General features: G+C 45.4%; 4 protein-coding genes across 12 annotated transcripts; 1 reads left to right on the top strand and 3 right to left on the bottom strand.

Annotated features, from left to right (window-relative positions):
* Positions 1 to 3,681: 3,681 nt before the first annotated feature.
* Positions 3,682 to 20,339, bottom strand: LOC144943527 (histone acetyltransferase KAT7-like). 6 transcript variants are annotated; one of them, XM_078871059.1, is made up of 15 exons: positions 20,124 to 20,339; positions 17,576 to 17,714; positions 16,738 to 16,863; positions 15,825 to 16,055; positions 15,351 to 15,433; positions 14,295 to 14,378; positions 13,386 to 13,481; positions 13,084 to 13,194; positions 11,004 to 11,195; positions 10,553 to 10,642; positions 10,236 to 10,376; positions 9,948 to 10,041; positions 8,320 to 8,466; positions 7,580 to 7,686; positions 3,682 to 6,685 (listed from the first exon to the last, which is right to left on the bottom strand). In XM_078871059.1, exons 1-15 carry the CDS (start codon positions 20,136 to 20,138, stop codon positions 6,584 to 6,586), a joined length of 1,758 nt encoding a protein of 585 aa, XP_078727185.1. In that variant the 5' UTR covers positions 20,139 to 20,339; the 3' UTR covers positions 3,682 to 6,583. The 6 variants fall into 6 exon arrangements, with proteins under 6 accessions (XP_078727185.1, XP_078727183.1, XP_078727188.1 ...); XM_078871057.1 differs by having other exon boundaries at positions 11,004 to 11,213; XM_078871058.1 differs by having other exon boundaries at positions 3,683 to 6,685; positions 11,004 to 11,213; positions 16,738 to 16,860.
* A 5,504-nt stretch (positions 20,340 to 25,843) lies between these two features.
* Positions 25,844 to 50,314, bottom strand: DHX8 (DEAH-box helicase 8). Its single transcript, XM_078871064.1, has 23 exons — positions 50,048 to 50,314; positions 47,921 to 48,006; positions 46,818 to 46,893; positions 46,626 to 46,717; positions 46,089 to 46,189; positions 45,584 to 45,943; positions 44,799 to 44,943; positions 44,089 to 44,295; positions 43,113 to 43,200; positions 39,626 to 39,723; positions 38,812 to 38,959; positions 37,554 to 37,735; positions 36,775 to 36,969; positions 35,900 to 36,085; positions 34,547 to 34,757; positions 33,568 to 33,749; positions 32,950 to 33,090; positions 32,390 to 32,545; positions 31,256 to 31,393; positions 30,442 to 30,570; positions 29,200 to 29,396; positions 27,768 to 27,947; positions 25,844 to 27,095 (listed from the first exon to the last, which is right to left on the bottom strand). Exons 1-23 carry the CDS (start codon positions 50,148 to 50,150, stop codon positions 26,876 to 26,878), a joined length of 3,621 nt encoding a protein of 1,206 aa, XP_078727190.1. The 5' UTR covers positions 50,151 to 50,314; the 3' UTR covers positions 25,844 to 26,875.
* A 1,483-nt stretch (positions 50,315 to 51,797) lies between these two features.
* LOC144943529 (uncharacterized) lies at positions 51,798 to 67,706 on the bottom strand. 4 transcript variants are annotated; one of them, XM_078871067.1, is made up of 9 exons: positions 67,576 to 67,706; positions 64,395 to 64,536; positions 62,410 to 62,542; positions 59,190 to 59,354; positions 57,828 to 58,304; positions 57,133 to 57,219; positions 55,717 to 55,894; positions 53,658 to 53,759; positions 51,798 to 53,310 (listed from the first exon to the last, which is right to left on the bottom strand). In XM_078871067.1, the coding sequence occupies exons 2-7, from the start codon at positions 64,446 to 64,448 to the stop codon at positions 55,734 to 55,736; spliced, it is 1,077 nt and encodes a 358-aa protein (XP_078727193.1). In that variant the 5' UTR covers positions 64,449 to 64,536; positions 67,576 to 67,706; the 3' UTR covers positions 51,798 to 53,310; positions 53,658 to 53,759; positions 55,717 to 55,733. The 4 variants fall into 4 exon arrangements, with proteins under 4 accessions (XP_078727193.1, XP_078727192.1, XP_078727191.1 ...); XM_078871066.1 differs by having other exon boundaries at positions 67,519 to 67,706; XM_078871065.1 differs by having other exon boundaries at positions 67,500 to 67,706.
* A 40,868-nt stretch (positions 67,707 to 108,574) lies between these two features.
* On the top strand, positions 108,575 to 131,329 carry LOC144943393 (thyroid hormone receptor beta-A-like). Its single transcript, XM_078870753.1, has 8 exons — positions 108,575 to 108,744; positions 117,864 to 117,901; positions 121,440 to 121,540; positions 123,097 to 123,244; positions 127,162 to 127,388; positions 128,520 to 128,672; positions 129,660 to 129,918; positions 131,088 to 131,329. The coding sequence occupies exons 1-8, from the start codon at positions 108,575 to 108,577 to the stop codon at positions 131,327 to 131,329; spliced, it is 1,338 nt and encodes a 445-aa protein (XP_078726879.1).
* The last annotated feature ends 2,006 nt before the right edge of the window (positions 131,330 to 133,335 follow it).

A 133,335-nucleotide genomic window follows, 5' to 3' on the forward strand; every position in this document is an offset into this window, starting at 1 on the left:
CTCCAGTTTTCAAATCTAGAAACAATGAGTTATTAAGGTTCAGAGTATGTGCAAAAAGTAAGTGAACTCCTGGTTTCATTAGGCCAATTAAGGAAATAATTAGAATCAGGTGTTTAAATAAGTACGTAGATCTTGAGAGGATAGTTTGGGAGGCGCCACCCTATTTAAAGATCAGAAACTTTGTGAGTTTGGTCTTCACCACACAAGTGCGTGGAAACAAGTCATGCCACGATCAAAGGAAATCCCTGAGGAAGGACCTCAGAAAAAGTTATTGATGCTCATCAGTCCAAAAAGGGTTACAAAACCATTTCGAAGGACGTGTGGGCTCCACCAATCCACTGTCAGACATATAGTCGACAAATGGAGAAAGAAGGACAACAGTCACCCTACCCAGGAGCGGTCATCTTACCAAAATGTCTCCAAGAACAAACTGGAAAAGCATCAAGAAAGTCACAAAGAACCCCAGAGAAACATCCAAGGATCTGCAGGCTACTCTCGCCTTGGCTAATGTGAGTGTTCATGATTCAACTATCAAAAAACGACTGAACCAGAATGGTGTTCATGGAAGGATAGCAAGGAGAAAACCACTTCTCTCCAAAAAGAGCATTGTTGCCCGTCTGAAGTTCGCCAAAGAGCATATGAATTATCCACAAGACTTCCGGAACAATGTTCTCTGGACAAACAAGTCAAAGGTAGAACTTTTTGGCCTCAATGAGAATCGTTATGTTTGGCGAAAACCAAACACTGCTTTCGAACAGAAGAACCTCATTTCAACCGTCAAGCGTGGTGGTGGGAATGTGATGGTTTAGGGCTGCATTGACACAACCATGAATTCTGCATTGTATCAGAAGATTCTAGAGGAAAATCACAGGCCATCCGTCCGTGAGCTGAAGCTGAATCGAAAGTGGGTCTTGCAGCAAGACAATGATCCTAACCATACAAGCAGATCTACAAACGAATGGCTGCAGAAGAAGACATTCAGCTTTTTTACAATGGGCTTAGTCAAAGTCCGGGCCTAAACCCCATCGAAATGTTCTAGCAGGAGCTGAAGCGAGCTGTCCATGCAAGGAAGCCCTCGAATGTCACCGACTTGAATGAGTTATGTGAGGAGGGATGGGCCAAAATTCCTCAAATCTGATGTGAGAGATACTGACCAACGGTTACAGGAAACACTTCGTTGCAGTCATTGCTGCTCAAGGGGGTGTCACCAGTTATTGAATCTAAAGGGTCACATACTTTCTCACACGTGATTATTGAATGTAGAATTACTACAAAAATGAGCCAAGAATGTCTGTGTGTAACGCGCGTGACGTCACTCCACATGCCACACCCCCCTCATTAATATTCATGAGCGGGTGGATTTTTAGACTCAAGCAGAAGGTTGAGCGGAATTTTTTTTCGCAAATTCGCTTTAAGTTTGACGTTTCTTTATTGAAAGTGAATCTAATAAATAATTATACGTAGCAACAAAGTGGATTTGGTGTCTATATTTATTTCTTCAACGCTTGAGAAAAAAGGTAAGTCTAATTTATGCTTCTACATTACGGTAAAATCGACATTTCTCGGTGATTTTCCAGTGTATCGAATTCCAATTTATTTCAACCCCAGCGACCAAAAGCAGAAGAGAATAAAGTATCAGAGCAGTGAATTACAACAAATTGAAGGTCATCTTCTTGGTTCTTTCGGTAAAGTCAAATGTATGCCAGCCAGCATACATTTTACCGAAAGAACCAAGAAGATGAATCCCTGCAGTCACGAAAGCTTTAAATCGAAATTTTAATTGAAGGTCCGTTATATACAGTGCTACAGTGAAATGCAGTGAAGTGTTTGATGACATACTTTTGTGCAACATTCACTGCCATTAAATTTACACAAGATACAATTATACTCTTGCTAATTTTTTTCGTAAATATTACAGCTTCTGTATCTATTATGTATTAGGATTAATATTAAGGTCTAATAACATTTTAGGTTTGAAATGTGTAAATGACGTGAAAATCCTAAGGGGTTCACAAACTGTTTTCTCAGCATGCACTGTACAATCTCAGAGCAAAATTGCCCAGCTCAGCACATGGACAACTAGCGAGCGTAAAGAATTGGGAAAGAGACAATCTGATAAAAACAAAAATTGCGTTTAATTCATGAAGCACACGAGGGCAACTTTGTAACCCCGTGCTGCCCAAGTGAATCGAGACTTGTCAACACAACAAGCAACCGATTCGTGTTTTCATATCTCGAGATTTCGTTACTGCCAGCCAGCATACACGATTGTCTTGGGAAATGTAAAGGCCACCCGTACATCATGTGGACCATCAGAACACATTTAACTCCGTGCCAAGAATAGCAAACGTTGTGAGATTTTCTCTCGTACAACGCGCAGAATAATGGACACCAGATGCAGAATGCACGTAACGATACTTTAATGTACGATGTTTGAAATAATTGAACACTTTTACATTTGGAATCAATTCGTCGTCAGCGTTTCCAACTTAAAGCTTAATCAATAACATCCGTCCGACACTCGCTTTGAAAGCGAACATATTTACATGAAAGTTCATTAGCAGTCGAATATTCGGGGGAACAAGAGCGAGTGACATTTTACACCGAAGCACCACACTTCGTATGAGGAAACCACAGATTGTGGTTAAACTTTACAGTGACAGTGTCGATGGGCTGCACAGCTGAATACATATCATTATTGACAAGCTGCATCACTGTTTATTTTTGTGCTTGTTTACCGATGCAGGCTTCACTTAACCTTAACTCCTTTTCGAAAGGCCTTGCCACACTTTTGGAGTAGGTACGCTACGTTACTCAGTAATACAAATTGAGTAATTCCCATGCGATGAATATAAACGTTTTCTCGGCACTGTATGAGAATAAAGAATAGTAAATAGCATTGGATAACCGAGAAGAATCTCTTTCAGAACAAGAGAAACCACACAAACTCCACACAGAAAGGAAACCCTGAGTTTGGAATCAAACTCAGGTCCTTCTTGCTGAGGCACAAGTTTTACCACTGTGCCATCATGCTATCAGTGTGTGAAAACCAAGGCCGTTAGCCATGGAGTCAACATTGGGGGGGACCAAATCTTCCAGGGTGTCTGGGGGTTCCAACCCAGAAAAAGATCTAAATTTAAAAACTAATTTCCTGCCTAAAATATTAAAACATTCACTAACACATGGGATGGTCTTTTAATATGTTTTACAATAATGTCTAATAGTGTATTGTATTACATTGCTCTGTTTTTACTTTGTCACTATTTATTGTTTCATTGTATGTAATGGCAGAGATTAGGGATTAATAAATTACAACCATAACCACAATCATATAAACAGAAATCTATGCATTGATTTATATGAAGACAAGTCCAGATATTGTGGCCAAGGATTAGCAGAGTTGTTTTTATTTACATAGCATAGCAATTTTTATTTTTATAGCAAAATATTGGGGGGGATATTTTTAACATATTTTAATATTGGGGGGGATGTGTCCCCCCCAATATATATTATAATTACGGCCTTGGTGAAAACTATCAGATGAGATAGATGGATAATTTAGTCACCAGGTAAATAATAACGATCTGAGAGCCCAAGTCGCGCATGTGGAGTAATCATAGATTAATGCAGGCCTAGCCTAAACAATGCTGTGCATGAACAAAGAATGTTGCACCCCTTGGAAGTAATATTCATGAAATAACTCGAATTTGTCATTTACTGGCATGTGATTCTTGTGTGTGTGTGGGTTAGCCAGCATAATCATGCATTGACATATCTGTATAATTGGGTAAAAAAACTGTTTACGTTATCTGACATTCACAAAACTTTAAGCACTCCTTGCGGCTTTGTGACTTGAGCAGCCACCATCATCGCTCACCCATAAGGTCTTATGCAGCTCTCTATGCCATGGCATTGAAAGAAAACAAGCATTATACAAAAAAAGCTCTAACATACCATAGGATGATAAGCCATAAGTCCAGTTAATTCTAATAGACGTTAACTTTCTTATTGTACAATGCACATTTAGCACAATCTGAAGTCCAACACACCTTCGCATAAACCCATGCACAAGAAGTGTAAACGGGCATACATTTTCCCTCGTCTATCATCGAGTGGGCAAGGCCTGGTGCACAAGGGATTCTCCCTTGGGTGGCATACAAGGTGGCCTTGGGGCCATGGCATCACAAGCAACAGATGCAGGCAACAGCTGTTCAGCCACCCGCCATGTCCCATCAGGTAATGCCGATATTACAGCCCATTTACTATTTACCGCAGCCGACACTGGGTCAATACAGCGAGGTGACTGCTGTTTTTAGCAGTCATTGCAAAAGCAGTGATTGGCGTTTTTTTTATCGTCACCCAATTTAATTGCATCGCCCGACAGTGTAATGGTTAATGAAAACTTTTAATCTTTGCATGTCTGTTAATGCAAATTAAACAAACAAAAAAACTTTTCCACCCTCCGAATATCTATGCGTGAAAAACAAACCACAACAGACCACTGGTTGATATTTCTCCAAACTAAACCAATGCAATTTTCATGAAGCGTCCTTTAATCTCCTTCACCAAGTGGCATTGATTTATACAGTAAGGTAGCAGATCATATAATCAGTGATGTACAAGTGCAGGACATGGCAAACATCCATGGTAGGTCTTCCGCATAGGTTTTCGTGTTTGTGCTGTACAGAACTCAAATGTGTTTTCAGGTTGTACCGATTTTAATTTGGCATGATGTTCGACGCTTATGAAGTTCCCAGCACGTGGAGCATTTTGGACATCACGCCAAACACGATACAACCATAAAACACATCGAACAATCAGAATCTTTATTTAGTTTGGAGGAATCCGATGAGCTATGAAGCTCATGGTTTGATCGACGTGTAGTGTTCCTTGTAAGACAACGGCACACATCCCAGGATCATATTCAAAACAGAACGAGTGATGAGCTGTTCCAAGTTTAAAGTAACCAACCGCAGTAGTTCAATACGACTGTGTATTTTATCACGGTGTGCCTCGTTACTCTCCAATGCATTTCCAGGTGGGGTCGTGCGTTGCTTGGTACGATGTCCGATGCTTCGCTCCACGTGCTGGAATATTTTTCAGGCGTTCCTGTCGAAGCTCCCAGCACGTGCAGCAAAGTGTCAGATTTCATGCCAAACAACACAGAGTACAACCTGCAAAGATATCACAGCTGAGTACAAGGTCTTTTCCATAGAAAAAAATTGATGAAAAAAACCTGCTTGGCAACTGTTTTAATGCTTGCCCTACTGTCGAGGTCACTCTTTTTGATGCTTGGGCGAGTTTACAGCTGTAGAATCCTTAACGGCAAACGCATTTTGTCTGTACCATGGGAAGGCAGTGTTACATTGTGTTTCCTGTCTGTGCGTTTGTGAAGTAGTATTTCATTTTGACAGTGAGTCACTGTCCTGATTTGTTAGTCAAGGAAGTATGCACAAAGCAGCTGCTTCTCTGCATTTTGCAACAACAACAAAAAAGAACGCAATGATTTTATTTTTGTGTAAGCGCTACACAGCAACCCACAATATTTCATAGCTGCCTGAAAAATACACTTAGAATTTAAATACAGAAGAACTGCCTTATGTACACTTCAAATCTACACGTTTTTTTCTCTCTACTCCACATAAAACGTATGCATGGGACTTGACAGCGTGTGTTTGTCCACTCAATGTTTAATGCAGGAGATTAAAGATGCCAGTTTCCGAACACCAGACATCAATACTGGCTCACACAACTCAACATTTGCCAAACCACTTTGCAATGCCTGAGTGATGTGCTTTGTTCTGTCCAGATTACGCAAATAAAAGCTATCACTTTTAAACTGGAGAATTTATTACACCTAAATTTCAGTCTTCAAACTTTACACACATTTTTAAAAATAAATGTTACAACTAACACACCAGTGTTCTAAAGTTTGGCAGTTGTGGTTTATCACCATAACACATGTAGTTTGGTTAAAATGTTTAAGAATTAATGTGACTTAAGGCAAGTTTTATATTCCACATTAGCCTTTGAAAGGCTATTTAATATAGGTCGTTTTTTGACTCGGACATGTTTTGCACGATAACATTTAAATTTAAATGTTCTTAGTTTTTTTTTTGCAGACAATTTTTACCAAGAGTTGAACACTGTTTTCAATCCACAGAATGCAGTCAGTGTTTCCATCTAACATGACATGACAGTTAATGTCTCTGAGGTGAAAGAACATTAATAACTGAAACTGCCAATGGACCAATTTTTTAAAGCCTCGGTGAAAGGACCATTAACTTTTCAAGGGAATACAGTATAATACATGTTGGATACTTGTAAAAAAAAAAACAAATTAATAACATTAATAAGTTCAAGTAAACAAAACAACGAAAATATTTCAAGGCATGGAATTAAAACAAACCACAACCAATATTACCCAAACCGTATGAATACATATCACCAATTCGTTAAAATGTAAAAATACAACTGTGCATAAAAAACAAATGCTTGTTAACAAACCAATCTGAAATGCTCACCACTAAAAACTAAGTAAAACAATTTCAAACTACAATGCAATGGCATGAAAAAACATAAATTAACTGCACTTTGAGGGTGTCCATTTTAGACTTGCAGGGTCGATTACTTTGTTGGAGACTGGTTTTGAGGCTTCTTTTTCCAAAAAGTCATCAATTACATCCTGCAACAAAAAAACAAAATGCATTTATTAAATAATAAAACAAATGTACGTGCAAACTCTCTCTCTCTGCTTCATTGGCCAACAACTTTGTTGCTTTAAACCGACTCGCATGTTACTTTTCAATCCTACATTTCAATGAACCTCGAAAACTTCAAGAAAATATCTGGCAGTAAAATGCTAAGCAATTCCCAGTTAGGACCCTCAACTGCCTGTTAAGATACACTGTTGTTCATGTACGTGAAGATGTAATGGCATTCACAGTAACAAACTCAAGCTTCCACCCATCTGTTTTTTTTGGTTCTATTTGTATTCATACTCTTTGGTTTTTTCGGTAAAGTCATGTAGGTTAAAAAATTAAATAAATTAAATCACGACGTTTCGGGCGCAACACAAGCGTCCTTCTTCTTAGCGAAAGAGACACACACTTAAGCGGTTGTGCTTTCGCTAAGTTGTCCCCACCTGAAGAAGGATGCGTGTGTTGCGCCCGAAACGTTGTGATTTAATTGATTAAAAATTTTTAACTACGTGACTTTACCAAAAAAATCAAAGAGTATGAATCCTTGCAATCACAAAAACTTCAAATCTAGAATGTATTTGTATTCGCAGCACCATTGTTTTTTTTCCCGAAAACCGCAAAATGTAACGAACAAAAGCCACGCCGCTCCGCATGTTTTGCCAGTTGTGCTGTCGCCATGCATTGTGCTTGGCATTGATGTCGACATTTTTTGCTTCCATTTGGTTCCTGAAGAAGCTCCCAGCAAGTGGGGCGCAACGTCGAGCATATGCTCAACGCTTGGCCCAACCCAAAAACTGCATCGGAAAATAAACTTTGCCAAGGAGGATTCAGTGTATGCGTGAAACTGCCAGCAGCTTCGAGTGGTTGAAGGTATGCACCTGTCTTTTGAGCACAAGATGTTTCCCTTTCCAGTACTTGAGCATCTGCAGGGCTTGTAACGTGTTCACAATGTCCACCGGGTTCACTGCCGTGTCCTGGCTAATTTCTGGAGCAAAAAAAGAAAAGTGCACGTGTATATAGACAGCATTCACTAAATCTGAGTGAAATATTAAAATAAAAATGCAAAAGACAATCCATATCATGCACGAACAGACAATGGGGTCAATATAGTAAAATTAAGTGAGCGTGAAACAACATGAAAGAGTATTATTTGGTTCTTTTGGTAAAGTCACGTAGATAGGTTCAGATTAAGAAAAATTAACGATCGCTTGTGTTGTGATCGAAACGTCGTCGTCTTTTGTTTATTTCATTTCTATTAATTTGAACCTATCTACGTGACTTTACCGAAAGACCCAAAGAATATGAATTCCTGCAGTCACAAAAGCTTTAAGTCAAGATTTAACATGAAAAAGGTTTCTCATCACAGAGTACAAGAAAGCTAGACATTTAAACTCATCCGATGTTGATTGAGTCCACAGTCAGTCATCAAGTCGTATTATAAGTTCGTAGTCAACATCCCATCAGCCTTGCAACATGTAAATCTTAGATTTTAAAGCAGAAATGTGTGTAACCATGAGTTGTCTTGTCCAGGGCAGCGAGCGACAGAGCCTAAAGCGCGGGCCCAACCACGACCGGCAAAAGCACTGCTGCAAATGTGCACAAGTGGCAGCAGGCACACCTTTAATCGAGATCTCCTTGCCCTGGAAAGCGTGGAGATATCGCAGCAGCACCTCCTTCCAGTAGCTTCGATAACTGATGAGGCCCAAGTCGGACAGGGGCCTCTCCGGTGAACCGATCTTATTCTCCTCCTTGGACAACAGATAGCCTGCACAGCAAACACAACCACCACACAGTACTCAGCTGGGGAACTACTACTGAACTAAACTTATACTCATTGGTTTTTTCGGTAAAGTCACGTATGTAGAAATAATTTTTTTATAAAATTAAAATCACGACGTTTCGAACGCAACAAAAGCGCTCATCATCAGGTGGAAATGGGGTAAAACACATAGCGAGGGAACACACGGGGACACCACGTGCATAGCAACATAGAGAACGGCAAACTGCATGGAGGCAAATACAGCAAGAAGATGGGAGACGAGAACTCAACAAACCTTAGAAACATAATGTGATGCAGTTTGCCGTTCTCTATGTTGCTATGCACGTGGTGTCCCCGTGTGTTCCCTCGCTATGTGTTTTACCCCATTTCCACCTGATGATGAGCGCTTGTGTTGTGTTCGAAACGTCGTGATTTTAATTTTATTTAAATTGTATTTCTACATACGTGACTTTACCGAAAAAAACAGTGAGTATAGTCATTTCTGCAGTCACGAAAGCTTCAATTCTAGATGAACTAAACTTCTTCATGATGGAACCCGGAACAGAGGTGACAACGTTAAACATAGGTGGCTAAGAATATTACACTGGACACTAAAAACGAACATACCAATTCATCGTTTAAGGAGGTAGATGCGTTCCTAAAAAGTGCCGCGTTGAACGAAAATGTGTTGCGCGAGTAATTACTGCATATACAGGTAGTCCCCGAGTTACGATGGTCCAACTTACGATATTTCGATGTTACGATGGCGATACGACAAAATTGTTAAATATTTTACATTTTGCACGGCTGAAAAACGCAGCAGCGTACGAGGTACGATACTGTGCGTTGTTTTTTTTATAGTAGATAGGATTGTTTCCTGAAAAAACGTTCTATTAAATTGCAGTTCATATAGGTAGTTTAAGAATTTACCTTGTTTTTTTTACTTTACATTTTACTGTGCAATATAGTATTGTAATTAATGAATACATACGGTATATAGTTTATACAGTACGCTACTGTTAATTGCTCTGTTTTGCTAAATTATCACCATTCTTTAAGAGTCCTGGGTAGGCTAGGCCATCTTTGACGATATTTTCGACTTACGATGGGGTCGTCGTAACGCATCTCCATCGTAAGTAGAGGACTACCTGTACATTAAAGGGCATACATCAATTAAACATTTCAAATTTGAATCACATTTTCACAATAACATCACCCTGCAGTTATCCCACGGTGGGACAAAAACACAGATTAAGGTATGCTGTGGACTGTATCATTCCGCGTACTGTATCATATCTCTCAGCCGCGCAGCTCAAGAAAGCAGTACAGCGTCGACCGCTCAGAACCCATGTTATAACTGCTCGTGTTCCGCACTGTGCGCAGTGTTTCCGAATGGAAGACCCGCGTTATAGCGAAAACGCGTTGTGAGAACGCGCGCTAAGCGGGGACTCACCGTACCGAATAAGGCAACTTAAAAAGGTACTTACTGAAATCAATCAACATTTTTCCATAGCCCTGCCTCATAAACTGTGGCATTGTCAGGATGCAGGAAACATTGTAGTTCAAGAACGAGTTTTTTTCCTGAAAAAGAGAAATCAGCGCAATGAAGTTGCTAAAAGGGCAAAAGTCATATACAAGTTTAGTTCACAAACATACCACGAAAAAGTGGTCGTTGAAAAAACTTTCATAATGCAATCTTAAATCCCAAAACACTCATAAAAATGTATTTAATTCCACAAAAGTTCAGAGGATTGCAACTACAGTGTGTGCGAGACCTTTGAAAAGTATCCTATGATGTGGCAGCCTGTGTTGTCACCCTCCGTCATTACATAGAAAAGGAAGGGCTCCACATCATAGTAGAGTGTCTTGTGGTCGAGGAAAAGCTTGGCCAGGAGACATAAATTTTGGCAGTAGATCTATAAAACATGGGGATGACAGGCACTCTCAACTTCAGTGAAAATCCAAGGGCTCAAACCGTCATTAAAACGTTAACAATAAAAAATTGTGCTTGCTTAAAAGTCCAAAACTTTGTATCGCACATAAATGTAGATAATAGGTCATTCATACTACGGTTGGACAATGGAATTGCTACCTTATTCTTCTTGCCATCCACCTCAAACACTGAAATGGTTCCCTTCCTGTAGATTTCATCTCCAGGGGGATGCTTCCATACACACTTCTCCTGCACAGCACAGACATGCAACATTATCCGTGCAACATCAGCCACCGCACAATACAGCAAAGATGACAATGCAAGTCATTGAGGACTACTCTTTAAATCCATGGCTAATCAACAGCAACCATTCATAATGCTCCCTTTGGAAAACGCGTGTAATGCATATGAACGTTAAAAAAAGGTGATACATACATATGCTGGTTTTCACCATCATCACATGGTGCATAAAGTCCAACCACAAAGTTACAAGCCACCATGATTAACTAGAAAGGTGTGCAAGTAGCCCTCCACCACAGCAATTGTAAAAGTGTAAAGGTGAACTGGCAAGGTCACTAAGTCAGCCTCGACCCCCGCTGCATGCACCCACCGTGTGCCTCCGCAGAATGGTCTGGCTCTTCATGTATTTGAGGCAGAACTCGCACACGTAAAGCCGGCCCAGGCGTGCATACTCTTCAGGGTATGGCGAGTGGTACCAAGTGTCTAGTTCGTAGCGGCCAAACACTATTGACTTGATCATGTTTGTCCCCTCCGTAAGGTGACCCTTTAGCCGCATCTTCTCCTGAACAGGCACAGTCATCTGGGTCATCAAGGTCAGCACAACAACAATTGAGGATATTTTAACCAATGCAACTTCACTCTTAGTTACACTTAATACTACAAGACTGAAGTGGTGTTAGGGAGTGAGGCAAAGTGTAAGAGGACAGAGTGACTTAAAGTAAACTAACACATGCTGAATTTTAGACTTTTATAAACATATCAGCGAACTTTGTTGTTTCATGTGTGTTTATTATTTATGGGGGAAATATTATAATTGGAGCCCAAATGGTCCAAGCCACGGATTGTTTTTTCAAACCAGAAAGGAAGTTCTAGCCTAATATTACTAACTGCAAAACTGACAAATCATGAACGAGACACATGTTTTATGCATGTTTGAAAAATCTGAAAACTCCACAACAGTCCAGCAAAAATAAAATTGCATAAATTAATGGCTTATGTAAAGCCAACTCTTACAAGTTGTTTAACTGAAATAATATTCTCTCCACTTTCATTATCTGACTATATCTAATACATATCTGAGAATACAGTGCATTTAACAACAGACATAGGTCAATGCATAAATATGCTGAAAGGATTGTGAAGGTTGCTGAGTAAGCATCATAAGCTGTGAGATTCCACTGGTTCACAGGGTGCACACACAAAAGGTATCCAATGAAAAGTAAATGAAGCAACACATTACATAGCAAGGGGAAAAAACCTTACGAAATTAATGATTGCATAAACAAAACGGTGGCTATTCAAAAGTGCACAACTTGACAGTTATAAAATAAATAAAATGAAGCGTAATGCGATGGACTTAGTGGCTGTCCATAAATGACGTCACGCGATTTTGGACGATTTTTTACCCCCCCCCCCCCCCCCTTTGTCACACGATGTCACAAAAAGTCAGACCCCCCCTCAAATATGACGTCACAAAGCTCTGCCCCCCCCCCAAAAAAAAATATAAAAACATGCTTCAAATCGCTTTCAACTATTGTCATTGTAGTGCGTATTTAATGTGGCGCTGCACTCTGATGTTGTAGGAGAAAACATTTATTTAAAAAGTATATTTAATTAAGTAGAACGTGTTGTCTATATTTATTTAAAGTTGCGCATTTTGATGTGACGTCACATTTCTCAAACCCCCCCCCCCCCTCGTCACACATCGTCACAAACGTCTGACCCCCCCTACCCCCCCCCCAGGTGCATGATGTCATTTATGGACGGCCCCCTTAAGACAAACGTCATAAAACTTTGTGAAGAGGACAAAACACTTTAAAGTATAAGAATATGTTTAGCATGTACACTACTCCAAGCTGATGTTTCTGTATCTGTGAAGGGCATTCCCCTGCAGGGCAAAAACAAGCACTTGTCCCCTGTTTCTTTGCGTTAATGATTTTTTTGCTTTAAAAAAATTGCATGCAAAAAACAATTAAAAAAATAACTCTTTCAGTTTGCCACGTATAAATCCAAATGCATAACAATAAAAAGAAGAGTCTGGCCCTTTGTGTGTCTGTTCAAATAAACCACGCGGTGCCCGATGAGCTTAACCAATCATATCCAAATGTGCCATGCAGTTTTAACATTCGTGTGTGGCAATTGTTCTAATCGACAAGAGAATTGCATTGAATTTGATCATCACTACCATTCATATTATCGAAAAATCTATTGTGAAACCTAAAGTAGTTTCTTCGTGAGAAAGGTGAGATTACCAGTCGTGTTAGAGACTCCCTTCACAGGTTAAGTCGTGCATGATGGATTTACATTTGAGGCATTTCCCTGCCACAGTTTCCCATGCGCGGCTCGAATGAAAAGGGCGTGCAAACAGGCAGTGGCCCAGCACAAGTGTAGCCGGTTATGGAATCAGGCTGTGCTGGGGTTGGGTGTGCCAATGTCAGGTGGTGCAGTACCAAGTCATCCGACGCCCGTGCTTGGGCCTTGCGGAACAGTTCCAGGTCGTAGTCCGAGGTGAGGCCCTGCAAAAGGGGTTCTCGGCTATTTTCTTGACTTCGTGGATTTTCCTGAAAAGACCCCAGTTTGTTACGATACTATTATCCAACTCAATCGTGTTACTGAAACACTACTTACATGCATTTTTTACCCAATAACCCACGATAAATTGTGCTCACGGGGATCAAATTATTATACACAAGCACAACAAAATAAGTATAAACCCAACTTGGAGCAACACCAAACACTATTCTACACTTACCACTATTTTCTCTTTCTGCTCAGCCGGAGGAGTTGAGCGACGCTTGCGCAGCTCAACTACTTTCTCCTTGAAGCGCTGTTGCTTGCTTGGCGATGCCTACACAGCACAACACCAAATCCATCAACACCTGACGCTACCAACGACCTTACGCACATCACGCTCTCACTGGGGCCTGACACCTTCAGCACATTAACACGTGCGGGAAACACAGGCCTAAATACATGCATTGCACCACCTTATTAGCAAACATTTCGACTTAAGAATTATAATCAGCAATTGCCTTATACTGGTAGGAACCTCCTGGTTACACCAGCCCACAGGGGATTATTGTGTCCGTCGTGCAGGGAGGGGCTGGGTGAGGAGGGTGGGGAGGGGAGGGGCTAGGTGGGGAGGGTGGGGAGGGGCTGGGTGGGGAGGGTGGGGAGGAGCTGGGTGGAGAGGGTGGGGCTGGGTGGGGGGTGGGAGGGGTGGGGCTGTGCAGGGAGGGGCTGGTCACCCCGTGGTGCCCTTATAAAACTCAACGTTTAACCTACTCACGCCGGCTTGTACCCGCCCTCACAGTCGGGCATATTTGCGGAATACAACACGCCGCCGTTGACCCTGGCCATTGACCGAGCAACCCAACGTTCCTATCCGCTCCCTCCGCAGGAATGTGTTATTAAGGGCATTAACTTTTACCAACAGTGTTGAAGAACGTAAAAGCAAATCAGAGGTAGAATATTAGGTAAACATGATAATAGGTTGGTTTGGAAAATAGGTCAATAAATATTATCTTAATTATTGAACTACTTTGTGAGCGTGTCATAAATTACAACAGCAACCACAAGCAGTATAGACTGCGCCGGTCCTTAGACCCAAAGCCGCTGGTAGTTGCCTGTGTTCATTGTTTGGATTAAAAAGGCCGCGAACCTGCTGCCTCGTGAAGTGGCGGTTGTTTTCCAGTTGCTTGTGTGCTAGAGTTCTCTCCTGCTTTTCACGCTGCTGAGCCCTCAACTACACACAAGGTAAAAATCAATCAGAGGTACTCTTAAATGCTGAGATATTAGGACGGGGTTGGGGTAAAAGTGCGAAGAAGCGGAGCAATGTTGTACTTAAGCCCATGTTAACATGCAGGCGAGAGATTCACATCGTCATACTGAGTTCATGGCATGTGCTCACATCTGCTTTCATGTTCAGGTTTCATTACATGAATCAAGGCATTTCAATAATCAAAACCCAGCCTTCTGGGTGTAACCCTATTATTGACATATTCTTAGGTTTTTTCGGTAAAGTCACGTAGGTAAAAAATGTAAATTAATAAAAGTAAAATAAAATAAAAATCACGACGTTTCGGAGGCAACACAAGCTTCCGTCTTCAGGTGGAACCGTCACAGCCACGACAGCTGTATCAAGTAAATGAGAGATTACAAGAGCTACCACTCCGTATATATAATGGTTGAAGAGGGGAAGGGCCAAGTACGGCACACTTTTTATTAATATGGTAAGGTAAAAAGTGTGCCGTACTTGGCCCTTCCCCTCTTCAACCATTATATATACGAAGTGGTAGCTCTTGTAATCTCTCATTTACTTGATACAGCTGTCGTGGCTGTGACAGTTCCACCTGAAGACGGAAGCTTGTGTTGCCTCCGAAACGTCGTGATTTTTATTTTATTTTACTTTAATGAATTTTAATTTTTTACCTACGTGACTTTACCGAAAAAACCTAAGAATATGAATCCTTGCAGTCACGAAAGCTTCAAATCTAGAACCTATTATTGACCTTTACAATATAATTGTTAAGTTACTCAGAATAAATGTTACGTTCCTGTTGCTGTAATTAAGGTTTGCTTATTTTTTTCAAATTGATGTCATTTAAATCTTATATTTTTTACGTTTATGCTACTGAGACTCTGCTTATGGAAGACAATGTTTAAAGAGTAAAGTGGCAAAATGGGCAAAGCCGGTACATGTGACCCGTGTTCTCACCTTGCACTCTTCGGCAGAGAGGTTGTGGTACAGGGGACACCCTGAAATGGAGAAGTGTCGTTCGTGTTTCCCAGTGAGGTGACCTAAAGCAAACACAATGCCACGTAGTCTTTAATTATAACCTATCATACTTATCTCCACAAACACTGCTCTCGCATGCTGTTAATGCTTTTAGAATCACAATAAAACCTTTCGAGCAAGATAATGATCTACTCATCGACTTATATTAAGCTCATGATACATGCATTTGAAATAATTATTTAATTATAATCAATGCTTTTATATTCAAATGTTGCTCATGAATGTAAGCAACCGCTCCAAGGACTAGAAGCTGCTGAAATTGCTTCCATTTAAAAGAAAATAGATTCTTGAATGGAATAGTGACTGAATTATGACAATTCATCGAATTGCGTGGGGTGCAAATTGTTACACTCGTAGTGCTACTCAATGGCAAGTACAGCTGAGCATCGATACCGAGGGAGTCGCATCCCGGGGTGGGACACTTGGAGTTGAAGTTGTAGCTCTCGTGGTATCGCCTGCGCTTGGGCCGGTTGGTGAGATGGCCGGAGAGCTCGTGGTACGGCGTGCCTCGGTCTGCAAAGTCCTGGCCAGGACTCGCTGCCTCCACCTCCGACTCGGAGAGGCCAGCGATCTCCTCCGGTGTGCGCGGAGGCGTTCGCTCCCTCTCCACGGGAGTTTTCAATTCTGTGCACGTGCAACGCATTACAGCTGCTTGTCTAGCATTTAGAAATGAAATGCATAGTGTAACAAAAATGTGGAAGTCACGTATCAATTTATCAACTACAATGGATTCTTGCGCTCATGGTACGTGGATTGAATTGTGTGAATTTATTAGATTGGAGCGCCTCTTATCCTCGATCTTATAATGTGCGACTAATGTTATCCACGGCCATAATCTATGATCTGCGGGATCTATTATCTCTATGACCTGCTGAAGTGGTTTAATGATGGATTGATGATTTTGATGATGATGGTGTTGAGGATAATGAAATTGTTTCCACTGATGATTGCACAATCTCGCGCAATCTCCCTCTATGCGCAGCCTCAGTTTCTGGCTGTGCCTTAACGCAGCATTTGTACTACACAAGCTGCAAATCCACAAACAGTGCCCCCTCATATTGCTGCAGCTAAGAGAAATTTCACTATTAGATTTAAAATTCATGAAAATTATAGACAAATGCTTTCTTTGGACTGATGGAATAAACAAGACACAGCAAATGAGAACGACAATTAAAACACTCAAACAAATGATCAATTATCGAATCCAACGATAACCACATTGTGACAACTCATGAAATTGGGAATAGTCAGGTGAATCCTTATATACCTAATAGATGCGGTATAGTGCCATACAAACAATTCTTACCTGGAGGGGGCTCTGCAGGCAGATCTGACTCAGAGAGTGAGCGCGTCCCTCTCAAAGGGTATTTTTTAGGAGTGCCATTCTGCTGGGTGCGGACTGAGCGCCGTGTCGTGTATGCAGAGTCTTCTGCTTTAAACACAATAACATTTACTCTTAACACTTATTCAATCACTTGCACCAACATGACCTTAATCCAATAGCAAATAAGTGAAAGTTGTATTGCTTGAATCTACAAAATGGGTATGTAAATGTAAAAGCAGATACATTTGTTCACAATGGAAATACGTGCAAATGAATATCACGGCGTTACAATGACAGGTATGTATTTTACAATATAATGACTATGTGGTTTATTCGTTGTCCTTCTTCAATAGGGTCATCCATACATGACTACAGACACTTCTGATAATGCAAATGCAACTCATTAAAAAAATTAACCCCAATAATTTTTAATATTCTTGGTTCTTTCGGTAGTCACGTAGAAGGGAAATAATAAATATAAAACAATAAAATGCTCACGACTTTCGATTGCAACACAAGCAATCATCATCAGGTGTGAAAACCACAGCAATATTTTTTTTTTAAACCGCCACTTTTTTATAATTTTCTTGCCGCGGTTTTCACACCTGATGATTGTTTGCGTTGCAATCGAAACGTCGTGAGAATTTGATTGTTTTCTTTTTATTATTTTATTATTTCCATTCTACGTGACTTTACCGAAAGAACCAAGAATATGAATCCCTGCAGTCACGAAAACCATATGGTCACACGAGGTTAACTTAATGACTGTGCCAGCAGTTTCACTGCTTGTGTTCGCGGAAGTTGCTCCCTCCTCCCGTACCGCAGTGGAAGATGATGTCTGCATGCATGGAGGCGGCGCGGGTGAGACGGGCGGAGGTGCGCCGGGGCTGCATGTCACTCTCCCAGGTGCCTTGCTCCACCGCTGACTCCAGCTCCTCCACCGTGTGCTCCCCAGAGCGCTGCGGTTCACAAAGAAGCCAAGGGTCGTTTACACAAAAATGAGACGGGACAGCAGGAGTGAAGTCACTCTTACTTTGCAAACCTATTCCGTCAGTGCTCAGCAGCTGGCAAGTGTTGATTACCATACTCTTTGGTTCTTTCGGTAAAGTCACGTAGGTATAAAATAAATTAAATCACGACGTTTCGGGCGCAACACAAGTGCCCGTCATCAGGTGGAACAACCACAGCAATAAACAATTTCTGAAGCGGGCAAGAGTGTAGCAGCCATGTTGATTACCATGCAACGATTCGTCATCATCAGCCATGATCTAGGCAATACCTGATTAAGTTTCCACAAGTTTGAACCATCTCTCAAAGTGTTGCAGGAACAACAATCCATCGAGCACCTGCACATGAGCTGATGATATCAAGCTCCATCCATCTCTGTGATGGATGAGCTCTCGGACGGCTTCCCCATGGCTACTACACTGTTGTTGTTCCCGACGAACAATCATCATCCTGCCCAAGCCTATTTTATTCGCAATCAATATTTTCTATTTAACTTGAGTGTGTTGTCTAATTAAGAGGCGCCCAACAACGTGACAAGGTTTTCATCACGTGCAGCCTCAAATCGCCAATTTTACCTAAATTCTAGATTTGAAGTTTGTCGTGACTGCAAGGATTCATACTCTTTGTTTTTTTCGGTAAAGTCACGTAGGTAAAAAATAAATTAAATCACGACGTTTTGGGCGCAACACAAGCATCCTTCTTCAGGTGGGGACAACTTAGCGAACGGACACCGCTTAAGTGTGCCAATTTTACCACCAGGCGGCGCAAGACAACGCCTTTGTGACCTCAAAGCCTGGGCGTGCGGGAACCAGTAAAAAGAAACACTTCAAACGACCTACAAAAACAACAACACGAGGCAACCGCAAGGTTGGGCGCCCACACACACACAAAAACCCGTCGCATGCATGCGTTTTACTGGGACGGTTAAGAATCCTTAACACCCAGGCTCTGCGAATGATTAATGCTTGCGGTGATTTACATTGGGGTTACACACCAACGAAACAAACCAATTGGGAGACGGACACGGTTACATGTGGTTTAAATGCAAAGTACTGTACAGGATTTTCATTAATTTTGATGTTTTACCTACGTGACTTTACCGAAAAAAACCTAAGAATATGATTCCTTGCAGTCACGAAAGCTTCAAATCTAGAATTACTGTACAGGAGGCGCTCGGGTACAGTGGTGGTAAATACGAAGTACAAGTAGTCACGCGTGCCTGAGTGTCAATCACACGTGTCAAGCGCCAAACACACGTGTCGAGCGCCAGCCACACGTGTCGAGCACTAGCCACACGTGTTTGCACTTCGGCGCTGATCCGTGAAGAACATGCGACAGGTGGCGTCTCACAAAGGTGGCACGCGGCACGGAAGGCGGCACCGGGTGCCATTGTCTCTCACCGCCCGCGTTCAGTAAGCGAATATAATAAGAAAGCCTCATTGGTTTCTCCACGGACATTGAAGGCACGCAGCCGCACATAACCACATCGCTTTTCTAACCACTGCTGCTTCTGCTGCTTGTCCAGCCACCACCACCGCCACCTTGCGCACATGCAAATGTAAACGCTGCTCGATGAGGGCTCCCCCCCACTCACGCCGTGTGGCTGTTCATATGACCATACTTCATCACGAAGGTCAATGTGTGAGTTGATGAAGGCGGAGATCAAAGACGTGGGCACGTAGAAGTGCATGGCAATGTTTTAGCTACACTGCCCTTCTTGCCCATTACGGAAGGCTGGCGCATATTAAGTCCGTGATGCATGGCCCACACTTTCTGCTGTCCCAATGCCCCCCTAATGCCCCCCAATGCCCTCCTAATGCCCCCCCAATGCCCTGTGTGTCCCTGGCAGTGAATCTCCCTGCTGCCTTGCCCTCTCGAGGTGCCCTCCTGTCCCTGCGGGTTCGTGCTTTTTTTCCCTCGCACACATTAACTCAAGTCGCTCTCTCCCGTCTCGTAAAAAAACACAGTATCAACGAAACAACATTTGCAGCAGCAAGCTCGTGTAAAAAAAAGCCACCGCTCGTACCACAAGTCATAAATAACAATGCAATTTTATACAATTACATTATAACAAGACGGAGCCAGGCGCCGTATTCGCATAGCCACCCTGCCGGGTGAGGCGCGGCTCGGGCGGCCGGAAAGCCAGGTGAGATCGAGGCTTTCCAGCGGCCTACTTCGCCTTTTTTATGTAGAACAGCCACAGCGACGGCCCCAAGAGCCCAACGAGGGTCCGAGGAGCAGTGCTACTCTCCTACATCACTCACAGGGTGTACAAGAGCAATGCTGCCTTTGCCGTTTAATTGTTGTTATTGTTGTTGCTGCTACCGAAGCAGGAGGCCAGGCCCAACAAATCGCCTTACCTTCCTGCGCGTCATGTTCGCTGCTCCGTCGCGCGTGAGAGCCAGGGATTTGTGCGTTGTGTACCTGGTGAGGTTTGTGTGTGTTGTTGTTGTATGTGTTTGTTTGTTGTGTTTATTTGTGTGTGTGGGGGGGTTTGTGTGTTGCGGTCTCCGTGAAGAGAGCGGAGCGCGAAACCGCGCGGCCCCGGTACCAACGAATGGGGCGTCACGTGACCCCGCCACCGGACCCAGAGTGGGAGCCACAAAAATAATATAAACAACAGTAATAATATAAACAGCAATAATATTAACATCAATATTAATAACAACAACAAAAGTATCAACAATACCAACAAGAACAATATCAACAACATCGATAATAACAATATAAACAATATTTTTTTTATCAACATCATTAAAAACAATATCAACAACACCAATAATAATATCAACAACTCCAATAACAACATTATCAACAATAATAAAAAAAAAATCAACAACACCAATAATAAACAATACTAACCATTACAACACGTTTCAGTGATAGTCATGATATAACAATAATTATTATAACAAAACAAATTACATTACAGGTACGATTGACTTTCATAATAAATTACAAAACCAATTAACAAAACATTAATAACAATAAGGAAATATAATCAACTAGCTGTACCCGGCGTAACATACGCCGATCTAGCGGATCTTAGTTAAACATTCACGCATTTTTTAAAATTATTTTTCCGTCCAAGATTTATCTAAATCCACAATTGTCAATTTCTAGGTTTTTTTTCCAACACTACACTGAACGAATCAAACGATCTAACCCTTGATAGAGTAACATAATTAATTGGAAGCTATCTGAATTGTTGCACACATCCTTCACCTTAAATATAGATAGCAATTAGAATTAAGACATTACAATAAAACAATTAACATGGCGATAATAATTTCTATAAAAACAGTCAAAGAAATCAGGACAATTCAAGTCACTTATAACAAATAACAAAAGCTATAAACATACAAGTAAATAAGAACAATAGAAAAACGTGCATCATATGGACCTTTTCTACACGCACAAACTCATACACACTCATTGTCATTACAATTCAAACCATACACACAAACTCTCCTGCACACAAACTCCTAAACACACAAATTCCTAAACACACACACGAACTCCGAAACACATAGACTCATAAGCACACACAAACTCCTAAACACACACAAACTCCTAAACACACACAAACTCCTAAACACACACAAACTCCTAAACACACACAAATTCCTAAACACACACACGAACTCCGAAACACATAGACTCATAAGCACACACAAACTCCTAAACACACACACATTCCTAAACACACACAAACTCCTAAACACACACACACACAAACTCTTAAACAGACACACACAAACTCCTAAACACACACAAACTCCTAAACACACACAAACTCCTAAACATACACAAACTCCTAAACACACACAAACTCCTAAACATACACAAACTCCTAAACACACACAAACTCCTAAACACACACAAACTCCTAAACATACACAAACTCCTAAACACACACAAACTCCTAAACACACACAAACTCCTAAACATACACAAACTCCTAAACACACAAACTCATAGACACACACACACACATCCCTAAACACACACAAATTCATAAACACACACAAACTCCTAAACACAAACTCCTAAACACACACAAACTCAAACACACACACAAACTCCTAAACACACACAAACTCCTAAACATACACAAACTCAAACACACACACAAACTCATAAACACACACACACAAACACTAAACATACACAAACCCTAAACACACACACAAACCCTCCCGCATGCACACGAAGATATACATAGACACAAAGACAAAGATACCCCGTATAGCCTTAACAGACTGTAGGGGCAAGTGCTATTAGCGAGTATCACCTATGAAGACCGAAACAGCACACGAAGGGATGGGTGGCCACCTTTGTCTTCCCAGTGGCGATGTTTACACACCGCACACCAGGTACTCATTTGAGACTGAGTCGACCTAAGGGAGGCCCAAGACCGGTTCAAATAATCGTCACTGGTGGTGGCCGTGAGTGGTAATCGAACTCGAATCGCCGGGTTCGTAGCGCAACAACAACAAGCGCCATTCGCCACTAATTGGCGGTGACGTCAGCACGGTGCTTGTGCCAGGCTAAGTGCACTTTAAGGCCACGTGGAGTGTCGAACGCCCGCTGGCAGGAGGTCACGGAGCAGACCCAGCAGGTGCCACGGGTCGACTGACTGAGATGACCGAGATGACTGGCTGATGCACCACATGTGCCCCCTACTGTGCTAACTTGCTGTGCTTTAGCCACCCGGCGCACCGCTCGTTGTTGTGAGCGTTCCGTTGGAGTGCGACTGCCTCCAACTGCCCGGCAGCGTCCTTCACGAGCCTCCTCCACAGAGGCCGATCTTGACACCGCTGGTACCAGTCATCAGCAAGATCCACGTCCTCCTGTACCACATTCATTCCATCTCTTCTCGAGCCCGTGCAGAGCCCGTTTAGCCTCCTCAATGCGGCCAAACAGAAGCTGCTTAGGGCATGAGGTGGCTGGGCATGTGAGTCAAATGCCCCTGCCTGCCGGAGGAGCTCACCGATGGGACTTTGTCCAGGTCTTTCAAGGATTTATGAGCTCCTCACACAATCCAGCCTGGTTAAACCCAGGATGGATCGTAGGCAGGACAGCCTAAATGTTTCCAACCGGCGAAGATGCTCCATTAGGGGGGTCCACGTTTCGCAAGCGTAGATAAGGAAGGGAATGACTGTGGCCGAGAAGTCCTGAAGCTTCGTGCGGAGCGACAGAACAGGTAGCTTCCACACAGTGTTACCCAATCGATGAAAATATATTGACGCTCAACTGATTCGGAGTGAGACCTCTGCTGTTAAACCGGAGCCGGTCAAAAGCACACTGCCCAGGTATGGAAAATTCTCTACTCTCCCCATTAACACACACACACTCTCTCATCAACAAACATACAAATACTTTTTGGTTCTTTCGGTAAAGTCACGTAGGTATATAATAAAATAAATTAAATCACGTTTCGATTGCAACACAAGCAAAAAATAAATTAAATCACCACGTTTCGATTGCTTGTGTTGCAATCGAAACGTCGTGATTTAATTTATTTTATACCTACGTGACTTTACCGAAAGAACCAAAGAGAATGGATCCCTGCAGTCACGAAAACTTCAAATCTAGATACATACAAATACACAATCACACACACGCGCCACTAAAGCCCCTTTGGCAGAGATGACCAGAGCTGTCGCTCAAGCGCTCGCGAAATCTGTGGTAGGTTTTGCACCAAGCTGACCAGGACCCACAGCATTGGCACTTGTGCAGCTGGACCCTGCTCAGCTGAGTGCACGTGGCATGCCGGCAAGTCCCCCTTTGTGAGCCCTGCAGCAGAGTGATTGTCACACCGGGGTCGACACGAAGATGACCTGGCGAATATAAAAGTCAGCCCATCACAGCATCGCAAGGGGAGGCACTTCTGCAACGAGGCACTAAAACAGTCCTGCGGAGGGAGCTGGTAGGAACGTTGGGTTGCTCGGTCAATGGCCAGGGTCAACGGCGGCGTGGTGTATTCCGCAAATATGCCCGACTGTGAGGGCGGGCACAAGCCGGCGTGAGTAGGTTAAACGTTGAGTTTTATAAGGGCACCACGGGGTGACCAGCCCCTCCCCACCCAGCCCCACACTATTTGGCCTCATGCGCAAAACTCCGTGTAGCGAGGCGATTTTAAAGTTTTGAATTTAAATGACTGCAGTTGTTTAACCCAGCAGTGGAATTGACATGACTGGTTATGACGACGATCTAGTATTCTATTTTACTGCACTAAGTGCCCTCAGAAGCGTTTCAAAATACTGTATAGTTTGAGCAGCAGTGAGAGTGGGGTGGATAGAGGGAGGCTTATTTGGAAGCGAGTTTACAGGCTCAAGATTCGATTACGTAGCTCCAATTGAGAGTGGCAAGCAGCCATTCTAAAACACAGGCTTACAGAGGGGATTGTGTCCGTCGTGCAGGGAGGGGCTGAGTGGGGCTAGGTGGGGAGGGGCTGGTCACCCCGTGGTGCCCTTATAAAACTCAACGTTTAACCTACTTACGCCGGCTTGTGCCCGCCCTCACAGTCAGACATATTTGCGGAATACACCACGCCGCCGTTGACCCTGGCCATTGACCGAGCAACCCAACGTTCCTACCTGCTCCCTCCGCAGGAATGTGTTATTTTGTAACGTGGCTGGTGTCCGACATCATAGACAATCACCAAGCACGTGCCATGAAACCCTCAAATTATGTTATTCAACAAAGGTTATGCTAAGACTATGATTCTTATAATTTGTGAACCGCAGGGGGTGAAGGACCCTCAGATGCTGGAAATGCTCATGAGGGACCTGGACCTTAATGCAGATGCGGAGTGCGGCTCCCAAGAGTTCATGACAATGCTCACCATCATCGCCACAGCCTGCCACTCATTAGTCAGCTGAGTGGCCAGTGGCCAAGCCATAGCGCGTGCACAAATACAGACTAAATTTAATTCAATCGAATGATCAAAAATGCTTAACCAATTTCAGATCACTAACATAAAATGAAATGTTAACATGTCTTCGCTTTTCCATATCACAATTAGTTGGATAGGTTGGGGTGATGCTGCAACTCTGCAGTACAAGAGCTAAAATTGCACAAAGAGCAACATGGATTCCAAACACAACCAATTGTATCGACTACGAGCTTAATATATATCCTTGCACAATGCCGGGATTACAAGGTATGCAGTTTAAGCATCAGCACAGCCAAGCAAAGCTAAGCCACAGGCAACACGTCACACCTAAAGCTGGCAGCAGCATTCACTGAAGTTTAAATTCCTTCCTCACATCATGGAAACGGTTCAAAGAAAGTGCTGCAGCCAGCACATATCAGAGGCAACACAAAAAGGCTATTTGTGGAATGTGCACATTCCCGAATGTCACTATAATACATGCAGTGTATTATTGTGTATTGCAGTGATGATAAATCCAGAAGTCCTTTAGAGAAAGCAAATTCCCAAAATTGCAACGACAGAATATTTTTTCACCCATCCTTTTTAACGACTCCAGAATCAAACATGACTTTCTGTCCGAGTCTGAAACAGTGGTATACATTCCTTCTGCCTTCATTTATTATTGAACGTCTACAACAAATGCAGCAGCTTCGCTTGGAAACTCTGCACATGCAGCTGTGCAGATCTGAGTTTCAGGGCCAGAAGGCTTTTAAAATAAAATACTTCACAACACTTAATACCACTCACATCCCTGTCCAGTCACACCTTATACACTGCACACTCTTCCCAATTATGGAACACCAACCCTGTGTTAATGGTGGTAGGTAGATGAGATTGCGTTGGCATGTGTCGCTTGTATAAGACAAATGCCAAAGCAGATTGAACATTGCCTAATAATCTGGGATTAATATAACAATCCATGACAACACAATTGTAAATAAAACAATGATGCATGTCTGGAAGTTATGCTTTTGATACATTGCATATATGACACAGTTCTGCACTTACAGCAGCCTTAATCACTTTAAGGTTATGAAGTTGAACATAACAACCATTGGTGCCAAACGCTTAAAATCTATGTCATGTATAACTCAGTTTGGACCTGTAAACGGACTGTACATCTTTTAAGAGAAAAGACAAATTATTTAAAAGGGAATGGTTGGTTTTTATTGTACACTTAGCCTCCGGACAGAAACACAGCAATGCTGATTGACGTTCTTCATGAAAAAGCATGTCATTCTGATATCCACACAAACGCAGATCCAAGCAAGTTAGGAGGGTTATGCTTCCATGCTCATGTTATCATTGTCTCTTGTTGACGTGCACACACTCAAGTATTTACCACACTAGGCAGGGATGGAGTACCTAACTAAACACGTGATGCAGCAACCAAGAATGGACTCAGGCCAGAACATTATAACAGAGTGGGATTAATTCCTTTCTTGGACAGTTATCAAAATGTCAAAGATGTGTGAAAGCAGCAAGGGAGAATTCAAACTTTAAATTTTCCAACGCATGGGAGCAGCCACCTTTGTGGTTACTTACAAGTGACATTAAAGACTGAATACTGTAATAGACTTCGCATTCAGTGACACGCCAATGACTGACGTTTACCCAAATATAAACACCACTCCAATGAATAATTCAGTCACTTTACACTGTATCGATGGAGGCTGATATATATAAAAACAATTGTCTCACAGCAAGATCAGAAATAAGCCCACGACTTAAGTATCTTGCTGTGTTCGCATTCAGGTTTGTAGTCGACACTAAACAAAAATAAACAATGTTTATAAAACAAATCACAAGGATGCCAGCCTATCCCATAAGACCTCAGAAGCTAAGCAGGTTCGAGCATGGATAGTACTTTTATGGTCAACCACCGTGCATAATAGGTGTTACATGCTGTGGGCCGACATGCTGGGCAGCAAATTACAGTACGACAAGATTCATTGGTGCAATGTAGTTCTATGCATTCGCGTCTACACTCACCGCCTTCACCAACCTGCACTGACTAGCGTGGTGAAGCATGATTCATATAACCCCAACGATGCCCCACACGGTGTGGGGAGGAGGCCCTCATCCAGCGGTGGATTGACCAAACGGGCTGTACGTGCATAGGGCACAAGGTGGATTTGGAACAATGAGGGGACCAAATGAGGAGACGCAGGCTTATCGACGGCGGAAGGCGCGGGAGATTCTCCACGCATTTGGCTCCTCGTAGCGGTTGTAGAGCGGCTCCAGGCGCTGCTGCTTCTTCTGCTTGCTGAGGCGCGTGGGGTCCGACACCTTGAAGAAGGCCGGCGCAAACTCCACAAGCCACTTGGGGTCGATGGTGGTGACCTCGCGCATGTACTCCTTGGTGGTGAGCACCAGCTCGTGGTACACCACCCTGCGGGGTGGGGGGTTGTCACGCGCATGCGGTAATGAGTGAGCGCGGCAGGTTTTAAATACAAATGACATGCGACCATGGAACAAGGCCCTATGCTGTAGGTCTTTTGATTTCCCTCACTCTTCCCCTATTTTAGCTCCAGTGGTTTTTTTGTATTTGCTGTGCAATGGTAAAAGTTGCTTCAATGTGCCATGGCAATCAAGCAATGAAAGCAAATATTTAGCCTCATCACCGCAGAAGCAGTCAAGCGTATACTTGAGCCTAAGCAGGTTTCCCTACTACGAATTTGGGATCAGGGCAATAATTTCCTCGAATTCACAGCATTTAATGATTTAATGACAGTCTTTCATTAATTATCAGCCAGCCTTTAAACTAAGAAGCCATGCTGTCTGCAGCACAACACTACCTCTCCAGCACACATGCCATCGGAAGGCAAACTCACGTGATACATAGTAGTTTTCTATTGGCCGCCACTGCCTGCTACACCTGCAATTACCGCTTTGTGATCTATGTCAACTACGTCAGAGGAAGGCGGTTTATCTCATTGTAACCTCATTAAGGCGTTAAAAAAATAAAGCATTATCACTTGCATTATAAATACGTTCATTCATCCTAGTGGTTGCGTGACCTTCGAAGGCTTTTATGCTCGTGAGTGTATACAAGGGCACGTACCACTCTGGTTGGCGGTTGAAGAGCGCGCTGGACGGGTGGATGTAGACCACCTGCTGGTCCACCAGCGTGCGGTAGCCTTCCTGAGGGTCCTTCTTTGCTGCGTTCCTGAAGAAGCCACTCAGCACGGCCTTTTGCACGCGTACTGTGGCCTTGGCACACGACACCACGTCCAGCTTGTGCCTTCACCACGAGTTTCAAACGACACGGAAGAAAAGGGTGTAGCAGCTTTTGTGCATATTACGGAAACGATCGGCGTTTACTTGTGAAGCACATTGTGGCCCTCACATTGGGTCACCATTACAATATATTTTAGCAAATGTGACTGGCTGACAGCAGCAGAAATGTAGTGCACGGGTTTTGTCCTAATGAGGACTCATCAGCACAGTATTGTAACCAATGCTCACTCTGTTGCCAAGTATGCCTCTGGGAACAATATATGTGGAGACCCCACATCCGCACTATAGGGCCCATTAGCTTGGTTAATTCCAACAATAATAAAACCTCTTAATGACGAGGAAACCCCATCATGACAGAATAATAGTGCAGGCCGTAAAATTCATTTTTAACAAGACACATTTGGAAACAATGCGGAGCCTCTGTGCATATGCAAATTTCATTAGCATATTATGGTAGATTTCATGTTTTGACACAAAAATAGGAAGAGAGCAATTACAATTTAACAGCCGATGATTGTAGCAAATTTAACAGATCAAGTAAAATGTTTCCGTTTTTCAACAGTTAATTTTGTATTGTTGTTTTTAAGGGCCTAATTGCAGTTACCAAGCGATGTGAATTGCATCTTCACAACTTGCCACGCTAAACAACATCACACATGCATAAAGGCCAATTGCACATAAATGGTTAAAATGAAATAGTTCCGTCACACAAGGATCTGAAAACAACATGAGCACGCGCACACACAGAGCATTCAAACAACTATCAGCATGGCCTTGTGTTTACCCACAAAATACACCCATTAATAATGACGGTGGGTGCTGCCAGGACAGGTTCAGGATATCACTTTCCACAGCTGCTATATGTGAATCAAACTCAGGTGGCTAGAACGATAACGCAGAACACACACTATTGCAAAGGTAAAGATCCCCCATATAGTCTAAACATGCCGCTGGGGCAAGTGCTGTAAGCGAGCACCTATGAAGGCCGGCATAGCACATGAGGGGGTAGGTGGCCAACACCACGCCCAGCCGACATTGTCTTCCTCGTGGTGATGTTTACACACCTCACCAGGTATAAATTTGAGGCCGAGTCGACCTAGGGGAGGCCCAGGACCAGTTTAGATAATCATCACCGGTGTTAGCCGTGAGCAGCAATGGAACTCGGGTCTCCGGGTTCATAGCGCAGCGTGCTAACCACTAAACTACCGCTCCCCCCACACACCATTGCACGACTCCTCTTCCACACACCCACGCACCTGTCCATAATTCCCAGCATCTGCTTGCGCACATCCTGTGCTCGACGGAGCGTGCGCGCCTGCACAAAGTTCTCGTAGCACCATGCGTTGGAGAACTTGTTGTTCTTCCACGAGTTGTAGACGGCCAGCAGAGTGAGGTGGTCTCCCTCCGCTTGGTTGAACTTGGCCTTTTTCTGGTCGGCAAGCGCTTGCTTGTCCTGGAAACGCGAGCGCCAGGTAGCAGCGGGCACACGTCAGACAACATCAGATTGGCTGCAATTTGCTTACAAGTGAAAAAGTAATTAATTTACCCTCCATTCATTTTAAGGTCCTCCGTGGCCTCACCCATGAATATTTCTCACCTCCCATCTCTCTCGAAACCCTTGCACGCTCTCTCCATACCAGCAATCAGGTGTACGTTGAATTCCCCCAGTTAAACTTTGCTCAAGTGGGAGGTTGCTCATTCTCCTCTGCCGCCATTATGGTCTGGAACTCTCTTTCTCGAGACAGCCGTGCTGATGACTTCTTAACCCCTGTTCAAGTAAAGGTTGAAGACCTTTCTCTTTTCATCAGCCGAAGAATGTCTTCAATTACATACATACCATATGCCTCCTTTTCCCTGGATGTGCACGTGCTGTTGCTCTGCACAATTTATTGAGATGTGATTGTATTAAAATGCTATATAAATCTGTATCGTCATGTATGACCAAATCAGTTTTTGGAAATTCTTGCTATAAATTGGGCATGTCAGAAAAAATAGTAATACACCTATATACTCACCATATACACTGCCATACAAATAAGTGCACCTTCACAAAATAAAAAAATGAGCGGATACATTAATATGGATGGAATTCTTTTTTACTGATATCCACATTTATATAAAGGCAGAAACAACTCAAGCTATGGCTCCGTGCCTCCAAGTTCTCGGATTAAACATTGCATCTGATTCAAGAAATATGTACATGTTATAAATCATGTTCATTATTATCTTCACGAATATATAACCAGGCTGTGTGTTCGTGATTCGTTAATGAGTAAAACCTTCACAGTTACGGTGAAGTGAATCAGTGGCATTGTTAGAGCACGCCACAGTAGCACACTTGAACATTAGCCTTTTTAATTCCTATTTACATTTCTCCACTAACCATGTCGGGCAGCCCGGGACACACAGGCTAGGCCTAGGGATATAAGATTTTTCTTAGGGTGCGTCCTCCTTTAAGTGAACTGAGACAGACGCTCACGAGGGTCGGGTCATGTTACCTTGGGGCGGTAGAAGACGTTCTGTACGGACAGCATGGACACAATGGTGAGCATCTCCTCGCTGCAGCCCAGGTGTACGGACATGATGAGCATCTTGCACAGCATGGGCTCCAGGGGGAACTCTGCCATCTGCGCGGTACACAAAACGCGCGTCACACACGCACGGGGCGGAAGCGTGGCCTCTAGGGGCCAACGGCACCACCTGGACAGGGCCCACGCAGCTCCCGTGGTCCAGGGCCAGAGGCGGCCGCCACTCATTATAGCAACGCCACCCCTGACGCAGGAATAATTCACTCCCTCGTGGCTGAAAACATTTTCAATGATTTTCCACTGAACATGAAACTTAATCACGAATTAATATTAAGATGCCATTAATGCTGGAAAATTAAAAGTTTTGCTATCATTCAATGAAAATACAAATGGTCCTAAGCGGTGGCAGTGTTTGTAATCTACCAAGTCCAAGCCACTATCTGCTAAGTATGTGATAATCCACTTCCCAGTGATTTGATGAATTGTCTCATAATTTAATTTATAATGTTTACCATTACTTTTCCTGCTTTGTATGATTTCCAAATAAAATGATTTGTTTTAATGACAAATTATGTATTTTCACACGCACATTTAGGCTGAGTCGACCTAGGGGAGGCCACAGCATTGCTACATGCCCACTATCTACAGTACCATAAGAGCCCTCAATTTCTCCGAAGCTCTCCCTCCAATGCCAGACACCACAACCACAGCCCAGCAACCAGCCGGTGAGCCGAGTCAGGGTTGGCGGGGGCGGGGTTGCGGTGAACTCGTGTGCGCGGCGTACCCGGCGACCCAAACGCGTGAGCAGCCCCTCGTCGTCCAGTGCCCCCAGCTGGTAGAGCTGTTCCATGGCGGTGATGAGCGTCTCCATGGGAGGGGCATCCATGAAGTCAAAGGACAGCAGGTCGTTGATGCCCATGGCCTGCACACGGGAGAGTGCGTGCAACACAGGCAGGGGTCAGTCACGGCCTCGCGCACACCCAGGGGGAGTCGGCAAGGAAGCTATAGACTAAAACTACATTAACACGTAGGCTTTCGCGACCAATATTATTCATAATAAAGGTTTTTGGGTTAGATCCCGTAAGTATAAATGTGTCCTAACCCTCCACCACAGCCAGTTAGGATTGTCACGTAACCCAAAAACCTTTATTATGAATAAAACTACATTATTTTTTATTTTACCAGGTAAGGCCCACTGAGCTATGTAGCTGTTTTTCAGAAGTGACCTGGCCACAATTGATAGCTCAACGAAGGGGCTTATCATCACGTGGAAATGTATAGCAACAATATACTCTAAACGCGTTTCTAAATGTGGAGGGAAAAACCGGAGGACCCGGAGAAAAATCCACGTGACCACAGGGAGAACATGCAAACTCCAAATATATGTATGTATGTATGTAGAACTTTTTATATAGGCATCAGGGTTTGGATCGAACCCACGACCTCCTGTATACCAGGTGAGGTAGTTAACAACTCATCAAGGCAAAGCACCTGCAAACCATTACTGTCACGGTTTTAAACGCAAAGTAATCACTAATGCCGCAGCAAAACTTGTGCCATTTTTATGGGCTCGTGACAGTTTTATATTTGTTTAGGCTTATGAGTAAAAAACACAAAGGTCAGCGCCAGTTATAAAACTCAACATTGTCTTTCATTGTCGCAGCTGGTATCTTAACAGCACTGCTCATAATAATCAGCTAATGAAAAAAATATTTTTCATAAGTTAATTATAAAATCATTAAAAAATGCCCAACCATCGGGATGTACCGTGGTAAATCTCCATAATTTGAGAGCAATGCTTTAACATGGAGCAGTGTCAGGTTAAAAGATTCCCTTGGCCAGCAGAACACATTGTCGTCATTTCTATGGGCCCATGCCATTCAGGGATACCCAAATGTGGCGCACACGAAGGCCCCACCTTGAGGGACAGCACGGTGCTGGCAAGGTTGGTTCTCTGGATCTCGGGCACGTTGGTGGTGAGCATCTCGTCACGGTAGGCACGTTCCGTGTACAGGCGGTAAGTCTTGCCGGGGCCCGTGCGGCCGGCTCTGCCCGCACGCTGCTTCGCCTGGGCCTGGGCAGGTGGAAAGAAAGAGGTTGTTATCACGACAGCAGGAGGATAGTGGCGAGCATGACACAGCTTTTGCGTAACCGCAACAAAGTGCCAACAATGGTGGACAGAGCTGTTGGGTTTATTTACACATGTGCTCAACATGTGTATATACGGCTCCTTTGTCAAATCACTGCTGGATGAGGACCTCTTCACACTGTGTGCGTCGAACAAGTTATCTGGCCATACTTCACCAAACTGGTTAGTGTGGGTTGGTGAAGGTGGGGTGTAGAGCCGTTGGAGCATTGTGCAGTATCATGCAATTTACTGGACTGCTCTCTGCTGACAACATAGATTTTCTCTCAACAGCAAATGACAAAGTGAGAGAGAAATGAGGGGAGGCTGCTGCTACTGCTGGTGATGCTCACCTGCGAGATGGGGGTGACCACCAGCTGGTCAATGCCCGTCTTGGAGTTGTAAACCTTTTGCTTGACGAAGCCAGGGTCCACCACGTAGTAGATGCCATCAATGGTCAGCGATGTCTCCGCGATGTTGGTGGCAATGACTACCTGCATCACACACAGCGAGTGGCATGTGGCAGCGTTGAGTGACATTCAGCAAAAACTGGCATGCGTCGCGGTGAGGTCTGTATGTATGTGGAACTTCTTTCGCACCGTACGTAGCCAATCATGCTATTCGGAGTCGAATTCTCCCATCAGTGGCCAGGGAGCCAATGTCATTCTTAAAAGAGATGCTGCCACACCGCCTTCAATCATTCTTTTGAAAAAAAAAAATCAGCACTGTTTTTTTAATCTTAATCAGTGTTTGACATTTGGTTTCCTCCGTGTGTATCGAGCTTCTTAAAAAACTGAAAAGACTCTTCAGGGACCCAAGAAGCACCCAGCAAGATGGAGTGAAACTTAATTGCTAAAGAACACGTGGCACTTGCTGAAAATACAGAAGGGGGCGCAACAGTGAAAAACCTAAGCAGAAGATTGTGGGGTTATGAGCCAGAGCTGTAGCCTGGGCAGGAGCAGGGCACACACCTTTCGGCTGCCCGGGGGCGCAGGGTCGAAGATTCGTGTCTGCATCTCACTGGGCAGTGCAGAGTAGACGGGCAGGATGATGAGCTCCGGCACCTCGGGGCCCAGCGACTTCATGCGCTCATAGAGGATCTCGCAAGCCGTGTCGATCTCCTCCTGACCCGTAAGGAACAGCAGGATGTCGCCTGCACGGTGCCACGTCACGCACAGCGGTTTGACAAGCTCCGTTCGAGCGACTCGCAAGCATTAAGCGAACATCAGCAAAAACCGACAGACGAGCAACTCCATCCGGGTCATTAAGCAAAAGGCAAGGCATTTCCATAACGTGACGAGCCAAGGACACTCAACTTGAAGAACCCTGTTTATAATAACGTTATTTGCCTTCCAGAAAATGTTGTATTTAAGACATCAGCAACATTTTGTTTCTAACGACAGATGGTTACATGGTTTGTAAGTAAACAAAGGCCTTTAGAGAAGATAAATATAGGTTATTTTTTATCTAATTCAGAGAAACATCAACATGCAGTGGAGTGGCTTAACGTATTATTGTAACAATTTCTGTAAAATGAGGATAACCTCATGAGACGAAAAACTTCTAAACAAAGGTACTAGTTTGACTATAACTTCAATTTTCCCAGCATGCCTTGCCATAGTATTTGAGGCACAAGGCAGCAGCAGTAAGGAATGATGGCTATGCTATAATGACGATTCCTAACCAGGATGAAACCGGTAATTCAGTTATCTCTGCTGCGGAAAATAATATGGATACAATTTTGAATCTTAGCAGTCTAAAAAAAAGAGGCCGTTGCGCATTATACATGCAGAATGGTGATATCATGCGACTTGCAAGGCATGCTGGGAGGACAGAGCTTATGTTTTCATAAGTTCTGTATGAAAGTCACTTGTGGCGTCGATGATTACTCTACCTATGCCAACGTGCACACGTGCAGTGCGGCCGGGCGTGAGCGCACGAGTGAGGCACCTGGCGGCTCTGTGAGGTGAATCTGCATGACGGTGATAAGCGACGCGTCCAGGTAGTCCGTCTCGGGCTCCTTGGTGTAGAGGATCTCCACGGGGTAGGTTCGCCCGGGGATGGTGAAGATGGGTGCCTCGTAGAAGTACTGCGAGAACTTGACAGCGTCCAGCGTGGCCGACGTCACAATCAGCTTCATGTCCAGACGCCGCTTTATGGTCTGACGGGTGGAGTGGGAGACAAGAAGTTAGCGTTCGCCCAGAGGCAACAAATGATGTGTAATCTTGATTTGAAGCTTTCGTGACTGCAGGGATCCATACTCTTTGGTTCTTTCGGTAAAGTCACGTAGGTAGAAAATAACATAAATCACGACGTTTCGAGCGCAACACAAGCGTCTGTCATCAGGTGGCTTTACCGAAAGAACCAAAGAGCATAAATTATGTATACTTTCTGATCTTTATTTACAACTGTTGTACTTTCCTCAATTGCTCTATGTAACATCGACGATTACTTGCAATATTATTCACCGGTAGGCAGCGAGTGATAAAGACATATTGTACAAATATATTTGTTTATTTTTACGATTACATACACTTGTTTATCCAGAAAAGCCTCATCAAGTCCCAAAACTGCTGTTTAGGAGGTTGTTGATACATTTGGTAGAAGGAAGCAATGTTACTATGTGTAATCCAAAGTTGCATTAACATTTTCAGCAATGAGATGTTTGGCCAATACCAGTTACATTCTATGTTGTATTTAGCGACGTAAGTTAAACGAGAGAACCCAGAAAAAACCCATATGCAGCACAAGGGGAGAACATACAAATTCCACAAAGGCACCCGAGTCGGACATCGAACCCAAGACCTTCTTGCTATTGTTACCATATTGAAATATATCAACATTATATATCAACATATATTTCAACAAGGATGCAGATGCACTTCTGCGGCCGTCTGGAACGCTCTTCCTTCCGATATTAGGAAGATGCTGGAGATATCCACTTTTAAATCATCGAGGTTGAAAACTCATTTCTTTAGAACTGCTTTTTTGTGTTTAGTTTGTTGCATTTCCCTGCACCTCCGATTAGCACGGTTGACTACGTACGGTGCGAAAGAAGTTTAACATACATACGTATACCACCAATAACTACTCGGGCGATACTTAACTGGCAAAGCTACCTTCTTCTTGGTTCTTTCGGTAAAGTCACGTAGAAGGGAAATAATAAAGTAATAAACATAAAACATAATAAAATAAAATCCTCACGACGTTTCGGCCACAACACAAGCAGCCGTCCTCAGGTGAATAACAGGGCTGTCGGAAAGACAGCGTACGTGCAGGCTACGACCGCCTTGAGCAGCTTACCTTCTTGAGGAGACCGAAGAGCACGTCGGTGTGGATGGTGCGCTCGTGGGCCTCGTCCAACATCACGACGGAGTACTGCATGAGCTCCGAGTCGATGAGACACTCCCGCAGCAGCATGCCGTCCGTCATGTACTTGATCTTCGTCTCGGGACTGGTGCAGTCCTCAAAACGGATCGTGTACCCAACCTGCCAGCGTAACACGCACAAAGCGCAGTTCACATTTGTGAAGACTCGCACAGATCCATACCACCGTGGCAATGAGCCCAGGTGCATATGCTTGAGATCCAAGCCATTGCTGTTATTGCCATCTCCTGCCCAGTTTAACACGTACGCTCTCGCGACCAATATTATCCATAAAGGTTTTTTTGGGTTAGATCGCGTGAATATAAATGTGATGTAATTATTGGCCAAACGTCGTAGTCGAGTTGTAAATGTTGTGGTTAATACTCCAACACACCGGTGTGCTGTACTCGTAACAAATTGGCATGTTTTATTTATATGACAAACCTTCCTAATTGTCTTCATTCGGAGGTCAATTTCATTTGAGCTCGGATGGGATCACTGGAGCCTGGATGAACATGGATTCTGAGATCCGACAAGTATTTTATTCGTTTAATTTTACCATGTAAGGCCCACTGATCTATATAGCTCTTTTTCAGAACCGATCTGGCTATCACAAATAATAGCTCAACGAATTGGCTTATCATGTGGACATTTATAGCAGCCCAACACTCTAATCAAGATGATGACATGGACAAATTTTGGTTCACCGTAAAGAGGGATGAGAATCTATGGAGTCAAAACGATGCTGCTAGTCCCCCTTGCGGGCAGTTGTCCACAGCCGGAAAAGGCCGTGACGGATGAGAGACGCGCACCTCTTGCCCGAGGCAGCAGCCGAACTCCTCGGAGACGCGCTTGGCCACGGACATGGCGGCCACACGACGGGGCTGCGTGCAGCCGATCTTCCCGCGGGTCGTGTAGCCCGCCTCCGCCAGGTACTGCGTGATCTGCGTCGTCTTGCCCGAGCCAGTCTCACCGATCACGATCAGGATCTGGTTGTCGTTCACGGCCTAGCGTGGGGGGAAAACGGAACGAAGAGAGTGCGCGAGCGTGGCGGACGGCCGTGTGTCTTGGCGGAACGGTGAAATACGAGATGCTCGTTTCTCACACGTGGGAGACGCTCCCATTGATAAATCCCTCCTCAAAACCACCGTCACCATGTGGACATGTACAGCCCTTTTGTCAACCCGCCCCATGCAGTGCAGATCGTTGGAGTTGTTAGACCATGCATTGCAACGTTGAGGTGGCGAATGTTTGCAGCGTGGACGTGGAAGCATAGAAGTACAGAACAAAAATGAATCTTGCTGCATGGCCACCTATTCAATACCACATAGCTCTGCAGTCCTATGACAATCTGTTAATTGCATGCTCAACGATGCTTAGCTTCCAAGATATGATGCAACCAGGCACATTCCAGATGCAAAGCCGTCAAAACCAACTTGGACATAAAGGTTACACCACTAACACCGCATGCAACAAACTGTTGCACCTTGCATCAATGAGCACAGTTGGCTATGTTAAATACGTACATCTAAAGTAACAAAGGCAATGCAGCTTCGTCTGTATTCTCAACTTCTCCACAGCAACACCTCACCTGCACTAACTGCTCCTTCAGCTTGTAGATGGGCAGGCTCTCTCGCTGCTCGATGATGGACATGGCCGTCTTCTTACCATACGAGGCCTTGTTGCCGCCAAATGCGTGCTTCTTCCACTCTGGCATGTCGGGCGGCATCAGGCCCAGGCCTCGCATGTTTGCTGCGATCTGGCGACCCTCGGCTGCACACAGCAACACACGCGGCACTCCATTCAGTACAGCGGTTCAGCACAACACGTGATGCCACGATGCGTTAGGCCACAGTATGTGTGCAGTCCTTTTGTCAACCCCACCGCTGGATGAGCCTCAACACCACCAGCACAAGGCCACCAATGGAGATTAGCACCACCATAACGACACATGCTGACTTTTGAATGACTTTTGCCTTGATGTGATATTACTTGTATCAGCGACGATTGGCGAGCTCTGAAGACGTGAATTTCCTTTGTACAGTATTCCCTCGTTATTTACAAAAATATTAAATACATAAATAAGCTATTAAATACATAAAAATTATTACAACATATCTCTATCTCATCACTTTATCACATCACTTTCTTTCTCTATCTCAATACAGTCGTGTAGAGTTCCGAAAGCGATTCACGGACAGACAAAATCACGTAAAACAATTCCGTGAATAACCAGTGAAAACTGTACATGTACAGCCATTTAGTCAATCCCCTGCTGGATGAGAGACTGTGCACCCTCTGTTGGTCATAGTGGTTACTTTACTATTTCACAGCGCTGGTCAGGAGAGATTGACAAAGGTTTTGGTACATAGACGTCAGAGCATTGTACAGCATAACAAGTATAACCCGTAAAAACAAAGTTTTTCACTATAAATCCTTTATATGCGTGGCGGCTAGAGACCTCTCGTCATCTGGCTTGAGATGGCTGCCACCTATGGGTCAGATGATTGCATGGCAGCATTAAGCAATTGGTAATTAAATATTATATTTTTGTCCTAAAAAGTGTAAAATTTTGGAAAAAAATGTTTTGTCACGCACAACGAGTCTGTGTGGAAAATGTCAGCTCGATTGGATCACGGGAAGTGGGTTAAAAAACGACCAAAAGATTTGCACGGTCCTAAGCAAGCAAGCGAACTTAATATAAAGGATTTAAAAATGGCATTTTCTGCACCACCCTCTGCTGTCTATCACGTATCATAATAGTTCACTATAATTATAATTGACCCCGAGTGTGGAGTAGGTGCTCGTGTGTGTGTGTGTGTGCGTGTGGCAGGGGGGAGGGGCTTTGCCATCGGGAAGAGGATCGATCCAGTGCATGTTGAGGCCCGTTGGGATGGAATCCATTTCAGCCTCGCGTGCCGCCTGCTTCATTTCGCGCCGCTCCTTGGCCAGAGCGCTCTGCATCATGGCGGCCTGCGACAGCGAGCCGTCCGGGTTCTGGGGAACAATGGGGAAGAACGTGGGTCAAGGAAGGCGAGGTTTCGCCATCTCGGCGTTGAGACCAGAGTCTTGATTCTAGATTTGAAGCTTTCGTGACTGCAAGGAATCATATTCTTAGGTTTTTTCGGTAAAGTCACGTAGGTAAAACATCAAAATTAATAAAAATAAAATAAAAAATCACGACGTTTCGGAGGCAACACAAGTCTCCGTCATCAGGTGGGACCGTCACAGCCAGATTAGCTGCATCAAGTGAGGCAATGATTCAAGATGTAATCCCTTAAAAGCAAGTTGAGGGGGGGAGGAGAGGGGGGGGGGGGAGCTCATCAGAATGTGGTAGCCAATGAATGGAACGTATCGGGAGGGAGGGGGGCGGGGCTCAAAGACGGCACGGAGTGCCAACGTACAACGCATCGGGAGGGGGAGGGGGGCCGGGCCAGATTCTTGAGTTGAGACTGAGTTTCTGGATCAAAGTATTGAGTTGAGACTGCTTCCGATCTCAAAATATCGCTTCCAGGGTGCCGCATAGAAAAAAGGAGACTATTTCAGTGAATTGAGTGAAGGTATTAGCAGTAAAAAAAACTGATAAAATTAGGACTTAAAATAGTGAAAATTCAAAGACTCGTAGGGGCGCAGAAATTGTTAGCAGCACAAGCTGGAGCTGACCTTGACGATCTTGACGGGGCTGAGGTCGGTGCTGTGCTTAGTGTGGCCTCGCAGGAACGGAGGCTCCTCCTCCACCAGTTCAATCTCCACGTCCTCATCTGAGAACACAGCGCCACCCATTTCTTACCATCTCCCACCACAAAACCACACCCTAAAAGCACCACCTCCCACCGCGACGCCAACCGCACAACACACGGAACCACTATCAGCAACCTGCTTGTTACTCAAGTGCAACGTTGTTGTATACTAACCCCTTCTTCCAAAATTGATATTAATAATATTTGATGATATTTTTATATATTATCTTTTTACTTGTTTTTTATAATGAATGAAAACACACCGAAGCGCAGCAAACTGCAAAACACCAGGTGTTGTTAAGTAATGAACTGGAGGAGGGCTAGGATGGCAGAATTTGCAACCTTGCTTCAAGGAAAGATAAGGCCTGATAAACGGGCACATGTCACCCGTGCAGGCGGCAGAGACAGTGGGAGAGTCAGCCAGACATAGTTAAGGCAAAAAGCCCAACCATCCTGCATGGTTTTAAAGTAACGTCAAAATTCGAAATTCAACAACAGAGTAGGCTAAATTATCGATCCTCGCGCTCGCTCAAATTGGAGACCAGGCTGCGAGCTACATCAATGAACCATTGCCCATTTGCTAATCCAATACTGAATGTTAATATTACTGAAGTCAAAACGAATTCTATGACCTCAGCACATGGGCGAATAATAGGGCAGTGTCAACTCAAAGGCAATGGAAGGAAACAGAGGCGCCTTTGTCTAAATCACAACCACAGAAAGCCAGGAATCATCACTGATTGTGTGTTTAGGGATTCCGAGCTAGTTGGAACACGTGCACACAGGGAGGAGGTAGAAATACGCCTTGTCCTCCTGCAGCTGAGGGAGCAAAGATAAACCCAAAAAGGCCAAGGAAGTGGGTCAGCTCAAGGCTGTGTGCACAGGGGAGGGAGCTGATTAAGAATAACACTCCCAGAGCAGAAGGTTGGATGGCCACAGTGAGACGAGAATAAGAGTGTTGTATATCTCTCAAGGATGCAGACTCAGCTGAACAACAAGGCTGCGGGGGTCACCAGAAGTTCGCGTTCGCCTAGTTAAGACAAAAAGCTCAATTATTCTGTATTGCTATTAAAGTAACGTTAAAGTCGGAATTTAACAACAGGGTAGGCTAAAGTTATTGATATTCACACCCACTCCAATTAAACCAGGCCACAAGTTACGCCTACTGAACCATCACCATCATTAAGTCAATATGAAATGTTATTTCCATACTTTAATACTTTCTATACAACTCGACCCGAAGCATATGACAATCAGAACCTTCCTAAGTCAAAATTGAATCGCACCCAGACAGGAGCGAATAGTCGATATAAGGTTGAAGAGGGAAGGAAATTAAGAGCACGGCGAACTGCAAACGTAAGCAAAAAGCCGGGAACGACACCAACCCAGCGACCCACCAGCCCAGCAACAGCGAGTCGGGCTTCGACAGGCCATAAAAGTAGAAATAATAACTCCCGGGGTCAGGGGACACAAGAAGAAGCAGGCAGACAAAAACCAGAACTGACTCCAAGGTTCAACCGCCCTCACCTACAAGGAGTGACGGAAATTAATGAGGCCTTGAGTTAACGGCGTCAACTGGACAGCAACAACAACGGCGAGCAGAGATAGGGTGGGGCAAAGACTGCGGGGCTATGGAATGCAACTTCATGTCAGTAAAGCCCTGACAAACAAGTTAAGTTAAAGACATCACAATACATAATATCGTACATAACATCAATGTTAACGCTATTCACCGTAAACTATATTCCGCTTATATAACCATGCAGACACCAAGGAATACGAATTCCTAGGATCAAGAAACTTACCCCTTAACCTAAGATATCGGAAATAAATTAATAATAATAAGCATATGCATGAAAAGACAAAAGTAAAACTTATGGAAAAGCCAGGATAACGGGATGAATCACCACCAGGTCGAATATAAAATACATAATAAAAGAGCGATGTTAAACCCAGGGTCAAAGAGAAAGGGAGATCCCGGCCGTCTTTGTATCCCCGCAGCACGGGATAGGAGTGTGTATACGCTCGGGGAAACACCTCCACTTGAGTCAAGCACCACGATGGGAAACGACAGACCTTAGGTTACATACAGAATCATAACTGTGAAATGGTAAGGGACAAATGTTAACTTAAAACTTTTTAACCATTTCTTTGTGCGTCGGTGAGGGTCGGAGGGAGTGTTGCCCCTCCCTCCAGGTCGTGCAACACGGACAAAGACGCCTATGAGACGATTTGTAACGTCTGTGTTTTGGTTCATGAAGAAGGCCAGACAAGAGATAATATCGCACCCAGACAAAGAGACGACTTCGAGGCAATTTGTAACATCTGATTGTTTGCTCGTGGATTTTATGGAGGGAGTATGACAACGGAATATACCGTGGGTGATGCACACAAGGACATACGGACGTACGGACACACACATGGACACACCTACCTACGGACAGATCCTGACACAGCAAAAATCGAAAGAAACCCCGCCTTGTGGGCAGGATCCAAAGGGATTTTTCGGCATAAAAGAGAGGACCCTGAGCATTGGAAACCAGCTCGACCGGGAGGGTCGACTCAGGAGCGAGCTGCGACCAGCGGGTCGGCTCGACTCATCTTCAGCTCGTCTGGGACTCAGCCGAGTTCGATCGGCTCACCGGAGCCGGCTCTTCCATGTGCCGTTGTCAAAGTGAAATCAGACAATCGTTGATGATACTGTATTGATGCCGTGTTGACGTTCCGGGATTGAGAGTTCGCATACTATATCATAGTTGAGGTTGAATTAGTAATAAATTGATTAATACAGAAGTGGTTGTGTGATTCTTTCCTGAAATCTATGCATAAGATCTGCTTCTGCGTTGAGATCTGAACTTGGTGACCTTAATAAACACACTAATACATACTCAGTAAATGTTAAAGCGATAACGGGGTGAACCGGGGACCTAAAATATAACCACGAATACCCACTCTGGGAATGTTAAAGCGAGAATGAGACGAACCTAGACAACGATGCCGAGTTAATCTAAGTTAATCTTGCATACTTACACCACACCTGCATAACTGCATACGATTAATTGCCTTATTCCGATCGATAACCCACCCTCGTCACCGAGGCGGGGTCTGGTTATCATAACGACTTGCATTATCATAATTACACCCACTCGCATAATTACTACGATTACCTCTCGAATTGGCATAATTAAATGTGCATAATTACATAAATTAACATATTTCCGGATAATTACACATTTGGCCAAATTTCATTTGATTATTATTATTTTCACTGAATATTCATAACCCACATATACAACATAATAATTTCACCCACGCACGCATACAACATAACAAATTTTGATAACCAACATATACAACAACGTCTTTCGCACAGTTCCAAAAAGGATGTCGATTGCGAATGGCCTTCACACCTTCGTCGTCGTCTATCTTGGGTAAGACGCCAGTCTCCTCATCGAAATCTGGGTACTCTTCTTTTGGAAGGACATTTGCTGCAATCATCTGCGAAGAGGACGTAAATAAAATAAATCAGAATCAAGACAAACTTTAGTGTTTTGACTCTAAACAGAAAAAAATCAACCCAAAACCTGTAACTGTTCTAAAAAACCTAATAGCATCATCACACGTAGTACACTGCAACAAAACCATTAACATAACCTGAACGTTAGATCCGGACCCTGGGACAGTGGTGGAGGGATGTTACCTACCTCACCTGACATAAAGGAGGTCGTGGGTTCGATACTAACCCTGATGCCTGTATATTTGGAGTTTACACGTCTCTATCTCCCCATGGTCATGTGGCTTATTCACCAGGTCCTCTGGTTTTTCCCTCCACATTTAGAAACATGCGCTTGGAGTATTTGGTTGCTATAAGTTTTCACGCGATAATCCACTTCGTTTAGCAATCATTTGTGGCCAAGTGGATTCAGAAAAAGAGCTACATAGCTCAGTGGGCCTTACCTGGTAAATAAAAAACAGCTTAGTGTATATTTCGATTTAAAGCTTTCGTGACTGCAGGGATTCATCTTCTTGGTTCTTTCGGTAAAGTCACGTAGAAGGGAAATAAAAAAAATAATAAAAAAATTACATCATAAAATAATTCTCACGACGTTTCGGCCACAACGCAAGCAGCCGTCCTCAGGTGAAGAACAGGTCTGTCGGAAAGACAGCGTCTGAATGTTCTTCACCTGAGGACAGCTGCTTGCGTTGTGGCCGAAACGTCGTGAGAATTGTATTTTATGATTTATTTTTATTATTTTATTATTTCCCATCTACGTGACTTTACCGAAAGAACCCAAGAAGATGAGCTATGTTTACAGTTCAGTTCAGATTTCGTGGCTCTCTGCCATGTGTCGTGTTGCTATCCCAGCTCCTGGGCCCGCTTCCCACCTGCTTGATCTCCCACTTCTCGGGGTCAGAGATCTTCGTGAGACGCTTGCGCTCCAGCAGGTCGTCCTCCACCTCGGGCGCGCTCACGAGCGGCATGTGCGACGGGCGGTCGGGGTTTCTCGCGGCCGCCGCCTCCTCGCCGGCGTCAGCCACCAGCAGGCGCCGCCGTGTTGGGTTCAGGTCCTCACCAGTCTCCTGCTCCACGTCCTGCGCTTGCCGAAACAAAAGCAGCCTTCAAACTTCGGTGGCCCGGCACACTGGGCATCGATTCATATCGATTCTTGTAGCCAAGATGCATTGATGGAGTCGTGCGCATGTTAAAATGTCATTTTGCGATTTACGCGAATGATAGGATTAGGCAGGGTTTCAATTCAGCTGGATCTGTCCGGAAAAATATTTACACACCTAGCATACCACATCCCGTACATGTCGTACTATGGCTGTGGATACTAGTCACTTGCGTCCTCCAGTCTACTAGAAACCTTGAAAAAAATCAAGTAAGAAATTAAGTCTCATATCTAGGCTAATGGAAGCAATGAGAGAGAACATGAGATAAAAAAAGAACTGAAACAAAAACAAATATTCAGCTCAGAGGTGGGGGAGAGGAGAGTGAACCTTACATGCCTACTTATGTTAACAGAATCTTTAAGCTATGTCAATGTCTGAATCTTATGTTGGAGCCAAAGCTCTGGGAGCACAGGTCCACAAACCTTCATGCTCAAGCTTGTCTTGGTTCCGGTGAAGGATAGCACCTTGACCTTGACCTTCTGACCTTTGGTGACAACATCAGCCACGCTGGCTACGCGGCCCTCTCGTCGGATCTCGGAGATGTGAACCAACCCCTCCCAGCGTTTCCTACAGATGCAGGGATCACCATCAGTAATATATACATTTACTACCAACGAGTCAACAGAGCTCAATTACCACTCCAGCAGGAATACAAAACTCTGGATCAGTGTTTTCATTTATCTATGACAAAAAATAGATGATGCATGATAGCAATGCGGCATTAGTTTATCATATTATCTCGAACTGACTTAAATAGCTCTGGCTGCTCAGGACGATTCAATTCGTGTTGCACATCTGTAATCCAGAACTTTAGAGGCAAGATGTAGTGGTCCATGCATGCGTGTGTGAAATTGACAGCGTCACAAAGCTGAAACATGGCCAGTAGATAGCAGTCGAGCAAATGGAATGTGAGCTTCAAGAGTAGCTTTTAGTGGTTAAATAACCCTCAACACAAAAGCGTGGGGAGGCTCTCATCCAGCAGTGAATTGACAAAAAGGACTGAGCATGTGTGTATTTTGGTTATCTCCCACATGCAAAATACGCCTTAAAAAATTATAATTGGCCAAGTAACCCAATGCAGCAACACCATAAAAGAGAATCTTGAGACTCCGCATGAGGCTTTATTGGTTAAATAAATTCCACTATTATCGATGGACCCAATTATTTATCTTGGTCGTGTTCAGTGTTGTGAGCGTGCGCTGCGTACCGGAGTCCCTCGAGCTGCACGAAGCAGCCAAACTGCATGATGCTCGACACCTTTCCGCTGTAGATGTCGCCCACGTTAGGCTCCTCGGGCGGAGGTTTGTCCACGTGGCGGTCGGGCCAGCGCTCCGACTGCTTCTCTTGCTCGGGGCTATTTGACCGCGTGCGTTCACGGTGCCTCCGGCGCTCGTGGCGTGACGAACGGGAGCGGTCGTGGGAGGGCGAGCGTGAGCGCGAATGGCGCCGCATACGGGAACGCGAGCGGGAGCGAGAGCGGGAGCGATGGCGCCGCCTTCGGTGTCGGTCCTCGTGCCGGAAATCCCGCTCGCGGCTGTCGCTTCTCTTGCTGCCGCTTGCCTCTGACCTAGAGCCATCGGCACGGATTCACAAAAACAAGAGGTTGTTTCGTCATGGCCGATTGCTCTGGGCCAAGATGGATGTGAGTTACAAGCAAAGATGTTAGCGTGTCGGTGTGTGTGTGTGTGTGCACGGCTGGGTCGCTAACACACCCGTGCTTGGTTTCCTGCCCCGAGAGTTTCGGGATCAGGGCCTCCAACTCTGCCATGGCATCCACGGCCACTTTGATGTCTTCAGCCTTGAGCATGGTTTGCTGTGGACACATACACACACACTGTAGCTGGTGACGGGAGTCAAATTTTCCCATTGAAAGCATACAAAACTGCCTGTCAAGCATTCTTATTTCAGTTATCAGCAATTCTATTAGAGCCATTACAAGTACTAAAAGATTAAGAAAATAAAAATACTGGCATATTCCAATTATTGATACAAAAAATAATATATGTTGGACTTAACAAAACCATCATTCATTACTGTGTCTTTATCTCTAGAAAAATAAACATGTACTCTTTATCTATGCAGCATCTTGAGATGCAATCGCATCTAGACACACGTTTAGTTTATTTTCCTTCCCCCGCACCTCCGATTATCACGGTTGGCTATGTACGGTGCGAAAGAAGTTCAACAGACATAAGTACATCCACAAACTATTGTACACACATCACAAAGCAGCTACTGCTGCTGCTTACCCGTGCAGCATCATCATCCGCCCTACAGAGGGCAGGGAAAAGCTCTTTCATCTTCTCCTGTTTCGTCCTGGTTGACGACGATGAAGCCTCAGCTAAAGAACAAGAGATGCAAGGCTCATTAGCAAATTACTTCCAATAGAGTAATAACGAGGAAATACTGTAACAGAAAAACGAGTTAAAACCTAAATATACCCGAGTTATCGCTGGATGTCTTGGGAGCAGGTTTCATGGTCTGGATGAGACGCAGCAAGTTGTTAATAAGCGGGTCCTGTGGAAAACAAACGCAGCAAATTTAATGTCAAACATGAGTTTGTGGTTTAAAGCTTTCGTGACTGCAGGGATTCATCTTCTTGGTTCTTTCGGTAAAGTCACGTAGAAGGGAAATAATAAAATAATAAAAATTAAATATAATAAAATACAATTCTCACGACGTTTCGGCCACAACGCAAGCAGCCGTCCTCAGGTGACAGACCTGTTCTTCACCTGAGGACGGCTGCTTGCGTTGTGGCCGAAACGTCGTGAGAATTGTATTTTATTGTTTTATTTTTGTTATTTTATTATTTCCCTTCTACGTGACTTTACCAAAAGAACCAAGAAGATGAGTTTGTGGTTTAAAGCTTTCGTGACTGCAGGAATTAATACTCTTTGGGTCTTTCGGTAAAGTCACGTAGATAGAAAAATAATAGATCACGACGTTTCGATCGCAACACAGGCGATCGTCTTCAGGTGAGAGAGAGAAAGCTACTGTGGGCTCACATGAAATAGATTTTTCCAAGACGAAGGTACTATGCATACCCACTGGCTATCATCAAAGATTTGTCCATGAAGCCATCCAGATATATAAACACAGACACAACTTCAACCGAGAATATGGGTACAAATTGGGCAATCATTGGAAGGCCGTGATTAACCAGGTATCGTCTTAACCTGCTGTGATGTTTCCATCCTTCCTGCCGATGTTAGCTGACTCTCTGAGTTGCATTACTAGGTTGGATGTCTTTGTATTGACAGGCTGGATGTCCTTCTCGCTCTGCCACCGATGCATCATTGACATGCTAATCTCTCACAATACATAGGCCACTTCCACAGCCTCAGGGAGACCATCTCTTGCCCCACCCTCTTACCCTGAGGGGACTCTATATAAGACCTTGTTTCAGTAGCTTTCTCTCTCTCTCACCTGAAGACGATTGCCTGTGTCGCGATTGAAACGTCGTGATATATTATTTTTCTATCTACGTGACTTTACCGCACCATACTGCAAAATTAGCTTCAAGCTCGGTTCTTGGAGTACTCACCGAAAACTCCGCTCCATTTTGCTCCAGGACTTTTTTGAACTTTTCAAAAGTGTTGTTCTTCTCTGACAAACTGATGACAAATTCAGCTGCGAACAGACACAGAGAGTTGTATGTAAGTAAAACGACTCCGAATCGCCAGCAGCACGCTCGCCACCAACAGTCGCTCGAACGTTAATGATTCGCCATCTAGGCGTCCGTCTGACTGATGGTTAAATGCACGCGGCAACATATGAACGTGCCGTTGTGCGTGTTGCGTTACATTATCACACACACAAAATACACAAAATACATATATACACACACAAAAACATACGTGGTAAAAACATCGTTGTCACATTCGACTCATTTACACCTTCCAAGGGATCCAGCACTCTCAAAGCACTGCTTCTCGACGCGGAGATGACCATGTCAGCAGCATCAAACAAAGTACAGCCTAAACGTCACCCCCGTGGTTAGCATAGAGTAACACATTCCTGCGGAGGGAGCTGGTAGGAACGTTGGGTTGCTCGGTCAATGGCCAGGGTCAACGGCGGCGTGGTGTATTCCGCAAATATGCCCGACTGTGAGGGCGGGCACAAGCCGGCGTGAGTAGGTTAAACGTTGAGTTTTATAAGGGCACCACGAGGTGACCAGCCCCTCCCCACCCAGCCCCACCCCTGCCACCCCCCACCCAGCCCCTCCCCACCCAGCCCCACCCTCCCCACCCAGCCCCTCCCTCCCCACCCAGCCCCTCCCTCCCCACCCAGCCCCTCCCTCCCCACTCAGCCCATCCCTCCCCATTCAGCCCCTCCCTGCACGACGGACACAATAATCCCCTGTGGGCTGGTGTAACCAGGAGGTTCCTACCAGTATAACGTTGTGAATGTAGAGGAGTTATCGGAGATAAGTTGGTGTCGTTACAGCAACTTTAGAGCATTTGGCTGAAATACATTTGCACTTGATAAGCCACTTCATTAGGCTATCATTTGTGATAGCTACGTCACTTCTGGAAAAAAGATTTCTATCTCTCAGTGGGCCTTGCCTGGTTAAATAAAAATAAGTTTAGTTTAGTAGAGTATGTACTCTATAGGGGAGTTGGTGGACTTACTAATAGCTCAGTGGGCTTTACCTGGTAAGATTAAAAATTAAGTTTACTTTTATTTGTATATTTTAAAAGTGATGTTTACCTTTCCCATACATAGGACCCCTATCGTGTTTGTGTATTGTTTGTTGTAACGTTCCGACTCGCACCCTACTGGACGTCTGTGAAAAAGCGCTTTATAGCTCATCGTATTCCGCCTTCAGTATAAATAAACATTCTGATTCTGGAGTTGGTGTATAAGGGCCAATGTAGAGGCAATAGTATAGGGTAGTCGGTGTAGAGTGGTCGGTGTAGAGTAGTCGGTGTAGAGTAGTTGGTGTAAAGGTGTTAGTATAGAGTAGTTGGTGTAGAGTAGTTGGTGTAGAGTGGTTAGTATAGATGTGTTAGTGTAGATGTGTTAGTGTAGATGTGTTAGTGTAGATGTGTTAGTGTAGATGTGTTAGTGTAGATGTGTTAGTGTAGATGTGTTAGTGTAGATGTGTTAGTGCGGGGTAGTCGGTGCGGGGGTGTTGGTGTAGAAGTGTTGGTGTAGAGGTGTTGGTGTAGAGGTGTTGGTGTAGAGGTGTTGGTGTAGAGGTGTTGGTGTAGAGGTGTTGGTGTAGAGGTGTTGGTGTAGAGGTGTTGGTGTAGAGGTGTTGGTGTAGAGGTGTTGGTGTAGAGGTGTTGGTGTAGAGGTGTTGGTGTAGAGGTGTTGGTGTAGAGGTGTTGGTGTAGATGTGTTGGTGTAGATGTGTTGGTGTAGATGTGTTGGTGTAGATGTGTTAGTGTAGAAGTGTTAGTGCGGGGCAGTCGGTGCGGGGGTGTTGGTGTAGAGGTGTTGGTGTAGAGGTGTTGGTGTAGAGGTGTTGGTGTAGAGGTGTTGGTGTAGAGTAGTTGGTGTAGATGTGTTAGTGTAGAAGTGTTAGTGCGGGGTAGTCGGTGCGGGGTAGTTGGTGTAGAGGTGTTAGTGTAGAGTGGTTGGTGTAGAGTGGTTAGTGTAGAGTAGTTGGTGTAGGATAGTTGGTTAACAGGAGTTGGTGTTGGGCCTCCCAGGCCGCGCACGTTACCCAGGTCCTTGTCGTTAATTCCCAGGTGATTGTCCAGCTCCGTGCAGACCTTGGACACCAGGGACAGCTGCTCCAGGCGCCGGATCTCGGCCGGGTCCGCCATCTCTCCCGCCCGTGTTGCAGGGGAGAGACAAAGGCGGACGGGAATCAGAGAGGCGAAGAGCGGCGACGGGTCAGGCTGAAGCAGCCTCCGCAGGCCCCGAGTCAGCGGCGATGTAGGCCAAGGCTTTGGTGACCCCCCCCCCCCACGTGTGACGTCACCCAACACAACAACTACGGCGGCCCCTGTGATGTCGCCACCGCCGCTGCAAACGCGATTGTGAATAGAGCGATTCCCCTTACCCCCCTACTACCCCCCTCTCTTATCCCTCCTACTCCCCCTCTCCTATCCAACCCCCTTTTACCTCCCCTCCTACCCCCCCCACCTACTACCCCCCCCCTACTCCCTGCTATACCCCCTCCTACCACCCTCTCCTATCCCTCCTACTCCCCCTCCTACCCCCTCCCCTACCCCCCTTCCTACCCACCCCCTGCTATCCCCACACCGACTACCCCCCCCTCTCCTACCCCCCTCCTATCCCACCCCTTCTACCTCTCCTACCCCCCTCCTACCCTACCCCCCTCCTCCTACCCCCTCCTACCCTACCCCCCTCCTCCTACCCCTCCTACCCTACCCCCCCTACCCTACCCCCCTCCTACCCCCCCCCTACCCTACCCCCCTCCTAGCCCTCCTCCTACCCTCTCACTACCGCGTTCAACTCGACCAATGGGGTACGGCAACCAAAACATAGCAAGAAAGAGCCAAGCTTCAAATCAAGAAAGAGACATTAATTTAGAATTCGGTAATACTGCTAGGAACCACCTGGTTCCACCAGCCCACAGGGGATTATTGTGTCCGTTCGTCTGTCGCGCATCCAAAAATCGGAGGGGTAGGGCTGGGTGGAGAGGGAGGGTGGGGCTGGGTGGGGAGGGGCTGGTCACCCCGTGGTGCCCTTATAAAACTCAACGTTTAACCTACTCACGCCGGCTTGTGCCCGCCCTCAGTCGGGCATATTTGCGGAATACACCACACCACCGTTGACCCTGGCCATTGACCGAGCAACCCAACGTTCCTACCAGCTCCCTCCGCAGGAATGTGTTAAATACTACAAAATAAACCCTCAATATTTGAAGAGCCGCAGGTTGCAGACCCCCTCAACTCGACGAGCTGGCGTCAAGATGAATAAATAATGACAAAAAAAACTTTTTTTTTTAAACACGCTTTAATGAAATGTACCGTACTAGTTAGTGGGAGAACTCCACGACTCCAGGAAGTGCCCCCGAAGCTTGCCATATCGTAAGGGGCCATGGTGATTTACAGCCAACGTCATTTGAGCGTGGAAAATTAGACCCAAGCCGAAACAACATATAAAAAATAATGTTTTTTTAGAATATAGTATTGTCATCAGTATGACATAAGTATACCAAGTTTGCAGTCGATACCACGTTGGGAAGTGGGTTAAAACTGAGTTACAAGATTTGAGGATACAACAGTGAGTTAATAGAAAGCGTGTAAAAAGATGGTTTAATTTTTTTTTTATAATAGAATATAGTATTGTCATCATTATGACATAAGTATACCAAGTTTGCAGTCGATACCACATTAGCAAGTGGGTTAAAATTGAGTTACAATATTTGAGGATACGACAATGGAGTGAGTTAAATAAAAGCGTGTAATAAAAAATAAATACTCAAACAACTACATGAGACATTTTCAGTGTTCAAATTTGATTTTATTTTACAAGCACAAATACATGCCACCCCAACATTCAATATACAGTACACGTTAATAAGCCCACAGTTGCAAAGTCTAGATGCAAATGTTGATAAAATATAGATAGAAAATGTTTAACAGTTGTTTTTTTCACCCTCCATTTCACACAGCTCTTGTTGGGAAGGTAAGCTAGAAAGATATTAAGGCATGGTTGCTACTGAAACGATCATAAAATTAAAATATAAAATTATACATGATATGTGTGCAATGGACGTGATGGTATATTTCCATTCACATAGGCTAGTAGGAACCACAATTTCCAACTCCTCTAGGTGGACGGGCCAACGAGTATTCCATCATAGCCAACAGTACTGGGTGTCCTACCCATCCTTCTCAACACTAAAAGCATCTTTCCCCGAATGCTCGGTGCTCCACAATACAACACAGCAGTGGGTAGGAGACGCATGCTCATGAATGCGCTGCATGCGCCACTCACATTGCAGTCAATCGTGCATATAATTAAGCAGTCCTCTTTTCTATTGGTAGCATGTCACCGTGACATGTGTACAAGAGCTTCACAGCTCATCAGATTCCTCCAGTATAAACAAATATTCTGATTCAGCATTGTACTAGTTATTTGCCCTGTGTATACTTGAGGCTTTATGGTAGCATGTCTAGAAATTTAAATCAAGGCGTACATTTTTTTGGGAGTTATGCAAACTCGCTGTGTCGGGCAGCACCTCCCCCCTAGGCATGCCTCGAAAACCATTCATGATTTTACATTGACTGAATTTGACATATATACCAGATTACAGACTCTAAGAATCTGTAAACTCTAACACATATAAAAAACATCAGCTGGCCACATTAAAATTGTAGGTAAGAGTTTTCAAGCTTCATTTTCTCAGGAAAAAAAAACACAAGATGGAACGATAAAATATTCACTGAAAAATTGTCAGCCACATTCACGTTTTCCTGTACCCTCGAAGGAACGCAGTAACAGGAGAATGTTTTACAGTCGCATCATTATGTGCATTTTGCCTTACTCGGCATAACGCACAAAGCGGTAGGCACAAAAGTACAGCATTTTAGAAGTGAACGTTAGTATTGCTTCACCATTAATATTAACAAGCACAACTTTGTTAATACAATAGCATAAAGGAAACAGTCAATTAGCACAACTGTCAGAAGTGTATTAAACAATTGCTATATTTCTGTCCATGGCTATTCAAGAAAACAAGGCAGTCGAGGTACTTTTTTACATTTACATCAAGCATTAATCTCCATGGTAAAATAAAACAAAAGGCACTGAGGCATTCTGCATTTTAATAAAAACAGTCTGAAATTACAAAGTGTTGCATGGAAACCAAACAACACAATCAAGAAAATACCAAAAAAAAGCCCTTAAAAATACACCCTATTTCCCAGATTCCAGGCAGGTCAGGATACAAAAGGCATTGCAAACAAATCATCTTTGGGGTCGGTGGAGGAGACAACACTTATCGATCACCTGTAAAGAGAATAAACACAAACGTCAACCACGCTGAGCAACAAACATGCATTATAATGCATGTTTTCATATTCCTGTATTCACTATTTTATTGTGATAAGAACATTCACTCTATTTCATCATACAGTAATAGCGACTGACATAGGTCATGGCATTAGCTCTCCAATGGCTTACCATAACTGTAACAAACTGACAAATACCAGGATTTAATAGTGGTCAGGTCAGATTTTGATTGTGCTCAACAAAGCCCATGCATGTGTCGACACAGCTGTGTTGACAACGCTATGTTGAAAAAAAGAAAATTATATGAATGTGTCATGAATGGGAAATGTGTGTGTGCATGCTACCTTTGACCGCTTTGCTGGGGTAATTCTTCGGAAAGTTATGGTAAGGCTCTGGAGGTGGAAGTTCATTGAGAGGACGGAAAGAAAACCTCAACTCAAAGTCATCTACAACAAAGACAGGGAAAATGCACATTAAGAATGTCCATGTTTTGCCACAAGCATATTCACGCACACACAAGTACACGGACATGCATTGTCCTGCAGACGTTTCAATTCTTAAAATTATATACCTGTGTGCATTGATGTCAAAGCTTTGTGAACATCTATTAGGAAAATATAACCACCAGGACAAATTCACGACAAGTTAGATCCCCTAATCTGGTAAATGTTGAAAATAATGTAGCCGATGATACGATGATCATGACAATGACGATGTTCTATTATAGTGTCATTGTTACCATTCTAGAAAACTATGTTCACGCAAGTGGGATTATTTTTCAGGTATTTCATGCCAACGAGCTACTTCCATAGGTAGTTACATATGCAAATGATTAGTCACGAATGTACCTCGCCTTACTGGGATGTTTGGAAATACCCAGTAGGCTAATTTTCTTAGGTGTCAATAATGCATTAATATGTTACTTTGAACTCATTGTTATTTTGCGTGAACACATTAACACTAATCAACCCAATTATTTCCCTGAGAACTTCTCAATGACTCAACAAAACAGCAATTGAAAGTAGATACAATGTCGATTTATCTATCAATACAATCGTATCTTAAAGGAGCAGTATACAAAAGTGCGACATGTTCTTCACCAGGAGGGGGGAGTCTGGACATTGGGATGTTTGGGCCATTCATGATTATGCAGGATCGTGCCAAAGGAATCCTGAATACCCCGAGAAAATCCACACATCCAAGGGGATGACACGAGGCACTATCATCTTCGAGCCGTACTCTGAAGCCCAACGAGGTTCTAGATTTGAAGCTTTCGTGACTGCAAGGATTCATACTCTTAGGTTTTTTCGGTAAAGTCACGTAGGTAAAAAAAGAATAATAAAATAACATAATAATAAATGAAAATAACTCAATTAAATCACGACGTTTCGGAGGCAACACAAGTCTCCGTCTTCAGGTGGGACTATCACAGCTAAATTTACTGTATCAAGTGAAGAGAAATCCAAGAGACAAGATCTTGAATGCTGGTTAAGGGGAGTATTTAAGATCTTGGATTTCTCTTCACTTGATACAGTAAATTTAGCTGCGACGGTCCCACCTGAAGACGGAGACTTGTGTTGCCTCCGAAACGTCGTGATTTAATTGAGCTATTTTCATTTATTATTATTTTACTTTATTATTATTTTTTTACCTACGTGACTTTACCAAAAAAACCTAAAAGTACCCAACGAGGTTGTCAAGCGGTAACCAGCCGTCAACCCTGTATAGCTTCCGAGATCCAACAGATGCGGTTGTATTCAGGGTGACTCTTGTTCGTGTTGAATCCACTGTTCACCAGCCTAACTCAATGTGTGGTTTCCCAATACCCAACTGAGGATGTATTCGTTGAGTGAATCACCAAACCACCTAATGATTTTAGGTAAGATCAAGCCAATATATTGAGACACTGATACAAGACCCACAATAATTGTATCCTGTTTTAAAAAAAAAATCGGCATATCGAGATTATCATGGCTAAAGCGGTCTTAATATTTGAGTTTCTAACAAAATATTTATGAAATCACAATAATACAAATTTTATTAACGTTCTAAAATAACTAGCATCCATTAAATGATAGCTTTGTAAATCGTTTCCGGTAGACATTGATGGTATGGTAATTTTATAACATAATTTTCTGATACCATGTGCATGAAAGCATTACAGATTTTAACGTTACAAGCTTAAAGTGAAATGCAGTTGAATTACTTTTAAACAATCCTTAGTCATTATTTAAAGTAAATGAAAACACAAAAAAAATGATAAAAATGTGAAATACAATTAAGGTATAGGAGTCATGATTATCAATATATCAGTTATCACGAAATTATATTTGTATCGCTTTGTGAAAAATGACATCGTGGGAGCATACATCAGCTGCTCATCAAAGATGCTTGCTTCCCTACCTCTCTTGTTCACACTCTCATTCCTGTGTGCCGGTGGTGGAGGGGGAGGAGGCCCTGACGAATGGCTGATGTGAGCAGGTGGAGGGGGGGGGCGGCGGCGGTCCAGTCCGGGAGGGCGGCAAGGGAGGAGGCCCACGAATGTCGGGCCTCAGTGGAGGGGGCGGAGGGGGCAAGGCACCTGACACACCAACACGCACATTTTACAGGGGCTGTGGTGACTGATGCTGCAACCGTAAAGAGAGAGGAAGAATACCTAACAGAGTATGGCTTGACGGCGACATAAGAGATTGGTGCCAGAAAGATGTGGCAATACTTGAATGAACTGGCACAGGACAGAGGAAAGTGGAAACAAATGACGAAATGTGCAGTGGACAGCTCTGGGCTATCTACCCATGGATGGTGGTGATGATGACGATGTGACTGACACAGCTTTGGACACGCAAAGCCAACTCAGAATGCAAATTTTAACAATGTCCAATCTGACGTAGTCATAAACAATGTATTCAATACCAAAGTCTACTTATCATATGCATAACTTAATATTACCATGATATGCAATTGTACTTTTTTATGAAAACAGGTATACCTCACTTAACGCGCGACGATGCAAAGAGAGGCAGCAGACCTACGATGGCTACGCCCAGTCCGTGACACTGGGCGCTGCGATGACACGGTAACGCCATCAGGAATATTCTTTTTACTTAGAATTTTTTATCAACGAAAATAATAATTTCATCTGCAAATTTTTTATTTTACGTTTGTTTCTTTCTTGAGAGCCATAACTGTAAAATGCATAGTGTGTGAAGTATGTCCCTAAAAGTGGAAACGCGTAACTGCTAATTCGTGCTATAGGGGGCGTGTTACGCGAGAGACGCCACTATACGAATTAACACAAAGTATTACATAAAGTTACACCACAATCCTCTAACCCAGGGGTCGGCAACCTACGGCTCCGGAGCCGCATGCGGCTCTTTACGGGCTGCTTCTTGACGATATGTACGTATGTACAGTATGTACTCAGATGCATTGCGGCTCTTGAAATACTGAATTTTGTACCGAATTGGAAAGAAATGGCTCTTCTTGTTATTTTGGTTGCCGACCCCTGCTCTAACCACATGTTATCACAAAGCTCACAGTAGAATAACACAATTGTTTCCTTGACCCAGGGTTCAAAGTTGCATGCTGTGGATACTTGTGCTTCGCTTCTGTTAAAAAGTGGTCACTAATTTGCTTATTTTCAGTTCTGCCTCAAAGAGGGAACTGGGTATCCTGCCAACTATTGCGCTGTGTGAGACCATTGTTCCCAGTGTAAGAAGCTCCAATCCCAACCAACTTAAAAAAACCAACCGTGCTGTTTGTGCCAGCGAGGTATATTATTTAATGTTTGACACCAAGATAATCAACTTGGGATCCCACCTGACTTGCTCGAGTTGTCTCTTGGCTGTTCCCTTGCTGGAGGGGGCGGTGCCCTCGAATGGGGAGGCGGTGGACCCCCCCTTTGTCCTGTAACAGATGTAAGCAGTTGTCAACTGAGGGCAGAAGCATGGCTGAGCAGAGCATTCATCAAAAATAACAGTTTACAGAGGAACATGGATTATTTTTACTGCATCTCAGTGTCAGTACCACGTGTTTGTGAAGTGATGTACATTATTCATTTTTTTGCTGCAATACAATTGACAAACGAGACACACACAAACCACCCTATTGTCTTGACATCAATTACCAGTGGTGCTTCTCTTTTAGTCTTTCTTGAATTGTCAGAAATGATATACACTATGGCCATAGTGCTATTAAAAATTGAGTATGTTGACATAAGGCAATACGGAGACAAAGACAGTGCTCAAACACAACAGAAACGCCGTTTTAGCAAATGAGGTTCTTGAACTGCGGCCAATAACATGTGCAAATATACAGGCGAGTTCCTATTTCCCTTAAGTGTATAGTCTACACATTGACAGCTCTCAAACTATGATTACATTGGGCACTAACACTTACAGAAAATTGCTTCTTGAAGACACTCCATGGTCAGGATATTATCTGGGATTCCAGTGTTCACTGCTGCACTTCCATATAACGAGAGGTGACAAATTCTAAGAACGGCAAAAGCTCACCGCCATTGGTGGGTACAGATGGCGACGCTCCTCTGCTGGGTGGTGGCGGCGGTGGCAATGCTGGACTCGGCCTTGCACCTTGGTGTCGGCTGGGGCCTGGTGGGGGTGGCGGTCGGCCATCCGGTGGGTTAGGCAGCGGTCGGCCACTGGCAGGTGGTGGTGGGGGCGGGGGGTTCTGCCTGTTGGAGTGAGGTGGAGGTGGGGGAGGAGGCTGGGACATGACGGGAGGTGGCGGAGGGGGAAATCCTCCGCCGCCTCCTCCAGGTTTGCCGAGCGGGAGACGCGGCGGCCCCATCCCCGGCCGTGGCGATGGGCTGCTAGGTGGGTTGCCACGAGGCGGATTGGCCATGGGTGGCATTGGCAACCGCATGCCAGCAGGTTTCGAGGTATCTGAAGAGAGGCCAGAAGTGTCTGGCTGGTCGCTGGGGCGAGTCCTCATACCAGGGGGCATCACAGGGGCACGGCCCGCACCAGAGTCTGCGTCAAAAGAGCATGCAAATGACCAGGTTAACTTTTAATTTCCAGTCTTTTATCACATCTATTAAGACGAGTAACTTAAAGATACATGCCAAGTAATTAAGGAAATAAGATATATGTGTTTAGAATAAAGATTATGTGCATTTATTTTCTGAATGTAACCTACTCAGGGGATTTGTAAAAAAATATTGATCAAATAAAACAAATACGCAGTTAGTTTAAATTAAACATTATCAAAGCTTTTTAAGGGTAATAGGTGACTTTTAAAATGGATTTTCTCGTTTGACAAGGTTTATTTTGTACCTTCTCTGTAAGCTGAGTGAATGTTGGCAATCGCATGGGTGTGGCAACACAACATGAGTCACTGCAATCCCTTCAGTATACAGGTAGTCTAATGCTCACTGTGCAAGGCTCTGTATGTTGGGTACAATGTTTAAAACAAACGCACGTATAAATGTATCAAACAAAACATGCCTCGCTTGATATGAAACTCATGTTATAGACATTGCTTAGAGCCATGTATAACTGTCATCCTTAAAACATCTCGTCAGACCTGATGGTGGAAATTTTATAAAGTATATCCTCCCCCAAAAAACTGCGACACTTAACAAAACATGACATGCGATAATTTATTACTTCTATTACACCTAGCAAGCTCTCATTTAAGGGATCAAAATCGTTTAAAAGGACAGGTCATCAAAACTACAATATCCTTAATGATTGCCAAACAAACATGGCCAGGAATAAACAAAATCGTATTTTCAAGTCGCAACATTAAACATCGAATTATCTCAGAATAATTTTAAGTGTTTTTAAGAATAACAAAACAGGTACCGTGTATTTCAAACGTTTTGCTTGGACTGTGCGGAGTTTGGTCCAACTCACCTGCTACACCGCGACCACCGGCAGACTTGAGTTGAGGCATCCCTCCCGCAAAGAGTCCACCCAGCCCTGGAGGGCCTCCTCCCCCTCCCATGCCTCCTCCCCCTCCCATTCCTCCTCCGCCGCCACCGCCGCCACCTCCTCCACCACCACCCCCACTTTTTGGCTCTGGCATGCAACAATAAAGGGCGACATCAAATACTTTAGCCAAGTAGATTGACGTCATGCAACATCAGAAGTGAAGCAAATTCTCGTTGCATTGACGCATCACAATTGGTTTTACAGTGCTCAAGTTAGCACGTGCTGAATCAACGGATATTTTAAAGTAATCAACATTGATTTTGGTGGCCTGGTCAGGTGATGGATGCAGATAAATAGAAAAGAGCATATATTTTATAATACATGGATGTCTTCCCACACTGAGTCTCGGTTATCACAATGTGAAACATGGAAAAATGAAACTGCCTCTATGCTCCCTTTAACTGTGAGAAGTGGGTTACTGGGACATAGAGAAGAACCTTCACGTTTAACATCATGAGATAATTCAATGTTGTCAGAAGGGCATGATTGTGAATACCTTTGATCCAGGGTTGGATCAAAGGTATTCACATTTGGGAAACTTTTAAACTTGTTGGGCTTCGAATTGGTCAGTAGATGGCAATACAGCAAGTGGAATAAAACTACAGTGTTAGTCCTTTGGATGTGTTTTTTCTTGAGGTATTCTCTGTATGCTCCCACATACCACGGGATTGGACAAACAGTCCAGTGCATGACCCTGATAAAAAAACGTATCTTGAAATTCAGGATTTCCTGGATAAACAAAGGACTTTATTATAATTTGGAAAGGCTACTTAAATAATACCTTGCTCTTGCACATATATTGTGTTATGTAATTCGAGGGAGATATTTTACATTGGATGTAAAACAGGCTGGAGTCTTTACAAAATTGTACTGACCCTGATAAAAACGTATATTGAAATTCAGGATTTCCTGGATAAACAAAGGACTTTATTATAATTTGGAAATGCTACTTAAATAATACCTTGCTCTTGCTACATATGTTGTGTTATGTAATTCGAGGCAGATATTTTACATTGGATGTAAAACTGGCTGGAGTCTTCACAAAATTGTACTGACCCTGATAAAAACGTATCTTGAAATTCAGGATTTCCTGGATAAACAAAGGACTTTATTATAATTTGGAAATGCTACTTAAATAATACCTTGCTCATGCACGTAAGTTGTGTTATGTAATTCGAGGCAGATAATATTTTACATTGGATGTAAAACTGGCTGGAGTCTTCACAAAATTGTAATAACTGTCCCATGTTACAGCACAGGGCAGGGAGAAAGCAGTTATCTCTAACACACATGCCAGAGTTTTCCATTTTGCTGCCTTATCAGAAAAGCACCAAGTTCCGTTTTGAGCTCGAAAAAATCAGCTGAAGTGGTGCAGTTGTGGGTTGAAACGTGCGGCATTTTAAACAGTTTGGCTGTTAACACATTGGGTATTATATAGTATATATTGCAGGAGCGGTGGCAGAGTGGTGAATGCACTGCACCATCAACCCGACCACTTGAGTGTGATTCCTGGCAATGTCTAGAATTAGAGGCGAGTGAAATTTTTACCGATTCTGGGCACTCACCTTCACCAACCTCAACTGCCTAGTGTGACTTATAATAAAACAATGCCAATGACCCGCACATCATGGGGAAGCCTTCATTCAGCAGTGGATTGACAAAGGTCATTAAATGATTATATACATCAGATGAAATGAACAATAAATGTTGACTTAATATCCAGTTACTGCTTTGAATGCCAAAAGGTATGGAAAAAATGTGTTAACTTCTTGTTGTTGAAATGTTATTGCTTTTTAGAGCCTCGGGCAATGATAAATGTCCATCATTGGGTGTAAAGAACATAAATATAAAACCCACTGTAGAAAATAGTCCAGATGAAAATGCTTAATTGTGTTTTTTCACTGTACAATGGTAACATGGCTGAAACAGAACAAGGGCTTCAGTGATTAAATGAGATGCCAAAAGAGCTCAAAGACAATTACATTAGTGTTCCCTGCGTATCGGTCATACGGGCAATGATGAATGGACTTTAAGAATGCTGAGGTTTCTCCTACATTATCCCCCCCACCCTCCCCTTCTTCCCTCTTCTTTCCTTTCCTGGAAATCCACCACTCCCGATTGTTGCCCCAACGGTGGAAGGGCAGAAAGCCCAAGTGCCTCCAATCACTCCCTTATTTGAGGGCGTACTGCTCCGGGTTTGCTGCGTGCTCGTGACCTGTGTTTATCTCTTTGATGTTTGCATCTTGTGTATTGGATTCTTGAAACAAAAATGTATTAAAGGCCGAGGTGTCCATTTCCAGGAGAGATTTCCTATTTGTAAAAATATTCACTCATTCAATTTGTAACGTGCACAAATTGGACTTAAAAGATACAATAAGCAGCGTGGGAGAATACATTTCAGACAGAAGTCTCGAGATTCTGACAAAAGGGAGACACACCGACACCAAATGTGCACAAGCAAGGGAGGAGGGAGAGAATTCCAGACCACTGGATTTGCGACAAGAGAAGAAAAGTTCGCCTTTTCTATAGTTCATCAGATGGACTTGCCGAGGGGGTTGATATTAAATAGGTTGCAACAGTGACTTAAGATAACCTTCAATTTGAAGGTAACCTCTTAAACATAGTCTGCCCAGGCATGGACAAACAACAATACCCACCTCTGACAAAAAAAAGTGCTAAAAACTCATACCTTGATAAATTGTGCTACATTGTGGATGACCAACAAGTTAAGATCAAGGCACAGTGCGATTGTGGCCATGCAACTCAAACAATCATTGGCAGAAAGAGTCAAGCTTATTCTTTTTCATAATTTTTATCCCAAGCAAAAAGGGTCCCATAGATAAGGACTATATAGTAAGCCACCGTCGTCTGCACTCTTTTAATGAAGGAATATCAAAACTACGCAAACTCTCTTCTGAAGCCCTCTGGTGGCGAGCAGACCTCGACATGCACATTTAGCTCCTGAACACATTACCACTGCACGCAAGAATAGAACAGGTCAAGATATTGTTATTTACAGAGATGTCTCGCGCAGCACACTTCCATACGTAAATGCAGTGTCTGTTCCCACAAGTGTTACGTGGTTGCCCATGCCTCCCAGACACGCACAGCTCCCTGGCCTGTGTGGCTGCACTGCACGTACTGCTGTCCACTATGGGCGTGCTGCGGTCGTTGGTGACGACCTTCTTTAAGCGGGCACCCTTGTGGATGTCCGACAGCAAGGCCCCACGTCCTTTGTTCTCATCGCGAGACAGCTTTGGTGGGTCGGAGTTCGCCTGCAGGACAACATAGGGTGCAATGACGTTGTTGGTAGGTAGTAGCACGCCAAGTCCCACAAAACAACCGTCTGGTTGTATACACTGGGTATGTGACAATGCACACCAAATTGTCATGGTTGATAGTTCCATTTAATCATTATCCTTTGTTCTGTAGTTGCTTTCTTGTTTTTATTCTCATTTATGTTATTTAGGATTGCACATTTTTTTGTCTGTGCCATGAGCCAGAAATTCACATTAACATATAATTTTCAAACTGCGTTTACGTTGCATTTGCGATCATTACCATGTCTGTCAAGTTTCATTACATAAAATGAATCTCTGGCAAAATCAGAGAATATTTCCCAAATTTACAAGGCAGGAAACCATTGCAATTGTAAAAATAGTTGAATTGTTGATGAGGTGGCTGGCTGGCTCAAGGACTGGTGTTTTATCAGAGCAATGGATAGTGTGAAATATACAGCAGCAATATATATTTTTATTGCACGTTTTAACTATCTAAATTTCAGAAAAACTTCGATCTTAATTGTCTCATCTTAAATTTATGACAATTTCATTTTTCTTCAGATAACTTTTCTTTGTTTGCAGATGAAATCTTGACTTAAAGCTTTCATGACTGCAGGAATTAATATTCTTTGGGTCTTTCAGTAAAGTCACGTAGATAGGTTCAAATTAACAAAAATGTAATAAAAAAACTACAACGTTTCGACCGCAATACAAGCGGTCGTCATCAGGCGACTGCCTGTGTTGAGATCGAAACGTCGTAGTTTTTTGTTTATGTAATTTGTATTAATTTGAACCTATCTACGTGACTTTACCGAAAGACCCAAAGAATATTTGCAGATGAAGTAATAACTGGTATTTAAAGTTTACGTATGTAACATTAACTGCCAGTTCCATAGCCCGGCAGGTAACAGAGGAGGTAAGCGGTACACTCTGCACATGGTGCTTCTGTTGAATCGCATCCAATAATCAATTCACCTGGATTCAACACATGGGAAAGATTCACGCGATGAACTTCACTTTGTACCCTTGAAGTGGGTTTTGAAACTAGTGCATATAACTAAATTGACAATTGAGAGGAGTTATTTTCGGCAGATACAACTACATTCTGTTTAGAAACTGCAGAGCTGTATTCTGTGCACTTTGAACATCTCACAGAGTCCACAGTTCAGAATGTGATATCCACAGTAAAAATACCTCGTACACCAGCATTTAGCTGAGTTCTACATTTAAACATTCTCTATGGACTGTCAAAGGATGGGACGTGTTCGTTGAGTTGTATTGTGAGTGCGGAAACATGGATCTTTTAAAATGTATATATTATCAATATGTAACCTATGAACAATTGCAAGTTCAGTCATTAGCTCTTCTGATAAAACACGTTGTACCCTCAATGACTATAAAGGTTAAATGTAAATAAATCACATTCCTTTTGCCATATTTAAGGATGTTGTTAGATATTAGGCATGTTCATAATACTATAAAAAAACGAATGCAAATAATTAACAATCACATGAATTGAGCTGCTTCGCTAATGTCCCAGAGTTTACTGTGAAACAAGGAACTGCACAAGATGCACTGATAACAAGTATTTGCGAGTAAGTGGGGTTAAAATTAAGCTTATTTTTGGAAGCTTGCTATAACAAGCTAACGACAAATAGATATTGGGTAGCTCCGTCCCCAATAATTCTCAAACAGAAGGTTCGCCCGTTGTGTTTCTGCCAAGGTTACGTTTACGCAACGAACGTAACCTTCGTTACGAATTGTTGATAGACGATAACGTAGAACATGCCACTGCCTACCGAGACAATGCGGACGAACGAGAGTACAGAAACAGGAATTCACGCACCTTTGACAAACTTGGGGGAGGAGGGGGTGGTGGTGGTGGCGGCGGCACCGGCATGCTGGCAGCTTGGCACACGAAACTCTCTCACACCATGAACCAACGAGCAATCTCCACCGGGTGATGTCCCTCGTCTCATGCAGCACAGCTGGGAAATCGGCAGCAAATGCAGCATAGGGCAGAACAGAAGTGCTGAAGCGGAACCCACAAGCAGAATCCAGCCCATAATCTGGGAGAACAGGTTATTGATGTGCACCACTTTGCATAAAGCAGCTTTTCTTTTTTACAGGAATTCTCTAAATATTTGTGTTAAAATTCATCGTTCAGCTGCCCCTTTAAATGTTGCATTCTAATTTAAAAAAGGAATACTGGATAAACACTTAAATGGCAACTACTATGGTAAAGTATATACTATTAAGATAATTGGATCACTGTTCATTTATCTAATCACTCGTGAAATGTGTCATATATGGAATAATATACGGCACACAATATCTAATAGCTCATTATTTAAAATAAGGATCTCCAAGCTCATTGCTTCATCATTTTGCACAGCGCAGATGACGCTTTTAGGGAAATTGCATTTCCTAAGAAACCAATTTGACTTCTGATTACTGTTCCCTGTGAATTCACACTTCCAATCAAACATTTAGAGTCTGGATTCTGAGCACATGGCACCAAAATGTTTTCCAATTTTCCTTCATTTTTGTGACCAACAGAGTTATTGTTAAAGCTATGGTACACAAATGCTATTGGTCATTTTGGAGCCCAATTAAATTACAGAAATGCAATACAAAAATTGTACAGTACAATAGCCTGTGCAGGTTTTAATTGCATGATACACAGGGATGCCTAAAGATCTGTATTTAAAACATAGCACTCCATCTGATAACAACTTGCGAGAGATAACCAGCTTTCAGTCAAGAGTCAGTTAATCTTGAGTTCAGTTCAGTTTCATTTATTAGGATTTACCCTGTGAGCCATTCGGCTCTTGATTTGGGTTCAACCGCAACAAACAATAAAATTACAAGCTACACCTAAAATTCATTGTACACAAATCTAAACATCACACTACGTAAACAATAAAATCCTACAGAAAAAGCACAACCCGTCCATGCTGCGAACAAAAAGTGCAAAAAATTCCATTTCGATGTTTGATCCCAATAACAATCATAATACAATACAGATCAAAATTTTAAGTATAAATCTATACTAAATAAAAAATCGGGCCAAACCAAGCCCCTCTAAAACTTACTAAGACAATGCTATATAGACAACGTGATCGCTTTCCGCATATCCCAAGGCAAAATCTGGCTGCGTGGTTCAGCAGGCCTAACTGGAACTGAAGCTGTCTTAGGCTCTTTATTTAAAGCAGCAGTACAGTCTTCCTGGCAAGCATGAAGCTATGACAAATGACCATACTGTACATCATGTTCAAAAACTGTACAGTATTTTCAATCTGCTATCTTTATTTACCTACAGCCAGCATTCTACGAAAACGTGTCGCCAATGCAACTTTTCCGATTTCTCCAGAAATGTCTTTGCTTTGATTTTATATTCGCTTGCTGTATTTGATTGTATGTATTGCTTTACCATGTTGGTGACCCAGGTACTGCTCTATCAAATTCTCGCTTGGTTAAAACAAATATACTTCAACTTGAATACGCCTGTATTTCTGTCACGTGATAAATTAAGCCCACGTGTGTAGTTTATGTAAATTTCACTTTTCCATGAAACATCGTTTTGTTTAATCTTTGCTAAAATCCAGTCGTAAGTGGCACATGGTAATCCAGTTGCCATATCCAAAATGTGAAACATTCCACTTTATATTCATGACATATATAGTATCTGGATCTGTGACAATAGACTTAAAATCGACACATGCATAATATGAATCAGGAAATCACTTTAAAGGCATGCAGATACGCTAGGTATGTGTAACCTTTGACTTCCCTATACTGTATATATTTAGGCTAAATGCGGAAGCTAAAAACGTAACAAATTCAGTTAGCAAAGTAAATGAATTACGGTAATCCTGTTCTCCAATACAAATCATCTCCAGTTCAGCTGAACGTTATTGCAAGGTATAATGCAACTGGGGTGTGTCTAATACAAGATTCACCGTTACATAACCTTTTAGGCGTTGCCGAATTATATAAAAGTCAAAATTACACAAAGGGAACACCGTACGATAGCCAGCAAGACCCTGTTATATTTTGAGAACAGGTTGCATGATTAAGAAAGGCCAGAATGTATTCTGAGATTGTCTTGGTCGTTGCAGTTACAGCAAAGTTCCGCAATAAAGGGTCTCTACACCTCACAGACCCAGTGATTTAACACAAAAGTTGCGTCCACATTCGGTTGTCATTCAACACCACACACAGATGCCCATATCAGTTTACACGTGGCATGCACCTCCCAAGTATAGTCAAGCTGTGATTCTAGTCTCGACAAACTTAACAGACCCTGCAAGTCTATAGACGGCCTACATCGAACTCGAATAGTCCACACAAGCGACGACTCCAGTGGACACCAGCCGTGAAAACGTTCGTTCAGCGACTACAAATGACTTGAAACGACGTGCTGCAAGCAGCTTTAGCCGCACAGATGGCACATTGGAGGGGAAGATTGTCGATCTGGCACTTGCCACTTAAAGGAGGCCTCTGTTGCAGTGAGCGAGGCGTGCGTGGTCAATTTGCGGGTTGCCTTATAAAATTATTTGAAGGTCTTATTCTGCCCTCGGTAAGAGGAATGTTTTCTCACCGGCCCCGGGTGACAAACACCTGAGCCCACAACCTGAGCCAACGCACACACAATAGGTGAGCTCCTGGCGAAGTGACAAAGGCCACACCTGACAAGCGTCAACGTGCCAAGCTAGGTGTACTTAACCCCACGCGACACATAACATGGGAATGAAGCCTCGGACGCGATTACATTTGTCAGTCCGCACGCGTGGAGCGGCGCGAATCCGCGCTCCCCATTGGCTGACGCAACCACGCGCCGCACAAACCGACCAATCGACAACGAGCAAATAGCTAGGTCCGCTTATCCGCTCTACCAAATACAAACGCAATCCGCACCCGCTCACAAACCAAACAAATCACAACTCACGGCGCGGCGAGGCACCGACCGGGCTTGGACGCGGGTTTCGCGGGGCACGTTCGCGACTCGGCTCCGCTCTCAGTACCCCGAGACTTCGCCTCAGGTGCGACAACGCCTCGCTCTCCCAGACTTCTGCCGCCGGAGCGAAAGCGCCAGGGGGGGGGGAGGGGGTACCCAATGCGGAGCGGAAACACGTGACTTCCTTACGGGCCTTGCCTTCTGGAGCACGTGACTCCCCCCCCAGGTTCCCGCCTTCTAGAACACGTGACGCTTTCCAACACCCCCCCTCCGTTTCCGCCTACTGGACCACGTGACTCCCTCCCCCCGGGTTCCCGCCTTCTAGAGCACGTGACTCTTTTCAAGCCCCCCCCCCGGTTCCCGCCTACTGGAGCACGTGATGCTTTCCAAGCCCCCCCCGGTTCCCGCCTACTGGAGCACGTGACTCTCTCCAAGCCCCCCCCCCCGGTTCCCGCCTACTGGACCACGTGACTCTCTCCAAGCCCCCCCCCCCTAGGTTCCCGCCTACTGGAGCACGTGACTCTTTCCAAGCCCCACCCCGCCTTCTGGAGCACGTGACTCCGTGCGGGCCCCGCCTTCTGGGGCACGTGACTCCCACCCAGGGTAACGCTTCCATGAACACGTGACTCTTCCTAGCCCCGCCCCCCACCCGCCGTCTTGGACACGTGCCCCCTTTAGGGCACCAACAATAATAATACGAACAGCCACCAATATTAACCACTTATTTGTGCCTGTGCTAGGCCAGGTGCACTCCGATGCCACGTGAAGTGTCGAACGCCCGCTGGCAGGTCACGGAACAGGCCCAGGTGCTTATGGGTTGACTGAGATGACTCGGCAGATGCAACCAGCAGTGCCAACTTGCTGTGTTTTATACGCCCGGCGGTCCGCTCGTTGTTGTGAGCGGTCGCTTCTCTGTCCGTTGTTTTTGGAGGGCGACTGCCTCCAACACACATGTACACATACACGAACACAGCTGCACACATATACGAACACTACCACACAGTTTAACACGTAGGCTTTCGCGTTCAATATTATTCATAACGTTTTTAGGTTTAGATCGCGTTATTTATAAATGTGTCGTAACCCTCCACCACTCGGCACGGCCAATCAGTAAAAAAGTGTCACGTTGACAAAAGACAAATAGTTCACTGTTTTAGCCCACCGGTGTGTTGAAGCGTGAAACCACAACATTTACAATTTTTGAGTACGACGTTTCGCTGGTAATTGCATCCAGCATCATCGGGCACATTACAGACACACAAGTCCACGAGTCCGCCTTCTGTGGCACGTGCCTCTACTGCGCCCACGTCCTGGATCACTTGACCAGGGTGCCCCTACTCGTCCTGTTATCCGCGATTAGCCGCATTTCCCCCTCCCAATGTCGCATTACAGAAAGGCCTCGTGCTATTTGTGAATTGTTATTGGCAATATTGAAGCAAGGGCTCGTTTAAATTTGCTTGATCCCACCACGTAAAAGACAATGTGATGTGATGGCGGTTGTGTGTGGTCACCAGTTACCACCAACTCTCTGGCCTTGAGTACTCGGTTTTATTACGGGTGGCTGGCTACTTGGACCCAAACCCATTTTAGTAGTCCTCCTGAAAAAGAGCCTCGAGTGTGAAGCTTATCTGGGTAAACAAGCGTAGTTATTATTTAATGGAACTTATAAATGTTTTCACATATTCCGTGTTGTTGGCCATGTAAATTTCTGATTAAAACTGCATTATTATTTGTGCCACGATGTAATCGTTAGCACACTGGACTTGCAAAACATGGAGGGGGGGGGGGGGCAATTGAAACAATGGAGCAAGTTTATGTATAATAATTAGCATTTATTTGTAAGGCACCTTTCACTAATTTACACCATGAGACCTCCTTTGCCAGTAGCAAGATATAGTAATAGGTTTTTACCCTTTTATCTGGCACCAAAACTGACACCTTTATACAAGGGATCATGTTTGCAATAACCATAACAAGCAGTCAAAATACAAACAAAAAGAGACAACTCTGATGATATCCACTGTCCTTGAAATATCTTGCTACTGGCAAAGGAGGTCTCATGGTGTAAATGCTTACCCCGAGCTCTCACTACTCTGATAGTGCGCTGTTTTTGAGTTGTACGCCTTTTGGCGTCATCTCGTCCAACATGCTCTAAGAAAAGCCGTCTTGGGTGTGGACCAATCAATTTCAAGGACAGTGCATAGCATTATCAGAGTTGTCTTTTTTTGTTTGCATTTTGACTGCTTGTGTTGTGGTTATTGCAAACATGATCCCTTGTATAAAGGTGTCAGTTTTGGTGCCAGATAAAAGGGTAAAAACGTATTACTATACCTTCCACTGTCTCAGGGCGCCTCTGTTCACCCAGTACAGTAGATCAGCAGGTCACGTGTAGTGGGGTAATGTGTAGGTATTCCCACTTTTTCCAAACACGTCTGGCCAGCATGGAAGAGTAGACCAAAAGTAGCCTGTACAGGTGCTCTCTAGAGCTCTCTGTAGTGGAGACCCTTCTGCCAGCAAAGTGGTGTTGGTGAGACACCTTTAACCAAAAAAAATCCTACCTTAAGTTGTACCAAATTGTGGTCTGGCTTATGGACTCCATTTTTCAAATAAATAATGAGGAAAAGAGTCTATACCAAATTGGACCATTTTCTGTGGCTGGACTTGTGACTGACCACAAATCTGTACCAACTAGCCTTTTGCCCGTCCAAGGACGGGTGTATTGCAGTCAATCTGAAACTTGCAAGCGAAAAGCAGACTGCGACGTGATATTCATTGCATTGATGCGTGTGCAATTTGTAAGGGCGCGGTGACACAGACCTATTTAATTTTAAGGTTATAATCCCTTGTTCATCGTGACGTCCTTTTTACTTGTATATAGAGGCCGACCGAAACTGAATTTCTGGTTTCGGCCAAATCCGAAACCAGACCGAAAGTTAAAAATTGACTTTCGGCCGAAACCGAAGCCAAAACCGAAATTTTAACTACTTTCGGCCGTAACCAAAGCCGAAACCGAAAGTTTAACTACACTTTCGACCGAGACCAAAACAGAAAGGTAGATAACCGAAGTTACCGAACACAAGATTGATTAAATGTCATGAAGCAATGCTACTTTAATTAAAAATAAATCTAGAACTAATCATTCAGAGCCTGCAGTGGAGTCGCTAAATATAAAATCTGTAGGTGGTACTTACTTAGTAATTATATCCAAACAAACGAATGTTGTAGTCAAGAAACAACAGTTTTTCCGCATTCAGCCAGACAGGCTGCCGTCTGTTGACCGGTCGTATCTACATTAGCAGACCATGGTTGCGGCTGTAACCTCGCCCCCAAGCTGCTGCTGCTGCTCGCGTGTGTGTGTGTTTGCAGCCTATCGCATAGGATTGCCTAGCGCCGACTGACCGGCCGATAGGCAGAGTGATAGACGTAGCACTAGCGTTACATTCTAAAAATAGATCTTCGGTTGACGAATGACGACCGAAAGTCAATATCAGTTTCAGGCGAGAAAACTAAACCAGACCGAAAGTAAAAAATTTACTTTTGGCCGAAACTGAAAGTAAACCGAAAATTTAAAATTGACTTTCGGCGAAAACCGAAAGTATGCCGAAAGAGTCAATTTGCCAACTTTCGGCACCGAAACCGAAAATCGGTCGGCCTCTACTTCTATATCTCAACAGCGTTACGGAGATCGCGTGACGTGAGGGTTCTGCCTTTGTAGTGAGGTTGTGAGTGACGTCACCCGCTAATTATTGTTAATAGGGGGGGGGTGTCCATTTCGAGGACGTCACTTGTTCATGATTATTAATGAGGGGGGCTGTTCGATGTGGAGTGACGTCAGTTGCTCATGATTATTAATGAAAGGGCTGTTCGATGTGGAGTGACGTCACTTGCTCATGATTATAGGTGGGGAGGGGGGGAAGTACTCCATATTGAGTGGTGGGGGGGGGGGTCCATTTGGAGGACGTCACCTGCTCATGATTATTGCTGGGGGGGATGGTCGATGTGGAGTGACGTCACGAGCGTTAAGGACATTCCTGGGTGATTATTGTAGGTATGCTGCGAGGGAGACTTATTAATGTATCGAAACCTTTGGGGCCGTCCATAAATTACGTCATGCGAATTTGGACGATTATTGACCCCCCCCCCCCTGTCGTCACACAGCGTCACAAAAAGTCAGACCCCCCCTCAAATATGACGTCACAAAGCTCTGCCCCCCCCCCCCCCAAAAAAACATGCTTCAAATCGCTTTAAACTATTGTCATTGTAGTGCGTATTTAATGTGGCGCTGCACTCTGATGTTGTAGGAGAAAACATTTATTAAAAAGTATTCAATTAAGTAGAACGTGTTGTTTATATTTATTTAAAGTTGCCCCCCCCCCCGCCCTCGTCACACATCGTCACAAATATCTGACCCCCCACCCCTAGGTGCGTGACGTCATTTATGAACGGCCCCTTTATTGTGCAGCACCAAGTGCAGTCCTGTAGTTCTGTGTGTGGGTTTAAGATCACTTATTTTCTTACGTATGACGGCAGCACTATGGTTCAGGAGCTAAGTGCCAATTTCGAGGCCCCCTCGCCACACCAAGAGGGCTTCGCGCTCTTTCGCCGTTCCTACGTTGAAAGAGCGCAGAAATCGGTCGTCTACTATATTGTCCATTAGTTTCTGTTGCATGGCTTGTCTTTAATTTTCTATTTATATCCATGCAACATGAAGACGAGCCTATGGCCGGCCGTATGTTATAATTTGAGCGTCACGCCACGCGAGCCAAGAACGTGTGAGGTATGCACACACGCGTTTAAGTGACGCCTCGCAACACGTGGCTTTGAATACTATTTAGTTCTAGATTTGTAGTTTTCGTGACTGCAAAGGTTCATGCTCATTGGTGTTTTCGGTAAAGTCACGTAGGTTTAAAAAAAGAAAATAAATTAAATATAAGTGAAATTCCTCCCCGTAGAGGGCATTAATTCTAGATTTGAAGTTTTCGTGACTGCAAGGGTTCATACTCTGAACTGTTGCCTTGACAGAATCAATGCCACGATACAGCATGCGCTCGTCGTATATTGTTATTTTGCGACAACGTGCTCAACGCTCTACGGTAAACGAATCGGTCAATATAAATAGGATAATTTATTATTTAGCTGCTGGCGAGTGAGATGGTATGACTCCGGGTTTTATGTTACTCTCCTGTTCATTCAGATTGACTTGTGTGGGACAACGTAAGCTTTGCGAGCAGGATTTATAGTCATGCACTGGCACCTGTTGTTGCCAGCTGGCATTCCACCTTGGCTGGCACTGCCCGCTTGCAAGCCTTGAAACACTTCACTACTGCCCTGCAATGTGGCGACTGATCTTAGAAAATAAGGTAAAACAAATTAATTGGCTTAAGATTCATATCTACCAAAGAGTCAAGTGCGTCACACTATGTCAAATGATCACATATCCTGTGGTTATGCGGTTTATGCCTGCGCAAAAGCCCATGCAACTATAATCTTGGCATTGCACGATTTCACAAGTTTATGCATTCACCACAAATGGGGTGCACTCATGTGCCCTTACTGAAACATTGCAAAACAGGGCCATGCTTGCGCCAAGATGGCTGTGGATGATGCACAAAGGCTCGACGCAATACAGAAGTATCTGCTTCCCTCGCTTGCAATTTAGTTCAGAGAAGCCGTTGACAAAGTGGAAAATTCGCTGCGCTTTTGGGTTGTACAGTAATGCGTAATGTTTGGCATGATGTACGAAGGATTCACTCCATGTGCTGGGAACTTCTTCAGGAACAGAACATGTCTGACGTTTTGCTGCACATGCCGGAAGCTTATTCAGGAATCGAGCTGAACTGGAGAAGCTCCCAGGACGTGGAGTGAAACGTCGGATGTCATGCCAAACCACCCACAGTACAACCTAAAAACCTATCAGAGAGCTACAAAGGGGACCTCGCAAGCTCCCAGTGGTGTTAGCTTCCGGCCCAACCAGTGTGCCCCCTGGTTGCCAATCAACTACCCTGTGGCATCCAAAATTCAGGTCCTGGGACAACTATCGCAATGCTTTACCACCTAAAATTCCCGGTGGGTCTCAAAAGGCGCTGCTCTTGGGTTTCCTTCCTGATATTCTCGAACATCAGTACAAATGTTAATTGTCTTTTGTGATATGGAGTCCCCCATACCCACCGCTTGCTGCCCCATAAGACGCAGAAACTGCCATTACGGCGGTCATCCCAGTGGCCTTTGCAAGAAAGGCGTCTTTTGGCGTCCTCCGGTCTAACACCGTTTGGGACGAGGCTTGAAAGAAAGCTGTCTCTGGTGTGGACCAATCAGTTTCAAAGACAATGCATATACTATCAGAGTATGTTTTTTGTTTGCATTCTGACCACAAGTATTGTGGTTAATGCAGACATGATTCCTTGTAAAAGGTTTTAGTTTGGTGTTTTAACATCTTAACACCTGTTTTGTTGCCAGAAAAAATGGGAAAACCTATTTTGATATTTTGCCACTGGCAAAGGAGGTCCCATACATGATTTTGATTAGTTTTTTTCAAATGTTAAACTATTGATTTACTTGGTACATTCAATAATAATACACTATTTGCCAATCTACTGCTGGATGAAAGCCTCAATATGTCGCAAAGGTCATGATGATTGTTGGACCATACTCGCCAGAGGGTGAGGGGTACCGGAATCAGTTCTGATATCACTCTCAGCAACCCGGCAACTTGACCTCCAGGAATTGAACTTTGGTCACTGGGTCGATCGTGCAGTGCCATAACCACAGTTCCACCGGTCAATTACTGCATTATTTTTACCCTGCTTTTAACTTCCAGGAAGCTGTATATAGAGAGGTGTGTTGGCGCACCGTCATTTAAAGTTCTTGGATATGATCCAGCTTTGAAAATTGCTTTGTGAACTTGTAGCACACACTCATGAAATAATGAGATACAATGTTTTTGTTTAAAGCTCTGACTAAACATATTTTTCTGTTTAGTTACACATTTGCATATATCCATGTTTGAGGAAAGCAATGATTTGTTAATTGTTTAAACAAAGCCTTGGAGAGAGTCCAAAGTCCCAAGTGGTTGTGTCACTTTAGAGATTTGGGTGCAGCTGATTCCACCGATAATCAAGTTTGGTGGACCTTTTATGCAGATGTAGAGGTATTATTGGGCGCGATACGAATTCTCCAATACAGTTAGCCGGTAGTACTGGCCACGTGCCAATAGGGGGCAGAAGAGGGGCTGAACCCCAGTGTTATGGGACAATGGTCCACGGGACCCAACGGAAGCCCCTATGAAACGGCATGGCCAGTGGTGCAGACCCCAGATTCCAAGAGAGGCCTGGGGGATGACATCACCCCCAGGTCCTGCTGGAAGGTTCCAGAAGGAAGCTGTGGCCGGGTTGGAGCGAGCCACGGCTCGGTATAAAAGCCGGACCTCTGAACGGTCCCGGCAGTCGTCGCTCGCCAGAAGATTGAAGAAGCCTCCTGAAGAGAAGAGCCCAAAGGGCAGAGCCGAACCCCTGGCTAGGGTCGGCTCGAGCTTATACCAGTGAAGACCCAAGCTTCACTCGTGAGGGGTGAACATAGCCAGTGAGAGGCGTATTAGCCGTTAGCCCTTTGTGTTACGCAGTTATTGTTAAAATAAGCCGTGTTGCTTCAAGGAACTCTTCTCCAGTTATTTACCCGCTACACAAGTGTAATGAGCGACTTCCGCGACACGTCGTGTAGAGGGTACTTCTTCTTTATTATTCAAACTGGGCACAACACAGGCCAACACTTATTCTTCCTTACACTGAGTACCATACTAGATATTAACGTCTATATTGGCTACATACAGCCGATAACTCGGCGCGGTCCCATCGCGCTAACTCGGCTGCACCGCTGGCTGGCGGCGTGACGATGACGGCGATGGAAGCTGCGCAGGAGATCTTCCACGTGGTCGAACGACGGAGACAGATTTGTAATAATGATTAAAATCATTTAAAAAATTACTATTTCTATTTTATAGATAGTTAGTTTTCACAATTTTATACAAACTTTGCCAAGTAAACAAAGCCTTACTTTAGCGTTTTTTAGCATCTTTCATTGCAATTTGTCTCCACATTTTAAGAAATAACCTAGTTGAATTGCATATCATTGAAAAGCTTATTCTCTGGAGCAGATGTCTAGCTCAGTCATATATGGCTATTTACTTTGCTGTCATGGCAGCAGTGGCGGCTCCTGCAAAATCTCTCAGGGGGGGCAAATGTCTGGATGATTGATAAGGATAAGGTCCACCCATGCAATGGATAAATTAACAGCTTAAGCATGTAAAGGCAACTTCACTTCTTTAATAGTAATGAAAAATAAAGTGACTCTTACAATACATCTTGTTTGTTTCTATACTCACTATTAAAACAAACCACTGAGGTTTATTTTATTAAAGATTCCACTAGGTGGCGACAAATTATATTGTTGGATGAAACGTGCTTACGTATGATGACGTAAGCACGTATGATGACGTAAGCACGTTAGGGCGAGCCCTCCCGGAACCCATAGAGAATGCATTGCAGCGCCCCCGTTCGAAAAAAAACATCTTTGAATGTAAGTCTATGGGACCACTCGGGGCGATTCTCAAAAAGAGGCGGTACTGCACAGAACGTAGCATGACGCTGATTGGACTATATCCAGCGGCACAGTGACGGCTAGTGTGACTCTGTGGTTGAATGACATTGGTGGTGCGTCGCCCAATCGCCCTAATGAAGAAACCGCCCCTGCATGGCAGTAAGAGGAGGAACACAAGATGACGGTCATCCCTGACAATGTAGGCTATCTGCCTACTATCAATGCTCCAGCGACACAAATGTCTACTGTCAACGAGGTGCTTAACCATTCACTGAGCGTCATGCAGTACTTAAGCCTGACAAAGATTGTCTGTGTCTTTATACCAAGCCCTGTATACAAAGGCTGTCGAGATCACGTAGAAACACTGTGACGAGTTCCATGATATCATCGTCAGGCTTGGGGTATTCCACACCATCTGCACACTGCTGGCAATAATAGGAAAGCGCTTCCAAGATGCTGGACTCCGAGATCTCTGCATTGAGTCTGGCATGATGGCAGAAGGGTCCATTGCTGGTGTTATGGATGGCCGCAAGTGCAACAGGGCAGTGCGACTACACAAACTCCTGTATGCGGCTCTCATGCCACTGACATGGAATGGTTTCCTGTCCTGGTTGGAAGCAACTCACGTGAATGACATGGTTCACCTGGATGAGACACTGAGGACCATTGACAACAGCTCATGTACATGCATCATGGAACTGTTTGAAGTCTAACGCGTGTTCCTTAGAGGTGGAAACGGCAGCCTCTCGACCTTCTGGATGTCCTATTTGGACATGGTTTAAATCTTGTTGGGGCTCATCCGAGCATCTAGAGAGGGAGACTGGATGCTACACTTGGTGAGCATTCGAGCAATGATCCCATGGTGCTTCGCTTATGATACGATGAATTATGCACGCTACCTCCCCTAATACTATGCCCATATGTCTCAGCTGCCCATCACACACCCAGATGTGTACACGGAATTCATGGAAGGAGGCTTCTCCGTTCAACTGGGCTCCACCAATCCCTTTGGCTGAATCCCTGTTGACCAAGATATAGAAAAAAGGGTGAACAAAGACACCCAGACAGCTGTAGGGACAAAGGGATTCAGCTTGAAGTCAGGAGCTGTGACCAAATATTACCTAACAGCTGAGTAGAGAAGCATGTACCTCAGACAGCTGAGAGACCTGATAGGTTAAGGCAGGTCCAAACTATCCCATCCAGATCTACAGGGTCCAGGGATCAAGAGAGATGAAGCAGATGTCCAGTCTCTCATTGACCTTATGGAGAATAACTGGATCAATCCTATGTCCCATGATGAAACAGATCTGGTTAGCCTCTCCACTGGCATCATGGCTCCACCTGATGTGACCAGGGATCTCTTGATAGCTCTTGTGATAGAAGAGGCCTACCAGGTATTCAAGCAAAAAAGGTTAGCTGAGGACCCACCAACTGTGAAATTTTATGACAAGTTGACCAAGCAAAGTCTGAAGACATTCGCCAATTTTAGCACAAAACAGCACATGGAAAGAAAGCACAGGATGTGGTTCTGAAGGCAGATATAAACCTGTTAAGCCACATGATCCTGGTGGCTGAAAGCAGGAAGGTGAATATGAAGGATGTCCTTGCCCACCCACTGCGCCCACTGCCATGGGCACTGGCAAATGCTTATGGGTCCCTATGAAAAACAAACAAGGCTGCACTTGCCAGAGAGCTTGAAAAGAATGTGTTTCATGTAGAAGACATCCCAACCCCATCTACTTCCATCATTGATGGGATGAGCCTGGTCCAAACAATGAATGGCAACAACAAAACCTTTGCACAGGTGGCAGAGTCAGCCTTGACCCAGGTCCTCCACGAGGGGGCACAGAGTGAGAGGATTGATGTTGTTTTTGATGTCTACCGACAGACTTCGATCAAAGATGCTGAACAACTGAACCGGGTTGCAGACACCACTCTCCAGTACAAGAACCTTGCAGGGGGACACCACGTCCAGCAGTGGAGAAAATTCCTGTGCAGTCCCTCCAACAAGACCAGTCTCATCAAGTTTCTGGTGGAAGAGTGGAAACTCCCACGATACAGAGAGGTGCTGCATGGCAAGGTGTTGTACATGATCTGAGGTAACCTGCTACAAGTTGACAGAAGATGAGTGTGAGGAAGTAGCAGAGCTGCACTCCACGCATGAAGAAGCTGACACCCGTCTGCTCCTGCATGCATTGCATGCAGCAAATGTGGACTCAAAGGCAGTTATCATCACAAATGAGGACACTGATGTCATGGTGCTTTGTCTTGGCTTCCAAAAGGACATCACCTGTCTCATCTACCAGAAGTGTGGGACACAGAACCGCACACGGTTTGTCGATATCAGCAAACTGGCAAAGTCACTTGAAGACAGCATCTGTGACAGCCTAATTGGCTAACACGCCTTCACAGGCTGCGGCACTGTCAGTGCATTCGCCGGTCGAGGGAAGCTGAATGCCCTGAAGATGGTGAGAAAGGACACTTACTGCCAAGAGACGTTCAGTCGACTGGGGCAGTCATGGAATGTGAGTGATGAGCTGTTCCAGAAAATTGAGCAATTCACCTGTCGCATGTACGTTGCTAATAGCAGCACTGGTGAGGTGAACGAACTGCGCTACCAGCTCTTCTGCACCAAAAGGGGAGAAGTCGAGTCCAGCCAGCTGCCACCATGTAGAGACTGTCTCTTCATGCATGTTCAACGAGCCAACTATCAGGCAGCAATCTAGAAGTGCTGTCTGCAGGCTAACCCTGTGGTGCCAAGCCCTACAGAGTATGGATGGACAGACGATTATGGCAAGCTGGCCATTTACTGGATGTGCTCCCCACCCGCACCAGATGTGGTCTTGGAACTGCTAGCATGCAAGTGTGTGCGTTCATGCAGAATGCCAAGCTGCACGTGCCTGTCAAAAGGACTGACATGCACAGACATGTGCAGGTTACAGACCTGCAGTAACCAAAAACTGCAGGATGATCCAGAACCTGACTTTGAACTCGGGGAGTCAGATGACGAGATAGACGAGCAGTTTTATGAGTGACATAGGGTGGTGATTCTGATGGTATTACTATGGTAGTAGTATACATTGATGCACAGTGTGGTGATTCTGGACTTGGTTACCCTTGTTAACACCATCTAAGTACACACAGAGCTTGATAACAATAATGTAACCTTCTTCACATATACCAATCACTAACGATATATATGGGATTACATTGGCTAAGTATATGCGAATGTCAATATTTATAATATTCAGGTAGTTCCTTACCTCACTATGGTATTCCTTATTACCCTGTGTTTTCATTGTGTTTTTTAAACCAATAAAGACCAGTTTGTGACCTAACTGGCTTTGGTCGAGGTAGCTTTTCAGTAACAATGCCCATTTCATCGTTCCGGACGCCTGTCATAGGGTATTGGTGTATAAAAGTCACGGTAACTACACCTAATCTGCCACTCCGCAAAGATTATCATATCAGAATATGTCCCACACACATGGAGAATTACAAAAATCATTACTAGACTTTGCCACCAATAAGTCATTTTTTTTGGTCTGGGCCCATGGACTATGGGTGGCGGGAGGGGTGGGTGTGGGGAGCCACTGCTACGAAACCAGTGACCCGAGTTCGATTGCCACTCGCGATTATCTGAACCGGTGCAGGGCCTCCCCTAGGTCGATTCAGCCTCAAATAAGTACCTGGCGCGGTGTGTAAACATCATCACTGGGGAGATAAAGGCAGTAGGGCATGGTGCTGGCAACCCGCCTCTTTGTGTGCTGTCCCGGCTTTCATAGGTGATCGCTCACAGAGCTTGCCCCCAACAGTCTGTTAAGACTGGATGAGGGATCTTGCACTGTGGTTCTTCGCGTGTGGTTAGTGTTACATTTGATGCTTTATTACATTACAAAAAAATATTTGTATTTCTCACTTTAATAAGATGTTCAAGAGTGGAACATTTTGGGACTGAAACGTAGGTGAGCCTTTAACGTGGGAGTCAAAGGGAAAAGGATGATCGTTTAACAAACTTTCGCTGAACGGGAAATTTTGCCGAAGTCATCTCGCTCGTTGAGCGAGATGCCTTTATGTTCAATAATAAGATGGTGAGAAAAAAATAGGAGGCATTGCTTTTGGGCTGTCCCACATTCAAACAGACATAGATTAAAAAAAGTCTGTGGAATCTTGTCAATACAATTCAAGCATTTTCTGGACTTGAGAGAGACCTTCATTTTATTTTTTTATTTTCCCACAATTGTATCCCAGTTGCCCTATCGACGTAATTTTTACAAGACGAAGGATCCCATTCCGATCTCTTGCAGAGCAGTGCCACTCTTCGTGCTCGAGAACGGTTCATGAAGCTACCACCGTCATTCCTGAAAGTGACTTCTGGTCTGCACAATACCGGGCAGCAGTATTCCAACTTGCTCTGCCAGTGAGATACATTTTTGTCTGGATATTAGCCAAATTAAGTACAGAACCAAATGTAATGTCCTATTTTGTGTTTGGCCACTGGTAACCAGTATGAGACCATAAACTCAACACACTTGAAAAAACGATGCAATAACAGGCAGCAGTTGCCAGGATTCGAACCTCGGATATCGATGGTGCCAGCTCAATGCTCGGACCTCTCAGTGATCCAGAAACTTAAACTCTTTTTACACGCTTTTTATTAACGCACTCTGTCTGTTGTTGTTGTCGTTGTTGTATCCTCAAATCTCGTAACTCGATTTTAACCCACTTCCCAATGTGGTATCGACTGCAAACTTGGTATGCTTATGTCATACTGATGACAATACTATATTTTATGATAAAAAAAAATATTGTTAAACATTCTTTTTTATATGTTATGTTTTCGGCTTGGGTCTAATTGTCCACGGTCACATGACGTTGGCTGTAATTGACCACGGTCTCTTACGTTATGGCAAGCTTCGGGGCCACTTCCTGGAGTCGTGGAGTTCTGCCATTGCTAGTACATTTCATAAAAGCGTGTTTTTAAAAACGTTTTAAAAAAATATTACTTATTTATTTGTTCTCATTTTTTTCGCACCCCATAGCACTTTACAAAACCTAATCTCCACGTCCTCGGTGAGTGTACAGTAAGCAGCCCACCTCACTGGGTTAATACAACACCATTTTTTGCTGCACAGGTTTGACCTACATTCAAACCATCAGCATTGAACTGTAATCATGCTCATAATAAAGGTTTTTGGGTTAGATCGCGTAAGTATAAATTTGTCGTAACGCACCACCACCCGACACAGCCAGTAAGGTTTGTCATGTAAACGTACCAGTTAGTTACTACTTCAGCTCATCGGTGCAACATTTACAATTTGAACAAGGCGTTTCTCTGGTAATTTCATCAACCGGCATCATCAGGCGATTTTCCAGAATTGTGAAGCCAATCCCCCTGCTTCCGGTCTTAAATAGAACAAGATGACGTCAACACTGTGAGCCATACTCTTTGGTTCTTTCGGTAAAGTCACGTAGGTATAACATAAAATAAATTAAATCGTGACGTTTTTGGCGCAACACAAGCGTTCGTCATCAGGTGGGACAACCACAGCAAGAAACAGTTGCTGAAGTGGGCAAAAGGGCTGCTGTAACAAGAGGCTATATAGGCAAGAGAGGGGGGAGGAGCCAGGGAGGAGAGATAGAGAGGGGGGTGTGGGGTAGGGGGAGAGTAGTGCTGCTCATTAGAGCCAATTCGCACGTTTTGTCAACGTGACAAACTAAACCGGCTGTGTCGGGTGGTCGCGCGTTAGGACACATTTATACTTACGCGATCAAGCCCAAAAAACATTATTATGAATAATATTGGTCGCGAAAGCCTACGCGTTAAACTGATCGCGCTGATGTACAACCTTGCATCAATCCCACTGCTGGATCAAGACATCTCTATGCCGGTCAACCTTCACCACGCTTACCAGTGCAAGTTGATGAAGGGGACTGCCCAGGACTCGCCACTGATGTTAGTCATGACCACGTGTCGAACTCAGGTCACTGGGTTCATAGGACGGTGAGCTCGTCACCGTCCCACCGCTTCAGCCCTCGTTTACATGCAGTAAACGACAGCTTTGTAATTCAGTACAATTCTGTTGTAATGCACAATTTGAGTCTGGAAGCGTTTAACTCGGCTGGTTAGCCAGGTCCTGCAGAAGTATAGGTATTTGCAGTTTTCCACATTGCCCTGCATTGTAGGACCAATTCACTTTGTGCCTTATTTTAAAGGGCCAAATTGCTTCACTTAAATGATCTGGCCGCAACAAAGCTAAAAAGTGCAGACTTGATAAAAACGTGTACAAGTACCGTACATGCACAGGCGGAGTTTGACTTGTATATTAGGGGGTGGGGGTTCGCTTTGTCCCTCACATTAGGAATAGCGGGTGCATATAATTAATTTATTTTTAAACTTAATCGTAAACTACTCAAAATAAATTGATAAAGGCGTCCAGTTTGGGGGGGGGCGGCATTGCACCACCCATGCCTTACCCCCCAAACACCACCCATGCGTACATGTGCCCACGTGTGCGTGTACAGCCCCCCTTCGTTTTTTAATGCACTTCCAGATGAGGGCCCTAAAAAAAAGTGTCACATCACTGGTAAAAAGATCAACATAAAACCTATTGAACTTTGACCCCGAGTGTGACCGATGCCACGAGACGGTCAGGGGTGAAACGTCAAGAGTTCATTTTCCACCCCCAACCCCCACTTTGCTTTTTTTCCGCCGCACTCTCGAAAGCAAGGTGCGAGACCCGTCTCACCCAGTGCCGGATTAAGCTCGCGCGGGGCCTGCAGCATATGTTATAAAGGGGCCCTAAATAATAAATAAATAAACCTCATAAATAATTAAACAAATGCTTTACTTGCATGGTAAAGTAATTGTATTTTTTCATTTTCTATACAGCCAGATAATACGACAAATCGCTAACTTTAAACACCAAGTCGTTCATAAAAGTTCAAGGCAGTATAGCACTATAGTAATAGAGCAAGTGCAGAATCACTGAACCGGAATTGATAGCTTGAAAGCATTTAGCGCAGGGCCCTTGAAAGTGCGGGGTCGGTAGCATATGCAGCTACTTTTGCTACTGGGATAATTCGGCACTGGTCTCACCATGTGCACGGGGAGAGAGCGCGCGCGCGCGGTATTTACGACGCAGCCAAAGCTGGCGTCTGCCCCAAACTCGCGCGCACCCCCAAAGTTTTGTCACGGTGCCAACTTGAGGCCATCATCATCATCGGCAGCATCATCACCGCCACCGCCACGACACCGCCCTTCCTTCGACTCGCCACTCCTTCTCTCCGTCGGCCCGAGTGTTTGCCAAGCCTGGCACCTCATCACCCCACCCCACCCACCTCTCACCGTGCGTGAACGCTGCCCAAAGGTTTTTAAACAATCGGTTACACTTTAATGTTGAGACTGCACGAGGTTATAGCCCGCGTTCGCGTGTGCGCTAAGTGAAGGCAGTCTGAAGAAGGTACGTTGCGCGTGTGTGTCGCACTCTCTTGTCTTAAGAGAGCATGTACAATTCTAGATTTGAAGCTTTCGTGACTGCAAGTATTCATATTCTTAGGTTTTTCGGTAAAGTCACGTAGGTAAAAAATTAAAATTAATAAAAGTAAAAAAAAAATCAAGTACTTGATACAGCAAGCGTGCTGTGACGGTTCCACCTGAAGACGGAAGCTTGTGTTGCCTCCGAAACGTCGTGATTTTTTAATTACATTTTTTATTTTACTTTTATTTTTTTTATTTTTTTACCTACGTGACTTTACCGAAAAAACCTAAGAATAAGAGCATGTACAACTTGCGACATCGATTTGCTCGAATTCTTTCTTGGCGCGGCTTTTATTAAAACCTACCGGGCGAGGAGCAAGAGATATGTCTGCAATGGATGACTTGTGAGGAGATTTAGATGTTTTAAAGTGTTGAACAACACATCCTGTGATATATTACGTGGAACTAATTTTACTTTTAATAATTTAAATATACTCTTATTCATAATGTGTATCACTGAGCATTGATATTATGGTAATGTGGTAATTTTATGACCTATACATGGCATTTAGATGTTACACACTACATTCATAAAGAACTAATGCATTGTTCTATTTACCCAGGAGGTGCTAATAAAGTAAACATTTCCAGGTTTGCTCATGAATGCCGGTGCGTTCGGCTGAATCCATGATGTAGTTTAGAGAGAGAGGTGGTACAATTCCTGCGGTGTGACGCCTCGCACAGCACGGTTCCTTCGTGTATGTGTCCTCCCGTGAGTACTCAGCGTGCAGTGGGTTCCTTTATACATCAGGGACACGAGAATCGCGTGGGTCTCGGAAAAAGTAATTTTGTGAACTTGAAATTAGGTGTGGGGAGAAAGAAAAAAACACAACCCTGTTTCCCGGTCACAACCTTGCGAATTTATGTTATTACGGCATCATTTTATATAGCGTCACTCATGCAAGTTGCATCTTGCAACACAACCTCGCTTAAATTTCGATTTAAAGCTTTCGTGACTGCAGGGATTCATCTTCTTGGTTCTTTCGGACGCTGTCTCCCCGACAGACCTGGTCTTCACCTGGGGACGGCTGCTTGCGTTGTGGCCGAAACGTCGTGAGAATTATTGTATTATGTTTTATTTGTATTATTTTATTATTTCCCTTCTACGTGACTTTACCGAAAGAACCAAGAAGACAACCTCGCTTCTAATGCCGTGCACGGATTTGTCAGGGACGTGAACAAATTTGAGAGGTATCCTGAAGAAGGCAATTCGACCAAACTTTAAACGCAGGGGGGGGGGGGGGCTAGCGCTTCAGGGCCCCCTGCTGGGGAGGGGAGGTGGGGCGCAATGCAGCCACCAGTGCAATGCAACTGAATTCAAGTGGTCGTCAGTTTAGTCATTCGTTTGTTTACCCAGAGAATCCTCACCGAGTCAGAATAATTTTTTATCAGGATGTGCCTGCCAAGTTTTTCGCATAAAGGGACAATGCTGAGATGCGTGATCCCACTTTAGTAATAGAGGGGTATCTCTACTTACGAACGAGTTAGGTTCCAGAGGTCTGTTCGTAAGTTGATTTGTTCGTAAGTCCAACTGTACTCCTGTCGATTCCAAATATGTTGTACCGCATGTACGCGAAATACGGGGAATGGCTTTAAAAGTTGTGTAATCTTCTATAGATGTAGATGCCACTAGTTCTTCATGTTCTGCATATGTAGATGCCACCACCGTCATCTATTCCGCGGCGATTGAACTTACGACTCTCGGTCCGAACGGGCAACTGGGCATACAGACAGGTTTGTTCGTATCTCTGAAAGTTCGTAAATCTAATGTTCGTAAGTAGAGGAGTACGTTTTATGCAGATAGTTTTTTTTTGCATTGGGATGTTTGGACAGTATCGGTTGCATTGTGTGTGGAGGAACCGGAAAACCTTTGTGAAAACTAATGCAAAACAGGGAGAGAACATACAAACTCCCCACCGAATTGCACCCAAGTCACACATCGAACTCAGGTCCTTTTTTTTTTGCTGTGAGGCACAAATGTTACACAGGCACTGGTTTCATATTCTGCCAATGCAAAAATAAAGACGCAGCAACGTTTTGGAAGTTGGAGGTGTCTTGACTTGCGAAAAGTTCCGGATGGTTACCGCTTAAATTACAGACAGAGGATACACAAAGTTTCGACCTTAACTCCATCACGTATTGGGACGAGTTCTGCCGCATGGTAGCTATCTTGAATCTACGCAACTATTGGCTGCTGGCTTAGTAGTACCGAGTCGACTGTTTGTACGCAACTGTGCATTTAAAATGTTTCCGTCATCAGCATGATCAGCATTTTTCCACTTTGTTGAAGCGAGAATGACACGGACTCAGAAAATAGACAACATATTGTGGGTGTCTCTCAGTCTTGGCGAAACATCTTGGAGTTTCCAGACACCCATGACGACACCCACAGTGGCGAGCACCCATTCCCATGGGAAGATCTGGCAGGTCTGTAAATGATTAGCATGATCAGCGGAAAGCTCTCGGTTAGGGTATGGAGGAGCCAGTTGACCTGAATGAATGCCTAACCAAACACTTTGCTCCCCCCCCCTCATCTCCAGTTTCCCACGTGGAATTGCACGGGTGGCAGAGTTCTGCTCGGTATGCATTGACAATGTCCGGTGAGGAGAGCTCACGAGCAGAGTTTTGTGTGTGAGGTCAATGGGAGACCGTGCGTCGAGGAAATTGGGCTGGAGGTATTAATTGTGGTCACGCATTAACCCTTCGCCGTTCCGTGACGTCTGCAAGTTGCAGGGTGGGTCCCGTTCACCGCTGATTCTCAGCATGCGCAAGTGGTTCAGCGTTAATTTTATTTCGAGAGCCATAGCGCGCTGTTGTTTTTAAAGACAATTGTACTCAGCGCAGAGAACTGTAGTGACGTGACTGCACTCTATGATAGCTGGTGCCCAACTGCGCCACAAACCCTCCCGTATGGCCTTGTGGGAGCCTCTGCACGTCTACCGACCTGAAGACGTACTGATAAAGCTATTTTATTTTAGTTTTCCTTCCGATTCCGTTCTTATGACGTACAAGTACATCATTGGAATGGGAAAGGGTTTACTGATATTGTGCACGCTCGCAATAATAATATGATAGTAATAATTTCATGTGCACCGCATCTAAATACCAAAGCATCTCAAGGGGCTGTACAGAGAAAGTGCAGGAACATCACCAGCGCCATTTGGACAAAATGAACAATAAAACTAAAACAAAACAGCGGGTTGCACAGACAGAGCAGTGGTGCGACGCCCTGTGCACAAGGGGCCACGGCCACTGTGTGTATCAGAATCAGAATATTAATTGATACTGGAGGAATCCGATGAGTTATAAAGCTCTTTTTCACAGATGTCCAGTAGGGGCAGGCCAGAGAGTTACAACAACACGTGATGCAACCTCACATCAGCGCTGAATTGTCCGGAAATGCGTAACCACTGGGGCAAGAACAGCTATAATTTATGCAACCAAGGGAGAAATGGGAATATTGAGGATTTGGGATGGAGATGTAATGGCAAAGAAGTGGAAAAGTTATGGCAGAATGTTGTTCGCACACATAACCAACCAATGGTAGAGACATGAAAAACAGTCTGCCTCAGCAGCAGACCATGCTTTCCCACCTGATGACGGACGCTTGTGTTGCGCCCGAAACGTCGTGATTTATTTTATTTTATACCTACGTGACTTTACCGAAAGCATCAAAGAGTATGAAGGAAGAGCTTTAGTCTGGACTTGGGGAGAGGATCGAGGAACAGCTGTGCAGACAGCCAAAGGGAGATAATTCCAAACACCAGGAGCAGCAGAGGGAGGAGGTGACATCTCGCAGTCGGAGGCGGTGACAAGGCCCAGCGGTAGCGGTGATCTTGTTCGCCGCTTATTGCAGAGGTTCAAGGTTCGATTCCAGCGGCCGCCCTAGTTAATACTGAGGGGGCAATAACCACAATAACAGCACGCGCTGTCTGGTTCACAGTAGACGTTAAAGATCGCCTGACATCAATCACAGGAGTGGGCCATTGTGTGCTTACGTTCAGGGTTCAAATTTGTCAAAATAAAACATTCCACGGCAAATTACTCAATTGGGATTGAACATCGGCTCTTACTGGCAGACGAATGACCCACCCCCAGGTCACTTGCAAAATGAGATTAATCCTGGTGTCTTGAGTTTTCACCTTGTTAAACAACATAAACTTTCAATTTACACTTTACCAAGTGGCCATTGTTGCCATAGCAAACTATACAGATAGTGGGAGTAGAGTGAGATGAGAGTTGAGTTGGTGGATCAGGTAATGAAAGGAACATCAGCATCACCATGTATAATTTGTTTACAGTGCCTCACATCTACACGCAAATCTAGATGAACGAGAAGGAATTTGACTTTGAAACTCCACGAACGCGTAACATAAAAAACGAATCTACAGACACACACACACAAGACACAATAAGCATCGACAACCTAGAATGCATGACCAAAGACATTTGACTTGAAGAGTGCCGCAAAGTTTGAGCGGTGAGTCTGAGGTGACTGGTTTTTAAATCCTTTATATTAAGTTCACTTGCTTGCTTGCGCGCTTACGACCGTGCAAATCTTTCGGTCGTTTTTTAACCCACTTCCCGTGATCCAATCGAGCTGACATTTTGCACACAGACTCGTTGTGCGTGACAATTTATTTTCGTGAAAATGTTTTTCCAAAATGTTCCACTTTTTAGGATTTTGTTTTCATATTTAATTTAAAATACCAATGTGATAAAAAATGAAACTCTTACTCAAGAAAAACAGAAATGAATAATAAAATAAAACCGATGTCACGCATATAAAGGATTTATAGTGAAAAACTTTGTTTTTACGGGTTAATCTTTTATGAACGATGTTGGAATTGTGACACCACGAGGGCGCACAGGCCCACTCGTGCGTTCCAGCGGCAATTCGCGCCACCGTTCAGAGGCAAACGCCACGAGAGTCGATGAGGAAAGACGAACTCTGTGAACCCTCACAGCCCCACCTGTAAACACTCCGCCAGCGACAGGGCTTGGCGGCTGACAGCTTATCGCAGCAATACACGCAACAGTATGTGCCGTAGTTGTATAAGAATAAAACAAAATTGCTGAACAGGTATAACTGGAGAGGTGCCATCATATCAAGATCGCCTAAAGCAAACATTGCAGTCTCTGCAATGTAGTGTACTTTACCTGCAATATTAAGTTACTGCATACCCTTTAAAAACTGAGCTCACGTCTGGGTTCTTTTTTTCACGAGGAAATGGTGAACATTTTTCCTGTTATCTAAGAACCATTCCAAGGTACCTTCATGACAAGCCTATAAACACCATGCAAACACACTGGTAAACAAAAAATACATTTTTTTTCTGGCCTGGACTTTTGCAGCTGTTTTAGACTAATTGCAGGGTGCTGATTCCAAATCTGATCTTAGATTTGCTCTATCACATCTCATTTTTATGATATCGGCATACCCCATTTTCATTGATTTTACCCGAAATTAACTCCGTCACTTAAGATTGCAAGTTGTTGCGAGTCAGTGACTGCTTTAATGTTAAAATATGGTGCTGTATTTTTAGGATAGTGTGTTTATAATATAATTTTATGTAGATATCCACATTTATTTAATATGTTTCTTCTGCAGTTTTTATTGAAAATGCAATATTTGATCTCTCAAAAACCTGATGCGATAGACAAAAACTGATGCCAGATTTGGAATCAGCACCCCAAAATTACCTTAAAACCGTTGGAATACCTTATGCCAGAAAAAGTGTGTTGACCAGTGAATTATCCATCGCCATCCCTCACAGAGATGCCACAATCCATCTCACTCTCGCGCACAAACGCACCACATTGCTCTCTTTCTGCTGCGGTCCGTTTCTCTATGGAGCTGCTATGGCGTCCCCCAGTCTCGTCCAATGGCCATCGTCCCTTCGAGGTCACGATGAGCCCTGCTCAAGCCCACTGGCTTTACTTAACAGCCATTGCCAAGTCTCTAATCTGTGGGACGAATTTGTCAGTATAAAAGATGATGAAAGAATAAGAATAGGTTTGACCCTTTTCGGCGATGAAACATGAGGTGTTAAGATCTTCAAACACAAAATACATATATTTTGCAAGGCATCAAGTCTGCATTGACAACACACACTTGTGGAAAAAAACATGCCAACAAACATGCTCTGATAATATATGCATTGCCATTTGAAGCTGATTAGCCTACACCTAAGACAGACTTATCACTATAAACCTATCACTATATTTTGCCACTGGTAAAGGAGGTCTCATAGTGTAAATGCTTACCCCGAGCTCTCAATACTCTGATAGTGCGCTGTTTTTGAGTTGTACGCCTTTTGGCGTCATCTGGTCCAACACCAATGGAGACTAGGCTCTAAGAAAAGCTGTCTTGGGTGTGGACCAATCAACTTCAAGGACAGTGCATATCATTATCATTATCAGAGTTGTTTCTTTTTGTTTGCATTTTGACTGCTTGTGTTGTGGTTATTGCAAACATGATGCCTTGTATAAAGGTGTCAGTTTTTTGTACCAGTTGAAAGGGTAAAAACCTATCGCTAAAACAGACTTCTTTATGGGCTACGTGTCACCAGTGCTAGACTAGAGAAGGCCAAAAGGTGAACAGCACAACGAGAATGCAAGCATCAGAACACGTTTAGCTTGGGTCGAGCAGTTATATCTATGGAACCTTTTTGCCAATGTCAAAAATTATGAAAAATAAGAATCGGTTGCCAGAAATGAAAAAACCTATTCTCATTTTCTTATCTACAATCTCTGTTTGCTCTCTGATCCGCGTGTCCCTCTTTCTGTGTCAATTGTAAGCAATCATATCCGATGGAAAACTTTCCAACGCAGGTGTACATTCAGTGTCAACATGACACACTGAAATATCACTCGTGTGCCATTCATGCACTACCCTCGCATTCTATCTTCAAGAGCAGTGCTCGTTTCAAAACAATCCTGACGAAAGTGCCAGCATGTAAGTCAGGCCTGGCTTCAAGAACTTGGAACGGAAGATGGTTTCCGTAATGCTGGAGCTGTATTGCACAGACTCACTTGCAGACGTCCTTTAGCAGACATGAGACGTCGCATTGCACGTGTCAGATGTCACAGTCGATCTGGGGTCAAACCGCGCGGCAAGAGCTCGACCTCGCCAGATTCGGATTGCGTGGTTGCGAGGAACGGTGACCAGGCTGCCGTTGGACTTGAGGGAGCTACGTTGAAGGCAGCAGGGGCAGTGCAGCAAAGCCCATCGCTGCACTCTGCCAAGTTCCCCACGTCTATGCTCCTCCGCCTTCGCCAAACCCACACTGACCAGACTTGTGTAGTTGGGTCGATTTAATCGCCACGACGCGGGTGAGAGAGGACACCCCCCTCCTTCCCGTCTACCAGCGGAATGACCAAGAGGGCTGTAAGATGCCCACGTGTACATATTCACTCCTCCGCAGCCAACCAAGCACGGTGGTTAAAGCAAGGTAGCATCCTTTGTCAAGGCGCTCTTCCCCCTCTAACCCAGCTTAAATATACGCTGCCAAGCCTGGTGGTGTTCATTCAGACGCTGTCTTTCCGACAGACCTGTTCTTCACCTGAGGACGGCTGCTTGCGTTGTGGCCGAAACGTCGTGAGAATTATTTTATGATGTAATTTTTTTATTCTTTTTTTATTTCCCTTCTACGTGACTTTACCGAAAGAACCAAGAAGGTAGCATCCATCACTCTTTCCACCAGCTTCCACAGTGACAGCCCCCCTCTAGACTTGCCAATGGTCACACCCCATGGCAGTGTTTTCTCGGGGTAATCCCCCTAATGCCTTAGACGCACGCTTGCGTGGGTATGCGTAAAGCCTCCCCCCAACCCCCCTGATTTTCGCACTCACATGGATGTAGCACCCAATGCTTGCTAATCAATACCTGCTGGCGTGCTCACAAGAACACTGGTTATACACTCCACCTGCTGCGCAATTATAGGCTTCCAGATCTCATTAAGGCCTTCTGTCTGTTGCAGAGATTAATGCATCGTGGTTAAATGATAAAGTCTTAATGTTTTCTGGTGACATTTCATTTATTTGCAAAGATTTGCCTCTTCCACCCGCCTTTGCACACTCATTGGGATTATTGTTTTTGTTTCACTTCGTAAAGGTCAAATGTCTGGAATTATTATAATGTCAAATAAGAGTCAAATTTAAAGAACCGCAATTGGCAGTGGTCATCGCCGACGAGAACTCAGCGAAATAAAACTTCTCCACTTACATCGCGAAAGCCCACGAGGTTTCCTGTAAGTTTTCCAGGTCACCAATGACTGCACAACAACAACAACAAACGTCCCTTAACGTTCAGTTTTGGCTGTGCGTTCAATTTCACTCAATTCCAGCTCTGACAAATAAAAAAAAATATCACTTTCACTATTCAAGTGACAAACATTACTCTTGTTGGCAGAGTAGGTGGGTGAGAAAAATTGCTGCCCTCTACCGTGCGTGGACCCGAAGTCACTTGAAGCAAGGGGGTCTCACAGGTAGTTCTGTGATATCCGCTTCCCGGGGGTGCGGGGGGGTCTCTAACACGAAGAAGTGCACTGCCTTCTGTGAGACTCTTGAATTGATTCTTAGTCACGTGACCGTGTGACACCGAGTGTATGGCAAGAATAAAATCGGGTAAGAGCAGTTTATAAAAAGAGAAAAATTGAAGTGGAAGTAACTCCGAATCAACGGTTATCAAAATAAGTTGAGTAACTTTAACCGTACTCAATTCTAGATTTGAAGTTTTTGGGACTGCAAGGATCCATACGCTTTGTTTTTTTCGGTAAAGTCACGTAGGCAAAAAAATGAAATATAATTTAGCTGTTTTTATTTTATTTTTTACCTACGTGACTTTACCGAAAAAACCAAAGAGTATTTAATCGTACTCGTTGGTTCTTTCGGTAAAGTCACGTAGGTAGAAAAATAAACAAAAAATAATATATCACGACGTTTCGATGGCAACACAAGCAGTCGTCCTCAGGTGGAAAAAAGAATCCAGCAGTTCCACCGCTGGACGGCTCCTTGCGTTGCGATCGAAACGTCGTGATTTATTATTTGTAGTTTTGTTTTTCTACCTCCGTGACTTTACCGAAAGAACCAACGAGTATGGATTCCTGCAGTCACGAAAGCTTCAAATCAAGATGAACTTTAACCAGTTTTCAAAATGTAATTGGGTATCTGTAGCAGCCCGCTCCTCGCACTGTGTGCTATGGTTTACACGGGTTCCTGGAGCAGCTGCCTGATTACAGTTCTTATCAGAAACAATCTGATGTGTTGAGCTATTTTTGACTTTACACTTACTTCAATGCATCATGAATGCACGTATTTGACAAATATAAAGAACGGGTGCATTTCGAGCCTGTGAATAGATAGTATGTTCATTGGAAAGAGTCCAAACGGCTATCTATCCTCTCGAGTTTTCCAAGCAACTTGATTTTGACCAAGTGGCATTGTTGCCAATTCAAGCAGTGAATTGGAAACCCGGCGAGTACCTTACACCGTAAACAATATACTGCACGGCAGCGGCAAAACATTTCGGCAAAGGCCCTTCAGAGCATTGCTTCAACATGAGCCTCCTTCATTTGATAACGAAGCCGTGTTTATGATGCAGGTGGTGGGTTTTATTGCCTTAAAATTGCAATGGGTGTGGGTGGTAGTATTACAGGAATGTGTCTGAGCATAACAGCTTTCGCCCACGGGAAATTCCCTTGGCATCGACCCAAAGCAGATCCCTGTGTGCATCAAATCCGAATGCTCTGTGGTATTGATGATAGCCAATGCGCAAAGTTGCACCCAATACACGAACACAATAACATGTATATATATATTTTTTTTACTGACCACAGTGAGGACTGCTGAAAGGAATCTGGTCGGTACAACTTACCACGATTGTAATTTCTCCGTGCAATTTTAGCTCTCTGATGTGTTGTTGGGTTGTACCGCCTGTCGTTCGCACGATGCCGGACGTTTCGCTTCACGTTCTGGGAGCTCCTTCAGGAAAGACCGAACAACACGCGGTTAGAACCTGGCCACACATCGGAGAGCCACACAGCGCAATTGGGAACACCTATGCAGTAGCATGTGCAATTTTAATCACTACTCTACTCAGCCCCCCAAGATAAAAAAAAATACCTGTATATATTTTCAACAACGGGTACATGATAGCACGGAATGGTGGCACAAACGAGCGACATAAAACATGAACAATAACAGTAAAAAGCCCCCAGTTATGATCTAGGAAACAGCAGAGAAGCAAGAGAAAGGAGAGCGGAAGTGAAAGATAGGAGGAGATAAGAGAGTGAATATTGTTATTTTTTATGAAGGGGCGACTACACAAAAGGGCAGATGCAGATTGTGTTTGTTGAACGGGGGTGGTGGGACGGGCGGAGCGCCGGGTGGAGAGTGGGGAGGGCAGCCCTGATGTGGGGCCCTCTGTGGCATGGCCGGGAAGGCCCCGAGTGTCACCGGGACGCTGTCCTCACAATCCTGTCAGCTCAGGTCGGACAACCACCCAAAGGCTTTAAACCTCCAGTCACAACCCATGCAGGCTGCCCACGCTGAACCACGCTGTCCTCAGCAGCCAACCTATTTAAGTAAACCGAACACACGACATGACCTTTTGAGTCAAGCTGCCGTTCCCTAGAGAGTCTTTAAAAGCACAAATCTCCAGTCTTTTGCCTCAGAATCGTCCAGAGTTCGGCCGACGACCACACGGCAGCCGCTCGTTCTTCTCGGTCGTTCCGCCCGTTGGCCTCGGTGGCTTTTAGAGCCGCCTCTCCGACAGGGGCGAGCGTGGGACCGAGTCTGCGAATAACGTTGCATTGTGTGCGGTTTAACGTATGGTTTGATTGGAATTTTTATTTATTTTCATATTAAATCTGATGCGGGAAGACGAGCAGTAACGATACGGAAAACGTTGAAGGCGAGGAAAACAAAATAGACGGAGCCATTTAAATCGTTTGACGCTTACGTTGTAAATTCGCATGTAGAGTCAATGTGCGCAATTATTTGTTGGCACTGTGATTATTTTGTAGAAATAAATTGTTGGCTTCCAACCGGGTAATTTTAAGTAGTACTTTACCAGAATTTACTTGGGTAAACATTCGAAGGATTAGATGCTTTCCAGAGAAAATTACTCAACGTTCCAGGACTTTCCCATCACTCTGCTTGTGGCTCCGAGATCTGCTAAATATGAATCGCTTGCATTTATAAAATGTACCTAACACAACCAACAACGTAATTAATTGTCGGTATTAGAGTGAGAGTCTCTCCTTGAAGCTACACGCAGCCTCGCGCCTCTATGGAGCAGCTGCGTGTCTCATCGTAATTTGGAAAGCCTTAAGTTGGACGAAGAGACGATGCACATTAGACCAGTAATGTGCGGCACGGACCGGTGCAAGTTACAGGCATCGCATCGGCTGCAGCGGATTCAGTTCCTATTCAGCGGGGGCGGCTGCGTTAACGAGCGGAGCAAGTCGCCCCGGCCGGCCGGTGATCGCGTGTTCCCGCGCCAGCGCCGGCGTAAACGAGAAGTATATTAATGCCGTTCCCTTAGCCGTGCTATTTATAACGTTTAAAACAAAAAAAAACCCCATAAACATATACTGTGGAGTTTACTGCAGGTCTCGGTTCAGTATCGACACTGTAGGGCTTTATGCATTATTCACAGCAAACCTTGCAGTTCATTATTGATATACACAAAGCACAATTTGTCCGCATGTTGAACTTATTTCGCGCGTAGCCAACCGTGATAATCGGAGGTGTGGAAATTTATGGTAGAAAAATACAGATGAGCACATTTCAAAAAGTGAGTTTTCTTCCGTTAACTCATCCAGTGTCGTTTGAGTGGCGCATTTTTGTTTTGTTTCAGGGAGTGCACCCCGTTGTCCAGGGAGGAGGCAGGCAATCGGTTCGTCCGTCTGGTGTGGACCGGCCATATTAAGGGCAGCGCTCACCGTAATAGAGCAAGCGAAAACTTTCTTGACGTTTCATTACAGCGCCGTGTTGAAAACGTAGCCTCCCATGACCAGGCTCAGGTCATCCACATCCCGACCTTTTCGTGAAAACTTTCATATTCAGGCGGTCGTCTTCTTGCCAACATCTTCAGTTCATGGTCAAAACCCGAGGTCCCGCAACAAAATCTGAAGCACGTTTTTTTAATTGTCGTTATTTCAAGTGCTGTGTAGAACATTTCAATCAAAGGAGCCAGATCTTGAAGCAATCGATGCCCAATTTTTCCACGTGTTGAAGTGCATTGTGCGATTCCAGTTAAACTCGAGGTGATGCCAGCTTCACAACCCTCCAGCCAGACCGCATCTGATCTGGTCTCTTCACCTGTCCCTCACCACATTGTACCATCTCCCGTCCCTCACTCCTGCTAGGAGAAATGCCTCCAAGCATTTACCGCGCGGAGGTGACGGATGATTACGCCCAGCCAAAGAAAATGCCATATGTTGACAAGGGCTGTGAGCCCCGAAAACCGTTCGTTCGTGAAGACTCAGAGGAACGCTTTATGGCCGGCCTTGACAATCGACAAGCAGAGGGACTCATTCACAAACAAGCGAGCGCTTCCCACCTGCCACTGGACCTGTCGTTTGGTGCGCTGCGCCGGTGCGACATCGCGTCGCAGCAGCTGCAGCAGCAGCCTCGCCGGTCCTCCAGCTGCAACTCTTCCGGGAGCTCGGACATGAGGTCTCAAAGAGGTTCTCCTTCTTCGTCCTCCTACGACGCCGATTCTCCCGGCGATGCCGCAGGGACGACGGCACGGTGCCCGCCCGATGACTTCACGGCGACGGCATTGACGCACAGGCCCTGGGAAGACAGCTCGGCCTACATGTGCAAAAAGCAGAAAGGTAACGCTGCATATTAATTTTTTACTTTATTGAACATTATTTTAGTTTTTTTGTCCTCACATTGCCATCCTTTGTGCATTATCCTTCGTGCAAAGATTTGATCATTCACGGTCGAGATCATTGTTTTAATTCAGTCCATGCTAAATTTAATCAGGTCCTGTTTAATTTGGTTCCTACGTGTGCCTTCGTGGATATGCCTCATCAATAGCAATGGTCTATCGACTGCTGGATGAAGGCCTCTCCCAAGCTGCCACCATCTGTATTGGTTTTGCAATGCAACGACACCGTCTAGCAGCTGCACACGAGCTGATTTCACAACTCTATCCTTGCGGAGAGAGTTTACTCTTCGTCATTGTCTCGACCACAGGCCATTGTCCCTTCTGGCTGCGACGTGTATACCTGCCCAAGCTGACCCACTTCTCGTAACAGTCGATATGATGATAATAATGCCATTCATAACGCGCCATATTTTCCAGACAAGTCAACAACTCAGAGGCGCAGAGCCAAACTCGGGGCTGCTCGAAAGCCCGACCAAACAGATACAGGCCTATTCTTGGTTCTTTCGGTAAAGTCTTGCTGTGTTTTTTCACACCTGATGATGATTGCTTGTGTTGCAGTCGAAACGTCGTGAGAATTTGATTGTTTTATATTTTTATTTTATTGTTTCCCTTCTACGTGATTTTACCGAAAGAACCAAGAATATACATGCCTTTCGTTGTTTCTTAAAAGTCAGAGTGCATTTAATGTTGCGGATGTGCAAAGGGATATAGAGAGTTCCAAATCGAGGGGGCACCAGCAGCGAACCTACTTGAGGCTCTGACTCAGTTCGAGACCTTTGGTGTCCGAAGCAGATTTTGAATGACGCTGCTAAGGGTTCTACCATGAGCCTTCAGTGAACGAGAGGAGCGGTGCAGCAAGGCATGGTGGGAAACCGCTGGTGAAGGCGCGGTGACAAAGGCAGGTGATTTTATAGTTTGTCCTGCTGGCGAAAGGGAGCTAGTGAAAGAGTACGGAGAGCGGTGGCTGAGCTGAGTCGTAGATGGTGGACACCAAGGACAACACGAGCAAGGTTGCTCTGTAACCGTTGCAATTTGAGGATCTTGCTTGACGATGACTCAGGGAGAGAATGGCCTTACAGTAGTCGGAGCGAGACCCGAATATTCTGCAGGCGAGGGTGTTGGCAATATCGATATGATGATGTCTGTAACTTGCAGTGGTTCTCAACTGGTGCACGTGGCAATGTCCCAGGGGGGTGCGTGAGGTGATTTATACATGTGTGAAATAATATTATACACTGAGAGGCATTGGTGAATAATCTTGTACGAATCTGCCAATATAAAATAACTACGATAAAAATGTCATCCAAGAACGATATAAAAGACCTTTCCAAACTCATTGATCGTAAACAATGCGGGTTTCCGAGAGTAAGCAGCGAGCACGAACACATTACGTCACGCGTGCGGAGCGTCCGTTAAATTATTGTATTCGCTTGCAGTTGCTAGCAATTAGTCAGGATACCGCACAAAATGGACAATTGGTTAAAATATCGATGTTCATTATTCATACATTTATTTCCCAGAACCATGCTGGGTGAGGCAAGGGGGCACTCGGTTGAAACAACATTCAACAAGGGGTGATTCAGTAGCCAAACCAGGTTGAGAACCACAGCTCGAATCCACGTGTTCCTCTTCCTGTTTCTCAGTGGGCAACTTCTTAGAAATATTTTCCCGTTTTTGTTCCATATTTGTCACTTTTTAGTTTCTTTGTCACGGCCCATGGTCTGATCCATACGTCATAACTTGGAATGTACACTGATTTCCAACTTTATTTTGGAGGAAACAACGGCATGTTGCCTTTCACAACACATTAGCATGCATCATGGCACGATTGAGGCATTTCATGTGTGTGTGAACATTTAGCAAAAAATATCGAATCATTATTGTTTCAACAACTTAGTCCCCGCCTCTCTGACAATGTCTACGTTTATCCTATTTGGTTCAGAAGCGTTCTCTTTTTCATACTGTCAAGGGCACAGCTGACTTCATCAAGTGTGACATCTGAAACTTCCTCCTGGTCATCCAAAGAATGGTTTCATTCCTGTGATTTTTTTTTTCTGCTTAAGAGATCCGAATACAACTTCTCCTCTAATTTTAAGGTTATTTTATGGTTCCACTTTTCTTTCTAAAAAACTACCATTCAGTACCCAGCCAATCATCAGCCTGTTGCATTGCTGTTCTTCTCCCATTGTTTGCTGTGTCGTCTTCAGTCAATTTTTGTCGTATCCTCTGATTTTGTCTCATTCTATCCCTAATAAGTAAACAGAGTTCTGTGTATTCATTCTTCTGTGTAACATCTCAGTCTATTGTAATATCTCTCCTCTTCCTCTACTTCGTGATGTTGGCTTATGTTCTCGGTTTGCTTTTGAACCCTATCCCCCTTTCTATCTCCCACATTCAATGCACTATCCATGACTATGCTAGTCATTACATTATCTAAGGTGGTGATAACAGTTCGTCAATTTACTCCTCGAGGCATTTGAATGTTGCTTGGAGTTTGTCTTAAAATAGGCAAAGTCCAACCTGTAATATTTATATTATTGGTTCTTTCGGTAAAGTCACAAGAACCAATAATATGAATCCCTCCAGTCACGAAAGCTTTAAATCGAAATGTAATATTTATGTTAACTCTTTTTTGGGCTGTAATTCGTTTCTCCTTTTCTTTGGCTATGCCAAGGTGCAACTTGCACCTGTAACAATACCAAAAGGAAGCGAATATGCAACTATCAAATAACATTTCTATTTGAACGGCGACAATACAGCATTCACTCGTCACCCCCTTCGTGAGCACGAATTGTGTAAAAGGCCCAAGAAATTTGAGAAAATCGATTCACTTATTCCCATTTAGGCGGATTACACGGTTTTAAAGGCTTGGACTGAGCACCGTTGTGCAGACCCCGGTGTCAGCCCGGGTTAAGACGGCGATTTCCAGATTGTGGCTGCCCTTCACCTCGCGTGCCTTGGTCCCAACGAGCCGCACCTCAAGCTGTCCCCCCGCACCGCCGCCTCAGCCCAGCAGAACAACAACCCATGTTGCCCACACGCTGTGAGAAAAAAAAATAGATCTCACTAAACCGCTAAAACCTAGTGTGCTATTGATTTTATTGACCAGGCCTCTGCAACCTGCTGCTGCCAAACAGTATACTAAGCACCCATGATATTCTGAGGATTTATTTTGCCTTTGGAAGATAATGCCGTTTTTTTAATATTATACTGGATTTTACTCCGTTAAAGTGTAATCCTTTGCAACTAATGAACAGACAATGGATAGAAGCCATTTCGTCTGTGCATTTTTGTTTTTCTCCGCTCACTCAAGAGTGTTGTATTGGCATGATTTTCGTTGAATTTGGCATCATTTCAACTAACATTAGATATGCTTGCATAGATGTATGTTTTTTATTATGAAAACAAAGACAATATCACATGAATTATTTCGCAATGAAATCAATAGGCCGTTGATTAATTTGATTCATATTTAGTTCGAACAGATGCACGTTCTTCTGAAATAGAAAACAAAGTTTCATATTGATTTCTACCAGCGATGTAACATTTCACTGAGGCCCCCCATCTAGCAATGGATTGATTAAAGGATCTACACACATGTGTACACATCATCATACGTACACATATATTTATCAATGTTCAAATTGTGACTTTGTCGGGGCCAGACCATGGCAGGGATTATCTTGCCAGCGCTGTCCTTAAACCAAGGACCGGGCACAAAGTGAAACAAATGTACGACAATTTGGAGACCATCACCGCACTTCTGGAGTGCCTAGCTTACCCTCTGCTCAGCCCCAGTTAAACACTCCCAGACTCACATTGTGCATTGCACGGAATGTACTGCACGGTAAGCTAACTTGATCATTGTAACATGCGTTTAAGAATATTTGGTTGCCACTATAAATTTCCACTTGATAAGTTACTTCGTTGAGTTATCATTTGTGACAAGGTCGATTTTGCTCAGTGGGCCTTAAGTGGTAAAATAAAAACTAGTTTTTAGTATAATTTACTGCATGTAAACGATTGAGTGCAGCAGTGATACGGTGATTGGTGCACTGTTGGTTTACCATATGCAATTTATATGATACAAGGTCCTGGGCCATTTCATTCACCAACCCGCACAGACCGCCATGGTAGGATATGGTCAAACAGCCCCCACGGTGTAGCGAGAACTTTCCCCAGTCGTGAACACTATTATTAAAGGCGTGCCACGATGGTTAGACGTTATCTTCTTTGCTTTGTATGCAGGACGTCGGGGGTTCGATCCCAATCCTGATGCCCGTATATTTGTAATTTGCATGTGCTCCCCGTGGTCACGGGAATTTTTTATCCGGGTCCTCTGGTTTTTCCCTACACGTTTAGAAACATGCATATTGTTTATATTATTTTGCTGCTATAAATGTCCAAATGATGGGCCACTTTGTTGAGCTATCATTCGTGGTAGGATGGGGATTGTTCAGTTTTATTTGTATGTGTTTGGGTGATTTGTTTACCTTATATGTTGCACTACTATCATGTGTTTGTACTGTTTGTTGGTGCAACGTTCTTACCCGCCACAATTGGACATCCTCCAGTGTAAATAAATATTCTGATTCTGAAAAACATAAACATTGCAATACCATAAACCAGCTCTGTGACATTCGGGGGAAGGAGGAGGTTGAGCTCCCACCCATCCAATTGAACACCTCGCCCTCCTTATACAGTCTTTAAGGTTTGTTGAACATTGAACATGTCACGCCCGACCACAGTTTTTTTTGTGTGCCACCGATTTAAATAGACTCACCCAAACTCACAGTTCTAAGGCACGGCTTGCGGATGTCAAGAATTGCTGAGCGTCCTCGGCCCGTGTGATAGAAGAAGAAGACGACGCATCTTGCGACAGAAATAAAAATAATCACTCATGCAATAAAATTAACCGGGCAACGTAATTGGGGCCATTCTCCTGAACTTGGCAGCTGTGGCAGATTAGAGCTTCCCAGGGCTGCTGTGGCCGCGCTCGGTACCGCCCGGCACTGATTGGTAGCCGAGCGAGATCCTCTCGGTCAATATAAGCGGGGCTGCCGTCGTGGCTTCCAAGATCCTGCAGCAAATGTCAATGTATGGAGGCCAAGCCATTGCGTGTGTAACAGCACACGCACGGACAGCACCACGATCACTACTCTGCAGGCAAAGTAAATATTACCGTAAAACTATGGGAAATGGACCATTGCTCAAAATGTCATTCTTTTTCGGGCAGTGTCATTGACACATGTCTTAAACGCTCATTATTAAAGCTGTTACCGCATTTAAACGAGGCTTTTGTGAGAGAACGGGCAAACCTTCGCGAGATCGCATTTGAACGTGGAGTTCGGAGGGGGTGGGGGGCGGTGGGTGGGGAGGCTTGTAAGTGCGGAGGTCGAGAAGAGCAATGAGCTACTTTGGACAGCATCAGGATTACCAGGGCCCGAACCCAGCCTTCTCCGACTGCAGCTATGGCCAGGGAGCACAGCAGTTCTGCCACCCCAACCCCGGAGCCGGCGCGCACTCCGACGCCGGCTGCTCCGCCGTCGGCTCGGCCGCCGGTGAGGGGTCGCACGTGGGCACTCCGTATGGGACTCAGTACGGCACCCCTCACCACGCGGTGGCTCAGTACGGCGCGACTCACCACGGCGCGCCTCACCACGCGGTGGCACAGTACGGCGCGACTCACCACGGCGCGCCTCACCACGCGGTGGCACAGTACGGCGCGCCTTACGACGGTGTGGGCCACCACGCGATGGCCAACCACCACGGGACGGTGCACTACGGCACACCCCAACAACGCGTACCTCACCATGGAATCACCCACCAAGGGATGGCCCACCAGGGCCTGCCTCACCACGGGATGCCCTACAGCGAGCCGCCTCAGCACGGACCGCACCAGCACGCCGTGCCGGCCTACGCGATGTCTCACCACGGGCCCTCGCAGCACGGGGCGCCCCACCCGGGGATGGCCCTGCACGAGGCGACTCAACACGGAGCGTCGCACCAGGCGTGGCACGGCCCCGGCGCAGAACAGACCCCGCCGCCGCACGCGCACGGCGGACACCTGGGAGCGTTGAGGCACGACACCGCCTTCCACGGGGAGGGTTTCCCCTCAGCCGCTGGCACCACCGCCAGTTATTACGGCGACTTTTACGCTCCGCACGGAGCGCTGCCGTTCTCGTACGACGGCGCGCTGTCCATGTACGCGAAGAAAGGTAAACGCCGCCCGCGACGCGCTCACGCATGCGATGCCCCCACTCGTTGACCCCGTGGCGTGACCTTGGTTAAAAGTGGCGGGGGGGGGGGGGGGTGGCGGAGGGCATAGAAAACCGAATTGGGGGCACGACAAAGTCGATGTTAAACTTGAATGAGTACCGCCGCGCGATCTGCTCGCGTCTGTCGCTCGTTCTGCGATGCCTCCCGGCCCCTCTGTGCGTTCGAGGAAACGGCGGCGACGACCACCACCGGCTCGAGCTGCCCCTGACTCTCTGCAGACACGTTTACTTCACTTGTGTAACTTGCGAAACAATTGATAAAAAGGATTAAAGGGGGGGGGGGGGGGGACTACCTCCCTCCAGCCTCCCCCTTCGTCCCCTCACTCCAATTATACAAATTGGCATCTCAAATAGTGGAGATGCCAATTAGCCCGGTTTGTTTAAGTTGGTTGAGTTTTGACCCAGGCTGACCAGGACTGGACAAGGACACAGCAACGCCACTTTTCACCCAGGCAACCGGAGAGCCACAGACTTAGATATTCCTTTACTTATCACTCCAACAACAAACAATGACATATTTTAAGAATGCACAATTTTAAATAGAAACGGCAAATATAAAATAAAGGAATTGAGTAACATTTAAAAACAAAACCGTATCAATGATCCTTATACTGTCTGGGACACTTCCAATATCAACACACCGGTTAACCAGTCACACGGCTCACGGGCACGGAGAGTGACCCTTTTGTGTTCGCCGAGTTTTTTTTTTTATATAACTACAGCAACAGCAGCACTTCGCATGCCTAACGTGCCCGTAACGTAACGAGTGCCTCAGAGCGCGGGCAGAATGACTCAGGAAGAGCACGGGGCAACGGCAGAGACTGAGTAAGGGAAGAAGAGAAAAGAAATAACAGTATCATGGGATCTCACTTGCCAGTATCAAAATATAAGAATAGGTTTTACTCTATCCAGCAATAAAACAAGTGTTACGATGATAAAACACCAAACTGTATGTTCACGACACGTAAATGTGGTTAATGCAGACACAATTCCTTGCAAAAGGTTTCAGTGTGGTGTTTTAACATCTTAACACAACTGTTTTATTTGCCAGAAAGGGTAAATTATATTCTTATAGAAATACAGCAATGAAGGATTATGAATAAGGAAAGTGTTGAGGAGAGGCTTTTAAGCACAGAGAGCGAGAAAGATGTGACCAGGCAGACAGAGTGGCTTGGGGAGGGAGTTAACGGAGTGATCTGGGTCTATTCTCAGCGTCGTTTCTCTGCTCAGTTTCGCGAGTGCTAATTGCTCAACGTGGAAAAATCAGGGGCGCCACGGTGGCTAGGAGATGTTAACTACCTCGCCGGGTATGCAGGATGTCGTGGGTTCGATCCCGATCCTGGCATCTGTATATTTGGAGTTTGCATGTTCTCCCCGTGGTTGCGTGGATTTTTCTCCGGATCCTCCGGTTTTTCCCTCCACATTCAGAAACACACGCTTAGAGTATTTGGCAGCTATAAATTCCCACGTGATAAGTTTATTCGTTGAGCTATGATTTGCCGCCAGGTCGCTTCTGAAAAAGAGTTTATAGCACAGTGGGCCTTTACCTGGTGAAATAAAAAATAGTTGATAAAGTAGTTTTAAACTTTTTAAGCAAAGGAGGAGACCGACTCAGAGCCACCAGCACATACTATGGGGGTTAAGAGCACTCCCACAGAAAGCCCTTCTCACACTTTCTATCAATTATTAATACCATCCATCATCGAGGTTTGTTTGAGTTAGATCGCGTAAATATATAAATGTGTCGTTAAAACCCACCACCCCCCGACACAGCCAACGAGTAAGGGGTGTCACGTAAGCAGAACGTGGCCAATTCGTTACTAGTACAGCACACCAGTTGTGTTGGAGAGCCAAGCCACAACATTTAAAATCTGAATACAACGTTTCGCCAGTAATGACAACTAGCTTCATCAATTAATTACAACTAGCTTCACTTAATTACTGGCGAAACGTCGTACTCAGATTGTAAATGTTGTGGCTTGGCTCTCCAACACACCGGTGTTGCTGTACTAGTGATGAATTGGCCACGCTAAATTCCTGTTGATATGCAAATTCCTTTGTCAAGGCTCCCTCCTCCTCTCACCCAGCTTAAATATACGCTGCCAAGCCTGGTGGTGTTCATTCAGACGCTGTCTTTCCGATAGACCCAGTGGCGGCTCCTGCAAAATCTCTCAGGGGGGGCAAATGTCTGGATGATTGATAAGGATAAGGTCCACCCATGCAATGGATAAATTAACAGCTTAAGCATGTAAAGGCAACTTCACTTCTTTAATATTAATGAAAAATAAAGTGACTCTTACAATACATCTTGTTTGTTTCTATACTCACTATTAAAACAAACCACTCAGGTTTATTTTATTAAAGATTCCACTAGGTGGCGACAAATTATATTGTTGGATGAAACGTGCTTACGTATGATGACGTAAGCACGTATGATGACGTAAGCACGTTAGGGCGAGCCCTCCCAGAACCCATAGAGAATGCATTGCAGCGCCCCCGTTCGAAAAAAAACATCTTTGAATGTAAGTCTATGGGACCACTCGGGGCGATTTTCAGCTGGAGGGAAATCGCCCAAAAAGAGGCGGTACTCCACAGAACGTAGCATGACGCTGATTGGACTATATCCAGCGGCACAGTGACGGCTAGCGTGACTGTGGTTGAATGACATTGGTGGTGCGTCGCCCAATCGCCCTAATGAAGAAACCGCCCCTGGATAGACCTGTTCTTCACCTGAGGACGGCTGCTTGCGTTGTGGCCGAAACGTCGTGAGAATTATTTTATAATGTTTCATTTTTATTATTTTATTATTTCCCTTCTACGTGACTTTACCGAAAGAACCAAGAATATGGCCACGTTCTGTTTACGTGACAACCCTTACTAGTTGCCTGTGGCGGGTGGTGGCGGGTTTTAACGATACATTTATTTCTTTATGCGATCTAACCCAAAAAACCCTGTATTATGGATTATTATTCCACTTGTGGCATGTATGTTCAACTTCTTTCCCACCGTAGGTTAGCCAACCGTGCTCATCGGACAACAAACTAAACACAAAAAGCAGTTAGAAAGAAATTAGTTTTCGATCTCGATGATTTAAAAGTGCATAGCTCCAGTGGCTTCCGAATATCGGAAGAAAGAGAAGCGGATCTGAAAGCGTGCAATGCAGTTTCCGTCTTTTAAAGGCCTCAGCGAGTCTTAAGTTGTCCCAGTAGGGGGCGATGTTGCCATGCATAATCCCAATTGAGTAATTTGCATATAATTTTTTCGGTATTTGGACATTGTACATACAAAATGCACGCAGAAAGGCGTCCGAGTCTGGAATCGAACCTAGGCACTACTGCTTGCTGTGAGGCACGAGTGTTACTACTGCTCCACCCAAATAATGAGTTACTCATCATAAAAGCACCCTCATAGCTGCAATACAATAAGGATTAATAACGCGTCTTCTTGAGAAACTGCACCTCAACACACAGGCAAACAGGGCGGACTTGCAGTGCGTTTGGGATAGTCGGTTATTTTTGACTGGGTTTCGTTGAATAATACATTTTACTTTTTTATTTGCTCAGCTCACAAGTGTGCTGCTGATTTACCGTGATATTGGTAAAAGACACAATTTCTCGAGAAATATATCAGAAGTTGGTATCAAGGGGAACATGTCCATTGTGGTAAATTAGCCCGCAATGCTTACAGGCAGTATATGTGAATAAAGGAAGAGTAATTGTTGCAACAGGGGCCTTACACAGTGAAGTAATAATAACAATTACCGTCTATTGTTTATCTTTTGCAGACCTGGCAGCAATGCCGACAATTATGTTTCCTCTCTAATCGAACTCTACGTTGACGTAGGATGGTGAGCGCAACACTGCACTTGCAATCCAGTGAGGTCGCCGGTTCGATCTCTCCCGGCGTGGCAGATAAAACCGTGGGGCAAGTTACTAAAATCCACACCGACTCCTAGAATAATAAATAGTTCCACTGCAGTTAATTCGATCTGCAGGTTGTGAACGCTGGTGTAAAGTGCGGGTACTTCTGCCTCTTACAAGCCAACGTGGAAGAGCAGGCCAAATACCCTATAGAGGGGGGGAGGGGGCTATCTAGAGCTCCCTCCAGTTGAGGCGCTTCTTCTAGCAGTGGCATGACCAAGCATTTGCAGGGCAGCACCTTTACCCATTATACATTTGATGGATGTCCATACGGTACGCACTGTATTAATCTGAGAACGTTTGTGACCTTCACCCACAAAGGACAAATTACACACATATGAAATACACATGAAGTGCAGGCAATTACGAAGCCACGTCACATGTTCACTCACGCTGACAAAACGCTGGCTCTGACTCCCCATATGGCAACTAATGATCTCCTGTTGCGACCGGGCATGCTCCTCCAAGCAGCCCACGGAGGTGCCAAAGCTAAGCGCTTTATTGATTCCGTGACACAGAAGCCAACTGCTGTGCGTCGTATGCCGGATGTAAATATTGGGGTCGGTCGTCAATATTGTTTTTTTTTCTTTCCCTTGTGCACATTGTTTTATTGGGGTCTTAAGGCTTATTGGTGGTGGTCAGATGGTGAAATGAATAGAAATATGGGATTACCGATGGCGACATGAGGAAAAGTGCTAGACGCTAATCCAAGACAGAGCACCAAGGGGATGGAGTGTTGAGTAATTAGAACGGAGTGATGTAGATCGGGGGAGCGGGTGGGGGTGAAACGTGCGACATGCTGAGGTAATGGGAGGCCCCACCTCGGCGCACGTATCCTGTTGGGAATCGTCAGAACGGGCGTTCGAATGGAGGCAATGGACATCCACTGTTGGGCTGTGGGCAGGGAAAAGCGTGTGTTGTGTAGGGACAGTGCTTGGGTGGAGATAATGAGGGGATAGGGACAGTGCGTGGTCAGGTGGTCACGAGGGATAATTACAGGAGGGGACCATGGGGGGATGTTCGCGATTGGCTGAGACAGTTCGGGAAAGAAGGCGTGGCCGGGCTCAGGGCGAGGCCACGCTGGGGGGAATATAAGGTGGAGGCAGCGAGAGCTTGAGGCTGCCCTGGGATCAGGATGGACTGTCTCTACACCGCCGCTGTCTCCGTGCCGTCACTGTCTACATGCGGTCGTTGCTTGGGTGCTGTCCTAGCCCAAGTATCTGTTGTTATCTTATCTCAAGTGTCTGTTGTTATTCTAGCCCAAGTACTGTATGTTAGTCATAGCTAAGTACTGTAGGATGTGAGAGTACGTTATCTGCGCAATGCGCCCTAATAAATAAAGAAGAAAGACAGAAGTTGTCCGAGAGTCATTGCAACTGGTGTCAGGGGATGTCGAGATACTCAAAAAAGAAGAACCCACCTACTGCAACCTCGGACGAGGATGAAGATTAGGAGGAGACCTCTTCCCAGGCCGCCCCGGGAACAGGCGCCCCAGGTGTACGTGCTTCTGGGCGCGGCGGGAGCGACGGTAGGAACGGAGGAGGGAGCTGCGGGCCAGCAGCCTTGGGCCGTGGAGGGGTGGCGACTCTCCCTGTTGCTGGGCGCAATGGCGGTGCCAGCGGGAGCCAGGGATGCCACGCGACGGGGACCCGTTGAAGAGACGGGGCGGATGACGGCCGCCGGTGCTGCTGCGGCAGAGCCTGCCGCCATTGGACACGTGGCGGGGCCTGCGCGGGGGGTTTCCGCCATTGGCCACGTGGCCAAGGCCAAACCAGCGCCAACCGCCACCTCTCATGCGGTGGAATCCGCGCAGTAGCCAGCTATTATTCCTCATGCAGTGGAGCCCGGGCAGTCGCCGGCTGCCGTCTTCCACGCGACGGATTCCGCACAGGCGTTTGGCCGCCATCTTCCACGCGGCGGAGTCCGCGAGAGTGGGGGCGGCCATCGCCTACGCCGCGGAGACCGCATGGTCAACGGCCGCCATTTTCCCGGCGGGGAGGGGGTGCGATCAGTGGGTGCCTTTTTGCGACCAACTGCAGCTCCAGATCCATCCCTGATGGGGCAGGGAGGATCAATGGGCCGATTAAGGAGGCTGCCCCTTGTCAGGGAGTTTGTGGCAGCCGGGGGCGATTGGGCCGCCTTCACCCGGCGGTTAGAAGCGGTGTTCTCCTCAGTCGAGTAGACAGAGGATGAGGCCTTGCGGGCCTTACCCATGGCCCTCGATGATGACGCTCTTGCAGCGTTCCGAGCCATTCCTCCGGAGAAGTGGGCAACCCTTCGTAAGGTGTACGTGGAGATGGCAACAGTTTTCGACCCTCCTTTCAACGCATAGAGGAAATTTTTGCAACAGAGGTGAAGGGAGGCTGAGACGCCCCTCGCTTGCCACAGTGCACTGATGGTGCTGGAGCAGGCGGCATACTGGCATATGGATCCGGTGGCGATTGACTTTTTAACGATGGAGAAGCTGTTGGGGTTGGCCCAAGAGAAGGGGGTTGTGCTGCCAGGGATGGCTTCGGCGGAAAGGGGACACCCCGCGACGACCTCGGGTTGGGTCCCCAGGAGAGAGGCGATCCCTCCGCCGCGAGGTTGGGTTTCTAGGGGAGAGGTGACCCTTCCACCACAAGGTTGGGTCCCCGGGAGAAGGACGATATCTCCGCTTCATGGACCCTCCATCTCCTGCTTCCGGTGTGGACGACCGTGACATATCGCGCGGGGATGTTGGAGTGACGTTCAGCCCTCGATGTCCTTCTCGACATCCACCGGCCTGCCGACGATCCTATCCCAGCCCCAATAGGCAAGTCGCGGCACACCGGACATTTGGCCCGTACTACCACCAGCTCACACATCCAGATTGCCATGTAATTTGTCGGTTAATCTCGCCTCCCCTTCACCCATTGGGGTACGCGAACAAGAAGATCAGAATACGGATGGGTGACCAAATTCCTTTATTCAGTGGAGGAAATTGGTGCGTCGAGTGGTAGCAGCTGCGGCACAGTCATCGGCAATAGTTGGTTCTATTCAGAGGGGTCTTGGTTGGCACAGTGGCCTCGGCTACCATCATTTCAGACGTTACTTATAATTTTTTGCCCCCAAGAGATCGTCACATTTTGCCAGTGGAAAACGCATGTGTTGTGGCTAATGGGGGAGTATGGGCATTTTGGGATGGATCTAGGCATGTGCAAGAATAGGGGAATTAGAATTGTCAGGGCCCGTGGTGGTTTCAAAGACGGCGGTACCTTGCGTTTTAGGAACAGATTTTTTGGGAAGGTTGCTCTTGAAAATTTTGACGGATCAACGCTGTATGGGAAACGAGTTGTGAATGCCACGGTTCAAGTCTTGGCAAAGGAATCTATACAGATTTCGCCAGGCACGCAAATGTTCATTCCCCTGCGCTACCAAAAACTCCTCCAATTGGCTGACCCCGAGGGGGGGTCCTTTTGACTCCACCAAACACAGTGACCCGAGGACTCGCATTAGTGGGGGCTCAAACAATCATTCGGGGAAACCAGGAACCCTTCCTACAGGTCCTGAATGTGGGCCTGGGAGCGGCTGTGGTTAAGACAGGGGCTGTGTTGGCTCACGCAATGGCAGCATGCTGCGGGGTTGTTGACTCAGGGGCAGGTGAGGTCGTGGCCATGGTGTAACAGTGAGCGGAGCCAGAGGGGACATGGATGGAGGAATTATGTAAGGAGAACCCTGATTTGTCTCAGCGGATGGAACTTCGGTCGTTCTTATGTCAGTTCTCAAATGTTTTCAGTCAAGGGAAATTTGATATCGGGCATACTAATTTGTTGCAACACCACATCGATACAGGTAATGCAGCTCTTATTTGGCATAATTCATATCGAATGAGTCCTGTTGAAAAGGAACATGTACACTGGGTGGTAAGGAAAATGTTGGCCGCGGACGTAATTTTACCTTCAACCAGCCCCTGGGTATCCCCCGTGTTGTTGGTTATGAAGCAAGATGGCAGCTTGTGCTTTTGCGTTGACTTTCGTAGATTGAATAAGGTTTTGGTTGCAGATGCTTACCCACTGCCATGTGTGCAAAATTCCCTGGACGCTTCAGCGGGCGCTCGTTTTTTGCCGTTCTGGAACTGTCGGGATTTTGGTAACTCTGCTAAGATGAATCGTCCAAGCCTAAAATGGCGTTCCGTACACCTCAGGGACTATTCCAGTTTAATTGCCTCCCTATGGGATTACATTCAGCCCCAGCCACTTTCCAACGCCTTATGGAATTGGTGTTGGTAGGATTACAATGGGACTCTTGTTACATTTATTTGGATAACATCATCGTCTTTGACTGAACATTCGACGAGCATTTGCAACGGTTGCGGACGGTGCTCTCTAGGGTAGGGCGGCGATCCTTAAGTTAAAACCTGCTAAGTGCCATTTGTTGCAGACGTCCGTGCGGTATTTGGGTCATGTCAGTGTGAAGGGTATCCCGACAGATCCGGATTAGACTGCGTGTGTGTGTGATTGGCCAACCCGTAAATTGGTAGGCGAGGTGCACAGTTTTGCAGGCTTTGCATCGTACTACCGGAGGTTTGTTCCGCAGTTTGCGATGATTGCTAAACCCTTGCATACCTTGATGGGTAAGAATCATAAATTTAAATGGGACCAAGAGGAGGAGGTTAAGAACGGGGTGGAAAGGGTAATTGCATACGGGAGCCACGTCCTATCACCCGCGGAACAACGGTATTGTGTCATCCATAGAGAATTGTTGGCTATGGTATATTTTGTCCAACAGTACAGGCCATACCTTTTATGGCAGAGAATTTGTGGTCCGTATGGATCACGCAGGCTCCCAGTTCTGCTTGAAAGTGGACCAGCCATCTGGCCAGCTCTCTTGGTGGTTAGAAATACTCCAAGAATATTCCTTCCGCGTTGTTTACCACCGGGGTATGTGGCACTGTAATGCCGATGCGTTGTCGTGCTTGCCGTTAAATGACCCTTGTTCATGTTCGTTAGGTACGGGCCGGTATAGTTTGCTTGGGGGTGGGTCAACTGGGGTCATAGCGGCCTCAGGTGACCCGTGGCGGACGCACATAAGGACGACATGTTGGGCCTCACACGGGCAGAATGGGGCAAATTGCAGATGGAGAATATCTCCCTCTTGATCTTATGATGCCGTGTGGACCTTGATCAGAAGAAACCCGTCCATAAGGGGATCTCATGATTTGTCCTCCGGGAAGGGTTGCTTATGTGGTGGCATGAGGTTTCGGGCAGATTATGTATCGTAATGCCCACAGGCCTGCGAGGTAGGTTGACGCGGTCAGTGCACACTTACAAGCTGATGCACTTTGGGCACCGGAAAACCTTGCTTACGGTGCAAAGAGATTTCTATTGGCTGGGGATGCCTAATGATGTCTTCCATTTCATTAAAGGTTGCACTGCTTGTGCGCGTCGCAAGCCACCGGTGAAAAAATCTCAACCTCCTTAACAATCTATCACGGTTTCCCACATTTACGAATTGGTCGCGTTGGATATCCTGGTGCCCTTTCCGACTACGCAAAAGGGAAATACATTTCTCCCTGTTGGGGTTGAGTATTTTTCTCAGTGCCCAATGGCCTGGCCGTTGCCCGACCAAACAGCTGCATCCATCGCCGATGCATTTTTGCACGGCTATGTGATGGATAAGGGGGCTCACGAGCAGCTTCTCATAGTCAAGGCCGAAATTTATCCTCAAAGCTGCTTCGGGAAGTGTGCGATGTATTGGGCACAACGAAGATCAGAACATCACCATACCATCCCCAAACGGATGATATGGTGGAACGTCTGTACCGGACCCTAACATCTATGCTGTGTCAGGTCCTTAACGAGGGACAAACGGACTGGGATTTGCATGTCCCGGGTATTTTGGCAGCGTACAGGGTGGCCCCACACGCCTCTATGGGATTCTCCACCTTTTTTTCTCATGTATGGCTGGGAGAACGAGCCCCTATTGAGGTGCAATTGGGGTTGGCCTTGAGGAAGAAGGGAGCGGCCATGCCCACCTCTTTGCAAATTACGCTGTGTAGTGTCTCGGAAGCTGGCCAAGCGGCTAGAGAAAACACGGTAAAGACGCAAGCTGTTAACGAGAAAAACACGGGACGGCACGAGCATGTGCTTAAATGGGCAGTGGCTATACTGCCCTCAGGTGCTACTGGGTACGTCCCCCAAATAACATCGACCATGGCAGGGTCCTGTCGAGGTGGTGGAGGTCAGGGGGCCTCAGTGTGTGAGAATTCAGGTGGGACGTCGTCGTTGGTTTGTTCATCCGTTACGCCTGAAACCATATGTTCAGCCCACCGTAGATGGTTCATCTCCAAATCCGGCATGGTCGATGTCCGGTGTGTCCGATGAGCCGGAGCAGTTGGTTGAGGAAGTTGTAACTCAGGGGAAATGCGTTGTGCCGCCAACAGTTTCCAAGTCCTTGATGCCGGGGGAACCGCAAGAAGCCGCTGCTGGCGATGGACTGTTGGATTGAGCCCAGTCAACTCCCTCAGAGATGCTCATGGAGGAGCCCACCCCTTCAGGGCCTTTGTGCAAGTCCCCTTTGCCCGAAGAGGCATGTTCGGGATTGGCGTGCGTGGCCAGGTGGTCACGAGGGATTATTACAGGAGGGAACCATGGGGGGAAGTTCTGGATTGGCTGAGAAAGTTCGGGAAAGAAGGTGTGGCCGGGGGCGGGGCGAGGCACCCACATTAGGAATCGCGGGTGAATATATTTAATATTATTTTTAAATCTATTTTCTATTTTGCCAGGTAAGGCTCACTAAGCTATGTAGCTCTTTTTTTTCAGAAGCGACCTGGCTATCACAAATGATTTCTCAACTAAGTGGCTTATCATGTGGAGATTTACAGCAGCCATATACTCTAAACGCATGTTTCTAAATGTGGAAGGGAAAAAACGGAGGACCTGGAGAAAAATCCAAGCAGCCACTGTGAGAACACACAAACTCCAAATACACAGCAGACATCAGGGTCGGTTTCGAACCCACGGCCTCCTGCATACCAGTCGAGGTAGTTAACATCTCGCCATCAATGGCTTCACAAAAAATCCAACTCTTAAGAACTAAATAAGACGAGTTTGGCTGTTATGCAACGAACTGACCTTCAGGTGGGAGAGCGCTCCCACCTCAAGGGATCTCAGAGGTAGCTCTGAAATATCCGTTACTATGAGCCTTTCTCTAACATGAAGGGTTGTGCTTCTGCGTTAGACAGTGGAAAATCCAGGGGTGGGTGGGGCGAAGGGGGGGTAATTGCCCCCCCCCCACTTCAGACCCCAAAAACTGTTATTTTATTTATATTTAACGGCAGTAATAAAATGCATGTTTTTTTATATTTAAAACATAAATAGCTTGAGATTTTGGAACTGTCCCCTCCAAAAGTTTCTAGATCTGCCTCTGGTGTGAGAGACACAAACGCTTCGGCTCGTGGTATGATGCTGACAGCACAATCGTGATGAGAATCGGGAGGAAAAAAATACTCGGCAAATCGTCCACTGATGAAGACTACGTGCTGGTGAAGGACAGGGACGTAAGCTTGGCATGCAACTGTCGCCACGATACTGACGAGGCAACATGAGCTGCACAATAACGAATGAATGAGTGAGCGAACAACTTGCACTGCGTTATGTTCGGTGTAGTTGCAATGTACTTTGACAACAGGGCGGATAACGGTGGCTGCCAGGCCACGTGCGTGACGGCTCCGTGTCCCACAGGAGCCAGGTGTTCCAGAGGCTGGGTTGTCAGGCCGTGCGTGTTGGTATATTTAGCAGCCCTCCCTGCCTCTCCAGAGTAACACGCGCTATGGCCCGAAGTCTTTCCCTCGAGCAGAGGGAGTCCCTCGTTTTTGGCTTGGCGCTGGTCTTGCCCTTTTAACAACGCGGCTATTTGTGGGCGCATTGCGCGCACGTTTGTATTCTGTTTCATTTCCCATGGCTGCTTTTACGCGTGAAAATACATTGTACGAGCGTGGCGTCCAGTTCAACAGATGTAAATCGTTGGTGCGAGGATATCTTTTTTGGCTACTGGTTTATTTCTTGTTACTGGTAGGAACCGCCAGGTTACACCAGCCCACAGGGGATTATTGTGTCCGTCGTGCATCCAAAAATGGGAGGGGTGGGGCTGGGTGGAGAGCGGAGGGTGGGGAGGGGCTGGGTGGGGAGGGGCTGGGTGGGGATGGGAGGGTGGGGAGGGGCTGGGTGGGAAGGGTTGGGCTGGGTGGGGAGGGGCTGGGTGGGGAGGGTGGGGCTGGGTGGGGCTGAATGGGGAGGGACTGGTCACCCCGTGGTGCCCTTATAAAACTCACCGTTTAACCTACTCACGCCGGCTTGTGCCCGCCCTCACAGTCGGGCATATTTGCGGAATACACCACGCCGCCGTTGACCCTGGCCATTGACCGAGCAACCCAACGTTCCTACCAGCTCCCTCCGCAGGAATGTGTTTATTGGAATGCACATACAGTACCTTCTTTTTTGCTGTTTGTTCGTTTATTTTACTCGGAGCGAAGCTATATGTCAATGGCTCGCCGTTGTGTGTTCGGGTTGTATAATGAGATGCATTCTAAGCTTGAAAACACATTTCTGAGGGGACGTATTTTGTCTTCGTAAACGTGAACAGGTTTAGACATTGAGAGACGGCGGAAATTTATTGAGAAATGCGCCTGCACCCACTATCAACACTACACTCAATCTTAAGCACCGCTACCATGTGACCACGTTACCAGGGCCATGGGTTTTTTTGTTTATTTATTAGAATGGAACTTTATCTTGATTTGAAGCTTTCGTGACTGCAGGAATCCATACTCTTTGGTTCTTTCGGTAAAGTCATAAAATAATTTTATTTGATACCTACGTGACTTTACCGAAAGAACCAAAGAGTATGGAACGTTATCGTTGACCTTTTAACTCCTCTTTACATATTACATTTGATAGCAAATCAGCCAAGGAACAAGTGGTTGTGATCATCCCTAGTAGAGCATTGGTGGCTGCTGAAGGGACATGATACAAGGTGCGCATTGTGTCTTAAGCTTGCAGGGAAGTCAAACGATTGAGAGGCCAAAGGGTTTGTCTGCTCAAGAAGGGTTAGGTACCACTTAAACTATCTATTAAAACTATTTTGTTATTTTACCAGGTAAGGCCCACTGAGCTATAGAGCTATTTTTCAGAAGCGACCTGGCCACAAATAAGAGCTCAACGAAGTGGCTCATCAAGTGGAAAATTAGAGCAGCAAAAATACTCTAAACGCACATTTCTAAATGTGGAGGGAAAAACCGCGACCACATCTATTTGCAAACTCCAAATATACAGCGGTCGTCAGGATCGGGATCGACCCCACATCCTCCTGTATTCCAGACGAGGGAGTTAACATCTCATCACCATAGCGCCACCACTTATATCCATTGGTGGTCCTAGGCCTGTGGTGGAAATTCCACATCCCTATGGTGGGGGCCAGACTCTACATCATCATTAGTCGTCATCATCATCATCATCCATGATCAATCCACTATTCGATGAAGTCCTTCCCTAGATGCAATAATTCACCCAGCTCCTGCACACAAACTGATCCTGATTCTGCCGTGTAGGGCTTTACTGCTATTTGCCTCCCACACAGTGGGAAATAAACAAAGTCTCAAATTGAGTTGCAGAAGCCACATTGCACACAAGGGCAGGGGGTCTCCCACACAGCAACAAGGGTCCCAAGAAGAAGTGAGTGCAATGAGACTCGCCATGAATCCCATTCACGTCTCCCTCACACGCAGACGAGGACACGGATTCCCCCGTGTAGCCTGGTAGACTATTGGGGCAAGTGCTGTTCGTGAGCACCTGTGAAGGCTAATGCAGTACACGAGGGGGTGGTGGCGGCCTGCAGTACACCTGCCTGCAGTGCCGGTACGCACAAAATATACGACACAATTGTATTTCAGTGCATTAGGAATGCAAAATGAACAGTGCTCACCTCACCCATCCCCGACATTACCACATCAACTTGCCGGTACCGCCTCACTTTAACAACTGCCCAACTGCCTTTCTCTCCCCAGTAGGCCTCGGCAAGGTAAGGTAAAAGTTCAAAGGTAAAAACAACGAGCCTACCTTTACCCTACCTTTTACCTTACCACAATACAATCACTATACCCTACCTTTTACCCTTCGGCAGGTAAGGTAAAAGGTAAAAAGCAACGAGCCTATCTTTTACCCTACCTTTTACCCTTACCCCATACAAATTACCCGATTACAGGGTAATTACTAGGGAACTACATATCAACAAGGTTTATAACGGTAAATGCTAGGTAGAGCGCTTTATCAATATAGAATACTCTCGATGATTCCAATTTTACACGCTTTCTATTAACTGTCTGTTGTTGTTGTTGTCGTTGTTGTTGTCGTTGTCGTCGTTGTATCCTCAAATCTTGCAACTCAAGTTTTACCCACTTCCTAATGTGGTATCGACTGCAAACTTCGTATACTTATATCATACTGATGACAATACTATATTCTATCATTAAACCAACATATATTTCTTAATTCTAGATTTTAAGCTTTCGTGACTGCAACGATTCATATTCTTAGGTTTTTGACCTACGTGACTTTACCGAAAAAACCTAAGAATATATATTTCTCAACATTATTTTTTATATGTTTTGTATCGGCTTGGGTCTAATTGTCCACGATCAACTGACGTTGGCTGTAAATCACTACGGCTCCTTACGTTATGGCAAGCCTCGGGGCCACTTCATGGAGTCGTGGAGTTTTGCCATTACGAGTACATTTCATTAAAGCGTGTTTTTAATAAAGTTTTTTTAAATATTGCTTATTAAATGGAGACCACGGACTGCGCCACGGAGCTTCTAGCGGTAAACAAGGCACCGTATTTACCGGGTAATACTTCGCGCTACCTTTACCCTACCGGGTAATTCTTCCGAGCTACCTTTACCCTACCCTTTACCCTACCCCTTGGCATGTCGACACCTTTACCCTTTTACCCGGTAAAAAGGGTAAATTACCTTACCTTGCCGAGGCCTACTCCCCAGTGCTGATGTTTTACATCAGGTAATAATTTTGGCTGACAAAGGAACATTCACGGAGTGCGATGCTCCGATTTCAACCAAACGTTGTTCGTTAACACGATACGAGCAAGACCGGTGTCATGTCATGTGACATCGTCGCCTCTTTCAGGTGCAGCAATAGACAGAATTGTCCCTTAATCCTTCACATCATCCACATCCCTTCATACACCACGGCTTGTTTAGCCGGTGCTGTTACCTTAGGGATCATTAACCATCTCAACCTGACTCAGTTTTTTTTGGTTTGAAACTGCAGATCCTCACACAACAAGTTATCGGCTCCTCCTTGTATGTTTGTTTGTATGTTTGTTTGTATGTTTGTTTGTATGTTTGTTTATATGTTTGTTTGTATGTTTGTTTGTATGTTTGTTTGTATGTTTGTTTGTATGTTTGTTTGTATGTTTGTTTGTATGTTTGTTTGTATGTTTGTTTGTATGTTTGTTTGTATGTTTGTTTGTATGTTTGTTTGTATGTTTGTTTGTATGTTTGTTTGTATGTTTGTTTGTATGTTTGTTTGTATGTTTGTTTGTATGTTTGTTTGTATGTTTGTTTGTATGTTTGTTTGTATGTTTGTTTGTATGTTTGTTTGTATGTTTGTTTGTATGTTTGTTTGTATGTTTGTTTGTATGTTTGTTTGTATGTTTGTTTGTATGTTTGTTTGTATGTTTGTTTGTATGTTTGTTTGTATGTTTGTTTGTATGTTTGTTTGTATGTTTGTTTGTATGTTTGTTTGTATGTTTGTTTGTATGTTTGTTTGTATGTTTGTTTGTATGTTTGTTTGTATGTTTGTTTGTATGTTTGTTTGTATGTTTGTTTGTATGTTTGTTTGTATGTTTGTTTGTATGTTTGTTTGTATGTTTGTTTGTATGTTTGTTTGTATGTTTGTTTGTATGTTTGTTTGTATGTTTGTTTGTATGTTTGTTTGTATGTTTGTTTGTATGTTTGTATGTATGTTTGTTTGTATGTTTGTTTGTATGTTTGTTTGTATGTTTGTTTGTATGTTTGTTTGTATGTTTGTTTGTATGTTTGTTTGTATGTTTGTTTGTATGTTTGTTTGTATGTTTGTTTGTATGTTTGTTTGTATGTTTGTTTGTATGTTTGTTTGTATGTTTGTTTGTATGTTTGTTTGTATGTTTGTTTGTATGTTTGTTTGTATGTTTGTTTGTATGTTTGTTTGTTTGTATGTTTGTTTGTTTGTATGTTTGTTTGTATGTTGAACTTCTCTCGCGCCGTACGTTGCCAACCATTTTAACTGGAGGTGCGGAAATGATCGGTTCGAGAATTTCATCAACTATGTTTTGGTTCAAAGCGGGCACATCGATCACAGACCCTAGCTACATCTCACTCCAGTTCAATATTGTTTCAAAATGGTCATTGGTTGTCAAATACAACTGTCAGGAAGTTGTGGAGGACGGTGTGGATGTGAGGAGGCCGCATTCATCACATATGCTGTGTCGCCCATCGTGAGCTGCGTTTGTGTGTCTTTCACTTTGAAATGAATTTCCACTATCGTTAAGCGGTGATTTAGAAACTTGGGTAAATCATCTCACGGGCGCCACGAGGGCACGTCAAATCTCAACAATCTTGTCCTATCACCGTGCACTGTTAATGCACATTTTTATTTTAACCTGAGCGTCACACCATCTGAATGACCCAGGGGAAGCCCATGACGGGAAATGTTACCACGTGCCGCTGATGTTCGCCATTGCTGTAAATCGAATTTAGGTCACGGTGTTAGTTGTGAAAACGGCTGGACTGTCACGCACACAGACAACAATGTGGAACTGCCGCCCTCTGATGGCAGGAAATGGGATGTTCTGGCCCTATATCGTGTTGGTGTCAGGCGCAAAACGATCGATTGACAATTTTGGGAATGCCCCTTTTTGTCGATCTGCTGATGTCTCCACAGGCAACAGTGTTGCAAACCGCCAGGCAAAGTCTGCCATTTCATAATTAAGTAATACAGATCCAATATTTACAAGAGCACAGCTCCATTTACATTTTCAAGCAATGTTCTCTCCGTTGTTTGAAGCGATTATTTCAAAAGTACCCGTGCAATTTCACTTTACATGACAACACCTTACATGCGTGTAAAAATACACGAATACATTTTAAAGAAAAGTACATGTAAGAAAAAAATATATTCGTACATTGGAGACTTTAATCGTGAGTTGGCAGGAAACTAGTTTCTAGCGATACATGGTAGGGAAAAAAAAAATCACCACCATGTGTTGCTGATATTAATTTCCATAAAACTGAGCAAAAAGTACTGTTTATGCAAAAGCATTTAAAAGACGAAAAAAATACCACCAACTTGGTGTGCAGCTGCGTTATCGTCTTAGTTTAGTCTAACTTGGTGTGCAGCTGCGTTATCGTCTTAGTTTAGTCCAAAGCGTAGCCATGGAGTCAACATTGGGGGGGACCAAATCTTCCAGGGGGTCTGGGGGTTCCCCCCTAGAGAAAAAAATCTAAATTTGAAAACTAATTTCCATCCATTTCCTGCCTAAAATATAAAAAAATTCACTAACACAGAGGACGGACTTGTTATTTATTTTTTACAATAACGTCTAATAGTGTATTGTATTACATTGCTCTGTTTTTCTCTTTTTTTCATTTTCTTGTTTCATTGCATGTAATGGCAGAGATTAGGGATTTATAAAGTACAACCATAACCACAATCATATAAAAAGAAATCTATTTTATAGCAATATATTGGGAGGGACATTTTGAGCATATTTGAATATTGGGGGGGGATGTGTCCCAATATATATTATAATTACGGCCTTGGTTTAGTCAATGTAAACCTCTAGTCCAGTTTTTTAGCTGAGTCTTGGTCATTGCACCATTCTCTTTATGTAACCCAGGTCGCCCTTGCAAACGGGGCAGTGATTCATGTCTCTCAATGCGGTCTATGTTTCATAACCTAATAAAATAAAGGGGACTTACTCCAGTCAAGAACGGAGTCCACTCTTAGCTGTTAAATGTTAGTTGTGAGAGATGCACATTTCCCCCCAGCAGATATCAAGTGAGCCAATCAGTGAACTCAGTAAATATTTGAATCTACAGGACATGTATAGCCAACTAGCTACCATATGTATTCTTCATCGGTGCACTGTAGTCTATTGCAACGTTACTAAACTATCTTACTAATTGGCCGTGTCGGGTGGTGGTGAATTTAGCGACACATTCATATTCACGTGATCAAATGAAAAAAAAACCTTTATTATGTATTACTAAATTATCTCAGTCTGCGTGTTCATTCGAACTCCTTATTGCATCTCGTCACAGTCACTTCGCTACTCTTTGGGGGGTCAGCGTAGCTCTTGTCTCTCTGGATGATTTTTGTCTTCGTAACACCCAGCTTTTTTTGCACCAATAATTCGGGTTCACAATGTACTTTTAAGTTGGGCCACCTAACAATGACCAACATTTGTGTCGTTACCAACCCAAACACATTTTTTTTGTCGCACGTACGAGCGTTTAACATGACGATTAATGATTACTCATGTATCAGCTCGCCGGTAAAGCTGAATAATTCTCACAAACCACATTTAGCGTTCAAACACACCCCCTCCCAACCCCACTTCACCGACGAGTGACTTTCACCAATTTCACGCACGATAAAATGACGTTAACCCGTGGGCATGCAGGCTACGTGCCCAGCTACCTGGACAAGGACGAGCCGTGCGTGGTGTGCGGGGACCGTGCCACGGGATACCACTACCGCTGCATCACCTGCGAGGGCTGCAAGGTGCGCCGGGAACGCCGTTGTCGCGGCGTCCCACACTGGCGCGTGGCGCGCCCACAGGGCCCGATTGTTGGGTGGAGGTTCTCAGAAAAAAGTCACATCTGAAGCAGTCCTTTCATGCACCCTCTCACCCATCCCGTTATCGAACTGCTTTTTTCGTGGTCTAGTTCGTTGTCTTTACGTACGCATGCGAAGGACGTTCAACATGCATGCTCACATACATCACCCCACACCGAACAGAGTGGTGAAATATAGTCAAAACCCTCACATATGACCGACACAGTGTGGGCGGAGGAATTTTACCCAGCAGTGGACTGACAAATCGGCCGGAAAATGTGAAACGGCATAATTTCTCATAGAGGTGCAGCCCTGCAATGTCTATATAACACCACTGCTGGCAGAAGAGCCGCACCCACTAGAAGGAGCTATGGAGAGTCCTCCCACCCTCCCTCTGCAGGGTGTTTTAGACCTCCTCTTGCACGCTGGTGAGACATCTTTGAAGAGGTGGGTGTAAATTTCGATTTAAAGCTTTCGTGACCGCAGGGATTCATCTTCTTGGTTCTTTCGGTAAAGTCACGTAGAAGGGAAGTAATAAAATAATAAAAATAAAACATAATAAAATAATTCTCACAACGCAAGCAGCCGTCCTCAGGTGAAGACCAGGTCTGTCGGGGAGACAGCGTCTGAATGGTGGGTGTACCCACACTTGACCCAACCATGCAAGACCAGCCAATTAACTGCGGTTGTATCCCATGTATACTGTTGGGTGGACAGACATGGGGGTGGGTGGGGATTTGAGAAGCTTGCCCCCATTGTTTTAACTGCCACGCTGGGAGGTCCAATCCAACCGACGACCTCTGGATTGCCAGTCCAGTGCGAAAACAAAGTCCAGTTTGATAACAGAGGGCAGGCAGTTCGGCGGTGTGATCACTTATCTTATGGGACCCCCTTTTTGCCAGTATCAAGATGACCCTTTTCTAGACTCGATGCCTCGTGGTAGGTCTCCGTTTGGCGTTGGGACGTCTCGGCGCGTGTATTCTTGCCAGAAAGGGTTAACGCCTATTCACGTGGGTACAATACGGTGACGCGTGCGTCGGAGTCTCTCCGATCACAGCAAGGTCTCGGAGTACGCGGCGGGGGGTTAGGTTCCGTGTAACCGCACGCACGTAAGCGCGAATTCTCCTGAAGTTGTTGGTTTCGCCTGTACGAGTGTACATACAATGTATACGTTTAGCGAAGTGCAGTGCTGCACGGTCAATTATTCACTAAAGCACCTGTACGTGATCGGCACGAAAGGCGCGAGCTGGCTGGGCGGACTCGGCCCTTGCAGCGGGCGATGCGGTGGTCACAACGCCGTCGAGTGCACGGTCCGCGTGACGGCGGGCGGTGACCTGTGACTCGCCCCCCCCCCCCCCCTCGTGCGCTTAGAGAAAGTGCCAAAACGCGATTCGCACAAAGTGTGAGAACATGAATTGGGTGGGGGGGTGGGGGTCGGTCGAGTACTCGAGATAACCTCGCTGGAATAATCGCTGGGCAATGGTCGGTGTTGACGGTGGCAGGGATTCTTCAGACGGACCATCCAGAAGAGTCTGCACGCCACCTACGTCTGCAAGTTCGCCGGAGGCTGCATCGTCGACCGCGTGACGCGCAACCAGTGCCAGGACTGCCGATTCCGCAAGTGCCTGGCCGTGGGGATGGTCAGTGACCGTACGTACCCGTTCCTCGACGCATATTATTGGCACATTGCAACGTCGAAGATGGGCCGCCGGGCGGTGAAATTTTGTGGCCACGCAACCAAACTGTGGACCGCATAGGTAAAGTACGATAAAAAAATGTTTACGAACCTGGCGACCCGCGTTCGATTTTCGCTCACGGCCTACACCGGTGACGATTATCTCAACCGGTGCTAGTCCTCAACTAGGTCGACTCAGCCTCAAATAAATACCTGGTGCGCTGTTTAAAGATCGCCACAGTGGAGACAAAGGTGGCCGGGCGTGGTGCTGGCCACCCACTCCCTCGTGTGCCGTCCCGGCCTTCATAGGTGCTCGCTAACAGCACTTGCCCCTACAGTCTGTTTAAGGCTACACGGGGGATCTTTGTCCTTCAGGTTGGAACAGTAGGGGGAGCACATCTGGTGCATCTTGCCAGTCATCTCAGTCAGCCAACCCATGGGCACCTGATGGGTCGGTCCCGTAACCTATCAGCACAAGCCTTCGACACTTCACGTGACTGCCTTAAAGTGCACCTGGCCTGGCACCGGCGCCGTGGTGACGTCACAATCGTTTAGTGGTGAACGGCGGTTGTATTGTTGGCATTGGTTCGGGGTTGTTAGGAGCGCCAATTCGGGAGGTTGGCTGAACTTTCGAGCGAGGCCGCAATTGACGGCACTAAAATAATTACAATATATGTTACCGTGTGCTCCAGATTATAAGACACTCAAGAAAGGGACACTCACCCCAAAACTTTGAGTTAAACAAATCAGGGCAAGCATATATATATACACACACACACAAAGTACTTACCAGATCATAAGACATCCCATTAAACGTTTGCTTCAAAATACAGTCCGAAAAAAAGCGTGTCGTAATGTGGAGAATTTGCGAGCATTAACAGTTTTTCTGTCCACAATTACTATTCTTCCGAGTCGTGTTATATAAGTGTACTGACCGAAAAATTACTCCAAGCCAATATGCAGCCTAACGGCTATTTGAAGATAAACAAAGATCTCCGATTGGTAGAACGAGGCCTCCACGGTGATTGGTCGGGAGGTAGACTTTTTAAAGGGATTGGAGGAATAAGGTTTGAACGAGAAATCGAAAAACAGAGTGTATCCAATCTTGATTTGAAGCTTTCGTGACTGCAGGAATCCATACTCTTTGGTTCTTTCGGTAATGTCACGTTATTTTATACCTACGTGACTTTACCGAAAGAACCAAAGAGTACAGAGGGGAAGGACAGGGATTGGCTAAGAGAAAACAAAACAAGGACAAGAAGGTTCGAGAAAGGGGGCTGAGGAATATGAAATGGGAGAGCACGAGGAGTGGGGACTATTCGGAGGAAGTTTACAAACTGGAAGACGCGTACGAAGCCTAGGGTTCTTTATTGTGGCTTTGTCCAAATAAGAGTAGCTCTTACTATTTCCTCGTCAAAGTCATTACATAAGCAACAACAAAATAAAGACGTTAAGATGCGTGGCATGACCTAGAACATCTCGGAGGACGTCGTAAGCTTGCTCTTTTCAAGTCGTATTTGCAAAGCGTCTCGTAACCCTTCGGGGCCGTGTATGTTAACAACGCAGAGCTGCCTTGTCAGAGCCATTCATAGCAACGGAGCCTTCACATCACGTGCAAAACTGGGGGAAAGCCTCGAAGCTATGTGCGCAATAACAAACGTCAATGATTTCCTACCCAACCGGAAATGGTGTTCATCTCCTCTTCATTACAGCTACTGAGCCAGTGGTGAACATTCTACATGGTAGGGGGCAAGTCCATTCATATGACAGCAGCTGTTAATACCTATTTTATCAACCCTGGAGGGATCATAGGCTGAGTGACCCCCAACAAGGATTTGAATTTGCGACCTTCCGATCGCGAGCTGCTCGCACGACCACTGAGCCACACGAAGTCATAGGCATTCAAATGCGATTCGAGACCTTTAAATTGCTGCATTCAACTCCCACGATCGATGGTTTGATTAATTTTATTGTGATTTTACATTAAATCCAAATTAATATCCCATGACGTGGCCTGTGACCACATCATCCAGAATGAGCCGGATCTCGTCAGATCTCGGAAGCCAAGCAGGTTTGATCCTGGACGGTGATTGGATGGGCGACCATGTATGACCGGTGTGATAGACTGAATATCAGCAGAGGGTATTGCAGAAAAATACATTGTTGTACCCTACTTCTAAGCCCCAGTATCTATGCTCCAATATCTATGCTTCCAACTTTTGCCAGTACCCACTGACCAGTTATGGTGAAGCATGGTCGATAACCCATATGACCTAGCCTGGTATGGGGAAGCTTTTATCCAGCAATGGAGTCACACAAAGGCTGTTCATACACACACACCGAGAGGGGACTTCATCTGTAAGGTCATAAATGAGTGAACTACTCCAGTGCATTCATTCCTGGTGTGATTGCAATGTTGTCTGACAACAGGGTGCCACGTTGGTGAGGTCTGCTATACAGGAGGGCGTGAGTTCGACCCCGACGCCTAGTATATTTGGAGGTTCTCCCTGTTGTCGCGTGGATTTTTCTCCGGGTCCTCCGGTTTTTCACTCCACCTTTATAAATCAACATGCATTTAGAGTATTTGGCTGCTACAAATTTCCACGTGATGAACCACTTTTTTGTGGCCAGGTGGCTTCTGAAAAAGAGCTATAAAGCTCAGTGAGCCTTACCTGGTAAATAAATAAATATTTTTTTTTCTTTTATAACGGTGGCTGCCAGGCCATGCGTGACAGCAGTCACTAGAGTCCACAGTGTGTTCCGGCAGTGGTGCGTCGTGTGGCCCAAGACGGCGGAGATGTTGGCTCACTAGGGGCCCTAGGGACACGTTATTTTGGTGGCCCTCTCTTTCAAATTCACAAATTCCGGGTGAAATTACAAAAAGACGTATAGCCAGAGATAGAAGTAGTGGGACATTATAAATGTAGCCAGAAATAGATGAATAGTGATATGAGAGATGCAGACAATATATAGATTAGAGAGACCAATTGGCTGCATTGTTAATTACCTTGTTATGTTTAACACGTAGGCTTTCGCGACCAATATTATTCATAATCAACGTTTTTGGGTTTAGATCGCGTTATTTATAAATGTGTCGTAACCCTCCACCACCCGACACGGCCAAACAATAGCCTGATTACTAATCTAGTATATAATTACAATAACCCCCCCCCCCTCAAATCTTTGCACCTGATGAGTTAATGAGTTAATGATGACGTCACGCTGCTGCTGCTCTATATAAGAACGGGAGACACAGCAGAGCCTCACCATTCTGGCGAATTGCCCGATGATGCTGGATGCAATTACCAGCGAAACGTCGTACTCAAATTGTAAATTGTTGTGGTTTCACGCTTCAACACACCAGTGGGCTAAAGCAGTGAACTAATTGTCTTTTGTCAACGTGACACTTTTTTACTGATTGGCCGTGTCGGGTGGTGGAGGGTTACGACACATTTATAAATAACGCGATCTAAACCCAAAAACGTTGATTATGAATACCTTGTTATGTTTATTCGGATTTGAATGTGAGCTAATATGTTATGCACCCCTATTTTTTCATAAATCCAGGGTCATTTGAGCTACTTGGGGCCCTAAGCTTGTTTTGCGTACGCCTATCGCCACCACTGCGTCAGATGCTGGGTATTTAATACTGCCAAGGTTGAATGTATGTGTTGAACTTCTTTCGCGCCGTACATAGCCAACCGTGCTAATCAGAGATGTGGGGGAAGGACAACAGGATTGCCACGGACGGAGAACAGACAGAGAGAGTTTCTCCTGTCAGCAGCCGGTGGTCAACGCTGTCACCCCCATCCCCCACCCCCCAACCCTCCCATACCCCCCCAACCCCCTCCATACCCCCAACCCCCCCCCCCCCACGGCCCCGCACCTCCAGTTGTGTTGGACGAGGACAAGCGGCAGGCCAAGCGGCGGCTGATCGAGGAGAACCGTGAGCGTCGGCGCCGCGAGGAGTCGCAGAGGCAGACGCAGCAGCAGCAGCTGCCGGCGGAGCCCAGCGCCGCTGAGTGGGAGCTCATCCGCATGGTGACGGATGCTCACCGAGCCACCAGCACGCAGGGCAATGGCTGGAAGGAGCACCTCGGGTTCTTGGTGAGCGACGCGGTGGCGAGATGTTAACTCCCTCGCCTGCTTTGCAGGAGGTCGTGGGTTCGAGCTCAACCCTGACTCCTGCTGTATATTTGGTCCCCTGGTTTTTCCTTCCACATTTAGAAACATGCATTTAGAGTAGTTGGCTGCTTTACATTTCCACGTGATAAGCCACTTTGTTGAGCTATCAATTGTGGCCAGGCCGCTTCTGAGAAAGAGATACATAGTTAACTTTACAAAGTTTAGTTTAGGGTTTTTAGTTTACTGTAACAACAAACAATGCGTTCACCACAACGCGTGATGCTCGTCATGGCCAGGAGAGGTGGGAGACGCCGTCTCCGTGGCGGACCTGCGGAGTGTGCAGGAGGTGTAACTGCACCGAGGAATCCAGAGCCAGAGGACCGGGCCACTGGACTATGGTTCACTGCAGAAGGGCCCATGCCAACCATGCCAGCCTAGTGGGTCCTTTCCTGCTCGCTTGATGTTACTAAAGATCCCATGGTATTCGCTAAAAGAGTATACTATTTGGCCACTGCCAACATGATTAGCATCACTACGAATAATATTCATTGAAACTAAGCGGGCCGATAGAAATCTGATAAAGAGCTCCATAGCTCAGTGGGCCTTACCTCGTCAAAAAAAGTTTAAATAAATGTGGCCACAGGTGGCCAGTGGCATAAAGCGGTCGGCATGAGCCCTGGTCCAAGAAGAAAAATAATGGGACACCACTCAAATTTCCATCCCTCTCAGTAGCCCAGCGTGGGTGCCCCTCCGATCAGCAGTCCCCGGCGCAATTGCATCGCTGGCATGCTTCATAGCTACCCCACCGGTGTTGATTGCGACGGCGATGGTCGCGGTGGTGGTGGTAGCATCGGCGGGAATGCTGATGCCGTATCGCACGCGAGAGCACAGCGGCGGTGCTGGCGGCGCGATCAGGCGCGCTGCGTCGTGGCGTGCGGGGTGGAGATTTCTGTGAGGATGCCGAGGGGTCGTGCGGCGTGCCCATCGCGTGGCGTGGCGGCGTCTGCAAGGCCACTGACAAGCGGAGTCGCCTCGGCACGTTGCGCGTACGAGCGGCTGTGTTGCGGTGCGCGTTGTCAGCCCGGAGAGCACAAGTCCGCACCGGGACCCGGTGAGGCAGGGGAGGTGAAATCGGCGGTGGCGGCGGTGGCGGTGCAGGAGGAGGCAGACGATCGTGCGCCCGTGGACCTGCAAGCTTTCTCTCAGTTCACGCAGATCATCACGCCCGCCATCACCCGCGTCGTCGACTTCGCCAAGAAGCTGCCCGTCTTCACCGAGGCAAATCCCCCACGCTTGTTGATATTCGTTCACCTTCAGGCATCTTACGTGTGATGCGGATGAGCGGAGATTAGTTTCAGGCCTGTCCATCTGGATCGCCGACCCAGGAAAAGATCTTCTGCACCCAGCACACCACATCCAGAATACCTCTTGCTATGGATATGGCTACTAGTCATGTGCCTACTCTACTCCAGTCTACCAATGACCCGGAAACTATTCAGTGGGAAATTAATCCCCGCCTATAAGCCCGGAATATGCCCCGATCTCATCGGATCTCAGCAGATAAGCAAGGTGTGGTATGCACATCGCTTGCATGGTATAGGTTGTGAGACTATGTGGTGAGCAACAGAGTGGCAGTACAGCGAAATAAAGAAACACAGAGGGCAGGGTCCACCTTATGAGAAGTGAGGATCCACAAGGCCAGTGCCGTAGATGGTGCAGGTAGCAGGTCCCACCTTAGTTTCCTGCAGTAGCTATGGTTAGACAGAGTCATCCCATCGGTCATCCGAGGTTTTGCAAAGAGACTTAGAATCCAGAGTGGCAGAGAAAGAGTAACGGCTTTGTACGTTTCTAGAGGATGCTCTGGTTATGTGTGTATGTATGTATGTTGAACTTCTTTCGCACCGTACGTAGCCAACCGTGCTAATTGGAAGTGCTTAGGCAGGTGAGCCTACCAACGACGTGGGCACTCCCACCACACGCAGGGTTGCACAACATCATCTAGAGCAGTGTTTTTCGCTCATTTTCAGAGGGGGGGGGGCGCTTACGGCGATAAGACATCAGTGGGGGCCACCACACATTTAGCAATACATTGGATTTGACAGCACGATGGGGGGTGTTTTCGCGTGTAAAGTCGGGGGGCCGCACGTCAGGGCCGCACGTCAGGGCCGCCAGTGGCCCCTGGCGGGCCTTGCAACAAAGAACTCTGCTCCGGAGAGTTGCCCATCAGCTCGTTCATTCGGTCGGTACGCTTCGCCCTTTTATCAGCTGCCGTGCGAGGACCAGATCATTCTGCTCAAGGGCTGCTGCATGGAGATCATGTCGCTGCGCGCCGCCGTGCGCTACGACGCCGAGAGCGACACGCTCACGCTCAACGGCGAGATGGCCGTGCGGCGTGAGCAGCTCAAGCTCGGCGGACTGGGCGCCGTCTCCGATGCCATCTTCCAGCTGGGGCGTTCGCTCGCCAGCTTCGCGCTGGACGACGCCGAGGTGGCGCTGCTCCAGGCCGTGCTGCTGCTTTCGTCCGGTACGCCGCCGCCGCCGCACGGCCACCGCACGTGCCGCCGCCGATGCCACGCGTGGCGACGGCCGTGACGGATGAGCGCCCGGGCGGCACGAGCGATGCTTCCGCGTCGACGGAGCCGGCTGTCGCGTCGTGTGCTGACTCGCGTTGAGTGTGTGTGTGTGGGGAGCGACGGTGTAGCGGTGAGCGCGCTGCGCTACGAACCTGATGACCAGACTCTTTGGTTCTTTCGGTAAAGTCACGTGGGTATAAATGAAATCAATTAAATGACGACGTTTCGGGCGCAACACAAGCGTCCGTCATCAGGTGGGACAACCACAGCAAGAAACAATTGCTGAAGTGGGCAAAAGGGGCTGCTGTAACAAGAGGCTATATAGGTTAGAGATGGGGGGGGGGAGGAGCCAGGGAGGAGAGACGGGGAGTTTGGGGGTGTGGGGTAGGGGGAGTGGTGGCTTCAAGTAACACACAAGCACGTGACTTTACGGAAAGAACCAAAGAGTATGGATCCCTGCAGTCACGAAAACTTCAAATCTAGACTGATGACCAGAGTTCTCTTCCCGCTGACGCCCAACACCGTGACGCTAATCTCAGGATCAGATCAGAATCGTTATTTAGCAGAATGAGAACCTTTATTTAGACTCGAGGAATAATCTGAACCAGTCCTGGTGGGCCTCCCCTAGGTCGACTCAGCCTCAATTGAGTACCTGGTGCGATGACTAAACAAACACCACGAGGGACAAAAAAGGCGGCCGGGTGTGGTGCTGGCCACCCACCCTCTCCCTATGAAGGCCGGTGCCATGCCGGCCTTCATAGGCGCTTGCTAACAGCACTTTCCCCTGCAGTCTGTTAAGCCTACACGTGATATATTTTTTGCCTTTGCGAGTGTTTACCACATACCTTCAGCTGGGTTAGAGGTCATTGACCCAGTAGGAAAATTACACAATGCACAGTTCTGCTTTGGTGGTAAGCCTCGCCTTGCTGATAGCCTAAAGTCGATGCAGACCGTCGCTCTGCGACGAAGATCAACGCTTGGCGCGGGTGATCGATGTCAAACGTTGAGGTCGTGTAATGCGACGTCGGCGTCTGATGAAAACGACGACGTTTCGCCACCCCCCCCCCCCCCCACAAGTGGCGGTGTACGTGTAGTGGAGTGGCTCGCCTGTGCCCCACAGACCGGCCGGGCTTGCGGAGTGCGGCGCGAATCGAACGGATCCAGGAGTCGTTCCTGCTGGCGCTGGAGCACTACGTGGCGTCGCGCCTGCACACGCAGCGCTTCTTCTGGCCCAAGCTGCTCATGAAGATCACGGATTTGCGCACCATCGGCGCCTGCCACTCCAGCCGCTTCCTGCAGATGCAGGTGGCCTGCCCCACGGAACTCTTCCCTCCGCTCTTCCTCGAGGTCTTCCAGGATTGACGCTGAACCCCCGGCCTCCAGTCGACAAAGCGGCACTACCAGAGGTCGATCGCAGCACCCCCGAGGTGTCAGCCTGAGTCTTGTGGAGGGACGGAAGACTCCGGGGAAGAAGAACTGTTTACAATGAACTGGACAGCCTCTCCCGATCGCTCGACTCGAGGAGTCCGGGTCAGGTGAGGGGCGCTGAGGACTCGCTTTCTGTCGGCTGAGCTTTCACGGCTTTGGCCTAAACGTCTCACCTCTGGTTGTGGGGGAAAAAACCCAGGACATGCACGTCAACAAACACAACTTTTGAACGAAAGCAGTGCAGCGTAGTTTAGTGCCTGTCACCTGAATTCCTCATGCTGTATTAAATAAATAGCACTCGCTCCAGATCTAATGCAGCAATTGTCACGTGACAGGAATACAATCTGAGATAATGGCTTCTGGGGACTGCCTGCATAACCTTTTTTTTACCAAAATGTTTTATTCATTATAATTTATTGAGTAACAACGACTAATGAGCAAAAAGATCACTGCCTTTTACAAGTTAAAAGTTGTAATTAGGTACCTTACAAACATGTGGAGATGAAAAATTGTAATACATTTTCTCGGGAACATTATCCAAATAATAAGGTGAGACAATTAAGCCTCAACACAATGTCAACAATTTTCCAAGCATTGTACAATTTATATATATATATCTTTTTGCAACTTGTATAATTGTGCAAAGAAATTACTTTCGATTAATTCACTGCTCACTTACGTCTCTTCGATGCGCATCGGGTTTTTTTTGTACGCGAAGAAAGACGGCACTGCGCGTGCTTTTATGAATTGATGTTCCAAGCAGGCGGCTGCCATGGTGCTTTACAAGCGAGGACCAGGGATTCATCAGGCAGCAGTGATGATGCACACGGGATGAGATCCAGTGTTGTTGTCCTCAGCTGTCAAATAAATACGCACTTTTTTAATGTTGTTCTTGGGCTATGGAAGAAAGCGCATGAAATATGTCCGTCAAAAACAATAAACACGGCGTTCTCAAGAGTTCCGGTTTTTTTGTTTTGTATTGCCTCAGCGCTGCCCCACAAATCCATGTCACCTCTTGGTCACACCAAGACAAAGACACACCCCCCCACAAAGTCTTAACAGACTTTTGGGGCAAGTGCTGTTTGCGAGCACCTATAAAGGCCGGCATGGCGCACGAGGGGGTGGGTGGCCAACACTACACCACCTTTGTCTCCCCAGTGGAGATGTTTACGTGAGGCAGAGCGACTTCGGGGAAGCCCAGTACTGGTTGAGATAATCGTCAACGGTGTTGGCACGTGAGCGGGAATTGAACTTGGGTCGCCAGGTTCGTAGCGCAGCGCGCTAACCGCTGCACTACCTCATGCAGTGCCACGTAGCAAAAATGCTTCAAAGGGATACATATTTTATCAACCCTAGAGGGGCTGATGGGCTGAGTCAACCCGCAAGCAGTGTTTGAACTCGCAACCATATGCTTGTGCAGCCACTTGCCCTACCGCTGAGCCACCTGGCTGACGACTGGCAAAACTTTGAAGCTAAACCATCGTGGGGACACGTCGCTCACTTTCACATTCCTTTTTTTATTTACACGCTTTTATTTAACTCACTCAGTCTGTTGTATTCTAAAAAAACTAAATCTTGCAACTCAATTTTTACCCACTTTCCAATGTGCTGCAAACTTGAAATAGCTATGTCATACTGATGACAATACTATATTCTATCATTACAATTTCAAAATATATATTTTTAAACATTTTACACGATTTTATTTAACTCACTGTTGTCGTATCGTAAAATCTTGTAACTCAATTTTAACCGTCTTCCCAATGTCGTATCGACTGCAAACTTGGTATAGGTATGTCGCACTGATGACAATACTATATTCTATCATAAAAAAATTAAAAATATATATTTTTAAACAATCTTTTTTACGGGTCTAATTGTCCATGCTCAACTCACGTTGCCTGTAAATCGCTACGTGGTCCCTGACGTCACGGCAAGCC

Source organism: Lampetra fluviatilis, chromosome 31 (genome assembly GCF_964198595.1).
Source record: "Lampetra fluviatilis chromosome 31, kcLamFluv1.1, whole genome shotgun sequence".
Taxonomy (NCBI): domain Eukaryota; kingdom Metazoa; phylum Chordata; class Hyperoartia; order Petromyzontiformes; family Petromyzontidae; genus Lampetra; species Lampetra fluviatilis.

Excerpts from the sequence above, each read along its gene's own strand:
- LOC144943527 (XM_078871057.1), bottom strand. Across the intron at positions 16,056-16,737 it reads GCCTGCAGAGCCCCCTCCAG|AATTGAAAACTCCCGTGGAG; the intron begins GTAAGAATTGTT and ends GCACGTGCACAG. Across the intron at positions 10,042-10,235 it reads TCATAGGATACTTTTCAAAG|GAAAAAAACTCGTTCTTGAA; the intron begins GTCTCGCACACA and ends TCTCTTTTTCAG.
- DHX8 (XM_078871064.1), bottom strand. The coding sequence starts at position 50,150 with ATGGCGGACCCGGCCGAGATCCGGCGCCTGGAGCAGCTGTCCCTGGTG. Across the intron at positions 46,190-46,625 it reads CGGATGATGATGCTGCACGG|CAAACCATGCTCAAGGCTGA; the intron begins GTAAGCAGCAGC and ends ATGTGTCCACAG. Across the intron at positions 36,086-36,774 it reads GCTGCTGCCTCGGGCAAGAG|GTTGGGTACACGATCCGTTT; the intron begins GTGCGCGTCTCT and ends TTACGCTGGCAG.
- LOC144943529 (XM_078871067.1), bottom strand. The coding sequence starts at position 64,448 with ATGCCGGTGCCGCCGCCACCACCACCACCCCCTCCTCCCCCAAGTTTG. Across the intron at positions 62,543-64,394 it reads CTCCCCCAAGTTTGTCAAAG|GCGAACTCCGACCCACCAAA; the intron begins GTGCGTGAATTC and ends GTTGTCCTGCAG. Across the intron at positions 59,355-62,409 it reads CACGCCCATAGTGGACAGCA|AGCCAAAAAGTGGGGGTGGT; the intron begins GTACGTGCAGTG and ends GTTGCATGCCAG.
- LOC144943393 (XM_078870753.1), top strand. The coding sequence starts at position 108,575 with ATGCAGTGGAGCCCGGGCAGTCGCCGGCTGCCGTCTTCCACGCGACGG. Across the intron at positions 123,245-127,161 it reads CGTGGGGATGGTCAGTGACC|TTGTGTTGGACGAGGACAAG; the intron begins GTACGTACCCGT and ends CCGCACCTCCAG. Across the intron at positions 127,389-128,519 it reads GGTTCTTGGTGAGCGACGCG|GTGAAATCGGCGGTGGCGGC; the intron begins GTGGCGAGATGT and ends GAGGCAGGGGAG.